The 113032-nt window shown below is 31.4% G+C and overlaps 9 protein-coding genes, 1 long non-coding RNA gene and 1 other non-coding gene across 11 annotated transcripts; 3 read left to right on the top strand and 8 right to left on the bottom strand.

Annotated features, from left to right (window-relative positions):
* Positions 1-5972: 5972 nt before the first annotated feature.
* On the top strand, positions 5973-7139 carry LOC135131480 (casein kinase II subunit alpha-like). Its single transcript, XM_064059252.1, has 2 exons — positions 5973-6076; positions 6128-7139. Exons 1-2 carry the CDS (start codon positions 6021-6023, stop codon positions 7137-7139), a joined length of 1068 nt encoding a protein of 355 aa, XP_063915322.1. The 5' UTR covers positions 5973-6020.
* Positions 7124-7971, bottom strand: LOC135131481 (ribonuclease H-like). Its single transcript, XM_064059253.1, has 3 exons — positions 7709-7971; positions 7286-7660; positions 7124-7234 (listed from the first exon to the last, which is right to left on the bottom strand). Exons 1-3 carry the CDS (start codon positions 7766-7768, stop codon positions 7166-7168), a joined length of 504 nt encoding a protein of 167 aa, XP_063915323.1. The 5' UTR covers positions 7769-7971; the 3' UTR covers positions 7124-7165.
* A 230-nt stretch (positions 7972-8201) lies between these two features.
* Trnar-ccu (transfer RNA arginine (anticodon CCU)) lies at positions 8202-8274 on the bottom strand. Its single transcript has one exon. It is a non-coding gene; the product is annotated as a tRNA-Arg (tRNA).
* Positions 8275-22670: 14396 nt separating this feature from the next.
* On the bottom strand, positions 22671-24467 carry LOC135131450 (uncharacterized). Its single transcript, XM_064059218.1, has 2 exons — positions 24368-24467; positions 22671-24317 (listed from the first exon to the last, which is right to left on the bottom strand). The coding sequence occupies exons 1-2, from the start codon at positions 24391-24393 to the stop codon at positions 22766-22768; spliced, it is 1578 nt and encodes a 525-aa protein (XP_063915288.1). The 5' UTR covers positions 24394-24467; the 3' UTR covers positions 22671-22765.
* Positions 24468-26923: 2456 nt separating this feature from the next.
* LOC135131360 (probable leucine--tRNA ligase, mitochondrial) lies at positions 26924-32965 on the top strand. The gene is made up of 6 exons (XM_064059036.1): positions 26924-27324; positions 27383-27595; positions 27640-29011; positions 29064-29255; positions 32200-32432; positions 32481-32965. The coding sequence occupies exons 1-6, from the start codon at positions 27238-27240 to the stop codon at positions 32931-32933; spliced, it is 2550 nt and encodes an 849-aa protein (XP_063915106.1). The 5' UTR covers positions 26924-27237; the 3' UTR covers positions 32934-32965.
* On the bottom strand, positions 32962-42646 carry LOC135131467 (tyramine beta-hydroxylase). The gene is made up of 4 exons (XM_064059239.1): positions 41963-42646; positions 41712-41909; positions 33622-33873; positions 32962-33572 (listed from the first exon to the last, which is right to left on the bottom strand). Exons 1-4 carry the CDS (start codon positions 42644-42646, stop codon positions 32979-32981), a joined length of 1728 nt encoding a protein of 575 aa, XP_063915309.1. The 3' UTR covers positions 32962-32978.
* Positions 42647-57388: 14742 nt separating this feature from the next.
* On the top strand, positions 57389-57941 carry LOC135131269 (uncharacterized). Its single transcript, XR_010280905.1, has 3 exons — positions 57389-57537; positions 57588-57695; positions 57749-57941. It is a non-coding gene; the product is annotated as an uncharacterized LOC135131269 (long non-coding RNA).
* A 35318-nt stretch (positions 57942-93259) lies between these two features.
* On the bottom strand, positions 93260-93830 carry LOC135131525 (protein lin-32-like). The gene has a single exon (XM_064059305.1). The coding sequence runs from the start codon at positions 93808-93810 to the stop codon at positions 93349-93351; it is 462 nt and encodes a 153-aa protein (XP_063915375.1). The 5' UTR covers positions 93811-93830; the 3' UTR covers positions 93260-93348.
* A 3814-nt stretch (positions 93831-97644) lies between these two features.
* On the bottom strand, positions 97645-98277 carry LOC135131508 (uncharacterized). Its single transcript, XM_064059285.1, has 3 exons — positions 98173-98277; positions 97922-98038; positions 97645-97866 (listed from the first exon to the last, which is right to left on the bottom strand). The coding sequence occupies exons 1-3, from the start codon at positions 98255-98257 to the stop codon at positions 97763-97765; spliced, it is 306 nt and encodes a 101-aa protein (XP_063915355.1). The 5' UTR covers positions 98258-98277; the 3' UTR covers positions 97645-97762.
* Positions 98278-102776: 4499 nt separating this feature from the next.
* On the bottom strand, positions 102777-103464 carry LOC135131487 (uncharacterized). Its single transcript, XM_064059258.1, has 3 exons — positions 103321-103464; positions 103107-103217; positions 102777-103052 (listed from the first exon to the last, which is right to left on the bottom strand). The coding sequence occupies exons 1-3, from the start codon at positions 103397-103399 to the stop codon at positions 102922-102924; spliced, it is 321 nt and encodes a 106-aa protein (XP_063915328.1). The 5' UTR covers positions 103400-103464; the 3' UTR covers positions 102777-102921.
* Positions 103465-108147: 4683 nt separating this feature from the next.
* LOC135131524 (uncharacterized) lies at positions 108148-108855 on the bottom strand. Its single transcript, XM_064059304.1, has 3 exons — positions 108718-108855; positions 108528-108638; positions 108148-108473 (listed from the first exon to the last, which is right to left on the bottom strand). Exons 1-3 carry the CDS (start codon positions 108800-108802, stop codon positions 108343-108345), a joined length of 327 nt encoding a protein of 108 aa, XP_063915374.1. The 5' UTR covers positions 108803-108855; the 3' UTR covers positions 108148-108342.
* Between the last annotated feature and the right edge of the window lie 4177 nt (positions 108856-113032).

Below are 113032 nucleotides of genomic sequence, written 5' to 3'. Positions count from 1 at the left end.
TTCCAAATCACCTGAAGATATAGAAGTAGCAGAAATATTTAAACCAGTTTTTAAAAATTTTGCTACTTGACATTATATACAAAAAGGAATAGATGATACTTGGCAAGCTGATATTTATACATTTTATAGACCAAAAGTAAAAATAGAAGATTCCAGTTATAATTTAAGAACCAAACGTGAATTAATTGATAACGATTATAAAAAAATTATAAGAGCAAATGATAATTACAAATATATTCTAGTTGTTATTGATACATTCTCTAAATTTGTTTGGGTAGAACTATTAAAAACTAAATCAGCTGATGCTTTTTTAAATATTTTAAAACGAACAAATAAAGATAAACATAATCCTCCAAACCATCTTCATACTGATGAAGGTAAAGAATTTTATAATAAAAATGTTAAACAATTATTATATAAATATAGCATTAATCTTTATAATACTGGAACAAAAAATAAAGCATCAATTATTGAAAGATTTAACAAAACGTTAGGGAATAAACTAAAACCTCTAATGTATACAAGTTTAAGAATAATTGAAGAAATACCAAAAATTATAAAAAAATATAACAATACTTACCATAGAACAATTAAAATGAAGCCCAGAGAGGCTAATAAAGATAATGAAAAAAGTTTACAAAGTACTGTATACAATTATAAAACTACTACTAAAAAACCAAGATTTGAAAATGGTGATAGAGTTAGATTATCAGTGTTAGTTGATACCTATCGCAACAAATTAAAAACTAATTGGACTAAAGAAATCTTCACAGTTTTTGAAGTAATACGATATAATGTCATTATTTATAAAGTTAAAGATAAAAATGGAGAAGAGATTAAAGAAGGAATTTATGAACAAGAAATGCAGCCCACACGTCTTTTACTACTTTGTTAACTCTTGTAATTTATTTTTCTCTCTTTTAAACCATTGGATTTAGTTCAAAACTCTACAAGGTAATTAAAGTATCTTTAAAACTGAAAGAGGCTCTCACTCTAATTTTATAATGTCCATATGGTAACGTATTTATTACATCTATTAAATATCTTTTATCATCATATGGAGATGAAGCAATTTTATTTGTTTTAACTGTATATAATTTACAATAAAATACAATGGATTTTTTTCGGGAAAATGTTTTGGAAACACTGTGTTCTATTTTGTATGAATTTTTAAATGTTTTTAGTGACAATTTTTGTAGTTGTTTTCAATACACTGTATGATATTGACAGTGAGAAAAAAAATGAAAAATTAAAATAATCGAAAATTTGAAATATCGAGAAATCTAATAATCGAAAAATCCAAACCTTAAAAAATCGTAAAACCGAAACATTGAAAAATCGAAATATCGAAGAACTGAAAATCGAAAAATGAAACATCAGAAAATCGAAACAATGTAAAATTCAAAAATCTAAAATTTAAAAATCGAATAACGAAAAATTGAGAAATCGAAACTCCCAAATTTAAAAAGTCGGATAACTGAAAGATCGAAACATCGAAAAACTGGAAAATCGAAAAACCAAGAAATCGAAAAATCAAAAGATCAAGAAACCATGGAGTCGAAAAGTCGAAGAATTGAGAAACCGAAATAGGCCAAAATCGAAAAATCGAAAAGTTAAAAATTGAACGATTTATAAATTGACAATCAAAATATCGGAAAATCCAAATCTCGATAAATCGAGAAATCAAAAAACTTAAAATTCGAAAAATTGAAAAATTGAGAGATTGAATGATCAAAAGAACGAGAAATCGAAAAGTGATGAAGTCGAAAAATTGAAAAATAGAGAAATCGACAAACAAAAAGTTAAAAGTTGAAAAATTGGAAAAGCGGAAAAATAAAAAAAAACGAAAAAATGGAAAACGGAAAAAATGAGAAACCGAAATAGACCAAAATAAAAAATTGAAAAACTGATAAATCGCAAACCTGAACAATCAAATCTCGATAAATCGGGAATGAAAAATTAACAAATCGAAAAATTGAAAAACAGAACATCTAAAACCAGGAAGTCGAAAAATCGAAAGACTAAGAAATATTGAAAAACTAAAATATCAAAAGATTGAACAATCTAAAATTTGAAACTCCAAAAATTGAAAAATCGAAAAAGTAAAACACATCGAAAAATCCACAAGTCAAAAATAGAAAAACCGAAGAATTGAAATATTGCAAAATCCTAAAACTGAAATATCTAAAAACTGAAAAATCGAAAAATCAAAAAAATTAAGTCGAAAAATAGAAACCTTAAAAAATCGAAAAATTGAGAGATCAAAAATCTGAAAAATTAAAAAATTAAAGAATTGAAGAACAGAAAAATCGAAACACTTGAAGGTCAAGAAATGGGAAAATCAAAACATCGATTAATTGAAAAATCTAAAAATTGGGAGTTTATAAAAGTCAAATTTGAAAAATTAAAAAATCGAAAATTTGACAAAATGACATGTGAAAAACGGAAAATCTAAAACCGCGAATTCGAAAAATCAAAAGATTAAGAAATCGAAACATTTGAAAAATTCGAAAAGTTGAAAAATTGAAATATCGAAGAACTGAAATGAAAAATCGAGAAATCGAAAAATCTAAAATTTTAAAAATTAAAAAATCTAAAATTTAAAAATCGAAAAATTGAAAAATCGAAAAAGTAAAAAAGTCGACACATCGAAAAATCCAGGAGTCAAAAATTGAAAAGTGGAAGAATCAAAATATTGAAAAATACCAAAACTGCGATATCGACAAACTGAAAAATGAAAGAAAAACTGAAAAATGAGAAAACCTGAAAAATCCGAAAACTAAAATATCCAAAAACTGAGAACCTAAAAAGTCAAAAAATTGAGCAATCGAAAAATCCATAAAGTGAAGTCGAAACCTTAAAAAATCGAAAAATTGAAAGATCAAAAACCTGAAAAATCGAAAAATTAAAGAATTGAAGAACAGGAAAATCGAAACAATCGAATATCAAGAAATGGGAAAATCAAAACATCCATTAATTGAAAAATTGAAAAAATGAGGGTTTATAAAAGTCAAATTTGAAAAATTAAAAAATCGAAAATTTGACAAAATTACAATTGAAAAACAGAAAATCTAAAACCGGGTAGTCGAAAAATCAAAAGATTAAAACATTTGAAAAATTCGAAAACTTGAAAAATTGAAATATCGCAGAACTGAAATGAAAATTCGAGAAATCGAAAAATCTAAAACTTTAAAAATTAAAAAATCTAAAATTTAAAAATCGAAAAATTGAAAAATCGAAAAAGTAAAAAAATCGACACATCATAAAATCCAGGAGTCAAAAATCGAAAAGTCGAAGAATCAAAATATTGAAAAATCCCAAAACTGAGATATCGAAAAACTGAAAAATGGGAAAACCTGAAAAATCCGAAAACTGAAACATCCAAAAACTGAGAACCTAAAAAGTCAAAAAATTGAGCAATCGAAAAATCCATAAAGTGAAGTCGAAAAATCGAAACCTTAATAAAACTAAAAAATGAAAAATCAAAAACTTGAAAAATAGAAAAATTAAAGAATTGAACAGGAATATCGAAACCCTCGAAAGTCAAGAAATGGGAACATCAAAACATCGATTAATTGAAAAATCGAAAAATTAACAGTTTATAAATGTCAAATTTGAAAAATTGAAAAATCGAAAATTTGAACAAACGACAATTGAAAAACAGAAAATCTAAAACCGGAAAGTCGAAAAATCGAAAGATTAAGAAATCGAAACATTTGAAAAATTGAAATATGGAAGAGCTAAAATGAAAAATCGAGAAATAGAAAAATCTAAAATTTTAAAAATTGAAAAATTAAAATTCAAAAAAATTGAGAAATCTAAAATTTAAAAGTAAAAAGTCAACACATCGAAAAATCCAGAAGTCAAAAATGGAAAGTCGAAGAACAGAAATATTGAAAAATCCCAAAACTGAAATATCGAAAAACTGAAAAATGAAAGAAAAACTGACGAATCAAAAAACTGAAAAATTCCAAAACTGAAATATCCAAAAACTGAGAATCTAAAGAATCGAAAAATTGAAAAATCAAAAATCTGCGTAATCGTAAGATCGAAAAATTGAATAATAAGTGAACTGAAAAATCCTAAAACTGAAATGTCGAAAAACTGAGAAATTAAAAAATTGAAAAATTGAGAAATCGAAAAATCAAAAAAGTGAAGTTGAAAAATCGAAACCTGAAAAAATAGAAAAATTGAAAAACCAAAAAACCTGAAAAATCAATTAATTGAAAAATCGACAAATAAAGAGTTTATAAAAGTCTAAAATTGAAAAATCGAAATGTTTAAAAATCGTAAAATTGAAGAGAAAAACTGAAAATCGAGAACTTGAAAATTGAGAAATTAAAAATTAAATAATAAATAGGAGTAAACTGAAAAGTCCCCAAAACTAAAATTTCGAAAAACTGAGAATTCGAAAGTTGAAACAGCAAGAAATTATGGTCTAGGCCGGCTAGGATGTATATCAGATCACGGACCATGGCTTATAAATCAAATCGTTTCCGAACGCTTAGAGTCGACATTGGCTTGAGTGCGCTCTGGTCTGTAGATCAAACAAGTTCTCAGACGACGAACTGTAATTCGTGTGACCTGAATTACCCCATTAAGTAAATTACCAATCTTTAGCTTACAAAAGTATGACTAATTTATGATTCAGGACAACAAAATACTTAAATTTTGTCTTCAGATCTTCAGTGAAACTTTATGCTGTAAGACGTAAAAAAAAAATCAGTTTCAATTGTGTTTTATGAAAACTTTCGTATTTTCAAAACTATTTTAATATTGTGTCTGTGGTGCTTTTTTGGAATAATAAATTATATCTGATGTATGTTACAACTAATTTTTAAGTAGAAAAAACACTGGACCACCAAATTATTACAGAATGAGTACCTAGTACCTGCACTAGTTTCAGTGAAATTATCACAACATGTTTCACTTTTCTTACAATAGGTACATCGTTCGCTGACTTCAACGGAAAGATCTTTTTCGAAACTAAAAATGACTAAATTTTTTTTAAGTAACACAATGGGCCAATGCAGATTATCTTCACTGGCTTATTATCTCACTTGAAAATCATATTGCCAGAAGCTTAGATGTGTCAAATCTTGTATCAACTTGTGCCCATTGGAAAGCAAGAAAAAAACAATTTTGTGATAAAAAAACGGGCATTTTTATTTCTAATATACATTTTAATTATATGTATTTAGGTAGTTATTATAGGTATTTTGTTTTTTAATTCAGTGTTTCAGGTAGAATGATTTTAATAAAACGTAAGCCCTAGTTGCAATATACTCATACTTTACTCATTATACTCGTATTTTTAAATAATTTTTATTTCGCTGTTCATTAGGGGCCCCACAGTGTTGTGGAACACAGGCCCGTAGATTTATTGTTACGCCACTGATCGAAGGATAAACTTTATGACCAGAATGTTATAGGCTACATCAGCGGATTTCTATTCAAACATATGTCAAAACAACCACTTTGACTTTTTGGTACTTTTAGAATTTTGTCATATTATGGTATTTTTAATGTTATTTGTAGTAGTATTTTCATTAATAATTCAATGTTACGGTTAAATATATTGTTTGTAAAATATTCAACATTTTTTATTGTACTGTTTGTGTCTTTTTATATGTTGGTTTCAAAGCCTATTTTGGCATTTTGAAACCAACATATAAAAATGCACAAAGAATGTTTTCCCTTTAAATATAAAAAAAAATCTATTAGCAAAATTCCCTTTCAAATTTGGCGCCGATTTTAGTTCCGTACCACACCAGTAGAGGCGTTCATTGGGAACAACATACAAGCATTCTATGAGATTGACTGGTTTAATTCAAACTGGTATTAAGAATATTTAAAAAAATATAGATCTAATTATTGTTGGATACAGATTAACTGCGACACAATTCAACGCTTGTACGCCGCTTTTCTAATAATATTCGTCGTCAGTCTCGGTGTGACTAGGGAAGTTCGCTTTGTTCAGTTGCCTCTCCGTTGGCGCTCTTTTCCCATTCAAATTACAAATGTCAAAGAAAATTTGCACGAAATTCGTCCAGAAAATGGATTTGGAGGACACTCCGTAAGTCGTTGCGCCCCTTCAGCCCCAAATAACCCCAATAACACATTCTAGTCGTACCGTTGTAGTCACAACCTCGAGAATTTATTCGGACGTATTCACCAGCAAACCGTCTTCATACTTCGAATACGACTCCTACAACCCCCCGACGGACGACATTAACAACTACAGCCTCGTCCGAAAGATCGGCCAGGGCAAATACAGCCTCGTCTTCGAGGGTGTCCACGATGCAAAGAACGAAACCGTGGTAGTAAAAATGCTGAAGCCAATAAAGAAACCCAAAATCAAACGAGAGATAAAAATCCTGGAACACCTGAAAAACGGCCCGAACATCATCAACTTGTTCGCTACAGTGACCGTGCCCACCACCGGGCTCCACGCGCTCATTTTCGAAGCCACTTCCAACAATGAAGACTTCAAAGAAGTCTACTTGAAGCTGAACGACGCCGACATCCGCTACTACATCTACGAAATCCTGAAAGCCCTGGATTACTGTCACAGTAAAGGGATCATGCACCGGGACGTCAAGCCCCACAACATCATCATCGACCGGAAAAACCGCAAAATAAGACTGATTGATTTCGGTTTAGCGGAGTTCTACCGGCCCGGGGAGCGCTACAACGTCCGGGTGGCGTCGCGCCACTACAAGGGCCCGGAGCTCCTCGTCGAGTACGGCTACTACGACTACTCGCTCGACTTGTGGTCCCTGGGGTGCGTCTTCGCCGCCATGATTTTCCGCAAAGAGCCCTTCTTTCAGGGGTTTGACAACAGGAACCAGCTGTACTGCATCGTCAAGGTGCTGGGGACCACGAAATTCTACACCTACTTGAGCAAATACAACATTACTTTGGAGAATAGCTTGCAGGAGACGCTGGGGATTCATTCGAAGAAGCCGTGGCAGAGGTTTGTCAACACCGAGAACGAGCACCTGGTGAACCACAACGCCTTTGACTTTTTGGACGCGCTGTTGTGTTATGACCACCTGGAGCGGTGTACGGCGCACGAGGCGCTCACGCACAAGTACTTCGGGCCAGTCAAGTCCTCAAACACTTTGCCGGTTTTTTAAGAAAATTTATTGTGTAAATTACAGAGTTATAAATGCTTGGTGGCCTTTTGGGCTAAGTCGTTTGCTTTTTTGTTGGCGTTGCGGGGGATGTGCACCTGGAAATAGTTTTAGTGTGGAGCGGGTTTCAGTTTAGTTATTATTGTTACCCAATCAACTTTGGTGGATGCGCAGAGATTGTCTAGTTTCATTATGAGATCCTTGTTTTCAATATCACAGTTTTTTCCGATTTTTTTCCAGTTCTTGGGTTTCCACTGGTGGATCCACTTGCTCATGCTGTTTACGACGTATTGGGAATCCGTGCGGACTTCTAGGTGTTGAATACCAACTTCTTGGGCTATTTCAATAGCGTTAATGCAAGCTGCAAGTTCGGCGACTTGGTTGGTCAGTTTATGGTGGTCTATGACTTTGGATACTTCTCTGGAACTGAAGGATTTATCCCCGGGAAAGTACACCCCAATTCCACACTTCTTATTCCTGAAGGATCCGTCAGCGTAAACTACCACAGGAGTTGAGTAAATGCTCTAAAATTGTTTTAATCATGAAAAAATTCAAAACATCGAACATTTTACCATAGTTTGAGTAGTCTGAGTCGTGTCTACGCCTGCAAAGAATCTCCATAGGTGTTTCATGATTCACCACTATTTATAAACAACAAGTGTTATCAGATAATAATAACACGTCATGACATGTTATTTTTGTTACTCATTAATTAAATAAAACGTAGTTACGTAATTCCATTTCAGTGGACGGAAATACGCTTACTCATTACTCAATAATAAACACAGTTAACAAAAAATAAATGTTTAAAATCTTCACAAACTTTGAGGTTATAATTTTGACACCACACAAATAAACAACATGTGACAATTGCGCAACCAATGAAACTTCAGAATTTTAACCAATCAACTGCTTCCATGGCATTGAATTAATTTTTGTACCTGAATTTTTTGAAAAATCGCCTAAAATTTGAACATTGTCGTTTATGGAAAAACGTCGCATTTTACATAATTGTAACAATACTTTTCTTGGGGTAATTTATGAAATAAAACAAAAAAAACTTAGTACCCCTGGTGGGACTCGAACCCACAGTCCCCGGCTTAGGAGGCCGATGCCTTATCCATTAGGCCACAGGGGCGTTGAGTGTTGATGCACCTACATATAATACTTAAACATACATTGTCGATATTCTGTATATTTACCATTACTTTGATCTTTAAAACAAAAAATAAAATGACGTTTATTACCGGGAAAATTCTCAAAAAATCAGACTATAATTGTGTAAATATAATAAAGCAAGCTTGATGCCGCAATAACAGTAATCTTTCTGCAATTATGTAAGTAGAGGAAGACGGGACAAGTGAGATATGGGGACAAAGTAATATCTCACAAAAAATGTTTCCTTACAAATTCTCAAAAAAAAAAAAAAATAGAACACTAGGAACCCCCGAGATTCTTCTAAATGCCTAAAAAGATCACTCAGATTCTTAAACAAATAGCACCAAGAGCCTTCGAGATTCTTTCACATAAAAAGGAAACAGTCCAGAAGCTGCGAAGAGCTTTTGCCGTATTTAAAGGGGTTGTAGAAGCAAAGTCGAGGATTTAAGTTGATTACAACAAAAATTTACCGTTTTAGAGATGTTTTAAGTTTCTTGTGTCGAAATAAGTCTACACATACTAAGGAAAAAAAGGCAAAATATAAGCCCCGCCCACCCACCCTGTCTCAATTGTGATGAATTTTTTTATTCGTCGTGAGTCAAGACGGCGGAGCTTAACTGCAAAATCCTTATTTCTCTACGAGAAGACATAAAAAAAGTCATCACAATTGAGACAGGGCGGGTGGGTGGGCTTATATTTTGCCTTTTTGTTTTAATATGTGTAAACTTCTTTTTCACAACATAAAACTTGAAACATGTTTAAAATGGAAAATTTGTATAAGGAAATATAGATTTTGCAATTAGACTCCGCCCAAAGATCCATATTTGTCTACAAGAATTTACCATTTTAAACTTAAGTTTCTCGTTCTGAAAAGACGACTACGTATATTGAGAAAAAAGGCGAAAAATATGCCCCGCCCACCCACCCTATCTCGATTGTGGTGATTCTTTTTTCAATCGTCGAGAGCCAAAGGAGTAGAATTTAATTGCAAAATCCTTATTATTTCTATACAAGAAATTACCATGAAAGACATGTTTCTAGGAATAAAAAGAACATCACAATTGAGATGGGGTGGGTGGGCGGGGCTAAATTTTGCTTTTTTTTCTTAATACATATACATAATATTCTTTGAACAACACGATACTCAAAAACATGTTTTTAATCTCTTGTGAAGAGATAAATATTTTGCAGTTAAGCTCCGCCCCCTAATATTTTGTCTTTTTGTTTTAATATGTGTAGACTTCTTTGTCACAACATGAAACTTAAACATATTTAAAATGGAAAATTTGTATAAGGAAATGTCGATTTTGCAATTACATTCCAACCAATAGTTTCAAAATTTCATATTTCCTTACAAAAACTATTTTAACCATGTTTTAAATTTCTTGTTATGAAAACAAATAATATGGTATATGAAAAAAAATCTGATGATCCTTTTTTATTCGTCGTAAGCTGAGAGGCGCAGCTTAATTGTAAAATCCTTATTTTTATACGAGAAATTACCATGTGAAATATGTTCTTAAGTAATCGTGTTAGACAAGGAAAACTAAATATGTATTATTAATTAAAAAAGAAAGCTATAAGAGAAGTCCCACCCAGTCGTCTCGATCTTAACCGTGAAGAATTTTTCATTCGTCGTTAGACCGAGGGGCGGAGCGTAATTGCAAAATCGATATTTCCCTATACAAATTTGCCATTTAGTTCTGAGTTTTTTGTTGTCGAAATAAGTCTACACATACTAAGAAAAAAAGGCAAAATAGAAGCCCCGCCCACCCACCCTATCTCAATTGTGATGATTTTTTTATTTGTCGTAAGCCAAAGGGACGGAGCTTTAACTGCAAAATCCTTACTTCTCTATGAGAAATTAAAAACATGTTTTGAGTATCGTGTTATTTAAAGAATACTGTGTATATTAAGTAAAAAAATAAAGCCAAAGATTAGGCCACACCCATACTCGTCCCAAACTCAATTCTCAATTGTGATGAATTTTTCATTCGTTGTCAGATCTAGAGGCGGGGCTTAATTGCAAGATCCATATTTGTCTACAAGAATTTACCATTTTAAATATGTTTTAAGTTTCTCGTTCTGAAAAGACGACTACGTATATTGAGGAAAAAGGCGAAAAATGTGCCCCGCCCACCCACCCTATCTCAATTGTGATTATTTTTTTCTGCAATCGTCGAGAGCCAAAGTACCGGAATTTACTTGCAAAATCCTTAATATTTCTCGACAAGAAATTACCATGAAAGACATGTTTCTACGAATAAAAAAATCATCACAATTGAGATGGGGTGGGTGGGCGGGGCTAAATTTTGCTTTTTTTCTTAATACATATGTATACATAATATTTTTTGAACAACACGATACTCAAAAACATGCTTTTAATTTCTTGTGAAGAAATAAATATTTTGCAGTTAAGCTCCGCCCCCTTGGTTCACGGCGAATAAAAAAAAATCATCACAATTGAGATAGGGTGGGTGGGTGGGCGGGCCTACATTATGCATTTTTGTTTTAATATGTGTAGACTTCTTACTACAACTTGAAACTTAAAACATGTTTAAAATTTGTATAAGAAAATATCGATTTTGCAATTAGCCTCGGCCCCATAATTGCAAAATCCATATTTTCTTGCAAAAAGTATAATTTTAAGCATGTTCTAAGTTTCTTCTTGTGAAAAGATGGCTATGTATATTAAGAAAAAAAGGCAAAATATAGGCCCCGCCCACCCACCCTATCTCAATTGTGATGAATTTTTCATTCGTTGTCAGATAGAGGGGCGGGGCTTAATTGCAAGATCCATATTTTCTTACAAGAATTTACCATTTTAAACGCGTTTTAAGTTTCTAAGAATAAAAAAAATCATCACAATTGAGACGGGGTGGGTTTATATTTTGCTTTTTTTAATACATACACAGTATTCTTTGAACAACACGATAGTGAAAAATATGCTTTTAATTTTTTGTATAGAAATAAATATTTTGCAGTTAAGCTTCGCCCCTTTGCTTCTCGGTGAATAAAAAAATCATCAGAATTGAGATAGGGCGGGTGGGCGGGCTTATATTTTGTCTTTTTGTTTTAATATGTGTAGACTTCTTTTTCACAACATGAAAATTAAAACATGTTTAAAATGGAAAATTTGTATAAGGAAATATCGATTTTGCAATTATATTCCGACCAATAGTTTCGAAATTCATACTTCTTTGCAAAAACCATTTTAACCAGGTTTTAAGCTTCTTGTTATAAAAGGAAATAGTATAGTATATTAAGAAAAAAATTCTGCTGATTCATTTTTATTCGCCGTAAGCCGAGGGGTGGAGCTTACTTGTAAAATCCTTATTTTTCTACGAGAAATTACCATGTGAAATATGTTCTTAAGTAATCGTGTTAGACAAAGAAAACTAAATATGTATTATTAATTAAAAAAGAAAGCTATAAGAGAAGTCCCACCCAGTCGTCTCGATCTTAACCGTGAAGAATTTTTCATTCGTCGTTAGACCGAGGGGCGGAGCGTAATTGCAAAATCGATATTTCCCTATACAACTTTACCATTTAGTTTTAAGTTTTTTGTTGTCGAAATAAGTCTACGCATACTAAGAAAAAAAGGCAAAATTGAAGCCCCGCCCACCCACGCTATCTCAATTGTGATGATTTTTTTTTAATCGTCGAGACCCAAATTAGCGGAATTTAATTGCAAAATCCTTATTATTTCTCTACAAGAAATTGCCATGGAAGGCATATTTCTAAGAATAAAAAATCATCACAATTGAGACGGGGTGGGCGGGCGGGATTTATATTTTGCTTTTTTTTTCTTAATATACCTAGTATTCTTTGAACAGCACGATACTCAAAAATCTATTTTTAATTTCTTGTAAATAAATAAGTATTTTGCAGTTAAGCTCCGCCCTCTTGAATAACAGCGAATAAAAAAAATCATCACTTCCTACTACAACATGAAACTTAAAACATTTTAAAATTTGTATAAGAAAATATCGATTTTGCAATTAGCCTCGGCCCTATAATTGCAAAATCCATATTTCCTTACAAAAAGTACCATTTTAACCATGTTCTAAGTTTCTTGTTGTGAAAAGATGGCGGTGTATATTAAGAAACAAGACAAAATATAAGCCCCGCCCACCCGCCCTATCTCGATTCTGATGATTTTTCTAATCGTCGTGAGCTAAGAAGGCGGAACTTAACTGCAAAATGCTTATTTCTCTACAAGTAATAAACAACATGTTTTTGAGTATCGTGTTGTTCAAAAAATACCATGTATGTTAAGAGAAAAACAAGCCAAAAATTAGGCCCCACCCATATCCCATCCCAAGCTCAATTGTGATGAATTTTTCATACGTTGTCAGACCGAGGGGCGGAGCCTAATTGCAAAAATGAAAATAATGACAGCAAAATTTGATTTTCGAGGAATTAGTGCTGTCAACCAGAAAATGTCCCCCTATTTCGGGGGATTTTCTTTCCAGTTGGCAGCACTGCGCACTACCGCAATTTGATTGGTTGAAAAATGAAAACCCAATGTCAACAACGTCCTTATCAGAGAACAGTCAACGTCATAGTGTAAATTAAATTAATGTTGAGGACTCCTCGACTTGTGTTGGTAACAGTGTTTGTTTCTAACTAGGAATAAAATTAACTACAATAGAAAAAATGTCATCATATTTTTAACGACGCGCTTTACTTTCGACAAATTGTCACTAGATTTACCAGCGTTTCGACTTCACTTTTTTGATTTTTCGATTTCTCCATTTTTCGATTCTTTAGGTCCTCAGTTTTTGAATATTTCAGTTTTGAAGTTTTTTAGTTTTTCGATTCGTCAGTTTTTCTTTCATTTTTCAGTTTTTCGATATTTCAGTTTTGGGATTTTTCAATATTTCTGTTCTTCGACTTTTCCATTTTTGACTTCTGGACTTTTCAATCTGTCGACTTTTTACTTTTTCGATTTTTAAATTTTAGATTTCTCAATTTTTTGGTATTCTAATGTTTCTATATTTAAAATTTTAGGTTTTTCGATTTCTCGATTTTTCATTTCATCTCTTCCATATTTCAATTTTTCAAATGTTTCGAATTCTTAATCTTACGATTTTTCGACTTCCCGGTTTTAGATTTTAGGTTTTTCAATTGTCGTTTTTTCAAATTTTCGATTTTTCAATTTTTTGACTCTGGAATTTTTTGATTAGAAATTTTCGACTTTTCAGTTTCTTCCATCTTTAGTTTTTCAATTTATTTTACAATTTTAGGGTAATGCAATTTTTGGATTTTCTCAGTTTTTTTGTTTCTTCGAATTGCATTTTTCAAATTTTCGAATTTAAAAATTTTTGATTTTACGATTTCTCTTTTTTTCATTTTCTCGGTTTTTAAATTTCACGATTTTTAATTTTTCGATTTTCAAATTTCCTGGTTTTTCAGTTTTCCGAGTCTACAATATTTTCATTTTCCAATGTTTGGAATTTTCAGGATTTTTCATTTCTTTGCAAATTTTCGATATTTCACAATTTTTTCGATTCTTTGGTTTTTCAATTGTTCGATTTTTTAGTTTCGTGGCTTTTAATTTTTCTGTTTCCGAGTTGAGGATTTTTCGAGGTCTCGACGTTTCGACTTCTGACTATTCGACTTTTGGATTTTTCGATTTCTCGATTTTTCGAATTTTCGATTATTAAATTTTTAGTTTTCTCGATATTTCGATGTTTCAGTTTTGAGATTTTTTTAAATTCTTTATTTTCGATTCTTCGATTTTTGGATATCTGCGTTTTTCGACTTTTCGATTCGTCAATTTACCTATTATTTCTAATTTTTCCATATTTCAATTTTGGCATGTATCAATTTTTCGATTCTTCAATTTCTGGGATTTTCAATTTCTCGATGTTTCGATTTCTTTTCGTTGAAAACCATTTCGACTTTCCGGTTTTTCGAATTCTCGACTTCTCAACTTATTCAGTTTTTCGATTCTTTAATTTTTCCAATTTTTCGATTTTTGTATATCAATTTTTCGATTTTTTAAATTTTAGAATTTCGATTTTTCGATTTATCGATGTTTCAAAGTTTCGATTTTTCTAAGTATTTCTCAATTTTCCAATTTTTTATTTTAGCGCTTTAAAGTTCTTCCAACACGAAAATTTAAAACATCGGAGATGTTATATAAAGTCGGGAAATGAAAAGTAAAAATCGGGAAAAATAAAAATTGAGAAACTGAAAAAGATTTCTTTTCACAACATGAAACTTAAAACATGTTTAAAAAAAAATTGTATAGGGAAATATCTATTTTGCAATTAGGCTCCGCCCCATTATTGCTAAATCCATATTTCCTTGCAAAAATATACCATTTTAACCATGTTTTAAGTTTCTTGTTGTGAAAAGATGACTATGTAAATCAAGAAAAAAGAAGCAAAATATAAGCCCCGCCCACCCGTCCTATCTCAATTGTGATGATTTTTTTTATTCGTTGTGAGGTAAGAAGGCGGAGCTTAACTGCAAAATCCTTATTTCTCTACGAGAAATTAAAAACGTGTTTTTGAGTATCGTGTTATTCAAAGAATACTACGTGTATTAAGAAAAAATTAAAGTCAAAATTAAGCCCCACCCACACCTGCCCTCATCCAAAAAGTAATGAAGTTTTCATTCGTTGGCAGACCTAGGGGTGGAGCCTAATTGCAAAATCCATGTTTCCATTTTGAACTTGTTTCAAGTTTCTAAGAAAAAAAAAACATCACAATTGAGATGGGGTGGGCGGGCGGGGTTTATATTTTGGCGTTTTTTCTTAATTTACATAGTATTTTTTGAACAACACGATACTCAAAAACATATTTTTAATTTCTTGTAAATAAATAAGTATTTTGCAGTTAAGCTCCGCCCTCTTGAATAACAGCGAATAAAAAAAATCATCACAATTGAGATAGGGCGGGTGGGCGGGCTTATATTTTGTCTTTTTGTTTTAATATGTGTGGACTTCCTACTGCAACATGAAACTTAAAACATTTTAAAATTTGTATAAGAAAATATCGATTTTGCAATTAGCCTCGGCCCTATAATTGCAAAATCCATATTTCCTTACAAAAAGTACCATTTTAACCATGTTCTAAGTTTCTTGTTGGGAAAAGATGGCGATGTATATTAAGAAACAAGATAAAATATAAGCCCCGCCCACCCGCCCTATCTCGATTCTGATGATTTTTCTAATCGTCGTGAGCTAAGAAGGCGGAACTTAACTGCAAAATGCTTATTTCTCTACAAGTAATAAACAACATGTTTTTGAGTATCGTGTTGTTCAAAAAATACCATGTATGTTAAGAGAAAAACAAGCCAAAAATTAGGCCCCACCCATATCCCATCCCAAGCTCAATTGTGATGAATTTTTCATTCGTTGTCAGACCGAGGGGCGGAGCCTAATTGCAAAAATGAAAATAATGGCAGCAAAATTTGATTTTCGAGGAATTAGTGCTGTCAACCAGAAAATGTCCCCCTATTTCGGGGGATTTTCTTTCCAGTTGGCAGCACTGCGCACTACCGCAATTTGATTGGTTGAAAAATGAAAACCCAATGTCAACAACGTCCTTACCAGAGAACAGTCAACGTCATAGTGTAAATTAAATTAATGTTGAGGACTCCTCGACTTGTGTTGGTAACAGTGTTTGTTTCTAACTAGGAATAAAATTAACTACAATAGAAAAAATGTCATCATATTTTTAACGACGCGTTTTACTTTCGACAAATTGTCACTAGATTTACCAGCGTTTCAACTTCACTTTTTTGATTTTTCGATTTCTCCATTTTTCGATTCTTTAGGTTCTCATCAGTCTTTGAATATTTCAGTTTTGAGATTTTTCAGTTTTTCGATTCGTCAGTTTTTCTTTCATTTTTCAGTTTTTCGATATTTCAGTTTTGGGATTTTTCAATATTTCTGTTCTTCGACTTTTCCATTTTTGACTTCTGGATTTTTCGATGTGTCGACTTTTTACTTTTTCGATTTTTAAATTTTAGATTTCTCAATTTTTTGGTATTTTAATGTTTCTATATTTAAAATTTTAGGTTTTTCGATTTCTCGATTTTTCATTTCATCTCTTCCATATTTCAATTTTTCAAATGTTTCGAATTCTTAATCTTACGATTTTTCGACTTCCCGGTTTTAGATTTTAGGTTTTTCAATTGTCGTTTTTTCAAATTTTCGATTTTTCAATTTTTTGACTCTGGAATTTTTTGATTAGAAATTTTCGACTTTTCAGTTTCTTCCATCTTTAGTTTTTCAATTTATTTTACAATTTTAGGGTAATGCAATTTTTGGATTTTCTCAGTTTTTTTGTTTCTTCGAATTGCATTTTTCAAATTTTCGAATTTAAAAATTTTTGATTTTACGATTTCTCTTTTTTTCATTTTCTCGGCTTTTAAATTTCACGATTTTTAATTTTTCGATTTTCAAATTTCCTGGTTTTTCAGTTTTCCGAGTCTACAATATTTTCATTTTCCAATGTTTGGAATTTTCAGGATTTTTCATTTCTTTGCAAATTTTCGATATTTCACAATTTTTTCGATTCTTTGGTTTTTCAATTGTTCGATTTTTTAGTTTCGTGGCTTTTAATTTTTCTGTTTCCGAGTTGAGGATTTTTCGAGGTCTCGACGTTTCGACTTCTGACTATTCGACTTTTGGATTTTTCGATTTCTCGATTTTTCGAATTTTCGATTATTAAATTTTTAGTTTTCTCGATATTTCGATGTTTCAGTTTTGAGATTTTTTTAAATTCTTTATTTTCGATTCTTCGATTTTTGGATATCTGCGTTTTTCGACTTTTCGATTCGTCAATTTACCTATTATTTCTAATTTTTCCATATTTCAATTTTGGCATTTATCAATTTTTCGATTCTTCAATTTCTGGGATTTTCAATTTCTCGATGTTTCGATTTCTTTTCGTTGAAAACCATTTCGACTTTCCGGTTTTTCGAATTCTCGACTTCTCAAGTTATTCAGTTTTTCGATTCTTTAATTTTTCCAATTTTTCGATTTTTGTATATCAATTTTTCGATTTTTTAAATTTTAGAATTTCGATTTTTCGATTTATCGATGTTTCAAAGTTTCGATTTTTCTAAGTATTTCTCAATTTTCCAATTTTTAAATTTTTTACTTTAGCGCTTTAAAGTTCTTCCAACACGAAAATTTAAAACATCGGAGATGTTATATAAAGTCGGGAAATGAAAAGTAAAAATCGAGAAAATTAAAAATTGAGAAACTGAAAAAGATTTCTTTTCACAACATGAAACTTAAAACATGTTTAAAAAAAAAATGTATAGGGAAATATCTATTTTGCAAATAGGCTCCGCCCCATTATTGCTAAATCCATATTTCCTTGCAAAAATATACCATTTTAACCATGTTTTAAGTTTCTTGTTGTGAAAAGATGCTATGTAAACCAAGAAAAAAGAAGCAAAATATAAGCCCCGCCCACCCGCCCTATCTCAATTGTGATGATTTTTTTTATTCGTTGTGAGGTAAGAAGGCGGAGCTTAACTGCAAAATCCTTATTTCTCTACGAGAAATTAAAAACGTGTTTTTGAGTATCGTGTTATTCAAAGAATACTACGTGTATTAAGAAAAAATTAAAGTCAAAATTAAGCCCCACCCACACCTGCCCTCATCCAAATAGTAATGAAGTTTTCATTCGTTGGCAGACCTAGGGGTGGAGCCTAATTGCAAAATCCATATTTCCATTTTGAACGTGTTTCAAGTTTCTAAGAATAAAAAAAACATCACAATAGAGATTGGGTGGGTGGGCGGGGTTTATATTTTGGCGTTTTTTCTTAATATACAGAATATTCTTTGAACAACACGATACTCTAAATCATGTTTTTAATTTCTTGTAAAGAGATAAATATTTTGCAGTTAATCTCCGCCCCCTTGGTTCACAGCGAATAAAAAAAGATCATCACAATGGAGACAGGGTGGGTGGGCGGGCTTACATTTTGTCTTTTTGTTTTAATATATGTAGACTTCTTTCTACAACATGAAACTTAAAACATTTTAAAATTTGTATGACGAAATATCGATTTTACAATTAGCCTCGGCCCCATAATTGCAAAATCCATATTTCCTTGCAAAAAAATACCATTTTAACCATGTTTTAAGTTTTTTGTTATGAAAAGATGACTATATATATATATATATTAAGAAAAAGGAGCAAAATATAAGCCCCGCCCACCCACCCTGTCTCAATTCTGATGATTATTTTTATTCGCCGTGAGCCAAGAAAGCGGAGCTTAACTGCAAAATCCTTTTATCCTAACCGATTTCGACCATAATTTCTTGCTGTTTCAACTTTCGAATTCTCAGTTTTTCGAAATTTTAATTTGGGGACTTTTCAGTTTACTCCTATTTATTTTTCAATTTTTGAATTTTACAATTTCTCAATTTTTCAATTTCTCGGTTTTCAGTTTTTCTTTTCAGTTTTACGATTTTTAAATATTTCGATTTTTCAATTTTTGACTTTTATAAACTCTTTGTTTGTCGATTTTTCAATTAATTGATGTTTCAGGTTTTTTGGTTTTTCAATTTTTCGATTTTTTTCAGGTTTCGATTGTTCAACTTCAGTTTTTTGATCTCTCGATTTCTCAATTTTTCAATTTTTTAATTTCTCAGTTTTTGGACATTTCAGTTTTGGGATTTTTCAGTTTACTCATTATTTAATTTTTCGATCTTACGATTTTGCAGGTTTTTGATTTTTCAATTTTTCGATTTTTTTAAGGTTTCGATATTTCGACTTCACTTTTTTGATTCGCAATTTTTCGATTTTTTAGATTCTCAGTTTTGGGATTTTTCAGTTTTTCGATTCGTCAGTTTTTCTTTCATTTTTCAGTTTTTCGATATGTCAGTTTTGGGATTTTTCAATATTTCTGTTCTTCGACTTTTCCATTTTTGACTTCTGGATTTTTCGATGTGTCGACTTTTTACTTTTTCGATTTTTAAATTTTAGATTTCTCAATTTTTTGGTATTTTAATGTTTCTATATTTAAAATTTTAGGTTTCTCGATTTTTCATTTCTGTTCTTCGAAATTTCAGTTTTTCAAGTTTTAGAATTTTTCAAATGTTTTGATTTCTTAATCTATCGATTTTTCGACTTCCCGGTTTTGGATTTTCTGTTTTTCCACTGTCGTTTTTTCAAATTTTCGATTTTTCAAGTTTGACAATTATAAACTATCAATTTTTCGATTTTTCAATTAATCGATGTTTTGATTTTCCCATTTGTTGACTTTCGGGGGCTTCGATATTCCTGTTCTTCAATTCTGTAATTTTTCGATTTTTCAGGTTTTTGATTTTTCATTTTTTAGTTTTTTTAAGGTTTAGATTTTTCGACTTTACTTTTTGGTTTTTTCGATTGCTCAATTTTTCGACTTTTTAGGTTCTCAGTTTTTGGATATTTCAGTTTTGGGATTTTTCAATATTTCGATTCTTTGACTTTTCGATTTTTCAATTTTTCGATTGCTTAATCTTCCGATTTTTCGACTTCTCGGTTTTAGATTTTCAGTTTTTCAATTGTTATTTTGTCAAATTTTCGATTTTCTAATTTTTCAAATTTGACTTTTATAAACTCTCAATTTTTCTATTTTTCAATCAATTGATTTTTCAGGTTTTTTGGTTTTTCAATTTTTCTATTTTTCAGGTTTCGATTTTTCAACGTCACTTTTTTGATTTTTCGATTTCTCAATTTTTCAATTTTTTAATTTCTCAGTTTTTGGACATTTCAGTTTTGGGATTTTTCAGTTTTTCGATTCGTCAGTTTTTCTTTCATTTTTCGGTATTTCAGTTTTGGGATTTTTCAATATTTTTGTTCTTCGACTTTTCCATTTTTCACTTTTGGATTTTTCGATGTCTCGACTTTTTACTTTTTCGATTTTTAAATTTTAGATTTCTCAATTTTTTGGTATTTTAATTTTTCAATATTTAAAATTTTTGATTTTTCGATTTCTCGATTTTTCATTTCAGCTCTTCCATATTTCAATTTTTCAAATGTTTCGATTTCTTAATCTTTCGATTTTTCGACTTCCCGGTTTTAGAGTTTCTGTTTTTCAATTGTCGTTTTCTCAATTTTTCGATTTTTAAATTTTAGATTTTTCAGTTTCTTGATATTTTAATTTTTCAATATTTAAAATTTTAGATTTTTCGATTTCTCGATTTTTCGTTTCAGTTCTTCGATATTTCAGTTTTTCAAGTTTTCGAATTTTTCAAATGTTTCGATCTCTTAATCTATCGATTTTTTGACTTCCCGGTTTTAGATTTTCTGTTTTTCAGTTGTCATTTTTTCAATTTTTCAAATTTTCCATTTTTCAATTTTTCAAATTTGACATTTATAAACTCTCAGTTTTTCGATTTTTCAATTAATCGATGTTTTGATTTTCCCATTTCTTGACTTTCGAGGGTTTCGATATTCCTGTTCTTCAATTCTTTAATTTTTCGATTTTTCAGGTTTTTGATTTTTTATTTTTCAATTTTTTTAAGTTTTCAATTTTTCCACTTCACTTTTTGGATTTTTCTATTGCTCAATTTTTCGACTTTTTAGGTTCCCAGTTTTTGGATATTTCAGTTTTCGGATTTTTCAGGTTTTCCATTTTTCAGTCTTTCTTTCATTTTTCAGTTTTGGGATTTTTCAAAATTTCGATTCTTCGACTTTTCGATTTTTGGCTTCTAGAGTTTTCGATGTGTGGATTTTTTTACTTTTTCGATTTTTCAATTTTTCGATTGCTTAATCTTTCGATTTTTCGACTTCCCGGTTTTAGATTTTCTGTTTTCAATTGTCGTTTTAAATTTTTTGATTTTTCAATGTTTTAATTTCCCGATTTAGTTTCCCATTTTTAGTTTTTCTTTCATTTTGTAGTTTTTCGATAATTCAGTTTTGGGATTTTTCAATATTTCGATTCTTCGACTTTTCGATTTTTCACTCGTGGATTTTTCGATGTGTCGATTTTTTTACTTTTTTGATTTTTCAATTTGTCGATTTTTAAATTTTAGATTTTTTAATTTTTAAAATTTTAGATTTTTCGATTTTCCGATTTTTCATTTCAGGTCTTCGATACTTCAATTTTTCAAATGTTTCGATTTCTTAACCTTTTGATTTTTCGACTTCCCGGTTTTAGATTTTCTGAGTTTCAATTGTCATTTTGTCAAGTTTTAACTTATGTTATGTAATTTAATTGTAATTTCCTGTTATATATGTATTTTGTATTTTTTCTCTTTTGCCTACTTGTGGCTTATGCTGTTTGGCAAATATATACCTATTTATTTATTTATTTATTTATTTAAGTTTTCGATTTTCTAATTTTTTAAATCTGACTTTTATAAACTCTCAATTTTTCGATTTTTCAATCAATCGATGTTTTGATTTTCCCATTTCTTGATCTTCGAGTGTTTCGATTTTCCTGTTCTTCAATTTTTTGATTTTTGAGGTTTCTGATTTTTTAAGGTTTCTATTTTTCGACTTTACTTTTTTGATTTTTCAATTTTTCAGTTTTTAGATACTTCAGTTTCAGGATTTTTCAATATTTCAATTCTTCGGCTTTTCTATTTTTGACTTCTGGATTTTTCGATGTGTCCACCTTTTTACATTTTCGATTTTTCAATTTTTGGATTTTTAAATTTTAGATTTTTCAATCTTTTGACATTTTAATTTTTTAGTATTTCTTAACTTTCGAGTTTTCGACTTCCTGGTTTTAGATGTTCTGCTTTTCAACTTTTCGATTTATCAGTTTTTCAATTTTTTATTTTGGGCTATTTCGGTTTGTCGATTTCTCTAGTTTTCGATTTTTCGACTTCATCACTTTTCGATTTCTCGTCCTTTTGATCTTTCAATCTCTCAATTTTTCAATTTTTCGATTTCTCGATTTATCGGGATTCGGATTTTTCGATATTTTGATTGTCAATTTCTCAATTGTTCGACTTTTCGACTCCACGATTTCTTGAACTTTTGATTTTTCGATTTCTCGGTTTTCCGATTTTCCAGTTTTTCGATGTTTCGATTTTTCAGTGTTTCCAAAACATTTTCCCGAAAAAAATCCATTGGGTTACTACGATTTCAACAATATTCTTAGTTTAAGACGTTTTGCTAGTATAAAACACAAAGAATTAATTCCTTATTAATGTCAATAAGGATGGTTTTACAAAATCAGCCTGTATGTCACATCTATATTAATTAATTTTAATTTTAATTCAATTTCTCTAAGAAAAAACTTCTGTAAAGCAATTATGATAAAAATCACGGCAGACTCATAAACCACAAATATAGGATTATTTTAATTTTTTGTTTTTGTCATTTTTATTTGGGTCACTAGGCAACCAATAATACACCCTTCGACAAAAATAGTAATTTTTTAAAAAAATAAAAAACACGTAGCTGAGTATACTTAAACATATATTGACCTCAAAAACTTAAAAATAACAGTAATACATAAATATCCTTATCGTTAAATAAAACAAAGCGCTTTTCCTCTTACGTCAGCTTCTTCAAATGCACTTTAAAAAATATCAGCTCCTCCTCTGAAATAAACCTGTCGATAATATCCTCGGGGAGCTCCACACACCTCCCCCAGAAATCGTTACACATCGGCTGACACTCCCTCCCCAAAATAATCTTCTCAGAGCACTCCGTGGAGCAAACAATCTCCAACTCGTACGCATAAGAGCTCTGCTTGACCCCGAACTGCTGCAACGAAAACTTAATATCCCCATCGTACCAAACCACCAATCTAAAAATATCGTTGCCAAAGCAAATCGCGAAATACCTCAAAGTATCCTCCCTATCCCCCACATCCAGAATATGCACATCCCCGGCGACAATCAACCCATCATGGTGTTTCTCATTCAAGTGCTTAAACATATTCATGACAGCCCCTGTGGCGCAATCCAAAAAGCACTGTATCCCCGAAAAACTACAATCCTGCTCGTGCTCCCGGATTTTCTCACTGGAACAAGCGACAGAGCACCCGGCCTCCCGGAACATGCAAGGGTAGGAAATGCACGTCGTGAGCTTCTCCAGAGTGTAGTTGCGACCCTCTTGGAAGGGGTGGCGGCACGTGGGGCACTCGTCCATCTGTGCTCTGCAACGCAGGCAGAAACTGTGACCCGTACTACAAATCTGGATGGGTGGAACCATGTAGTTTTTACAAACCGGGCATTCCAGCTCCCTCAGGAAATTCTCGTCGAAAACACCCTCAAGTTGCGTCGAGTTCAAACTCTTGTCTCCATAGCTAATCTCGCGCTTTGATTTCTTGATGATTCCGAAGCGACCCATCACGGTAGTCGGGTTTTTGAGCAACCCGTTCACTACTGATAATTCCACCACTAGCATTTTCTCGGGATTGGCGAGGTTCTCCTCAAAACCGACCGCGTCTTCGAGCCTGCTCCTGCGCAAAATCACTGAATTTTTTCGGTTTTCGTCGTACAACTCCAACTGGTATCGGTATGCATCACAGTCCGTGCTGGTCCCGTTTACCATAACCAGACACGAGAGTTTCTCGGGTGGCTCGTACTTGATTGTCACGATCATGAGCTGTTTTAAAATTCGGGTTAAAAAAATGCAGTTCCATTTGGTCTCGGTAAAATTGACTTCTGGTAGTTTTTTGATGTTGTCTCCGTGGCAGCTTTCAAGGTGCTCGTTCAAACCCGGCCCAGACCCCATCCACTTACACTTATCAGTACCAAAAATATCGTCATTGATATAGGGGCAATTGAGCTTCTTGTAAAGACAGGTGTTTTCGTGTTCTTCCACTTCGCCCCATTTCAGCTGCGCTTTACACCCGTACGACGTATTCGAGCATGGAAAAATGAGATATTTGGCAACTGATTCGTACAAAGTTTGGCGAACCCATTTCGAATCTTCAGCCTTGTTCACGAACCGACAGCGGCCACAAATCGACTCGTTTTCGTGGTTGTAGATGGGCGGCACTGACAGGAATTTCTCGCAAAAGAAACATTTGAGGATTTCTTGCACGCACCCATTCAGGGAAAGATTGAGCGAGCTTTCCATCGAACTCGAGTTTTGGCTAAAAAGTTAAAAATGAGAAACGGCTTACGATGATAGGTTATCTCCTACCACATGGATGTACTTGACACAGACATTTCTTAGCACTTATTTCGCTTTTATTTGGTCTTTGGCGGAAAAAAGGCCATTTTGATGATAAGCGATAACCACAAAAAATTGGAATAGTTTGAAAATGCTGCCAACCGAAAAAAGTGACAGGTGGGAATTTGGGGCGAAATGGGGCTGAAATACCAAAGAAAAACGAAAGTGGACAATGGACAGTCAATACTGAGTAACTTAAAACGTTTTTGATTCAATTTTGGATTTTTTAGGGGCTCCGGGACGTAATTAATACCGCGAGAGGAAAAGGTTGGCATGCCTGACCGGCGTTTTTCTAACCTCAATTTACGATTTTTATTACACTTTATTCAGGCGTGATTGAAACTACGGAGTCTTACAATTTTACAATCATTGTTCGTCTTGATTGTGTTATTCTGGGGTGTTATTTTATATTATATACAATCAATCGAAATATAACCTAACATTCGTGCAATGTTGTCAGACTTACTTACCGCCTTTTTTCTCAATATACGTAGTCGTCTTTTCCAAACGAGAAACTTAAAACATGTTTAAAATGGTAAATTCTTGCAGACAAATATGGATCTTGCAATTAAGCCCCGCCTCTCGATCTGACAACGAATGAAAAATTCATCACAATTGAGAATTGAGATTGGGGCGGGTGTGGGTGTGGCCTAATCTTTGGCTTTATTTTTTACTTAATATACACAGTATTCTTTAAACAACACGATACTCAAAACATGTTTTTAATTTCTCATAGAGAAGTAAAGATTTTGCAGTTAAAGCTCCGTCCCTTTGGCTTACGACGAATAAAAAAAATCATCACAATTGAGATAGGGTGGGTGGGCGGGGCTTCTATTTTGCCTTTTTTTCTTTGTATGTGTAGACTTATTTCGACAACAAAAAACTTAAAACCAAATGGTAATTTTGTATAGGGAAATATCGATTTTGCAATTACGCTCCGCCCCTCGGTCTAACGACGAATGGAAAATTCTTCACGGTTAAGATCGAGACAACTGGGTGGGACTTCTCTTATAGCTTTCTTTTTTAATTAATAATACATATTTAGTTTTCTTTGTCTAACACGATTACTTAAGAACATATTTCACATGGTAATTTCTCGTAGAAAAATAAGGATTTTACAAGTAAGCTCCACCCCTCGGCTTACGGCGAATAAAAAAGAATCAGCAGAATTTTTTTCTTAATATACTATAGTATTTCCTTTTATAACAAGAAGCTTAAAACCTGGTTAAAATGGCTTTTGCAAAGAAATATGAATTTCGAAACTATTGGTCGGAATATAATTGCAAAATCGATATTTCCTTCTACAAATTTTCCATTTTAAACATGTTTAAGTTTCGTGTTGTGACAAAGAAGTCTACACATATTAGAAAAAAAGACAAAATATAATCCCGCCCACCCGCCCTATCTCAATTGTGATAATTTTTTATTCGCCGAGAACCAAAGGGGCGAAGCTTAACTGCAAAATATTTATTTCTATACAAAAAATTAAAAACATATTTTTCAGTATCGTGTTGTTCAAAGAATACTATGTTTGTATTAAAAAAAGCAAAATATAAACCCCACCCACCCACCCCGTCTCAATTGTGATGATTTTTTTTATTCTTAGAAACTTAAAACACGTTTAAAATGGTAAATTCTTGTAAGAAAATATGGATCTTGCAATTAAGCCCCGCCCCTCCATCTGACAACGAATGAAAAATTCATCACAATTGAGATAGGGTGGGTGGGCGGGGCTTATATTTTGCCTTTTTTTCTTAACATACATAGCCATCTGTTCACAAGAAGAAACTTAGAACATGGTTAAAATGGTACCTTTTGCAAGAAAATATGGATTTTGCAATTATGGGGCCGAGGCTAATTGTAAAATCGATATTTTCTTATACAAATTTTAAACATGTTTTAAGTTTCAAGTTGTAGTAAGAAGTCTATACATATTAAAACAAAAAGGCATAATATAGGCCCGCCCACCCACCCACCCTATCTCAATTGTGATGATTTTTTTTTATTCGCCGTGAACCAAGGGGGCGGAGCTTAACTGCAAAATATTTATCTCTTCACAAGAAATTAAAAACATGTTTTTGAGTATCGTGTTGTTCAAAGAATATTATGTATATGTATTAAGAAAAAAAAGCAAAATTTAGCTTCGCCCACCCACCCCATCTCAATTGTGATGATTTTTTTATTCGTAGAAACATGTCTTTCATGGTAATTTCTTGTAGAGAAATAATAAGGATTTTGCAATTAAATTCCGCTACTTTGGCTCTCGACGATTGAAAAAAAAATAATCACAATTGAGATAGGGTGGATGGGCGGGGCATATTTTTCGCCTTTTTCCTCAATATACGTCGGACAATGGACAGTCAATACTGAGTTACTTAGGACGTTTTTGATTCAATTTTGGATTTTTTAGGGGCTCATGGACGTAATTAATAACGCGAGAGGAAAAGGTTGGCATGCCTGACCGGCGTTTTTCTAACCTCAATTTACGATTTTTATTACACTTTATTCAGGCGTGATTGAAACTACGTGATCCTACAATTTTACAATCATTGTTGTCTTGATTGTGTTATTCCGGGGTGTTATTTTATATTTTATACAATCAATCGAAATATAACCTAACATTCGTGCAATGTTGTCAGACTTACTGAGTCAATTTAAAATTTGTCACATTTTTTTTAATTTGTCCATTGACTACTAGCAGGCGACCTAATAAATACTAAGTTAGAAAAAAAATAGCACTGGGTAAGAATCATCTGAATTAATTAAACTTAATTACTGGACGACAACATCTGGCAACACTGCAGTCGTTGCAAAATAAACATTCTTATTTAAGAAAAAACATGATCTACCAGTCGAGAATTTTCACCAAATTGTCTAAAATACCCCGAAAACTTAACCACCGACACATTTCAGGCCTAAACTTGTGGGTATGACACCGTCTTCAATTTTTCGAATTTGAGGTTATGTTATTTTATTTACCCCCAGAACGAAGAACTCACGTCTGAAATTAAACACAAAGTAGAAGACCACTGGAAAGACAAGCTATCATTCAGGAAATACGATGAAAACTATCCCGGCGACAAATACTACGTGCTTTCCATGTTTCCATACCCATCCGGGCAACTGCACATGGGGCACGTCCGGGTCTACACAATCAGCGACTCTATCGCCAGATTCCAGAGAATGAACGGCAAAAACGTACGATTCCTGTTTGCTTTATCCAAACTGACGACTATTTCCAGGTTTTTCACCCCATTGGGTGGGACGCTTTTGGTCTCCCAGCTGAAAACGCCGCCATCGAGAGACAAATCCTCCCCGACAAGTGGACACAAACCAACATAAAACAAATGAAAACGCAACTGGAGCGTTTAGGGTGCAGCTTCGAGTGGGACCGGGAGTTGGCCACCTGTGACCCTTCCTACTACAAGTGGACACAAAACTTATTCCTGAAATTGTACGACGCTGGTCTTGTATACCAGAAAAAAGCCATGGTTAATTGGGACCCAGTTGACCAAACCGTGCTAGCCGACGAACAAGTAGACGAAAATGGGTGTTCGTGGCGCTCTGGGGCCAAAGTGCAAAAAAAACCCTTAAAGCAGTGGTTCATAAGGACTACGAAATTCGCGAAAGCGTTGCTCGAGGGGTTAAACGACCCGCTTTTACTGGACTGGAGGGACGTGACCAAACTACAAAAACACTGGATAGGGGAGTGCGACGGGGTAAACTTTGACTTTAAAATATTAGGGGGCGACGATTTTCTGACTTTGTGGACACCGTATCCCGAATTTATCGACTCGGTGAAGTTCGTAGCAATTAATTCGGACCACATTTTGGGGAGGGGTGTCGAAGGGACGAAAAAACTACCAGTCGAGCTTTTACACCCTTTAACGGGCGAAAAAATCCCCGTATTTGTCACAAACGAGCTCGAATTTCTCCCATTAACCGACTCGTTCGTCGGTATTCCTGGGGTATGCCCGAAATCAGCCGAATTTGCCGATTCTGTGAAGATCTCGTACGAAAAAACAGCTATTTTGAGCGACACCGAGCGCCTGTCGCGTCAAAATCAAATTTGCCGCCAAGCCGAAGCGCTGAAAGTGGGCGGCTACTGGTCGAGCGCGAAGCTCAAGGATTGGCTGATTTCGCGTCAGCGGTTTTGGGGTACGCCCATCCCCATCGTTCATTGTAATAAGTGTGGAGCGCAGCCAATCAGAGACCTCGTCGCGTTACCCACAAAGGGCGAGCTTTCCGATTGGGTGAACTGCGAATGTCCACAATGTAAACAAAAAGCGAAACGTGAAACCGACACCATGGACACTTTCGTGGACAGTTCGTGGTACTTCCTCAGGTACCTCGACCCAACCAACAGTGCCGAAATTTTCGACAAGAATAAAATCAGTAAAGGGATGCCTGTTGATTTATACATCGGTGGTAAAGAGCACGCCGTCCTTCATTTGTACTACGCGAGGTTCATTGGCCACTTTTTGCACACGGAAGGGTTGCTGCCGGAACGGGAGCCCTTCAAGCGTCTGTTGGTACAAGGCATGGTGATGGGACGCTCCTATAGAGTCAAAGGGACAGGCCGCTACGTCACCGAAACCCAAATCAAGGTCGTAGGTGGGTAAGTCACACCTAACCAACAAAAACCAACCTTTGTGTGTATTTCAAGACAAGAAAAAGAACAAAGCTGTGGTGACAGACACAGGCGAACAGGTGGTCATGGCGTGGGAGAAAATGTCAAAGTCGAAACAAAATGGCGTCGACCCGGGCGACATGTTTAAGGAGTATGGCAGTGATACCACCAGACTTTTGATTTTGGCGGATGTGGCACCCACGTCGCACCGGCACTGGAACAGCAACAGTAAGTAGGTTGGTAGCAGTGTTACTTAAGTATATTATAGTTGGACAACCTAATACAAATTTTACTTCGCCTAAATAGTGAGCTTTAGGACAAGGAATCCAGGGGGCGTGGGACAAATTTTTCGTCAACGCGCATTTTCACTACAGTGAGCCAACGTATTAGGTTTATTTTCTTCTAAATCAGATGGCGCCATCAAACATTAGCAAAGGCAAACACCCTTCACTCTGCTCTTATACGAGGAGTTATCCATAAATCCATAATTAACATTGTTCCGTAAACAGTAATATGTATAAACATATATGTACAAAATATGAAAATATACTTGACATAAAAAATATGAAGCAACGCGTTGTAACGTGATAAGAAAGAATTGAATTTGAAATAACAACATTTACATTTCAAATTGTATTATCAAATTACACTCTTCAAAATTTGTCACGAACAATGAAATGACGCAATCTCCAAATTTTACAATAGTAAAATTGTAGTTTCGCCCCGTTTACGGTTTATGCATCCGTGTCGAGTTTTCACCTTAGACGTCAAAATTTTTGGAAAAAAAATCAACATTTTCCAATTTATAATGTTATGTATTTAAATTTTAAAAAGTAGAATAGTCCTGATCTTGTGATTTATACCTAAATACGCTATTGGGATTTTTCGGCTTGTCGATTTCTCGATTTTTCAACTTTAAATGTCTCAGTTTTTCAATATTCCAATTTTGGGCTTTTCCGATTCCTCCATTCCTTAAATTTTCTATTTCTCGATTTTTTTATTTTTCGATTTCTCAATCTCACGATGTTTCAATGATACGATTTCTCAATTTTTGTCCTCTTCAATTTTACGGTTTTTAAATATTTCGATTTTTCAATTTTTCAAATTTTCACGTTTCTAAATTTTCAGTTTGCCGATTTCTAAAGTATTTTTTTTATTTGTCCATTTCTGGATTTCCTGAAGTTTCGATTTTTCACATCTTCAATTTTTCGATTTTTTAAGATTACGATTTTTCAATTTTGCTTTTTTAGATTTTCGATTTCTCAATTTTCCAATTTTTTAATTTCTCAATTTTTTGAATATTTCTTTCAGTTATGAGATTTTTCAATATTTCAATTTTTCGACTTTTCGATTTTTGAATTGATGGATTTTTTTGATTTCTCGCTTTTTTCCTTTTTGGATTTTCGATTTATTGTAAACTTTAGATTTTTCAGTTCTGGGACTGTTTAATGCTTCGATTTCTCAATTTTTAAACTTTTCGATGTTTTCATATTTCATTTTTTAAAATTCTAGGTTTTTCGATATCTCGAGTTTTCAGTTCTTCTGTTTCAATTTTTCGATTTTTTGAATTTTAATTTTTGATTTTCCAGTTTTTCTTTTTTAAAATTTTTCGATTATTCAATTTTTTAATTTCTCAATTTATCGAATTCAGATGTTTCGTTGTTTTGATTGTTCAATTTCTCAATTTTTCAATTTTTAACTTTCCTTTTCGGCTTCCGACTCCTCAATTTCTCGATCCTCCGATTTTTCGATTTCTCGAAGTCTCAGTTTTTGAATTTTTCGATGTTTCGATTTTTGGATTTCTCGGTTTTTCGATTTTATTCTTTTGAGCTTTTCAATTTCTGGATTTTCCAATAAATCTACTTTTGATTTTCCCACTTCTCAAAGTTTCGATTTTTCAGTTCTTCAATTCTTCGATTTTTCGACTTCGCTTTATTGGTTTGTCGATTTCTCAATTTTTGGATATTTCTTTCAGTTTTGATATTTTTCAATACTTCGATTCTTTCATTTTTCGACTTCTAGATTTTTCTATTTTTTATTTTTGGATTTTCAGTTTTTTGTTTTTTATTTCAATTTCTCAATTTTTCAACTTTTTCATATTTTAATTTTTAAATTTCTAGATTTTTCAGTTTCTCGAGTTTCCAGTTCCATATTTTAATTTTTTAAATTTACGAATGTTTAAATTTTTTGAGATCTCAATTCATTGAGATTCGGATGTTTCGATGTTTTGATTATTCAATCTCTCGCTTTATCAATTTTTCCATATTTAAGTTTTCGATTTTTCGATTTTGGCCTACTTCGGTTTCTCAATTTTTTGATTTTTCTACTTCTCGATTTTTCGACTCCTCGATTTTTTTTGTCTTTTGATTTTTCGATTTCTCGATGTCTCAATTTTTGAATTTTACAATGTTTCGATTTTTCGATTTGTTGGTTTTTCGATTTTTTGCTTTTCGGTTTCTCGATTTTTCGATGTTTCGATTTTTGATTTATCCGATTTTTCAATTGTCCAATTTTGTAAATTCTCGACTTCTCGATTCGTTGATTTTTCAGTTTTTCGATTATTAAATTTTAGATTTTTATTTTTATTTTTGATTTTTTGATGTTTGGATTTCTCCATTTTTCAGTTTTAGGATATTTTAACTTTTCAATGTTTTAGATTTTAGATTTTTCGATTTTTTAGTTCTTCAATATTTTTTTATTTTTCAAATTTTGACGTTTCTGAATTTTTAGTTTTCGGATTTCTCAATTAATCTATTTTTTTATATTCCCATTTCTCCACTTCCTAAAGTTTCGATTTTTCAGTTCTTCTGTTCTTCAATTTTTCGACTATTCAGGTTTTTGATGTTTCGTTCAATTTTGTGATTTTTCAGTTTTTCGATTTTCCAATTTTTCCATGTTTCGATTTTTGAATTAACCGATTGTTCAATTTCTCGATTTTTAAATTTTAGATTTTCCAATTTTAATTTTTCAGTGTTTTAAGTCTGCTTATCGACATCACGTGCTTACGGACTATTTTTACCCCCTTTCGTAAGGTACCGCCACTTCATAGTGAAGCGAGTGAGATGTAAAATATATATTCATTCTTTTCTACATGGGAAAGTGATTGTCCGTACAGGTTGTCCAACTATAATATACTTAAACAATGGTAGCAGTGTTACTTAAGTGAAGTTAGCGTTTCCGGGGATTTTGAACTGGCAGAAGCGGTTGTGGTTGACGATTCGGGACTTCATTAAACACAGGACGAATCCACCGCCTGCTATTCCCGATGACGAGTTCAAAGCACACGACGATTACATGTTCGACTCGAGGAATTATTACATTAAAGGGGTGACTTTCAATTATTGCGGGTCGCAGCAGCACAGTGTGGCGGTTTCGAAGCAACAAGGACTCACCAATAGCATCAGAGTAAGTTTTTGAATGGCGCAGTCGGTAGGATTAATTTTTGGTTTGTAGAGGGCGCCACCTGCCGTTTTTGCTAATAGTCTTCAGTTTGAAAGAGCCCTAGCCGGTCAGATCATCGTGCTAGCCCCCATGGCCCCACATTTCGCTTCGGAGTTGTGGAGCGGCTTCGTCTCAGCTCGGGGTCGTCTCAACCAATCCGACGAAATCGACTGGGATAGGTCGGTTCTAGAGCAAAGATGGCCGACGATTGACTCTAACTATAACCTAGATCTTGTGTGCAAAGTCAACGGGGATGAAAAGTGCGTTGTGAAGATAGCCAAAAGTGAGTTCGAGACGTTGTCGCAAGAGGGTGCAGCTGAAATTGCTTTGAAACAAAAAGAAGTGAAGGAGGAGCTGTCCGACAAGACGGTTTTGTACACTAGGTATATAAAACACCCGGATTATGATGGTGTGTTGAATATTACGACTTCGATGGGTTGGAGAGAGAAAGAAACAAATTTGTAGTTGTTTATTTTTAAATACATTTTTTAATTACACGTTGTTGTTTTGTTAACATGTGCGGAATGGAGGTGGTTGGGGGGTTAGAATTGGGGTGAGGGGTGTGTTCTCCCAGTAACCTGGAAATCTGTCGCCTGTAGACATATTGCACTGCATACTTAGAGGTGCTTCTTGGTAGACGTCCCGGAGGAGTTGGACGCGCATTTTGTTCCACTGGATGGCTTGGTAGTTGTCTGATATAGCTCGAGACCAAGACGTGTCCTGTCCTTCCCACTCTTTCATGTAGTTGAAATAAGTACTCAAGGCATGGTCGCTGATGGCGCTCTTGCACACCTCGAGTTCCGTGGCTGGAAAATAGTGTACATAGTTAACACACATTTCGTCCGTAATGGCAAACCCTCCGAGTGTCACGTTATCCCGATCCTCTGTATTGTAGTAACACCTCGTGATTAAAGCATCCCCTGGGAGAACTTTAACGGGTTTTTTTAATCGACGTATTTCTTGAAAGTGCGTACTGTAGTGGTCATCCCGATTCAACTCCATCATTTCAACACCGTCCCGGACGTGCCTGGTGTATACTTTAACTCCGGTGAGGTGCGTGTGTAGTTGTGACCCGAAGATGGTGATACCTTCAGGCGGTAAACTCTGAAAATAAAACAATCAGCGACACCTAGTGATGGGTTTAAAGTGGTACCACGGCGGTGCATTCACTGACGCAGTAACCCGTCAAAGGAAACGCTTCTTGTCCTGGAGGAATAGCCATTTTGTCCGTGTATTCAAGACCCAGCTCGATAACCCCAGCATCCATTGCTTTGAGTTTCGGGGAGACGTGGAATCGAATACCCGAGCTGTCAACAAACCCGGATTTGCGTTCAGGGTTGTTGTAGTGGATTTCTAACATGATGTGGAGGTTGAAATCGGGACCACCGAGCGGGAGACCGGCTTCCTGGTGACAAGTACGTGTGTTGAATACATAAAAAATTGCTCTAAAGAGTTTAGACAGACATTTTAAAAAAATACATTTGACCCTCCCGAGAAGATTTTACATTTTTAAAAAAGTCAGTTTGGATCTTTGAGAAGGTTTTACATTTTCAAAAAATACAGTTGAACCTCTTGAGGTTTTACATTTTTAAAAAAGCCAGTTAGGGGACCCCTGAGAAGATTTTACATTTTCAAAAAATACAGTTGAGCCTCCCGAGAAGGTTTTACATTTTTAAAAACGCCAGTTAGGGGATCTCTGAGAAAGTTTCACATTCTTAAAAAAATCAGTTGTGGCTTCCGAGAAGGTTTTACATTTTTAAAAAGCCAGTTGGGATCTCTGAGAAGGTTTCACAGTCTTAAAGAAAACCTCTTGTGCCTCCCGAGAAGGTTTTACATTTTTAAAAAAGTCAGTTTGGATCTTTGAGAAGGTTTTACATTTTCAAAAAAAATCATTTGAGCCTCCCGAGAAGGCAGGGAACCGAACTGGCTTTTAAAAATGTAAAACCTTCTTGGGAGACTCAACTGCATTTTTAAAAAACGTAAATCCAGTTGGGGGGCCCGTGAAGATTTTACATTTTTAAAAAAGACATTTGGGATTGCAGAGAAGGTTTTACATTTAAAAAAAAACAGTTGTGGCTTCCCAGAAGGTTTTACATTTTCAAAAAATACAGTTGAGCTTCCCGAGAAGGTTTTACATTTTTAAAAAAGTCAGTTTGGATCTTTGAGAAGGTTTTACATTTTCAAAAAATACAGTTGAGCCTCCCGAGAAGGCAGGGAACCGAACTGGCTTTTAAAAATGTAAAACCTTCTTGGGAGACTCAACTGCATTTTTAAAAAACGTAAATCCAGTTGGGGGGCCCGTGAAGATTTTACATTTTTAAAAAAGACATTTGGGATTGCAGAGAAGGTTTTACATTTAAAAAAAAACAGTTGTGGCTTCCCAGAAGGTTTTACATTTTCAAAAAATACAGTTGAGCTTCCCGAGAAGGTTTTACATTTTTAAAAAAGTCAGTTTGGATCTTTGAGAAGGTTTTACATTTTCAAAAAATACAGTTGAGCCTCCCGAGAAGGCAGGGAACCGAACTGGCTTTTAAAAATGTAAAACCTTCTTGGGAGACTCAACTGCATTTTTAAAAAACGTAAATCCAGTTGGGGGGCCCGTGAAGATTTTACATTTTTAAAAAAGACATTTGGGATTGCAGAGAAGGTTTTACATTTAAAAAAAAACAGTTGTGGCTTCCCAGAAGGTTTTACATTTTCAAAAAATACAGTTGAGCTTCCCGAGAAGGTTTTACATTTTTAAAAAAGTCAGTTTGGATCTTTGAGAAGGTTTTACATTTTCAAAAAATACAGTTGAGCCTCCCGAGAAGGTTTTACATTTTTAAAAAAGCCAGTTAGGGGATCTCTGAGAAGGTTTCATATTTAAAAAAAAACCAGTTGTGGCTTCCGAGGTTTTACATTTTTAAAAAATACAGTTGAGCCTCCCGAGAAGATTTTACATTTTTAAAAAAGTCAGTTTGGATCTTTGAGAAGGTTTTACATTTTCAAAAAATACAGTTGAGCCTCTCGAGAAGGTTTTACATTTTTAAAAAAGCCAGTTAGGGGATCCCTGAGAAGATTTTACATTTTCAAAAAATACAGTTGAGCCTCCCGAGAAGGTTTTACATTTTTAAAAACGCCAGTTAGGGGATCTCTGAGAAGGTTTCATATTCTTAAAAATCCAGTTGAGCCTCCCGAGAAGGTTTTACATTTTTAAAAAAGCCAGTTGGGATCTCTGAGAAAGTTTCAAATTCTTAAAAAAATCAGTTGTGGCTTCCGAGAAGGTTTTACATTTTTAAAAAGCCAATTGGGAGCTCTGAGAAAGTTTCACATTCTTAAAAAAATCAGTTGTGGCTTCCGAGAAGGTTTTACATTTTTAAAAAGCCAGTTGGGAGCTCTGAGAAGGTTTCACAGTCTTAAAAAAAAACACTTGTGGCTTCCGAGAAGGTTTTACATTTTCAAAAAATACAGTTGAGCCTCCCGAGAAGGTTTTACATTTTTAAAAAAGCCACTTGGAATCCCTGAGAAAGTTTTACATTTTCAAAAAAATACAGTTGAGCCTCCCGAGAAGGTTTTACATTTTTAAAAAAGCCAGTTGGAATCCCTGAGAAGGTTTTACATTAAAAAAAAATCATTTGAGCCTCCCGAGAAGGCAGGGAACCGAACTGGCTTTTAAAAATGTAAAACCTTCTTGGGAGACTCAACTGTATTTTTAAAAAACGTAAATCGAGTTGGGGGGCTGAGAAGGTTTTACATTTTTAAAAATACAGTTGGGATCCCTGAGAAGGTTTTACCATCTTAAAAAAAATAATTTGAGGCCCCCGAGAAGGTTTTACATTAAAAAAAAACCAGTTGGGATTCCAGAGAAGGTTTCACATTGTTGAAAAAATGTAAAAAATGAAAAAAATCCAAAAATCCAAAAAACCAAAAAAAATCCAAAAAAAAAACCAAAAATCCTGAGGGAATCGAAAAAACCAAAAAACATAAAAGGCAAAAAATCTAAGCATTCTGGAAAAGGAAAAAATAAAAAAAGCCACAGAACCCAAGAAATCCAAGAAAACCAACAATTCCAAAAATCGAAAATTCCAAAAATTCAAATATATAAAAAAAAATCAAAAAATTAGAATATAAGGAAAAATCCAAATCTTTAATTGAAAAAGTCCAAAAAATCTAAAGACAAGACAACAAAAAAGCTTGAAAAATGCCCAAAGTCTAACAAACTCAGGACCATTTAGTAATTCAAAAAACGCAAAAAATCGGAACAACCCAAAAAGCCCAGGACTCAAGGAACTCAAAAGATCCGAAAAATAAAAGAAACAGTAAAGCCAAAAAACCTAAGAAACGAGATCTCAGAATTCGATAATTCAAAAAATTCAGGAAATCCAAAAAATCAAAAAAATCCAAGAAACTCAAGAAATTCAGTAAGTCGAAAGAAGTCAAAACCCTAGCTACTCAAGAAACTAAAAAAATCCGAAAAATATAAAATTTAAAAAATTCCAAGAAACTCAGAAATCAAAAAATCCAGAAATTCAAAAAGTCAAAAAAAATCCAAAAATAGAAAAAATTAAAAAAAATTAAAATAATAAAAAACCTTAAAGAATCGAGAAACCAAGAAGCCAAAAAAAGATAAAAAAATGTAAGAAATCCAAAAAACCAAAACGGTGAAAAATCCGCAAAATTCAAGAATCTCAAAAAATCCGACAAATCAAAAACCCAAGAAACTAAATCTCAAAATTCAATCATTGCAAAAATCAAGAATTCTAAACAATCGAAAATTTACAACAAAAATCCAAAAAATTACAATATCAGAAAAAATCCAAATGAAAAAGTCCAAAAAATCTAAAGAAACCAAAAGGTGAAAAAATCCCCAAAATGTAAGAAACTCGAGAAATCCAGTAATTCAAAAATTCCAAAAAATAGGAACAATTCAAAAATTCCTCAGGAAACTAAAAGAATCGGAAAAATTGGTCTAAAGAGTTTAGACAGTACTTCCCTCGCTGTCGGAAACTTGACGACTGCATGCCTATTGTGTTTTTTTTCTCATTACATTTTTGTAGTGGGAATTTAAAAAAAAATGAGATGACGTCATCAACATTTTTACAAGGACACGTATATCAGTTGGGATAGATGTAGTGTAATACTAAGAATAAAATTATTGTATTCTCAAATTTTCGGGAAAATGAATTGGGTCGTTTTGAATATTGATTTGCAATAATTAATAAAATAACGAAACAATTTACTCACGTATACGTATCAGAGGCAACTGAAAATCGTGTATGTATAAACATTCTTAATTTAAGATGACAGGCGTAACAGCATACGTGAGAGTCAAACAGAGAAACTGTAAACAAAACGACCATCGGTTTATTGCTTCGACTTCCGCTTATTATATAAAACATTGGGTTTTATTTTAATTCTTGACGGTGAAATTCACAATTGGTTGATTATGAACATGTCTATTTCACATTCGCGGAACCAAGTGATCGCATGAAACAAATGCAGGTCTGTAATGTTAAAGTCGATGTAAATAAGCGTGCCACCCTTATGTTTCAAGCGAGTTTTTCCTTTAACAAATTTTGTGTCTACCAAATTGGGTTGGTTGGGGTGTAATACTAATAATAAGTGTTGCCTTTAATTTAATCAATAAAATAAATTGACTTCATTAATTTTTTTGAACCACCTCTTAAGAAAATCTAAAAAATATGAATGGAAAGATAAATCACAAGTACAAAGTCATCATATTTTTTGCATTTTAGATAGGATTTATTCAGCAAAATTTAAGGGTGACGTCATCAATTTTTTTAGGAGGGATGAACAAATACATTTTGAACAAAAGTTTACCATGCTTATAATAACTTTAAAATATCTCCAAGATTTCAAAGCATTCGGTTTTGTAATTCCTGATTAAATCGAAAAAATAAATACACGCATTCATTAATTTTTTTGAGTCACCCTGTATATGCAAATCCAAAAATATGAATGGAATGATAAATCACAAGTACAGACTCATCATATTTTGTACATTTTAGATAGGATTTATTTAGTTTGGATCTCTGAGAAGGTTTTACATTTTCAAAAAATACAGTTGAGCTTCCCGAGAAGGTTTTACATTTTTAAAAAAGTCAGATTGGATCTCTGAGAAAGTTTCACATTCTCAAAAAAATCAGTTGTAGCTTCCGAGAAGGTTTTACATTTTCAAAAAATACAGTTGAGCCTCCTGAGAAGGTTTTACATTTTTAAAAAAGCCACTTGGAATCCCTGAGAAGATTTTACATTAAAAAAAAATCATTTGAGCCTCCCGAGAAGGCAGGGAACCGAACTGGCTTTTAAAAATGTAAAACCTTCTTGGGAGACTCAACTGTATTTTTAAAAAACGTAAATCGAGTTGGGGGGCTGAGAAGGTTTTACATTCTTAGAAAAAACCATTTGGGATCCCTGAGAAGGTTTTACGATCTTAAAAAAAATAATTTGAGGCCCCCGAGAAGGTTTTACATTTAAAAAAAAACCAGTTAGGATTCCAGAGAAGGTTTCACATTGTTGAAAAAATGTAAAAAATGAAAAAAATCCAAAAATCCAAAAAACCAAAAAAAAAATCCAAAAAAAAACCAAAAATCCTGAGGGAATCGAAAAAACCAAAAAACATAAAAGGCAAAAAATCTAAGCATTCTGGAAAAGGAAAAAATAAAAAAGCCACAGAACCCAAGAAATCCAAGAAATCCAACAATTCCAAAAATCGAAAATTCCAAAAATTCAAATATATAAAAAAAAATCAAAAAATTAGAATATAAGGAAAAATCCAAATCTTTAATTGAAAAAGTCCAAAAAATCTAAAGACAAGACAACAACAAAGGTTGAAAAATGCCCAAAGTCTAACAAACTCAGGACCATTTAGTAATTCAAAAAACGCAAAAAATCGGAACAATCCAAAAAGCCCAGGACTCAAGGAACTCAAAAGATCCGAAAAATAAAAGAAACAGTAAAGCCAAAAAACCTAAGAAACGAGATCTCAGAATTCGATAATTCAAAAAATTCAGGAAATCCAAAAAATCAAAAAAATCCAAGAAACTCAAGAAATTCAGTAAGTCGAAAGAAGTCAAAACCCTAGCTACTCAAGAAACTAAAAAAATCCGAAAAATATAAAATTTAAAAAATTCCAAGAAACTCAGAAATCAAAAAATCCAGAAATTCAAAAAGTCAAAAAAAATCCAAAAATAGAAAAAATTAAAAAAAATTAAAATAATAAAAAACCTTAAAGAATCGAGAAACCAAGAAGCCAAAAAAAGATAAAAAAATGTAAGAAATCCAAAAAACCAAAACGGTGAAAAATCCGCAAAATTCAAGAATCTCAAAAAATCCGACAAATCAAAAACCCAAGAAACTAAATCTCAAAATTCAATCATTGCAAAAATCAAGAATTCTAAACAATCGAAAATTTACAACAAAAATCCAAAAAATTACAATATCAGAAAAAATCCAAATGAAAAAGTCCAAAAAATCTAAAGAAACCAAAAGGTGAAAAAATCCCCAACATCTAAGAAACTCAAGAAATCCAGTAATTCAAAAATTCCAAAAAATAGGAACAATTCAAAAATTCCTCAGGAAACTAAAAGAATCGGAAAAATTGGTCTAAAGAGTTTAGACAGTACTTCCCTCGCTGTCGGAAACTTGACGACTGCATGCCTATTGTGTTTTTTTTCTCATTACATTTTTGTAGTGGGAATTTAAAAAAAAATGAGATGACGTCATCAACATTTTTACAAGGACACGTATATCAGTTGGGATAGATGTAGTGTAATACTAAGAATAAAATTATTGTATTCCCAAATTTTCGGGAAAATGAATTGGGTCGTTTTGAATATTGATTTGTAATAATCAATAAAATAACGAAACAATTTACTCACGTATACGTATCAGAGGCAACTGAAAATCGTGTATGTATAAACATTCTTAATTTAAGATGACAGGCGTAACAGCATACGTGAGAGTCAAACAGAGAAACTGTAAACAAAACGACCATCGGTTTTATTGCTTCGACTTCCGCTTATTATATAAAACATTGGGTTTTATTTTAATTCTTGACGGTGAAATTCACAATTGGTTGATTATAAACATGTCTATTTCACATTCGCGGAATCAAGTGAACGCATAAAACAAATGCAGGTCTGTAATGTTAAAGTCGATGTAAATAAGCGTGCTACCCTTATGTTTCAACCGAGTTTTTCCTTTAACAAATTTTGTGTCTACCAAATTGGGTTGGTTGGGGTGTAATACTAATAATAAGTGTTGCCTTTAATTTAATCAATAAAATAAATTGACTTCATTAATTTTTTTGAACCACCTCTTAAGAAAATCTAAAAAATATGAATGGAATGATAAATCACAAGTACAAAGTCATAATATTTTTTGCATTTTAGATAGGATTTATTCAGCAAAATTTAAGGGTGACGTCATCAATTTTTTTAGGAGGGATGAACAAATACATTTTGAACAAAAGTTTACCATGCTTATAATAACTTTAAAATATCTCCAAGATTTCAAAGCATTCGGTTTTGTAATTCCTGATTAAATCGATAAAATAAATTCACGCATTCATTAATTTTTTTGAGTCACCCTGTATATGCAAATCCAAAAATATGAATGGAATGATAAACCACAAGTACAGACTCATCATATTTTGTACATTTTAGATAGGATTTATTCGGCAAACTTTTGAGCTGACGTCATCAAGTTTTTGGAGGGGATAACCATATATATTTTGACTAAAGATTTATGATGCTCTTTATAGCCTTAAAACATCTGCAACATTTCAAAACATTCGGGTTAGCAGATTAAAATTAAATTGCAAAATGTTGTTTTATAATTTTGATTTTTTTTTCCAAAAATCTGGACGTTTCGAGTAAAAACTGAATTCGGAGTCGTAAACTACATGTGTAGGACTATGTTATTTTATACAATTTAAGACCCATTTACTATGTACAATTTTGAAGTGACGTCATCGCATTAGTGGTGGGGATGATTAGACAAATTTTAGTTAGCGTTTTACCATCTACATGATATTCCTAATATAAGTACAAAATTTCACAACAATCGGTCCAGTACTTTCGGAGATTATCTGTCTAATAAAAATCCGGGACGGAGACAGACGGACAGACGGACATACGGACGGACAGACAGACGGAAATGGGAGACCTATTTCGGCCGACGGACTCGATTACAATACTTCCTTTGCTTACGCTCGGGAAGTAAAAAGGATATAAGTAGTACCTCCGGGTAGGTAAATGGTGGTGCACCCATTGCCCACGCCGCCAGAACTCTTTTACACACTTGTGTTTCCTTTGGTCGGTCCTGTGCGAAACAATTTCCTACGTATAGTGGAATTTCCTCGTCTGGAGGTGCCACACAGTGAAAGACTTCCATGTGGTGCACCAAACCCTCACTGGTTCTCGGAATTAGGGCTTCGTACTGAAACCACACAATAAAAACCCAAAAAAAAAAACCAAGACAATCAGCCCTACCCTATACACGTGATGCTTCTTCCTGAACTCCACGTCAAGCTTATGCACGTGACACCAGTACGTCGTTTCGTCCGCCGGTACTTTAACCCTCTCAGCCAGAATGTCCTTACTCTGAACATACCCCGGCAAACTCGCCTCCACGTTAGTATTCTTCAACAACTGCACCCTCACCATCCCTTTATCTTCCCCAGGTGAACTTATATTCAGACCCGTGGGTTTATACAAAGGGTCGGCACTTCGTGCCCACACCACATGCGTGGTCCCATCTTCTATAACATAATCCTCAAAGTCGCAAGTGTCGAATTTCCTCTGGAACGTGAACTTCGTGGTATTGCGGACCCTCTTCACCCTAAATCTTCCACAATCCTGTTGCCTATCCAGATGGATCATCCCTCCAGTGTCGGCCCACACATCCTCGAAATGAACCCTACTCTTCATGTCCTTCCACAACAAGCAGTAATCCGCCGGAAAGTGCTCCCCATGGTCGGAAAACCCCACCGCGAACCACCCATAACTCGCCGGAATGTGTATTTCAAAAGTTACCATTTCATTGGGGTAATCCAGGAGCCAGTTGAACGAAATCGACCCATCTGCGTTCAAAGGAACGTGGAAGATCTGGTCGCGTTTGGTTTGAGTGGTGGGTTTTGCGGTGATTATGAGGATGGTTGCGAGGACTCTGTACATGTTGAACAACTAAGAGAATTCTTGGATTTTCCGCTTATAAAGGGGGAGGTTGCGCAACGGCGGCGCGGCCGGAGGCGGCGATCCGCTTGATTAATCGGTTTGGGGCTAATTTGGGGTGGTTTAATCAACGAGCTAGTTAAGGTTAATTGTTTATTTTTTAACTTGAGGGGTGTGTTTTTTTCAAACATTAATACTATAGTGTTAATAATGATGCAGGGATGGCCGAATTTGGCGGAAGTGAGGAATGCAATTTAGCCACCGTCACGCGATGTTCTTATCATTCAATACGAAGAGGAATTTGTCTGGTGGAATAAATTTGAGTTCCTTGGATTCTTCTAGATATAAGTTCGACCCGGTTAGGATAATGGCCATTCAGGGAGGGGAAAAAGGGCGGTTTTTCTGTGAATCGGGTGAATGGAGATGTTCATAAAGAGAATTGGTGCAAACTTATTGTCTGAATTAATTTTAAAATCGATCAAGTCGAGCAATAATTTCTTTGTGTTTCTAGGTTTTAAGGTTTAATGAAATTTGGTTGAAAGCTGCATAATAGATACATTTTAGTTTTTTTTTTGAGGATTTAAAAGAATCCACGGAACTTTTTTAGTGTTTTTGATGTAAAAGAATGTTGAAGGTCTTGTTATTTTTTTTTTAATTAAAATTTAAAAAATCTCGGAGGGCTGTGGTGTTTTGTTTTTGGAAGAATTTAAACATGTTTTAACTTTCATGTTGTGAAAAGAAGTCTACACACATTAAAACAAAAAGGCAAAATGTAGGCCCGCCCACCCGCCCGATCTTTATTGTGATAATTTTTTTTATTCGCCGACACCCAAGAGGGCGGAGTTTAACTGCAAAGTACTTATTTCTTTACAACAAATTAAAAATATGTTTTTGGGTATCGTGTGTTCAAAAAATACTATGTACATTAAGAAAAAAAAGGATAGGCTCCACCCCTAGGTCTACCAATGAATGAAAACTTCATTACTATTTAGATCAGGGCAGGTGTAGGTGGGGCTTAATCTTTGACTTTAATTTTTTCTTAATATACATAGTATTCTCTAAATAACCGATACTCAATGTTTTTAATTTCTCGTATAGAAATACGTATTTTGCAGTTAAGCTCCACCTTCTTGGCTCACGACGAATAAAAAAATCATCAGAATTGAGATAGGGTGGGTGGGCGCTGCTTATATTTTGCATTTTTTTAGTCTTAATATACATAGCCATCTTTTCACAAGAAGAAACTTAGAACATGGTTTTTTTGCAAGGAAATATGGAATTTGCAATTATGGGGCGGAGCCAAATTGCAAAATCGTTATTTCCCTAGACAAATTTTAAAGATGTTTTAAGTTTCATGTTGTGGTAAGAAGTCTACACATATTAAAACAAAAAGGCAAAATGTAAGCCCACCCACCCACCCTATCTCCATTGTGATGATTTTTTTTTATTCGGCGTGAACCAAGGGGGCGGAGCTTAACTGCAAAATATTTATCCCTTCACAAGAGATTAAAAACATGTTTTTGAGTATCGTGTTGTTCAAAGAATATTATGTATATTAAGAAAAAAGGGCAAAATGTAGCCCCGCCCACCCACCCCATCTCAATTGTGATGATTTTTTATTCGCCGAGAACCAAAGGGGCGAAGCTTAACTGCAAAATATTTATTTCTATACAAAAAATTAAAAACATATTTTTCAGTATCGTGTTGTTCAAAGAATACCATGTATGTATTAAAAAAAGCAAAATATAAACCCCACCCACCCACCCCGTCTCAATTGTGATGATTTCTTTTATTCTTAGAAACTTAAAGTACGTTTAAAATGGTAAATTCTTGTAAGAAAATATGGATCTTGCAATTAACTCCGCCCCTCTATCTGACAACGAATGAAAAATTCATCACAATTGAGATAGGGTGGGTGGGCGGGGCTTACATTTTGCCTTTTTTTCTTAATATACATAGCCATCTTTTCACAACAAGAAACTTAGAACATGGTTAAAATGGTACATTTTTGCAAGGAAATATGGATTTTGCAATTAAGCTCCACCGCTCAGCTTACAACGAATAAAAAAAATCATCAGAATTGAGATAGGGCGGGTGGGCGGGGCTTATATTTTTCATTTTTTTATTTTTATTATACATAGCCATCTTTTTATAATAAGAAACTTAGAACATCTTTAAAATGGTACTTTTTGCAAGGAAATATGGATTTTGCCATTATGGGGCCGAAGCTAATTGCAAAATCGATATTTCCGCATACAAATTTTAAAATGTTTTAGGTTTCATGTTGTAGTAGGAAGTCTACATATATTAAAACAAAAAGGCAAAATGTAAGCCCGCCCACCCACCCTATCTCCATTGTGATGATCTTTATTTATTCGCTGTGAACCAAGGGGGCGGAGCATAACTGCAAAATATTTATCTCTTTACAAGAAATTAAAAACATGATTTAGAGTATCGTGTTGTTCAAAGAATACTAGGTATATTAAGAAAAAAAGGTAAAATATAAACCCCGCCCACCCACCCAATCTCTATTGTGATGTTTTTTTTTATTCTTAGAAACTTGAAGCACGTTCAAAATGGAAATAGGGATTTTGCAATAAGGCTCCGCCTCTAAGTCTACCAATGAATGAAAACTTCATTACTATTTAGATCAGGGCAGGTGTGGGTGGGGCTTAACTTTGGCTTTAATTATTTTTTTTTAATATACATTGTATTCTTTTAGTAACACGATACTCAAAAACAAATTTTTAATTTCTCGTAGAGAAATAAGGATTTTGCAGTTAAGCTCCACCTTCTTGACTCACGGCGAATAAAAAAAATCATCACAATTGAGACAGGGTGGGTGGGCGGGGCTTATATTTTGCCCCTTTTTCTTAATATGTGTAGGCATCTTTTCACAACAAAAAACTTAAAACATGTTTAAAATGGTAAATTCTTGTAGACAAATAAGGATCTTGCAATTAAGCCCCGCCCTAAAACTGACAACGAATGAAAAATTCGTCGCAATTGAGAATTGAGATTGGGGCGGGTATGGGTGGGGTTTAATCTTTGCCTTTATTTTTTTCTTAATATACATGGCATTTGTTGAACGACACGATACTCAAAAACATGATTTTAATTTCATGTAGAGAAATAAGGATTTTGCAGTTAAGCTCCGCCTTTTTACCTCACAACCAATAAAAAAAATCATCCCAATAGAGATAGGGTGGGTGGGTGGGGCTACATTTTGTCTTTCTTTCTTAATATGTGTAGTCATCTTTTCACAACAAGAAACTTAAAACATGGTTAAAATGGTACATTTTTGCGAGGAAATATGGATTTTGCAATTATGGGGCGGAGTCTAATTGCAAAATAGATATTTCCCTATACAAAATTTTCTTTTAAACATGTTTTAAGTTTCATGTTGTGGAAAGAAGTCTTTTTAAGTTTCTCAATTTTTAATTTTCCCGATTTTTACTTTTCATTTCCCGACTTTATATAACATCTCCGATGTTTTAAATTTTTGTGTTGGAAGAACTTTCAACCGCTAAAATAAAAAATTTAAAAATTGGAAATTTGGAAAATTGAGAAATACTTAGAAAAATCGAGAATTTGGAAAATTGAAAAATTCCGAAACTGAAATGTCGAAAAATGAAAAAATCGAAACTTTGAAACATCGATAAATCGGAAAATCGAAATTCTAAAATTTAAAAAGAAGTCGAAAAATCAAGAAGTTGAAAATCCCAAAAATTGAAGAATCGAAAAATTGATAAATGCCAAAATTGAAATATGGAAAAATTAGAAATAATGCGTAAATTGACGAATCGAAAAGTCGAAAAACGCAGATATCCAAAAATCGAAGAATCGAAAATAAAGAATTTAAAAAAATCTCAAAACTGAAACATCGAAATATCGAGAAAACTAAAAATTTAATAATCGAAAATTCGAAAAATCGAGAAATCGAAAAATCCAAAAGTCGAATAGTCAGAAGTCGAAACATCGAGACCTCGAAAAATCCTCAACTCGGAAACAGAAAAATTAAAAGCCACGAAACTAAAAAATCGAAAAATTGAAAAACCAAAGAATCGAAGAAATTGTGAAATATCGAAAATTTGCAAAGAAATGAAAAATCCTGAAAATTCCAAACATTGGAAAATGAAAATATTGTAGACTCGGAAAACTGAACAATTAAAAATCGTGAAATTTAAAAACCGAGAAAATGAAAAAAAAGAGAAATCGTAAAATCAAAAATTCTTAAATTCGAAAATTTGAAAAATGCAATTCGAAGAAACAAAAAAACTGAGAAAATCCAAAAATTGCATTACCCTAAAATTGTAAAATAAATTGAAAAACTAAAGATGGAAGAAACTGAAAAGTCGAAAATTTCTAATCGAAAAATTCAAGAGTCAAAAAATTGAAAAATCGAATAATTGAGGTAACCAAAAATCGAAAATCGAATCAATTTCACTGGAGAAAAATCGAGAAAGTGAAAAATTAAAACCCAAAAAATTTCTAAAATTTGCAGAAGATTGAAAAATACAAAAATTGAAAACTGAAAAAATTTTAAAATCGAAAAATTAAGAAATTGAAAAATTATAGTAAACGAAAAATGGACAAAATCTAAAAATCTTCAAACCATAAAATCGTAAAATCAAAAAATTGAAAAAACGAATCATAAAATCGAAAAACATGATATCGAATCTATCGTTCATTCGTTTTTATAATTTTTCGTTACTCAATTTTTCAAATTTTCAGTCTTTGATTTTTCACTTCCCAGATTTTTTAATTTTCAATATTTCAATTTTACAATACGTATTTCTTTCGGTTTTTCGATTTTGGACTTTTTCGATTTTGAAGTTTTTCAATTTTTCAATTTTTCGTTTCTCAATTTTTTCAATTTTCAGGTTTTCTTTTTTCTTTTTTTATTTTGGATTTTTCAGTTTTACAATTTTGAATTTTTTCCAAAAGTTGAAAAATCTAAATGTTGCTAAATCATAAAAGTGGAAAATCGAAAAATTGCACATCGAAAAAGTGAAAAAACGGAAAATAAGAGAAGAAACTAAAAAATCTAAAAATTGAAAATTCGAAAAACGGAGAAAATTCAAAAGTTGCAAAACCAAAAAGTTTAAAGTTGTCTCTCCAAAAATCGGAAAATCAAAAAGTTCAAAAGTTAAAAAACCGAAGAAACGAAAAAGTAAAAACTTAAAAATCGGGAGACTGAAAAAAATCGAAAACTTAAAAAATATACAAAAATTTAAAAAGTGGAAAAATTGTACAGTCGAAGAATTAAAGAATCTAAGCATTAAAAACTGGGAAAGCCATAAACTTAATTATTAAAAAATTTCAAAAGTCAAAAAATTGAAGAGACGAAAAATTAAAAATATAAATTTTAACAATTGATTAGAAACCGAAAAATTAAAAGTTGTAAGGTCAAAAAACTGAATCTATAACAAAAAAAAAACAAAGAAATAAAAACCCAAACAAAAAATTGCAGACATGAAAAATTGAAACCTCGTGAAATTGTAAATCGAAAAAAAATTTAGAAATCTAAACATCCAGAAATTGGAAAACCGAAAAACTAAACAATTTAAAAATAAAAACTCAAGAGTATACAACTCAATCCTTAAATTGAAGAAACAAAAAATAAATGAAAAACTGAAAAACGAAAAATTGTAAAAATAAAGAAAAAAAAACATCCAAGCGAAAAATTATTGCAAATCGAAAATTTTAGGGAATTAAGAACTAAATACATATTAAAACAAAAAGGCAAAATGTAAGCCCGCCCACCCACCCTATCTCAATTGTGATGATTTTTTTTATTCTTAGAGACTTAAAACATGTTCAAAATGGAAATATGGATTTTGCAATTAGGCTCCTCCCCTAGGTCAACCAACGAATGAAAACTTCATTACTATTTAGATCAGGGCAGGTGTGGGTGGGGCTTAATTTTGGCTTTAATTTTTTTTTTAATACACATTGTATTCTTTTAGTAACACGATACTCAAAAACACATTTTTAATTTCTCGTAGAGAAATAAGGATTTTGCAGTTAAGCTCCACCTTCTTGACTCACGGCGAATAAAAAAAATCATTAGTCATCTTGTCACAACAAGAAACTTAAAACATGGTTAAAATGGTACATTTTTGCGAGGAAATATGGATTTTGCAATTATGAGGCGGAGTCTAATTGCAAAATAGATATTTCCCTATACAAAATTTTCTTTTAAACATGTTTTAAGTTTCATGTTGTGAAAAGAAGTCTTTTTAAGTTTCTCAATTTTTAATTTTCCCGATTTTTACTTTTCATTTCCCGACTTTATATAACATCTCCGATGTTTTAAATTTTTGTGTTGGAAGAACTTTCAACCGCTAAAATAAAAAAATTAAAAATTGGAAAATTGAGAAAATGTCGAAAAATGAAAAAATCGAAACTTTGAAACATCGGTAAATCGAAAAATCGAAATTCTAAAATTTAAAAAGAAGTCGAAAAATCAAGAAATTGAAAATCCCAAAAATTGAAGAATCGAAAAATTGATAAATGCCAAAATTGAAATATGGAAAAATTAGAAATAATGCGTAAATTGACGAATCGAAAAGTCGAAAAACGCAGATATCAAAAAATCGAAGAATCGAAAATAAAGAATTTAAAAAAATCTCAAAACTAAAACATCGAAATATCGAGAAAACTAAAAGTTTAATAATCGAAAATTCGAAAAATCGAGAAATCGAAAAATCCAAAAGTCGAATAGTCAGAAGTCGAAACATCGAGACCTCGAAAAATCCTCAACTCGGAAACAGAAAAATTAAAAGCCACGAAACTAAAAAATCGAAAAATTGAAAAACCAAAGAACCGAAAAAATTGTAAAATATCGAAAATTTGCAAAGAAATGAAAAATCCTGAAAATTCCAAACATTGGAAAATGAAAATATTGTAGACTCGGAAAACTGAAAAACCAGGAAATTTGAAAATCGAAAAATTAAAAATCGTGAAATTTAAAAACCGAGAAAATGAAAAAAAGAGAAATCGTAAAATCAAAAATTCTTAAATTCGAAAATTTGAAAAATGCAATTCGAAGAAACAAAAAAACTGAGAAAATCCAAAAATTGCATTACCCTAAAATTGTAAAATAAATTGAAAAACTAAAGATGGAAGAAACTGAAAAGTCGAAAATTTCTAATCGAAAAATTCAAGAGTCAAAAAATTGAAAAATCGAATAATTGAAGTAACCAAAAATCGAAAATCGAATCAATTTCACTGGAGAAAAATGGAAAAATCGAAAAATTAAAAATCGAGAAAGTGAAAAATTAAAAACCCAAAAAATTAAAAAAAAAACGAGGTCCTGCAAAATCTAAAAATCGTAAGTTCTAAAAATTGCACAAGATTGAAAAATACAAATATTGAAAACTGAAAAAATTTTAAAATTAAGAAATTGAAAAATTAAAGTAAACGAAAAATGGACAAAATCTAAAAATTGTCAAATAATAAAATCGAAAAATCAAAAAATTGAAAAAACGAATCATAAAATCGAAAAACATGATATCGAATCTATCGTTCTTTCGTTTTTATAATTTTTCGTTACTCAATTTTTCAAATTTTCAGTCTTTGATTTTTCACTTCCCCGATTTTTTAATTTTCAATATTTCGATTTTATTTACAATACGTATTTCTTTCGGTTTTTCGATTTTGGACCTTTTCGATTTTGAAGTTTCTCAATTTTTCAATTTTTCGTTTCTTCAATTATCCAAGTTCTTGATTTCCAATTTTTTCAATTTTCAGGTTTTCTTTTTTCTTTTTTTATTCTGGATTTTTCAGTTTTACAATTTTGAAATTTTTCGAAAAGTTGAAAAATCTAAATGTTGCTAAATCAAAAAAGTGGAAAATCGAAAAATTGCAAATCGAAAAAGTGAAAAAACGGAAAATAAGAGAAGAAACTAAAAGATCTAAAAATTGAAAATTCGAAAAACGGAGAAAATTCAAAAGTTGCAAAACCAAAAAGTTTAAAGTTGTCTCTCCAAAAATCGGAAAATCAAAAAGTTCAAAAGTTAAAAAACCGAAGAAACGAAAAAGTAAAAACTTAAAAATCGGTAGACTTAAAAAAATCCAAAACTTAAAAAATATCCAAAAATTTAAAAAGTGAAAAAGTTGTGCAGCCGAAGAATTAAAGAATCTAAGCATTAAAAACTGGGAAATCCATGAACTTAATTATTAAAAAATTTCAAAAGTCAAAAAATTGAATAGACGAAAAATTAAAAATATAAATTTTAACAATTGATTAGAAACCGAAAAATTAAAAATTGTAAGGTCAAAAAACTGAATCTAAAACAAAAAAAACAAAAACCTCGTGAAACTGTAAATCGAAAAAAAATTTAGAAATCTAAACATCCAGAAATTGGAAAATCGAAAAACTAAACAATTTAAAAATAAAAACTCAAGAGTATACAACTCAATCGTTAAATTGACGAAACAAAAAATAAATGAAAAATTGAAAATCGAAAAATTGTAAAAATAAAAAAAAAAAAGATCCAAGCGAAAAATTATTATTATATTTTGCCTTTTTTTCTTAATATACACAGTATTCTTTGAACAACACGATACTCTAAAACATGTTTTTAATTTCTTGTAAAAAATACGTATTTTGCAGTTAAGCTCCGCCCCCTTTGGTTCACGGCGAATAAAAAAAATCATCACAATTGAGATAAAAAAATACGTATTTTGCAGTTAAGCTCCGCCCCCTTTGGTTCACGGCGAATAAAAAAAATCATCACAATTGAGATAGGGTGGGTGGGCGGGGCTACATTTTGTCTTCCTTTCTTAATGTGTATAGTCATCTTTTCACAACAAGAAACTTAAAACATGGTTAAAATGGTACATTTTTGCGAGGAAATATGGATTTTGCAATTATGGGGCGGAGCCTAATTGCAAAATAGATATTTCCCTATACAAATTTTCTTTTAAACATGTTTTAAGTTTCATGTTGTGAAAAAAAGCCTTTTTAAGTTTCTCAATTTTTAATTTTCCCGATTTTTACTACTTTTCATTTCCCGACTTTATATAACATCTCCGATGTTTTAAATTTTTGTGTTGGAAGAACTTTCAACCGCTAAAATAAAAAATTTAAAAATTGGAAAATTGAGAAATACTTAGAAAAATCGAAACGTTGAAACATCGATAAATCGAAAAATCGAAATTCTAAAATTTAAAAAATCGAAAAATTGACATCAAAAATTCGAAAAATTGGAAAAATTAAAGAATCGAAAAACTGAATAAGTTGAGAAGTCGAGAATTCGAAAAACCGGAAAGTCGAAATGTTTTTCAACGAAAAGAAATCGAAACATCGAGAAATTGAAAATCCTAAAAATTGAAGAATCGAAAAATTGATAAATGCCAAAATTGAAATATGGAAAAATTAGAAATAATGGGTAAATTGACGAATCGAAAAGTCGAAAAACGCAGATATCCAAAAATCGAAGAATCGAAAATAAAGAATTTAAAAAAATCTCAAAACTGGAACATCGAAATATCGAGAAAACTAAAAATTTAATAATCGAAAATTCGAAAAATCGAGAAATCGAAAAAACCAAAAGTCGAATAGTCAGAAGTCGAAACATCGAGACCTCGAAAAATCCTCAACTCGGAAACAGAAAAATTAAAAGCCACGAAACTAAAAAATCGAAAAATTGAAAAACCAAAGAATCGAAAAAATTGTAAAATATCGAAAATTTGCAAAGAAATGAAAAATCCTGAAAATTCCAAACATTGGAAAATGAAAATATTGTAGACTCGGAAAACTGAAAAACCAGGAAATTTGAAAATCGAAAAATTAAAAATCGTGAAATTTAAAAACCGAGAAAATGAAAAAAAGAGAAATCGTAAAATCAAAAATTCTTAAATTCGAAAATTTGAAAAATGCAATTCGAAGAAACAAAAAAAACTGAGAAAATCCAAAAATTGCATTACCCTAAAATTGTAAAATAAATTGAAAAACTAAAGATGGAAGAAACTGAAAAGTCGAAAATTTCTAATCGAAAAATTCAAGAGTCAAAAAATTGAAAAATCGAATAATTGAAGTAACCAAAAATCGAAAATCGAATCAATTTCACTGGAGAAAAATGGAAAAATCGAAAAATTAAAAATCGAGAAAGTGAAAAATTAAAAACCCAAAAAATTAAAAAAAAAACGAGGTCCTGCAAAATCTAAAAATCGTAAGTTCTAAAAATTGCACAAGATTGAAAAATACAAATATTGAAAACTGAAAAAATTTTAAAATTAAGAAATTGAAAAATTAAAGTAAACGAAAAATGGACAAAATCTAAAAATTGTCAAATAATAAAATCGAAAAATCAAAAAATTGAAAAAACGAATCATAAAATCGAAAAACATGATATCGAATCTATCGTTCTTTCGTTTTTATAATTTTTCGTTACTCAATTTTTCAAATTTTCAGTCTTTGATTTTTCACTTCCCCGATTTTTTAATTTTCAATATTTCGATTTTATTTACAATACGTATTTCTTTCGGTTTTTCGATTTTGGACCTTTTCGATTTTGAAGTTTCTCAATTTTTCAATTTTTCGTTTCTTCAATTATCCAAGTTCTTGATTTCCAATTTTTTCAATTTTCAGGTTTTCTTTTTTCTTTTTTTATTCTGGATTTTTCAGTTTTACAATTTTGAAATTTTTCGAAAAGTTGAAAAATCTAAATGTTGCTAAATCAAAAAAGTGGAAAATCGAAAAATTGCAAATCGAAAAAGTGAAAAAACGGAAAATAAGAGAAGAAACTAAAAGATCTAAAAATTGAAAATTCGAAAAACGGAGAAAATTCAAAAGTTGCAAAACCAAAAAGTTTAAAGTTGTCTCTCCAAAAATCGGAAAATCAAAAAGTTCAAAAGTTAAAAAACCGAAGAAACGAAAAAGTAAAAACTTAAAAATCGGTAGACTTAAAAAAATCCAAAACTTAAAAAATATCCAAAAATTTAAAAAGTGAAAAAGTTGTGCAGCCGAAGAATTAAAGAATCTAAGCATTAAAAACTGGGAAATCCATGAACTTAATTATTAAAAAATTTCAAAAGTCAAAAAATTGAATAGACGAAAAATTAAAAATATAAATTTTAACAATTGATTAGAAACCGAAAAATTAAAAATTGTAAGGTCAAAAAACTGAATCTAAAACAAAAAAAACAAAAACCTCGTGAAACTGTAAATCGAAAAAAAATTTAGAAATCTAAACATCCAGAAATTGGAAAATCGAAAAACTAAACAATTTAAAAATAAAAACTCAAGAGTATACAACTCAATCGTTAAATTGACGAAACAAAAAATAAATGAAAAATTGAAAATCGAAAAATTGTAAAAATAAAAAAAAAAAAGATCCAAGCGAAAAATTATTATTATATTTTGCCTTTTTTTCTTAATATACACAGTATTCTTTGAACAACACGATACTCTAAAACATGTTTTTAATTTCTTGTAAAAAATACGTATTTTGCAGTTAAGCTCCGCCCCCTTTGGTTCACGGCGAATAAAAAAAATCATCACAATTGAGATAGGGTGGGTGGGCGGGGCTACATTTTGTCTTCCTTTCTTAATGTGTATAGTCATCTTTTCACAACAAGAAACTTAAAACATGGTTAAAATGGTACATTTTTGCGAGGAAATATGGATTTTGCAATTATGGGGCGGAGCATAATTGCAAAATAGATATTTCCCTATACAAATTTTCTTTTAAACATGTTTTAAGTTTCATGTTGTGAAAAAAAGTCTTTTTAAGTTTCTCAATTTTTAATTTTCCCGATTTTTACTACTTTTCATTTCCCGACTTTATATAACATCTCCGATGTTTTAAATTTTTGTGTTGGAAGAACTTTCAACCGCTAAAATAAAAAATTTAAAAATTGGAAAATTGAGAAATACTTAGAAAAATCGAAACTTTGAAACATCGATAAATCGAAAAATCGAAATGCTAAAATTTAAAAAATCGAAAAATTGACATCAAAAATTCGAAAAATTGGAAAAATTAAAGAATCGAAAAACTGAATAAGTTGAGAAGTCGAGAATTCGAAAAACCGGAAAGTCGAAATGTTTTTCAACGAAAAGAAATCGAAACATCGAGAAATTGAAAATCCCAAAAATTGAAGAATCGAAAAATCGATAAATGCCAAAATTGAAATATGGAAAAATTAGAAATAATGGGTAAATTGACGAATCGAAAAGTCGAAAAACGCAGATATCCAAAAATCGAAGAATCGAAAATAAAGAATTTAAAAAAATCTCAAAACTGGAACATCGAAATATCGAGAAAACTAAAAATTTAATAATCGAAAATTCGAAAAATCGAGAAATCGAAAAAACCAAAAGTCGAATAGTCAGAAGTCGAAACATCGAGACCTCGAAAAATCCTCAACTCGGAAACAGAAAAATTAAAAGCCACGAAACTAAAAAATCGAAAAATTGAAAAACCAAAGAATCGAAAAAATTGTAAAATATCGAAAATTTGCAAAGAAATGAAAAATCCTGAAAATTACAAACATTGGAAAATGAAAATATTGTAGACTCGGAAAACTGAAAAACCAGGAAATTTGAAAATCGAAAAATTAAAAATCGCGAAATTTAAAAACCGAGAAAATGAAAAAAACAGAAATCGTAAAATCAAAAATTCTTAAATTCGAAAATTTGAAAAATGCAATTCGAAGAAACAAAAAAACTGAGAAAATCCAAAAATTGTATTACCCTAAAATTGTAAAATAAATTGAAAAACTAAAGATGGAAGAAACTGAAAAGTCGAAAATTTCTAATCGAAAAATTCAAGAGTCAAAAAATTGAAAAATCGAATAATTGAAGTAACCAAAAATCGAAAATCGAATCAATTTCACTGGAGAAAAATGGAAAAATCGAAAAATTAAAAATCGAGAAAGTGAAAAATTAAAACCCAAAAAATTTCTAAAAATTGCAGAAGATTGAAAAATACAAAAATTGAAAACTGAAAAAATTTTAAAATCGAAAAATTAAGAAATTGAAAAATTAAAGTAAACGAAAAATGGACAAAATCTAAAAATCGTCAAACCATAAAATCGTAAAATCAAAAAATTGAAAAAACGAATCATAAAATCGAAAAACATGATATCGAATCTATCGTTCTTTCGTTTTTATAATTTTTCGTTACTCAATTTTTCAAATTTTCAGTCTTTGATTTTTCACTTCCCAGATTTTTAAATTTTCAATATTTCAATTTTACAATACGTATTTCTTTCGGTTTTTCGATTTTGGACTTTTTCGATTTTGAAGTTTTTCAATTTTTCAATTTTTCATTTCTCAATTTTTTCAATTTTCAGGTTTTCTTTTTTCTTTTTTTATTTTGGATTTTTCAGTTTTACAATTTTGAAATTTTTCCAAAAGTTGAAAAATCTAAATGTTGCTAAATCATAAAAGTGAAAAATCGAAAAATTGCAAATCGAAAAAGTGAAAAAACGGAAAATCAGAGAAGAAACTAAAAGATCTAAGAATTGAAAATTCGAAAAACGGAGAAAATTCAAAAGTTGCAAAACCAAAAAGTTTAAAGTTGTCTCTCCAAAAATCGGAAAACCAAAAAGTTCAAAAGTTAAAAAACCGAAGAAACGAAACATTAAAATCTTAAAAATCGGTAGACTTAAAAAAATCGAAAACTTAAAAAATATACAAAAATTTAAAAAGTGGAAAAATTGTACAGTCGAAGAATTAAAGAATCTAAGCATTAAAAACTGGGAAAGCCATAAACTTAATTATTAAAAAATTTCAAAAGTCAAAAAATTGAAGAGACGAAAAATTAAAAACATAAATTTTAACAATTGATTAGAAACCGAAAAATTAAAAATTGTAAGGTCAAAAAACTGAATCTAAAACAAAAAAACCAAAAACCTCGTGAAACTGTAAATCGAAAAAAAAATTAGAAATCTGAACATCCAGAAATTGGAAAATCGAAAAACTAAACAATTTAAAAATAAAAACTCAAGAGTATGCAACTCAATCATTAAATTGACGAAACAAAAAATAAATGAAAAATTGAAAATCGAAAAATTGTAAAAATAAAGAAAAAAAGACCCAAGCGAAAAATTATTTTTATATTTTGCCTTTTTTTCTTAATATACACAGTATTCTTTGAACAACACGATACTGTAAAACATGTTTTTAATTTCTTGTAAAAAATACGTATTTTGCAGTTAAGCTCCGCCCCCTTTGGTTCACGGCGAATAAAAAAATCATCACAATTGAGATAGGGTGGGTGGGCGGGCCAACATTTTGCCTTTTGTTTTTTTTTAAATGTGTAGACTTATTTTGACACCAAGAACAACAGCAAACTTAAGATGATCATTTTTGTCGATTGGTGTATTATTGGTTGCCTAGATTAAAGTCCAGTCCAGACTTCGGGCAAAGTTGTACATATTACTTAATAAAACGAATGTAATCCAGTCAGATCAGCCTACTAAAAAATAGAACAATAGTTCCATTTTGTTTAGACAGAACTTCCCTCGCCCCTAGCACAACTCATTAAATAATAATTAATCAATTAATAAAATTTGGTGATGAGGTCATCACGATTTTGGACGGGATTTTTATTTTTCTGCAATCATAAGGCGACAAATACTGATGATGACAAGAAATGACAGAAAGAAACGCGAGATCTGCTTCTAAAAAAATTAGATATCTTGGTATAAACGAATCAGTAAATATTTTGATCAAGCAAAATTTTGATGCAGTAATGTAAATTCTGTTTACGACGAAACCACCATGAACTTTAGAATTTTTTCAATAAAGTGCACTCACGATAAATTTGAATGATTTAATAAACATTTAGTACGTCGCAATAAGTGCACAAAAATGCCACTAACGCTTTTTGTCATACTTTTGGTCACAGTGGTTGGTGACATCACAACTTACCCAATCTGTGAGTGCTAAAATGGCGTTTTATCTCATTCGTTACACACACAGTTTTAGTCCGATGTTTCGACAAGGAATGCCCTTTTGGAACCATTTCTTGCAAACAAGTCATAGAAACTAGGAAAAATGAACTAATAACGACCACGTCGTGTTTTAACGAAAATAGTGAGTATAAGATCATTATCAAACTAAACATAGCTTAAATAACTAAATCGTAGAAGAGCCCGTGAAGGTTTACAGGGGCAGTTCTAATAACCCTTTTCCACGATCTATGATCTACAAAAGGGTATCGTTCGTCTACCCGCTTGGTGCGTCTTCAAACCCACAAAAACCTCCGAATTGAACGTCTTCATTATCCAGCGCATAATTATCCAACATTAAAACCGAAATAAATAAATCCATGTCCGCAAATCTTGCAATTTTTAACCACGGCCGTATTTTTCCCGTAATTTATACCATCTCCTCTACCTCCATCGTCGTCCATGCTCTTAATCGTTCCCATTTAATTGCCGCTTTGACTTTTCCAATTTAATTAAACCCAAGCAGTAAAAACCAACGGCTCGATCGTAAAACGTCACCACTTAAACCGTCAAAAAAGGCAAAAAACGACATTAAACACGATGAATCTGCATCCGATCCCGCAATAATTATATATGTTACAGTGTAAATAGGGTGTCGATAATTTTTGGCGGGTCACAGTCCTGTGATTTCTTCGTTATTGGCTGTCTTCAAGCTCTTCGCAGGAGTGTTATTAAGGTTTTAAAAAGGATCGTTTTAATAATGTGTCTTTTTTATTGTTGCGTGGAGTGGACACGAGAGGAGTTAATGAGGTAATTGGCGGCAATTTGTCGAAAGAACGGACGGACGTGGATGGGGATGGGGTCAGCGACGGGTTACGGCGGAGTGCGCGAGAAAGTGGAGAAAAAATGGATTGATGGGCCCGTTACGTGCTGGGTTTGTAAAGGATTTTTTTGATGGCGCATTGTGAATATTTAAAATTCGAAACAGTTAGATCGGTGATTCTTTCGGCGCGGCGTGACGTCGGTGAAAAAATTCGTCGAAAGTTATTTCGACTGAACTTACCTCGTCCCTGAAGTACAGTTCCTTGAAAAATTATAAAATTTGATTTTCGGAAATTTTACTTTTTTGTGATAAACGCTATGGAGCAAAACGATATAGAAGCTAGTACTCATAGGAAAAAGAAAAACGAAGATTTCACTTTGTTTAAAAAAAAATACAGTTGGAAGGTCCAAGAAGATTTGTATTCTTAAAAAAAGACACTTGGGACACCTGAGAATTTTTTACGTTTTAAAAAAAAAAACAGTTGGGACCTCCGACAAGGTTTTACATTTTTAAAAAAGCCAGTTGGGGGATCTCTGAGAAGGTTTCATATTCTTAAAAAAAAGTGTTGGCTTCCGAGAAAGTTTTACATTTTCAAAAAATACAGTTGAGCTTCCCGAGAAGGTTTTACATTTTTAAAAAAGTCAGTTTGGATCTCTGAGAAGGTTTTACATTTTCAAAAAATACAGTTGAGCCTCCCGAGAAGGTTTTACATTTTCAAAAAAATACAGTTGAGCCTCCCAAGAAGGTTAAAATCGCATAATTTCAAAATTCAAAAATTGAAAAATCAGACAATTGTGAAATAGATTAATTACAAAATTGAAAAATCGAAAAAGTGCAAAAAAAAAAAATTAAATTGAAAAATCACAAACTTAGAAAATCGAAACAATGAAATTCAGATACCTTTAAAAAGGTCAAATTAAATTTTAATTTTTCAAGTTTTTGAGTTTTCAGTTTAATTATTTTATAAAACTTCCGTTTATAGAGGTATCCGAATTTCGTTGTCTCGATTTTCTAATTTTTGATTTTTAATATTTGAAAATTTCAATTTCCAATTTTCCAAGTTTTTAATTTATCAATTTCCCAATTTGGCACTTTTTCGATTTTTCAGTGTTGTAATTTTTCTATTTTACAATTGTCCGATTTTTCAATTTTTCCGTTTTTAAACTGTACGAATTTTCAGTTTTATATTTTTACAACTCATCACTTTCTCAATTGACCATTTTTTAATGAATCAGGTTTTCAAAATTTCTAATTTGTCGATTTTTCAATCGTTCGTTTTGAATTTAATAGTTTGCAATTTTTCGTTTTTAACTTTGATAAATTTTCCAGTTTACACTCATCAAATTTTTTAATTTTGTAATTTTACAACTTTTCATTTTCTTGATTTTTAATTATTCCAAATTTCAATTTTAATTTTTCAATTTTTTTATTTTTCCGTTTAATTCAATTATGCGGTTTTTAATTACTCAATCATTCAATTCTTGTTTTCTCAATTTTTCGAAATTCATGGTTTCGAATTTTCAATTTTTTGATTTTTAATTTTTCAAAATTTTGATTTTCAATTTTTCAAGTTTTTGATTTTCATTTTCACAATTTGGAAATGTTTCGATTTTTAAATTTAGTATTTTTCCATTTTACATCTTACTATGTGTCTGGTTTTTCAATTTTTTGGTTTAGAATTATTCGATTTTCAATTTTACAATTATCCAATTTTGCAGTTCTGTAATTTTGAAATTTTTTGATTTGCCAGTTTTATATTTTTACATTTTTCGATTTCTGAATTGTCCGATTTTTAATGAATCATTTTTTCAATTACACGTCAAATTTTCCAATTTCTCGATTATTGTTTGATTTTTTTTTTAATTCAAAATTTCAATGTTAATTTTACACGTTTTCGATTTTTTGTTTTCATAATTTTTCCCAATTTTTCGATTTTAAAATTTTTCTTTTTCCAAATTTTCAATTTTGTAATTTTGCACTTTTTTGTTTTTCAGTTTTAATGTTTTACAACTTTTTCAATTTTCCGATATTTCAGTTTTGGGATTTTTCATTCATTTTGATTCTTCAAATTCTCGACTTTTCAATTTTCCCATTTCTCGATTTTCACTTTTCGATATTTCTAACTATTTTGGGATTTTTCAATTTTTTGATATGTCGATTTTTCGATTTTTCACTGTTGTAATTTTTCTATTTTACAATTGTCTGATTTTTCAATTTTTCCATTTTAAAACTGTACGAATTTTCTTTTATATTTTTACAAATCATCACTTTTTCAATTGTTCATTTTTTAATGAATCAGTTTTTCAAAATTTGATTTTTCACTTATCAGAATTTCCAATTCCTCGAGTTTTCAATCGTTCGTTTTGAATTTAATAGTTTGCAATTTTTCGTCTTTATACTTTGATAAATTTTCCAGTTTACAATGATCAAATTTTTCAATTTTGTAATTTTACAACTTTTCAATTTCTTGATTTTTAATTATTCCAAATTTTAATTTTTCAAATTTTTTATTTTTCCGTTTAATTTTTTTACAATTTCGTTTTTAAAAGTATGCGATTTTCCACTTTTTCGATTTTTCCCTTTAATGATTTTTCAACTTTACAATTTTACAATTATGCGGTTTTTAATTACTCAATCATTCAATTCTTGTTTTTTCACTTTTTCGAAATGCCTGGTTTCGATTTTTCAATTTTTTGATTTTGAATTTTTCAAAATTTTGATTGTCATTTTCACAATTTGGCAATATTTCGATTTTTAAATTTAGTATTTTTCGATTTTACATCTTACTGTGTGTCTAGTTTTTCAATTTTTCCGTTTTAAAATTATTCGATTTTCAATTTTACAATTATCCAAGTTCTGTAATTTTACAATTTTTTGATTTTTCAGAGGGGATCTCTGAGAAGATTTTACATTTTCAAAAAATACAGTTGAGCCTCCCGAGAAGGTTTTATATTTTTAAAAACGCCAGTCAGGGGATCTCTGAGAAGGTTTCATATTCTTAAAAATCCAGTTGAGCCTCCCGAGAAGGTTTTACATTTTTAAAAAAGCCAGTTGGGATCTCTGAGAAAGTTTCACATTCTTAAAAAAATCAGTTGTGGCTTCCGAGAAGGTTTTACATTTTTAAAAAGCCAGCTGGGATCCCTGAGAAGGTTTTACATTTTCAAAAAAATACAGTTGAGCCTCCCGAGAAGGTTAAAATCGCATAATTTTAAAATTCAAAAATTGAAAAATCAGACAATTGTGAAATAGATTAATTACAAAATTGAAAAATCGAAAAAGTGCAAAAAAAAATTAAATTGAAAAATCAAAAAATTAGAAAATCGAAACAATGAAATTCAGATACCTTTAAAAAGGTCAAATTCAATTTTAATTTTTCAAGTTTTTGAGTTTTCAGTTTAATTATTTTATAAAACTTCCGTTTATAGAGGTATCCGAATTTCATTGTCTCGATTTTCTAATTTTTGATTTTTAATATTTTAAAATTTCAATTTCCAATTTTCCAAGTTTTTAATTTATCAATTTCACAATTTGGCACTTTTTCGATTTTTCAGTGTTGTAATTTTTCTATTTTACAATTGTCTGATTTTTCAATTTTTCCGTTTTTAAACTGTACGAATTTTCAGTTTTATATTTTTACAACTCATCACTTTCTCAATTGTCCATTTTTTAATGAATCAGGTTTTCAAAATTTCTAATTTCTCGATTTTTCAATCGTTCGTTTTGAATTTAATAGTTTGCAATTTTTCGTTTTTAACTTTGATAAATTTTCCAGTTTACACTCACCAAATTTTTTAATTTTGTAATTTTACAACTTTTCATTTTCTTGATTTTTAATTATTCCAAATTTCTTTTTTAATTTTTCAATTTTTTTATTTTTCCGTTTAATTCAATTATGCGGTTTTTAATTACTCAATCATTCTTTTCTTGTTTTCTCAATTTTCCGAAATTCATGGTTTCGAATTTTCAATTTTTTGATTTTTAATTTTTCAAAATTTTGATTTTCAATTTTTCAAGTTTTTGATTTTCATTTTCACAATTTGGAAATGTTTCGATTTTTAAATTTAGTATTTTTCCATTTTACATCTTACTATGTGTCTGGTTTTTCAATTTTTTGGTTTAGAATTATTCGATTTTCAATTTTACAATTATCCAATTTTGCAGTTCTGTAATTTTGCAATTTTTTGATTTGCCAGTTTTATATTTTTACATCTTTCGATTTCTGAATTGTCCGATTTTTAATGAATCATTTTTTCAATTACACGTCAGATTTTCCAATTTCTCGATTACTGTTTGATTTTTTTTTTTATTCAAAATTTCAATGTTAATTTTACACGTTTTCGACTTTTCATTTTCATAATTTTTCCCAATTTTTCGATTTTTAAATTTTTATTTTTCCAAATTTTCAATTTTGTAATTTTGCACTTCTTTTGTTTTTCAGTTTTAATGTTTTACAATTTTTTTCAATTTTCCGATATTTCAGTTTTGGGATTTTTCAGTCATTTTGATTCTTCAAATTCTCGACTTTTCAATTTTCCCATTTCTCGATTTTCACTTTTTCGATATTTCTAACTATTTTGGGATTTTTCAATTTTTTGATATGTCGATTTTTCGATTTTTCACTGTTGTAATTTTTCTATTTTACAATTGTCTGATTTTTCATTTTTTCCATTTTAAAACTGTACGAATTTTCTTCTACATTTTTACAAATCATCACATTTTCAATTGTTCATTTTTTAATGAATCAGTTTTTCAAAATTTGATTTTTCACTTATCAGAATTTCCAATTCCTCGACTTTTCAATCGTTCGTTTTGAATTTAATAGTTTGCAATTTTTCGTCTTTATACTTTGATAAATTCTCCAGTTTACAATGATCAAATTTCTCAATTTTGTAATTTTACAACTTTTCAATTTCTTGATTTTTAATTATTCCAAATTTTAATTTTTCAAATTTTTTATTTTTCCGTTTAATTCTTTTACAATTTCGTTTTTTAAAAAGTATGCGATTTTCCACTTTTTCGATTTTACCCTTTTATGATTTTTCAACTTTACAATTTTACAATTATGCGGTTTTTAATTACTCAATCATTCAGTTCTTGTTTCTTCACTTTTTCGAAATACTTGGTTTCGATTTTTCAATTTTTTGATTTTGAATTTTTCAAAATTTTGATTTTCAATTTTTCAAAATTTTGATTGTCATTTTCACAATTTGGCAATATTTCGATTTTTAAATTTAGTATTTTTCGATTTTACATCTTACTATGTGTCTAGTTTTTCAATTTTTCCGCTTTAAAATTATTCGATTTTCAATTTTACAATTATCCAAGTTCCGTAATTTTACAATTTTTTGATTTTTCAGAGGGGATCTCTGAGAAGATTTTACATTTTCAAAAAATACAGTTGAGCCTTCCGAGAAGGTTTTAAATTTTTAAAAACGCCAGTTAGGGGATCTCTGAGAAGGTTTCATATTCTTAAAAATCCAGTTGAGCGTCCCGAGAAGGTTTTACATTTTTAAAAAAGCCAGTTGGGATCTCTGAGAAAGTTTCACATTCTTAAAAAAATCAGTTGTGGCTTCCGAGAAGGTTTTACATTTTTAAAAAAGCCACTTGAATCCCTGAGAAGGTTTTACATTTTCAAAAAAATACAGTTGAGCCTCCCGAGAAGGTTAAAATCGCATAATTTTAAAATTCAAAAATTGAAAAATCAGACAATTGTGAAATAGATTAATTACAAAATTGAAAAATCGAAAAAGTGCAAAAAAAAATTAAATTGAAAAATCAAAAACTTAGAAAATCGAAACAATGAAATTCAGATACCTTTAAAAAGGTCAAATTCAATTTTAATTTTTCAAGTTTTTGAGTTTTCAGTTTAATTATTTTATAAAACTTCCGTTTATAGAGGTTCCGAATTTCATTGTTTCGATTTTCTAATTTTTGATTTTTAATTTTTAAAAATTTCAATTTCCAATTTTCCGAGTTTTTAATTTATCAATTTCACAATTTGGCACTTTTTCGATTTTTCAGTGTTGCAATTTTTCTATTTTACAGTTGTCTGATTTTTCAATTTTTCCGTTTTTAAACTGTACGAATTTTCAGTTTTATATTTTTACAACTCATCACTTTCTCAATTGTCCATTTTTTAATGAATCAGGTTTTCAAAATTTCTAATTTCTCGATTTTTCAATCGTTCGTTTTGAATTTAATAGTTTGCAATTTTTCGTTTTTAACTTTGATAAATTTTCCAGTTTACACTCATCAAATTTTTTAATTTTGTAATTTTACAACTTTTCATTTTCTTGATTTTTAATTATTCCAAATTTCAATTTTAATTTTTCAATTTTTTTATTTTTCCGTTTAATTCAATTATGCGGTTTTTAATTACTCAATCATTCAATTCTTGTTTTCTCAATTTTTCGAAATTCATGGTTTCGAATTTTCAATTTTTTGATTTTTAATTTTTCAAAATTTTGATTTTCAATTTTTCAAGTTTTTGATTTTCATTTTAATAATAATAATAATAATAATAATGTTTATTAGTGCCTTAATTACAATACATCACTATTGTTTGTGCACATGTCAGTTTACAATTTATAATATTGAATTCAAATTTAAATTAAGTCTAAAATATTTTGTCATTACAAAATTCTTCAACACTGTAAAAAGCTTTGCATGTCAAGTAATGTTTTATTGTCGTTTTAAAATGTGTAAATGGCGAATTTTGTATTGCAACGGGTAACATGTTAAAAAACTTTATTCCAAAATATTCGGTACCTGTCCGAGATTTTGTTAATCTCAAATTTTTCAAACACAAATCTGTATTATGACGCGTATTATAGGTATGGACATCGCGGTGTGTCTTATAAACGGTTAAATTAGACTTCACATAAATCAAACAATGGAAGATATAAAGCGAGGGTAAAGTCATAATTTTAAAACGTTTGAAGTGGTCCTTACAATCGTCGCGATATTTTAAACCACCTAAAACTCTAACAGCTTTACGCTGTAGACCAAATATTCGGTGTCTTGAGCTCGAGTGACCCCAAATCAATAGACCATATGACAACTGTGCTTGGATAAGGGCAAAATAGGCTACTCTCAAAGTTTCAAGGGGAAGTTGGTTATAGAGGTGTCGTAGTACAAAAATATTTTTACACAATTTATCGGCAACTATTTTCCCATGATCATTCCAAGTTAACTGGCGATCAATGTGCAAACCCAGAAATTTAGTGGACTCTGAGTATTCTTCAGGTATTTCTTCTTTTTTTAGACTGAATAACATATTAATGCATTTGTTTTCGTTAGTTGTTAACTTATTGCTGTGGAACCAACGCGTAGCTCTCGACTGCGCCCTTTCATGGATACAAATTGTCTCAGCAATGTTTTTACCTACTGTTAAAATGGTTGTATCATCGGCAAAAAGTAATGAGCGAGTCTGCAAATATCCCGGAAAGTCATTGATGTAGATTAGAAACAGTAGGGGGCCCAATACTGAGCCCTGAGGTACACCGTGTGTAATGGGGAGGCTTGCAGAGTTTGCAGACCCGTTTCTTACAATTTGCCAACGCTCTTCCAAAAAAGATGAAATTAACTGACAAGAGGTGGGATGTAAGTTATACTTACATAGTTTCATTATTAGTATTTCATGCAAAACGCAGTCAAAAGCCTTTGTCAGATCTAAAAACGATGCCATGCCTACTTCACCCTTTTCCAAACACTTACTGACTGTATCAGTTAATGCCAGTATTGCATCAGTAGTGGACTGGCCTTTCCTAAATCCATATTGAACTGGAGAAATTAATTTATTATCTTCCAAAAAGGAATTTAATTGATTGCACAGAATTTTTTCCAATATTTTGGAAAAAACTGGTAGTAATGCTATTGGTCGGTAATTACTAGGTTTACTACTATCACCATTTTTATGGATAGGAATAATGACACCTGTTTTTAAACACTTTGGGAAGATAGAATTTCTAATGCATAAGTTAATTAATTTGGTTAATGGCGATATCAGTAAATTTTTTATATATTTAATTATAGTTACATTAAGTCCGAATATGTCAAGTGAATTACTAGGTTTTAAACTATCTATTACATCTCGAACCAGGATACCAGATATTTCAGAAAAAGTAAAATGAGTCGGCACATTACAATCACTTATCACACTATTATCACAGTCAGACATTAGGTACAATGGGTCATCACAGTTATCAGGCAAATTTTTTACTAGGTTAGAAGCTACAGTACTAAAATATATATTAAAATCATCACAGGATATATCACAGTTACTATTTGTTTTTATTTTATGACTAGATAATTTGTTCGTACTATCTTTGATAATTCGCCACATGACTTTTGATTTGTTGTTAGCCGTGTCAATAATTTTTTTGTTACTGTGAATTTTTTTAAGCCTAATTTGTTGACGGTAAATCTTCCTATAATTGTTTCTTGCTTTCCTTGTTTCAGAAGAATTTATAATTTTGTCCAAATTATTTAAAAATTTGAGAGTATCTCTCATAGCTTTTAAGTCATTGTCAAACCATTTGGATCTACTTCTTAAATTTATAGTTTTTTCAGGAAAAGCAATAGTCATACTAGTACATATAATTTCTATAAATTTACTAAATTTAGCGTTAACATCAATTTCCTGACTTTCAATAAATCTCCAGTCACTATTTGAAAGTAAATTAAACAGTATGTTTTTTCCAACTTTTGTTATTGGCCTATGTGTTCTTATTAAGTCAATATTTGGTGAAGTACCTTTTAAAATGGACATTTCCAGTTTTATTCCTGTGTGATCAGATAATGCTAAATCTAATGGACTAGTTTTGCAATAATCAATATTAATATTTGTGAAAATATTATCCAGGCAATTTAACTTTCTTGTGGGAAAATGTACGAGTTTTATTAAATTGTAGCAAGCCATAAAATCACAAACTTGGGTTGATAAATTATTATCACAAAGAAAATTAACGTTAAAATCACCCGCAATTAAGACATTGTTTTTCAACACATTTATGTGATGAAGCAAAAAACTAAGATTGGTGAAAAAGCACTCCAATTCGCCCGATGGTGGTCGATAAATATTAATAAAGAAAATATTACTATCTGTCAGATGTATACCACAGATTTCAATATGATTTTCTATAGAAAATTTCTTACACAATTCAATAGGTATTGACCGTAATCCTTCGTGTTGCAGAACTAAAGATCCTCCATATTGAGAAGCGGTTCTTGCACTTCTTGCAAAATATGATGCCGTTGAGAAGCTTCCTATTTGTAAACATTCAGCCTCTATGTTGTTCAACCAATGTTCCGTTATTCCCAGTAGTGAAAAATTTTTGTCTATAAGAAATGCTTCTAACTCTAAAATTTTTGATTTAATTGACTGAGTATTTATTACTAATATATTTAGCAATTGATACTGTTTACTTAAGTCGATGGTTTTATGTTCTGCCTTAGATGAAAAAACCTATTTAGTCGTGTTCCAGCTGGCCAGATACCCGGGTCCATTACTGATTCCCTATTTTCGTAATCAACAGTAACTTGAAATGATGAGTAGTTTTCAGGGTGCCTAGAATTTAGCTTTTGGACCGTAGCCTCCGGTGCTTGGGGTTTAATGTGATTCATGACTTCCTCCAAACTTGTATCTGGCATCAATCTATAGATATGTATATGGGCCTTTTTAGGAGCAGCTTTCAGAAGACCTGCGGATGAAGTGGAACTGCCTACGATGGGTTGCGGTTTATTTTTCTTTTTTTTTGGTATAATCCATTCCTGATTATTTCCATCATTATTTCTCCCTTTTTCCGGTTTGTCGATGGCAATTTCGGTGGTGTTTTTGTCGAGATTGTTCTGATTTCCGAATTTTGAAGTTCTTGTATCTCCCTTATGTTTAGCGGTCAGCTGTTTTTCCGTTTTCGGGTTATCATCGATGTTCTGATTAACTTTTTTTTCTGGTTTCGGTATTAATTGGCAAGGTTGTAGATTGTTTTTCATTATATCCACTTGTTGATTTAACAGTGATATTTCATTTCTCAGAGATGCAATTAATGCATCTTTACTATCAATGATGTACTTGAATAAGTGCGGACTTACTTCATCCCATTTAATTGGTTCATCAATTATTATCTGAATATCGGGTGTTTCACTATTGATGACAGTTTCAGTAGTAGCTGATGAATTCTTCGACCCACAACAAACAACACTTTTTTCGTCCACAATACAAATATTTTTCATTAACTTTGCACAACTGTAGTGAAAACGTTGTAAACACGTTTTACATGTAACTGCATTTATCACTTTAATTTTACATTTTCCGCAGAGCGTTGTATTAACATGCGTTTCGCCGTTCGCCATCTTGGGTTCAACTTTGGAGATGTTTTTTCACAATTTGGAAATGTTTCGATTTTTAAATTTAGTATTTTTCCATTTTACATCTTACTATGTGTCTGGTTTTTCAATTTTTTCGTTTTAAAATTATTCGATTTTCAATTTTACAATTATCCAGTTTTGCAGTTCTGTAATTTTGCAATTTTTTGATTTGCCAGTTTTATATTTTTACATTTTTCGATTTCTGAATTGTCCGATTTTTAATGAATCATTTTTTCAATTACTCGTTAGATTTTCTAATTTCTCGATTATTGTTTGATTTTTTTTTTATTCAAAATTTCAATGTTAATCTTACACGATTTCGATTTTTCATTTTCATAATTTTTCCCAATTTTTCGATGTTTAAATTTTTATTTTTCCAAATTTTCAATTTTGTAATTTTGCACTTCTTTTGTTTTTCAGTTTTAATGTTTTACAACTTTTTCAATTTTCCGATATTGCAGTTTTGGGATTTTTCAGTCATTTTGATTCTTCAAATTCTCGACTTTTCAATTTTCCCATTTCTCGATTTTCACTTTTTCGATATTTCTAACTATTTTGGGATTTTTCAATTTTTTGATATGTCGATTTTTCGATTTTTCACTGTTGTAATTTTTCTATTTTACAATTGTCTGATTTTTCAATTTTTCCATTTTAAAACTGTACGAATTTTCTTTTATATTTTTAGAAATCATCACTTTTTCAATTGTTCATTTTTTAATGAATCAGTTTTTCAAAATTTGATTTTTCACTTATCAGAATTTCCAATTCCTCGATTTTTCAATCGTTCGTTTTGAATTTAATAGTTTGCAATTTTTCGTCTTTTTACTTTGATAAATTTTCCAGTTTACAATGATCAAATTTTTCAATTTTGTAATTTTACAACTTTTCAATTTCTTGATTTTTAATTATTCCAAATTTTTATTTTTCAAATTTTTTATTTTTCCGTTTAATTCTTTTACAATTTCGTTTTTAAAAGTATGCGATTTTCCACTTTTTCGATTTTACCCTTTTATGATTTTTCAACTTTACAATTTTACAATTATGCGGTTTTTAATTACTCAATCATTCAATTCTTGTTTTTTCACTTTTTCGAAATGCCTGGTTTCGATTTTTCAATTTTTTGATTTTGAATTTTTCAAAATTTTGTTTTTCAATTTTTCCGTTTTAAAATTATTCGATTTTCAATTTTACAATTATCCAAGTTCTGTAATTTTTTTGGTTTTTCAGAGGGGATCTCTGAGAAGATTTTACATTTTCAAAAAATACAGTTGAGCCTCAAGAGAAGGTTTTACATTTTTAAAAACGCCAGTTAGGGGATCTCTGAGAAGGTTTCATATTCTTAAAAATCCAGTTGAGCCTCCTGAGAAGGTTTTACATTTTTAAAAAGCAAGTTGGGATCTCTGAGAAAGTTTCACATTCTTAAAAAAATCAGTTGTGGCTTCCGAGGAGGTTTTACATTTTTAAAAAGCCAGTTGGGATCTCTGAGAAGGTTTCACAGTCTTAAAGAAAACCACTTGTGGCTTCCGAGAAGGTTTTACATTTTCAAAAAATACAGTTGAGCCTCCCGAGAAGGTTTTACATTTTTAAAAAAGCCACTTGGAATCCCTGAGAAGGTTTCATATTCTTAAAAATCCAGTTGAGCCTCCCTAGAAGGTTTTAGATTTTTAAAAAAGCCAGTTGGAATCCCTGAGAAGGTTTCACAACCTTAAAAAAAACAGTTGGGATCCCGGAGAAGGTTTCACAATCTTAAAACAAAATAGTTGGGTCCCCCGAGAAAGTTTTACATTTTAAAAAACCCAGTTGGGATTCCTGAGAAGGTTTCATATTCTTAAAAAAAAACAGTGTTGGCTTCCGAGAAGGTTTTACATTTTCAAAAAATACAGTTGAGCTTCCCGAGAAGGTTTTACATTTTAAAAAAAGTCAGTTTGGGTCTTTGAGAAGGTTTTACATTTTCAAAAAATACAGTTCTGAGAAGGTTTCACATTCTTAAAAGAAAAATAGTTGGGGACCTCGGGAAGGTTTGACATTTTTAAAAAGACAGTTGGGGCCCCAGAGAGGGTTTCACATTCTTAAAAAAAAAACAGTTGGTGCCTTCAAGAAAATTTTACATTTTTAAAAAAGTCAGTTGGGATTCCTGAGAAGGTTTCGCATTCTTAAAAGAAACAGTTGTTGCTTCTGAGAAGGTTTTACATTTTTAAAAAAGTCAGTTTGGATCTTTGAGAAGGTTTTACATTTTCAAAAAATACAGTTGAGCCTCTCGAGAAGGTTTTACATTTTTAAAAAAGCCACTTGGAATCCCTGAGAAGGTTTCAGAATCTTAAAAAAAAATAAAGTTGGGATCCCTGAGAAGGTTTCACAGTCTTAAAAAAAATAGTTAGGCCCCCCGAGAAGGTTTTACATTTTAAAAAAGCCAGTTGGGATTCCTGAGAAGGTTTCATATTCTTAAAAAAAACAGTGTTGGCTACCGAGAAGGTTTTACATTTTCAAAAAATACAGTTGAACTTCCCGAGAAAGTTTTACATTTTTAAAAAAGTCAGTTTGGATCTTTGAGAATGCTTTACATTTTCAAAAAATACAGCTCTGAGAAGGTTTCACATTCTTAAAAGAAAAATAGTTGGGGCCCTCGGGAAGCTTTGACATTTTTAAAAAGACTGTTGGGGCCCCAGGAAGGGTTTCACATTCTTAAAAAAAAACAGTTGGTGCCTTCAAGAACATTTTTACATTTTTAAAAAAGTCAGTTGGGATTCCTGAGAAGGATTCACATTCTTAAAAGAAACAGTTGTTGCTGCCGAGGTTTTACATTTTTAAAAAAGTCAGTTTGGATCTTTGAGAAGGTTTTACATTTTGAAAAAATACAGTTGAGCCTCTCAAGGTTTTACATTTTTTAAAAAGTCAGTTAGGGGATCTCTGAGAAGATTTTACATTTTCAAAAAATACAGTTGAGCCTCCCGAGAAGGTTTTACATTTTTAAAAAAGTCAGTTGGGATCTCTGAGAAAGTTTCACATTCTTAAAAAAATCAGTTGTGGCTTCCGAGAAGGTTTTACATTTTTAAAAAGCCAGTTGGGATCTCTGAGAAAGTTTCACATTCTTAAAGAAAACTACTTGTGGCTTCCGAGAAGGTTTTATATTTTCAAAAAATACAGTTGAGCCTCCCGAGAAGGTTTTATATTTTTAAAAAAGCCACTTGGAATTCCTGAGAAGGTTTTACATTAAAAAAAAATCATTTGAGCCTCCCGAGAAGGCAGGGAACCGAACTGGCTTTTAAAAATGTAAAACCTTCTTGGGAGACTCAACTGTATTTTTAAAAAACGTAAATCCAGTTGGGGGCCCGTGAAGATTTTACATTTTCAAAAAATACAGTTGAGCCTCCCGAGAAGGTTTTACATTTTTAAAAAAGCCAGTTAGGGGATCTCTGAGAAGGTTTCATATTCTTAAAAAAACCAGTTGTGGCTTCCGAGAAGATTTTACATTTTAAAAAAATACAGTTGAGCCTCCCGAGAAGATTTTACATTTCTAAAAAAGTCAGTTTGGATCTTTGAGAAGGTTTTACATTTTCAAAAAATACAGTTGAGCCTCTCAAGAAGGTTTTACATTTTTTAAAATGTCAGTTAGGGGATCTCTGAGAAGATTTTACATTTTCAAAAAATACAGTTGAGCCTCCCGAGAAGGTTTTACATTTTTAAAAACGCCAGTTAGGGGATCTCTGAGAAGGTTTCATATTCTTAAAAAAAACAGTGTTGGCTTCCGAGAAGGTTTTACATTTTCAAAAAATACAGTTGAGCCTCCCGAGAAGGTTTTACATTTTTAAAAAAGCCAGTTGGGGGATTTTTGAGAAGGTTTCATATTCTTAAAAAAACCAGTTGTGACTTCCAAGAAGATTTTACATTTTAAAAAAATACAGTTGAGCCTCCCGAGAAGGTTTTACATTTTTAAAAAAGTCAGTTTGGATCTTTGAGAAGGTTTTACATTTTCAAAAAGTACAGTTGAGCCTCCCGAGAAGGTTTTACATTTTTAAAAAAGCCAGTTAGGGGATCTTTCAGAAGGTTTCATATTCTTAAAAAAACCAGTTGTGGCTTCCGAGAAGATTTTACATTTTAAAAAAATACAGTTGAGCCTCCCGAGAAGAATTTACATTTCTAAAAAAGTCAGTTTGGATCTTTGAGAAGGTTTTACATTTTCAAAAAATACAGTTGAGCCTCTCAAGAAGGTTTTACATTTTTTAAAAAGCCAGTTAGGGGATCTCTGAGAAGGTTTCATATTCTTAAAAAAAAACAGTGTTGGCTTCCGAGAAGGTTTTACATTTTCAAAAAATACGTATGAACTTCCCGAGAAGGTTTTACATTTAAAAAAAAACCAGTTGGGGGATCTCTGAGAAGGTTTCATATTCTTAAAAAAAAACAGTGTTGGCTTCCGAGAAGGTTTTACATTTTCAAAAAATACAGTTGAGCTTCCCGAGAAGGTTTTACATTTTTAAAAAAGTCAGTTTGGATCTTTGAGAAGGTTTTACATTTTCAAAAAATACAGTTGAGCCTCTCAAGAAGGTTTTACATTTTTTAAAATGTCAGTTAGGGGATCTCTGAGAAGATTTTACATTTTCAAAAAATACAGTTGAGCCTCCCGAGAAGGTTTTACATTTTTAAAAACGCCAGTTAGGGGATCTCTGAGAAGGTTTCATATTCTTAAAAAAAACAGTGTTGGCTTCCGAGAAGGTTTTACATTTTCAAAAAATACAGTTGAGCCTCCCGAGAAGGTTTTACATTTTTAAAAAAGCCAGTTGGGGGATTTTTGAGAAGGTTTCATATTCTTAAAAAAACCAGTTGTGACTTCCGAGAAGATTTTACATTTTAAAAAAATACAGTTGAGCCTCCCGAGAAGGTTTTACATTTTTAAAAAAGTCAGTTTGGATCTTTGAGAAGGTTTTACATTTTCAAAAAGTACAGTTGAGCCTCCCGAGAAGGTTTTACATTTTTAAAAAAGCCAGTTAGGGGATCTTTCAGAAGGTTTCATATTCTTAAAAAAACCAGTTGTGGCTTCCGAGAAGATTTTACATTTTAAAAAAATACAGTTGAGCCTCCCGAGAAGAATTTACATTTCTAAAAAAGTCAGTTTGGATCTTTGAGAAGGTTTTACATTTTCAAAAAATACAGTTGAGCCTCTCAAGAAGGTTTTACATTTTTTAAAAAGCCAGTTAGGGGATCTCTGAGAAGGCTTCATATTCTTAAAAAAAAACAGTGTTGGCTTCCGAGAAGGTTTTACATTTTCAAAAAATACGTATGAACTTCCCGAGAAGGTTTTACATTAAAAAAAAAACCAGTTGGGGGATCTCTGAGAAGGTTTCATATTCTTAAAAAAAAACAGTGTTGGCTTCCGAGAAGGTTTTACATTTTCAAAAAATACAGTTGAGCTTCCCGAGAAGGTTTTACATTTTTAAAAAAGTCAGTTTGGATTTTTGAGAAGGTTTTACATTTTCAAAAAATAAAGTTGAGCCTCCCGAGAAGGTTTTACATTTTTAAAAAAGCCAGTTAGGGGATCTCTGATAAGATTTTACATTTACAAAAAATACAGTTGAGCCTCTCGAGAAGGTTTTACATTTTTAAAAACGCCAGTTAGGGGATCTCTGAGAAGGTTTCATATTCTTAAAAAAATCAGTTGTGGCTTCCGAGGAGGTTTTACATTTTTAAAAAGCCAGTTGGGATCTCTGAGAAGGTTTCACAGTCTTAAAGAAAACCACTTGTGGCTTCCGAGAAGGTTTTACATTTTCAAAAAATACAGTTGAGCCTCCCGAGAAGGTTTTACATTTTTAAAAAAGCCACTTGGAATCCCTGAGAAGGTTTCATATTCTTAAAAATCCAGTTGAGCCTCCCTAGAAGGTTTTAGATTTTTAAAAAAGCCAGTTGGAATCCCTGAGAAGGTTTCACAACCTTAAAAAAAACAGTTGGGATCCCGGAGAAGGTTTCACAATCTTAAAACAAAATAGTTGGGTCCCCCGAGAAAGTTTTACATTTTAAAAAACCCAGTTGGGATTCCTGAGAAGGTTTCATATTCTTAAAAAAAAACAGTGTTGGCTTCCGAGAAGGTTTTACATTTTCAAAAAATACAGTTGAGCTTCCCGAGAAGGTTTTACATTTTAAAAAAAGTCAGTTTGGGTCTTTGAGAAGGTTTTACATTTTCAAAAAATACAGTTCTGAGAAGGTTTCACATTCTTAAAAGAAAAATAGTTGGGGACCTCGGGAAGGTTTGACATTTTTAAAAAGACAGTTGGGGCCCCAGAGAGGGTTTCACATTCTTAAAAAAAAAACAGTTGGTGCCTTCAAGAAAATTTTACATTTTTAAAAAAGTCAGTTGGGATTCCTGAGAAGGTTTCGCATTCTTAAAAGAAACAGTTGTTGCTTCTGAGAAGGTTTTACATTTTTAAAAAGTCAGTTTGGATCTTTGAGAAGGTTTTACATTTTCAAAAAATACAGTTGAGCCTCTCGAGAAGGTTTTACATTTTTAAAAAAGCCACTTGGAATCCCTGAGAAGGTTTCAGAATCTTAAAAAAAAATAAAGTTGGGATCCCTGAGAAGGTTTCACAGTCTTAAAAAAAATAGTTAGGCCCCCCGAGAAGGTTTTACATTTTAAAAAAGCCAGTTGGGATTCCTGAGAAGGTTTCATATTCTTAAAAAAAACAGTGTTGGCTACCGAGAAGGTTTTACATTTTCAAAAAATACAGTTGAACTTCCCGAGAAAGTTTTACATTTTTAAAAAAGTCAGTTTGGATCTTTGAGAATGCTTTACATTTTCAAAAAATACAGCTCTGAGAAGGTTTCACATTCTTAAAAGAAAAATAGTTGGGGCCCTCGGGAAGCTTTGACATTTTTAAAAAGACTGTTGGGGCCCCAGGAAGGGTTTCACATTCTTAAAAAAAAACAGTTGGTGCCTTCAAGAACATTTTTACATTTTTAAAAAAGTCAGTTGGGATTCCTGAGAAGGATTCACATTCTTAAAAGAAACAGTTGTTGCTTCCGAGGTTTTACATTTTTAAAAAAGTCAGTTTGGATCTTTGAGAAGGTTTTACATTTTGAAAAAATACAGTTGAGCCTCTCAAGGTTTTACATTTTTTAAAAAGTCAGTTAGGGGATCTCTGAGAAGATTTTACATTTTCAAAAAATACAGTTGAGCCTCCCGAGAAGGTTTTACATTTTTAAAAAAGTCAGTTGGGATCTCTGAGAAAGTTTCACATTCTTAAAAAAATCAGTTGTGGCTTCCGAGAAGGTTTTACATTTTTAAAAAGCCAGTTGGGATCTCTGAGAAAGTTTCACATTCTTAAAGAAAACTACTTGTGGCTTCCGAGAAGGTTTTATATTTTCAAAAAATACAGTTGAGCCTCCCGAGAAGGTTTTATATTTTTAAAAAAGCCACTTGGAATTCCTGAGAAGGTTTTACATTAAAAAAAAATCATTTGAGCCTCCCGAGAAGGCAGGGAACCGAACTGGCTTTTAAAAATGTAAAACCTTCTTGGGAGACTCAACTGTATTTTTAAAAAACGTAAATCCAGTTGGGGGCCCGTGAAGATTTTACATTTTCAAAAAATACAGTTGAGCCTCCCGAGAAGGTTTTACATTTTTAAAAAAGCCAGTTAGGGGATCTCTGAGAAGGTTTCATATTCTTAAAAAAACCAGTTGTGGCTTCCGAGAAGATTTTACATTTTAAAAAAATACAGTTGAGCCTCCCGAGAAGATTTTACATTTCTAAAAAAGTCAGTTTGGATCTTTGAGAAGGTTTTACATTTTCAAAAAATACAGTTGAGCCTCTCAAGAAGGTTTTACATTTTTTAAAATGTCAGTTAGGGGATCTCTGAGAAGATTTTACATTTTCAAAAAATACAGTTGAGCCTCCCGAGAAGGTTTTACATTTTTAAAAACGCCAGTTAGGGGATCTCTGAGAAGGTTTCATATTCTTAAAAAAAACAGTGTTGGCTTCCGAGAAGGTTTTACATTTTCAAAAAATACAGTTGAGCCTCCCGAGAAGGTTTTACATTTTTAAAAAAGCCAGTTGGGGGATTTTTGAGAAGGTTTCATATTCTTAAAAAAACCAGTTGTGACTTCCAAGAAGATTTTACATTTTAAAAAAATACAGTTGAGCCTCCCGAGAAGGTTTTACATTTTTAAAAAAGTCAGTTTGGATCTTTGAGAAGGTTTTACATTTTCAAAAAGTACAGTTGAGCCTCCCGAGAAGGTTTTACATTTTTAAAAAAGCCAGTTAGGGGATCTTTCAGAAGGTTTCATATTCTTAAAAAAACCAGTTGTGGCTTCCGAGAAGATTTTACATTTTAAAAAAATACAGTTGAGCCTCCCGAGAAGAATTTACATTTCTAAAAAAGTCAGTTTGGATCTTTGAGAAGGTTTTACATTTTCAAAAAATACAGTTGAGCCTCTCAAGAAGGTTTTACATTTTTTAAAAAGCCAGTTAGGGGATCTCTGAGAAGGTTTCATATTCTTAAAAAAAAACAGTGTTGGCTTCCGAGAAGGTTTTACATTTTCAAAAAATACGTATGAACTTCCCGAGAAGGTTTTACATTTAAAAAAAAACCAGTTGGGGGATCTCTGAGAAGGTTTCATATTCTTAAAAAAAAACAGTGTTGGCTTCCGAGAAGGTTTTACATTTTCAAAAAATACAGTTGAGCTTCCCGAGAAGGTTTTACATTTTTAAAAAAGTCAGTTTGGATCTTTGAGAAGGTTTTACATTTTCAAAAAATACAGTTGAGCCTCTCAAGAAGGTTTTACATTTTTTAAAATGTCAGTTAGGGGATCTCTGAGAAGATTTTACATTTTCAAAAAATACAGTTGAGCCTCCCGAGAAGGTTTTACATTTTTAAAAACGCCAGTTAGGGGATCTCTGAGAAGGTTTCATATTCTTAAAAAAAACAGTGTTGGCTTCCGAGAAGGTTTTACATTTTCAAAAAATACAGTTGAGCCTCCCGAGAAGGTTTTACATTTTTAAAAAAGCCAGTTGGGGGATTTTTGAGAAGGTTTCATATTCTTAAAAAAACCAGTTGTGACTTCCGAGAAGATTTTACATTTTAAAAAAATACAGTTGAGCCTCCCGAGAAGGTTTTACATTTTTAAAAAAGTCAGTTTGGATCTTTGAGAAGGTTTTACATTTTCAAAAAGTACAGTTGAGCCTCCCGAGAAGGTTTTACATTTTTAAAAAAGCCAGTTAGGGGATCTTTCAGAAGGTTTCATATTCTTAAAAAAACCAGTTGTGGCTTCCGAGAAGATTTTACATTTTAAAAAAATACAGTTGAGCCTCCCGAGAAGAATTTACATTTCTAAAAAAGTCAGTTTGGATCTTTGAGAAGGTTTTACATTTTCAAAAAATACAGTTGAGCCTCTCAAGAAGGTTTTACATTTTTTAAAAAGCCAGTTGGGGGATCTCTGAGAAGGTTTCATATTCTTAAAAAAAAACAGTGTTGGCTTCCGAGAAGGTTTTACATTTTCAAAAAATACAGTTGAGCTTCCCGAGAAGGTTTTACATTTTTAAAAAAGTCAGTTTGGATTTTTGAGAAGGTTTTACATTTTCAAAAAATAAAGTTGAGCCTCCCGAGAAGGTTTTACATTTTTAAAAAAGCCAGTTAGGGGATCTCTGATAAGATTTTACATTTACAAAAAATACAGTTGAGCCTCTCGAGAAGGTTTTACATTTTTAAAAACGCCAGTTAGGGGATCTCTGAGAAGGTTTCATATTCTTAAAAAAAACCAGTTGTGGCTTCCGAGAAGATTTTACATTTTAAAAAAATACTGTTGAGCCTCCCGAGAAGATTTTACATTTCTAAAAAGTCAGTTTGGATCTTTGAGAAGGTTTTACATTTTCAAAAAATACAGTTGAGCCTCTCAAGAAGGTTTTACATTTTTTAAAAAGCCAGTTAGGGGATCTCTGAGAAGGTTTCATATTCTTAAAAAAAAACAGTGTTGGCTTCCGAGAAGGTTTTACATTTTCAAAAAATACGTATGAACTTCCCGAGAAGGTTTTACATTAAAAAAAAACCAGTTGGGGGATCTCTGAGAAGGTTTCATATTCTTAAAAAAAACAGTGTTGGCTTCCGAGAAGGTTTTACGTTTTCAAAAAATACAGTTGAGCTTCCCGAGAAGGTTTTACAATTTTAAAAAAGTCAGTTTGGATTTTTGAGAAGGTTCTACATTTTCAAAAAATACAGTTGAGCCTCCCGAGAAGGTTTTACATTTTTAAAAAAGCCAGTTAGGGGATCTCTGATAAGATTTTACATTTACAAAAAATACAGTTGAGCCTCTCGAGAAGGTTTTACATTTTTAAAAACGCCAGTTAGGGGATCTCTGAGAAGGTTTCATATTCTTAAAAATCCAGTTGAGCCTCCCGAGAAGGTTTTACATTTTTAAAAAAGCCAGTTGGGATTTCTGAGAAAGTTTCACATTCTTAAAAAAATCAGTTGTAGCTTCCGAGAAGGTTTTACATTTTTAAAAAGCCAGTTGGGATGCATGAGAAGATTTCACATTCTTAAAAAAACAGTTGGGGGATCTCTGAGAAGGTTTCATATTCTTAAAAAAACCAGTTGTGGCTTCCGAGAAGATTTTACATTTTAAAAAAATACAGTTGAGCCTCCCGAGAAGATTTTACATTTCTAAAAAAGTCAGTTTGGATCTTTGAGAAGGTTTTACATTTTCAAAAAATACAGTTGAGCCTCTCAAGAAGGTTTTACATTTTTTAAAATGTCAGTTAGGGGATCTCTGAGAAGATTTTACATTTTCAAAAAATACAGTTGAGCCTCCCGAGAAGGTTTTACATTTTTAAAAACGCCAGTTAGGGGATCTCTGAGAAGGTTTCATATTCTTAAAAAAAACAGTGTTGGCTTCCGAGAAGGTTTTACATTTTCAAAAAATACAGTTGAGCCTCCCGAGAAGGTTTTACATTTTTAAAAAAGCCAGTTGGGGGATTTTTGAGAAGGTTTCATATTCTTAAAAAAACCAGTTGTGACTTCCGAGAAGATTTTACATTTTAAAAAAATACAGTTGAGCCTCCCGAGAAGGTTTTACATTTTTAAAAAAGTCAGTTTGGATCTTTGAGAAGGTTTTACATTTTCAAAAAGTACAGTTGAGCCTCCCGAGAAGGTTTTACATTTTTAAAAAAGCCAGTTAGGGGATCTTTCAGAAGGTTTCATATTCTTAAAAAAACCAGTTGTGGCTTCCGAGAAGATTTTACATTTTAAAAAAATACAGTTGAGCCTCCCGAGAAGATTTTACATTTCTAAAAAAGTCAGTTTGGATCTTTGAGAAGGTTTTACATTTTCAAAAAATACAGTTGAGCCTCTCAAGAAGGTTTTACATTTTTTAAAAAGCCAGTTAGGGGATCTCTGAGAAGGTTTCATATTCTTAAAAAAAAACAGTGTTGCCTTCCGAGAAGGTTTTACATTTTCAAAAAATACGTATGAACTTCCCGAGAAGGTTTTACATTTTTAAAAAAGCCAGTTGGGGGATTTTTGAGAAGGTTTCATATTCTTAAAAAAACCAGTTGTGGCTTCCGAGAAGGTTTTACATTTTTAAAAAATACAGTTGAGCCTCCCGAGAAGATTTTATATTTTTAAAAAGTCAGTTGGGATTCCTGAGAAGGTTTCACATTCTTAAAAGAAACAGTTGTTGCTTCCGAGGAGGTTTTACATTTTTAAAAAAGCCAGTTGGGATTTCTGAGAAAGTTTCACATTCTTAAAAAAATCAGTTGTAGCTTCCGAGAAGGTTTTACATTTTTAAAAAGCCAGTTGGGATGCATGAGAAGATTTCACATTCTTCAAAAAACAGTTGGGGGATCTCTGAGAAGGTTTCATATTCTTAAAAAAAAAAACAGTGTTGGCTTCCGAGAAGGTTTTACATTTTCAAAAAGTACAGTTGAGCCTCCCGAGAAGGTTTTACATTTTTAAAAAAGCCAGTTAGGGGATCTCTGAGAAGGTTTCATATTCTTAAAAAAAACCAGTTGTGGCTTCCGAGAAGATTTTACATTTTAAAAAAATACTGTTGAGCCTCCCGAGAAGATTTTACATTTCTAAAAAGTCAGTTTGGATCTTTGAGAAGGTTTTACATTTTCAAAAAATACAGTTGAGCCTCTCAAGAAGGTTTTACATTTTTTAAAAAGCCAGTTAGGGGATCTCTGAGAAGGTTTCATATTCTTAAAAAAAAACAGTGTTGGCTTCCGAGAAGGTTTTACATTTTCAAAAAATACGTATGAACTTCCCGAGAAGGTTTTACATTTTTAAAAAAACCAGTTGGGGGATCTCTGAGAAGGTTTCATATTCTTAAAAAAAAACAGTGTTGGCTTCCGAGAAGGTTTTACATTTTCAAAAAATACAGTTGAGCTTCCCGAGAAGGTTTTACATTTTAAAAAAAGTCAGTTTGGATTTTTGAGAAGGTTTTACATTTTCAAAAAATACAGTTGAGCCTCCCGAGAAGGTTTTACATTTTTAAAAAAGCCAGTTAGGGGATCTCTGATAAGATTTTACATTTACAAAAAATACAGTTGAGCCTCTCGAGAAGGTTTTACATTTTTAAAAACGCCAGTTAGGGGATCTCTGAGAAGGTTTCATATTCTTAAAAAAAACCAGTTGTGGCTTCCGAGAAGATTTTACATTTTAAAAAAATACTGTTGAGCCTCCCGAGAAGATTTTACATTTCTAAAAAGTCAGTTTGGATCTTTGAGAAGGTTTTACATTTACAAAAAATACAGTTGAGCCTCTCGAGAAGGTTTTACATTTTCAAAAAATACAGTTGAGCTTCCCGAGAAGGTTTTACATTTTTAAAAAAGTCAGTTTGGATTTTTGAGAAGGTTTTACATTTTCAAAAAATACAGTTGAGCCTCCCGAGAAGGTTTTACATTTTTAAAAAAGCCAGTTAGGGGATCTCTGATAAGATTTTACATTTACAAAAAATACAGTTGAGCCTCTCGAGAAGGTTTTACATTTTTAAAAACGCCAGTTAGGGGATCTCTGAGAAGGTTTCATATTCTTAAAAAAAAACAGTGTTGGCTTCCGAGAAGGTTTTACATTTTCAAAAAATACGTATGAACTTCCCGAGAAGGTTTTACATTAAAAAAAAACCAGTTGGGGGATCTCTGAGAAGGTTTCATATTCTTAAAAAAAAACAGTGTTGGCTTCCGAGAAGGTTTTACGTTTTCAAAAAATACAGTTGAGCTTCCCGAGAAGGTTTTACATTTTTAAAAAAGTCAGTTTGGAGTTTTGAGAAGGTTTTACATTTTCAAAAAATACAGTTGAGCCTCCCGAGAAGGTTTTACATTTTTAAAAAAGCCAGTTAGGGGATCTCTGATAAGATTTTACATTTACAAAAAATACAGTTGAGCCTCTCGAGAAGGTTTTACATTTTTAAAAACGCCAGTTAGGGGATCTCTGAGAAGGTTTCATATTCTTAAAAATCCAGTTGAGCCTCCCGAGAAGGTTTTACATTTTTAAAAAAGCCAGTTGGGATCTCTGAGAAAGTTTCACATTCTTAAAAAAATCAGTTGTAGCTTCCGAGAAGGTTTTACATTTTTAAAAAGCCAGTTGGGATCCATGAGAAGATTTCACATTCTTAAAAAAACAGTTGGGGGATCTCTGAGAAGGTTTCATATTTTAAAAAAAAACAGTGTTGGCTTCCGAGAAGGTTTTACATTTTCAAAAAATACAGTTGAGCTTCCCGAGAAGGTTTTACATTTTAAAAAAGTCAGTTTGGATTTTTGAGAAGGTTTTACATTTTCAAAAAATACAGTTGAGCTTACCGAGAAGGTTTTACATTTTTAAAAAAGTCAGCTGGATCTCTGAGAAGGTTTTACATTTTCGAAAAATACAGTTGAGCCTCCCGAGAAGGTTATACATTTTTAAAAACGCCAGTTAGGCGATCTCTGAGAAGGTTTCATATTCTTAAAAAAAATAGTGTTGGCTTCCGAGAGGGTTTTATATTTTAAAAAAATACAGTTGAGCTTCCCGAGAAGGTTTTACATTTTAAAAAAAGTCAGTTTGGATTTTTGAGAAGGTTTTACATTTTCAAAAAATACAGTTGAGCCTCCCGAGAAGGTTTTACATTTTTAAAAAAGCCAGTTAGGGGATCTCTGAGAAGGTTTCATGTTCTTAAAAAACCGGTTGTGGTTTCCGAGAAGGTTTTACATTTTTAAAAAATACAGTTGAGCCTCCCGAGAAGGTTTTACATTTTTAAAAAAGACAGTTCTGCCCCAGAGAAAGTTTTACATTTTAATAAAATCCAGTTGGGATTCCTGAGAAAGTTTCGCATTAAAAAAACAGTTGGGGCCACGGAGAACATTTAACATTTTTAAAACGTACAATTAGGACCCCTGAGTAGGTTGCACAATTGCATATTCTTAAAAAAACAGTAGGGGACCCTCAGAAGGTTTCACCTTCTTAAAAAAAAAGTAATTTACCTTGAGAAGGTTTCATATTTTCAAAAAAAGCCAGTTGGGACCACCGAAAAAGTTTCACATTCTTAAAAATCAGTTGGGGCCCTCACAACACTCTTTAGATTTTTTTTAATAAAACACCAAGAGTCCATAAGGTTTTTTCGAATTCTTTTAAAAATAAAACTCCAGGGACAGAAAGATTCTTTCAGCTAATAAATGGACCTATATTGTCTTATTTTAGTAACAAGTTTCCAGTTTCCTTTTATCGCCTACCTTCTGTCTTAAAAAAATGTTTTTCATGCTTTGCAAAAACTCGATTATGTCATCTCAAAAAAAAACAATAAAACACGATTAAAGACAGCCATAGATTTTTGAAGATTTGTTGTGTTTGATAGAATTTTCGTCTTGTCAGATTTCGGTCAATTTGAAAATTTGAGTTGAATACATGGTTGTCTTTGATCTCTTTTTTATTGTTTTCTGTGCAGAGTTATGATAAAGTAACGCACAAAATTCATAAAAAGCGCAGGATTTGTTTTTGGAAAAAATGCAAAAGCTATGACGTCATCAATGATTTTTTTAAATGAGTCGCTATATCTGATAGAGCTTATTTTTCTACATATGAAAATGAAGCTTGATGTAGGGGTTGCTTAAAAAATGGAGAAAATTAATAAGAAACAAAATAAACTTTAATTTTAATGATAAATATTAAATAAACAGAACAATTCGTTGGAGTAAAAATTTATGCTATTAGTCACTATCTGACAAATCCAGACGATAAAAATAAGCTTGATCAAATGATGCAGTCAAAATTATATCTTCCTGTTTAAAAAAATCATTGATGACGTCATAACTTTTATGCTCTTTTTATTTTATTCTTTTGCTCCATTTTTCCGGAAATTCGTTAAGATGCTAATAACCCCTAACTTACTCCTTGAAATTTTTGGTTCGTTGCATAACTCCAATTCGAATTTACCGTTAAACGCATTAAAATTTATCAAGAAAACTAGGATTACAGATTTGAAAATTATTCCGAATTACGAAATGCCGACGTTTATTCCTCCATCTGTCAAAGCGTCATTTGCATTTATGCTGATACTACGTGAGGGAGGTGGCTGCATAATAACAGGTGGCAAAGTCGTTGCTTCGAAATGAATAAATTGATCCTCAAAATCATATTCCGATTAGCAAACAGGTTAGAAAAATTTATGCGCCGAGATTGTGGAGGTTTGTTTTATTTTGGAAATTTTCAAGTCGGTGTCTCGAGTATTATACGAGAATCTGCTCCCATAATAAACCTCCATAAAGACATTCCAATAATTTCACCCGACCCTAGCATTCCCATTGTGAGAAGGAATGGCACTTCCAATGTCTTTATGTCAAAATAATGTATCACTCAGCACACAAGCGTCCAACAAAGCCGCCCAACAAAGCCGTCACTTTTATAAACCAGCAACGACCTTACCATGAAAGAATAGAACAAGAGTGCAACATTTTCGAATTGCTCCGCGTTTTATTGTACATCATAACACAACAGCGAACTTCGTTTGCAATAATAAATCCACATTCCATCGATACCATTCCAGGCACAACGCAACGACCAATTTTAACTGTATTCAAATGTTCTTGTGATTGTTCCGCGAACCCTTTCCAATTTTCACGACGAAACTCCAACCGACGCCCGAGATGGAGATAAGACGCTAATAAGAATTAAACATACATATTCATGGTATCACGCTACCATCTAATCGGCTGAGCATCTCGGCTTAATTACCGCATCTGTCATTGTGTCCGGTCCGGCACCCCAAAGAGACCCTTATGTAGGCCCGACGTAAGGACCCGGAGGAGGGGATGATGGGTCGACGGCCACGTGCGCGACATAAGGTGTTTGTGTTCAAGAATGCCGCAGAGATGGCAGATGCCCGGGCCCAGGGCAGGACTCACCCCGGCGCGTGCGAGGGGAGACTTCGACGAGCGCGCAAACAGGAAACCCGGAAAAAAATCATCGAGTGCGTGACAGCGCAGCGATTTCCCTCCAAGGAACTGATGACGTCATCGCAAACTGCGGAACAACGAAACAACACTAAAACTGGATTTTTGCAAGGTTTTTAATCGGTAATAAAATTTTTCGAAGAAAAGAATCTGAAGAATGTTAGGGTTCGCAGGTGTTTTTGGAAGAATTTTGGGATCTAAAATCATTTTAGGGATTCTTTGCTGCTTTGTTGTTGAAAGAATTTGAAGTAATCTTGAAAGTCCTCGGGGTTCTATTAAAAATATGAAGGAGAAAGAATCTAAAAGACTTTTGGGAGCTGTAGGTGTTTTTTTTAAAGATTCGGAAAAATGCTGGAATTACCAGATATTTTCATTTTATAAGAATCTAATAAACCAATGTATTATATTAAAAAAAAGTCTAAAAGAATCTTGGGGGTTCTGGTGTTTTATTGTTGAAAAAATTCCCTAGAATCTTGGGGATTTCGGTGTTTTATTTTAAAAAAGATTCTGAAAAATGTTGCGGTTCACAGGTATTTTCTTTTTAAAAGAGAAAATATTGGGGATTACTGGTCTTGAATTTTGAAAGAATTTGGATCCCCCTGGTATTTTATTTTAAATAAAATTTTATAGAATATTGGGTTCCTCAATTATTTCACTTTTTAAAGGATAAAAAAAATATTGTGTTTTGTTTTTGAAAGAATTTGAAATAATTTCGGATGCTACTAGTGCTATAAATTAAAAAGAATATAGAATAAATTAGGAATCTTTAGTCTTTAAAATAATCTAAAAGATTCTTGGTAGCTCTAGGCGTTTTAATTTAGAAAGAATCTGAAGAATGTTGGGTTTACCAGCAATTTTTTGATTTTGAAAGAATGTAAAAAAAATGTTTGTGGCTAGCCCATGGGATTTTATTTTTGAAAGATGAAATAATTTTGGGTCTCCAGTGTTATATTAAAAAAAAGTATGTAAAAGAATCTTGGGGATGGTTGGTGTTTTATTTTAAAAAGAATTTTAAAAATATTGGCTTCCCTGTTACCTTGTTTTTAAAAGGATCTGAAAGAATATTGTGGCTTTTAGTGTTGTGTTTTTGAAAGAATTTGAAAACGAATCTTGTTAGTTCCTAGTGTTTTAACTTGAAAAGAATCTGAAGAATACTGGGAGCTCCAGGTGTCTTATTTTAAAAAGAAGTTGACATAATCTTGGGAGTCTCGGGTGTTATATTTTAAAAAGAATCTAAAAGAAACTTAGAGTCCCCCGGTGTGTTATTTTTTAAAGAATCTTAGGATACTTGGTGTTTAATTGCCTACTGCCTTGTTTCTAAGAGAAGAAACTTGCTAGCCCTTGGTGTTAAATTTTTGAAAGAATTTGAAAGTATCTTGGTGGTCTTCGGTGTTTTATTTTTAAAAGAATTAGATTTGAAGAATGTTGAGTTTGGCAAGTATTTTGTTTTTAAAAGAATCTAAAAGAATGTTGGCTGTCCCTGGTATTTTATTTTTGGAAAGAATTGGAAAGAATCTTGAGAATCTTCTGTGTTTGATCTGATTTCAAGAATGTTAGGTTCTTCAAGTATTTTGTTGTAATTTTAAAGAATCTTGGGAGACCCTGGTTTTGTATTTTAAATTGTATCTACAAGAATCGTGGTCGTTCTTGACGTTTTATTAAAAAAAAAAATATGTGAAAATCTTGGGAATTTTGATCTTTAAAAAAAAACTAAAAGAATGTTAGGGGCCTCTGGTGTTTTATTTTTTAAAGAATCTTGGGATCTTTGCTGTTTTATTGCCTTGTTTCTGAGAGATTTTGAAAAAATCTTGGAGACCCTTAGTGTTAAATTTTTTAAATAATTTGAAAAAAAATTGGGCGTTTTCGGTGTTTTATTTGAAAAAGATTCGATTTGAAGAATGTTGAGTTCGGCAAGTGTTTTGTTTTTAAAAGATCTAAAAGAATGTTGGCGGCCGCTGGTGTTTTATTTTTGAAAGAATTTGAAAGAATCTTGGGAGACCCCGGTATTGTAATTATTTTTAAATATAATTCAAATAGAATCTACAAGAATCTTGTTTGCTCCTGGCCTAGCGTCTTGTTTCTAAGAGACTTCCGGTGTTTTATTTTAAAAAGAATCTAAAAGAATGTTAGGGGCCTTTGGTGTTTTATTTTTGAAAGAATCTTGGGATCTTTGGTGTTTTATTGCCTCGTTTCTGAGAGATTTTGAAAAAATCTTGGGGACCCTTAGTGTTAAATTTTTTAAATAATTTGAAAAAAATTTGGGAGTTTTCGGTGTTTTATTTGATGAAGATTTGATTTGAAGAATGTTGAGTTCGGCAAGTGTTTTGTTTTTAAAAGATCTAAAAGAATGTTGGCGGCCGCTGGTGTTTTATTTTTGAAAGAATTTGAAAGAATCTTGGGAGACCCCGATATTGTAATTATTTTTAAATAGAATTTAAATAGAATCTACAAGAATCTTGTTTGCTCCTGGCCTAGCGTCTTGTTTCTAAGAGACTTCCGGTGTTTTATTTTAAAAAGAATCTAAAAGAATGTTAGGGGCCTTTGGTGTTTTATTTTTGAAAGAATCTTGGGATCTTTGGTGTTTTATTGCCTCGTTTCTGAGAGATTTTGAAAAAATCTTGGGGACCCTTAGTGTTAAATTTTTTAAATAATTTGAAAAAAATTTGGGAGTTTTCGGTGTTTTATTTGATGAAGATTTGATTTGAAGAATGTTGAGTTCGGCAAGTGTTTTGTTTTTAAAAGATCTAAAAGAATGTTGGCGGCCGCTGGTGTTTTATTTTTGAAACAATTTGAAAGAATCTTGGGAGACCCCGGTATTGGAATTATTTTTAAATAGAGTTTAAATAGAATCTACAAGAATCTTGTTAGCTCCTGGTGTCTTATTATAAAAAAAATTGGTCTAAAGAGTTTAGACAGTACTTCCCTCGCTGTCGGAAACGTAACGACTGCATGCCTATTATGTTTTTTTTTCGCAGTGGATTTCAAAGAATTCGGTTTTGTAGTTCTTGAGTAAATCAATAAAATAAATTTACGCATTCATTAATTTTTTTGAGTCACCCTGTATATGCAAATCCAAAAAAAAATCAATGGACTGATAAATCACAAGTACAGACTCGTCATATTTTGTACAGTTTAGATAGGATTTATTCGGCAAACTTTCGAGCTGACGTCATCAATTTTTTGGAGGGGATAAGCAAATGAATTTTGACTAAACATTTATTATGCTCTTTATAACCTTAAAACATCTTCAAGATTTCAAAGCATTCGGTTTTGCAGTTCATGATTAAATCAAAAAAATAAATTTACGCAATCATTAATTTTTTTGAGTCACCCTGTATATGCAAATCCAAAAAAATATGAATGGAGTGATAAATTACAAGTACAGACTCATCATTTTTGGTACAGTTTAGATAGGATTTATTCGGCAAACTTTTGAGCTGACGTCATCAATTTCTTGGAGGGGATAAGCAAATGTATTTTGACTAAACATTTATTATGCTCTTTATAACCTTAAAACATCTTCAAGATTTCAAAGCATTCGGTTTTGTAGTTCCTGAGTAAATCAGTAAAATAAATTTACGCTTTCATTAATTTTTTTGAATCACCCTGTATATGCAAATCCAAAAAATATGAATGGAGTGATAAATTACAAGTACAGACGCATCATATTTTTACAGTTTAGATAGGATTTATTCGGCAAACTTTCGAGCTGACGTCATCAATTTTTTGGAGGGGATAAGCAAATATATTTTGACTAAACATTTATTATGCTCTTTATAACCTTAAAACATGTGCAAGATTTCAAAGCATTCGGTTTTGTAGTTTTTGAGTAAATCAGTATTTAATTTACGCATTCATTATTTTTTTTGAGTCACCCTGTATATGCAAATCCAAAAAATATGAATGGAGTGATAGGTCACAAGTACAGACTCATCATATTTTGTACATTTTAGATATGATTTATTCCACAAACTTTTGAGCTGACGTCATCAAGTTTTTGGAGGGGATAAGCAAATATTTTTTGACTAAAGATTTATGATGCTCTTTATAGCCTTAAAACATCTGCAGCATTTCAAAGCATTCGGTTTTGTAGTTTCTGAGTAAATCTGTAAAATAAATTTACGCATTCATTAATTTTTTTGAGTCACCCTGTATATGCAAATCCAAAAAATATGAATGGAGTGATAAATCACAAGTACAGACTCATCATATTTCATACATTTTAGATATGATTTATTCCACAAACTTTTGAGCTGACGTCATCAATTTTTTGGAGGGGATAAGCAAATATTTTTTGACTAAAGATTTATGATGCTCTTTATAGCCTTAAATCATCTGCAACATTTCAAAGCATTCTGGTTAGCAGATTAAAAATTAAATTTCAAAATGTTGTTTTATAATTTTGATTTTTTTTCCAAAAATCTGGACGTTTCGGGTGAAAAGTCGATTCGGAATTGTAAACTACATGTGTAGGACTATGTTATTTTATACAATTGAAAACCCATTTACTATGTACAATTTTGAAGTGACGTCATCGCATTAGTGGTGGGGATGATTAGACAAATTTTGGTTAGCGTTTTACCATCTACATGATATTCTTTATATAAGTACAAAATTTCACAACAATCGGTCGAGTACTTTCGGAGATTATCTGTCTAATAAAAATCCGGGACGGACAGACGGACAGACGGACAGACGGACGGACAGACGGACGGACAGACGGACAGACAGACGGAAATGGGAGACCTATTTCTTCGTCTTCTAGGGGTCATGAAAGATCGAGAAAACGTAAAAGTAGAGAGTCGGCCGACGGACTCGATTACAATACTTCCTTTGCTTGCGCTCGGGAAGTAAAAAAACCTGTGACATCGCGAAAACTTATAGTTCCTCTGTTTTTTTGGTTTTAAAAGAGTCTGAAAGAAGATTCGAAGCCCTGGTGTTTTATTTTAAAAGGGATATGGAAGAATATTGACGGCTGCTTAGTCCTTGTTTCTAAGATATTAAATTTTGCAGAATTTGAAAGAATCTTGAGAAATGTTCGGTGTTTTATTTTAAAAAAGAATGTTGGCCACTTCTGGTGTTTTATTTTTGAATGAATTTGAAGAATTTTGGGAGACCCCGGTATTGTTTTTTAACTAGAATCTATAAGAATCGTGTTAGTTCTTGACGTTTTATTTTAAAAGGAATGTGATTTTTTTTTTTCTAAATTAATACATAATTAATAGTTAACACAAGAAGTGCTTGTATTAATTACAGCCTTTTTCTTTCTTTTTTTAACACCCTAAGTTCTATTACTAGCCGCTGCCCATCTCCAGAATTATTCATATAATATAATTAACCCCGCCCACCCACCTCTCCTCCATTTCAGTGTTTTATTTTATCTGAACTGAATGAAAGATGGAACTTTGCCAAACAATTTACCCTCTAAGAAAATAGAGGGTGTTGGTTTCCGTCTGGTTTTTGTGACATTTTTGTTGCCTTTTGTCACGTTTTTGTCACTTTTTTCTCAGTTTTTATTTCCTTTTAGTTGCTTTTCGTTTTTTTGTTGCTTTTGTTCTTTTTATTGCCTTTTTGTTTTTTTGTCGCTTGTTTGTTGCATTTTCTGGTGTTTTTGTTTGCCCTTTTTGTAGTTTCTTGTCACATTTTTCCCTTGTTTTTTTTTGTGACTCTCTTGTTGCATTTCTTTGTCACTTTTTATCGCCTTTTTTATTGCATTTTTATCGCCTTTCCTTCTCTTTTTTGTTTTCACTTTGTCACTTTTTGTGTTTTTTTTCTTCTTTTTTTTTGTTTTTTTGTCGTTTTTTGAACACTTTTCTGTTGCATTTTCACTTGCACTTGTTATCGTTTTGTGTTTTTTTTGTCGTTTTTTATCCACTTTTTTTGTACTTTTTGTCATATTTTATCGCATTTTTAGTTATATTTTCTTCATTTTAAGGCGTTTTTTGTCGTTTTTTAATATTTTTTATTGCCTTTTTTTGCTGTATTTTCTGTTGAATTTATTGCATTTTCTATGTTTTTTGTTTTCTTAGTCAGTTTTTGTTGTTTTGTCATTTTTTACGACTTTCTTTGCTCATTTTTGTACCGTTTTTATTACTTTCATTATTTTTCTTGATGTTTCTTTGTGGCCATTTTTCTGCATTATTTGTCTTTTTTTTGCTTTTTTCTAGCTTTTCTGTCAGTTTGATTTTGGCAAACAATATACCTTTCAAGAAAACAGAGGGCGGGTGGGCGGGGTTAGTACATGCTAAGATAAAACTGATTTTGGCATATGATATACCTTCTAAAAAAATAAAGGGAGATAGATGGACGAAGACTGGTTTTGGCAAGCAATATACCCTCTAAGAAAATAGAGGACGGGTGGGCGGGGCTAGTACAGGCTAAGATAAAACTGATTTTGGCAAATAACATATCTTCCAAGAAAATAGAGGGTGGGTGGGTGGGGCTAGTACCTCCTAAGATAAGACTGGTTTTGCCAAACAATTTACCTTCTAAGAAAATAGAGGGCGGGTGGGTGGGGCTAGTACATGCTAGGATAAGACTGATTTTGGCAAATAACATATCTTCCAAGAAAATAGAGGGCGGGTGGGTGGGGCTAGTACTTCTTAAGATAAGAGTGGTTTTGCTAAACAATTTACCCTCTAAAAAAATAGAGGGCGGGGGGGCGGGGCTAGTATAGGCTAAAATAAAACTGATTTTGCCAAATAATTTACCCAGTAAGAAAATAGGGGGCGGGTGGGCGGGGCTAGTACATGCTAAGAATAAACTGATTTTGGCATATGCAATACGTTTTAAAAAACTAAAGGGCGGGTGGGTGGGGCTAGTACTTGTTAAGATGAGACTGATTTTGCCAAACAATTTACCCAGTAAAAAAATAGGGGGCTGGTGGGCGGGGCTAGTACATGCTATTTGCGCACAAGTCCAATTGAGTTGTTTCTAAGAAATTTTGAAAGAATCTTGGGAGTCTTCGGTGTTTTTTTTAAATTTCCCATTTTACTTCACCATACTTACTTTTTTAAATTTTATCGTTTCTCTGAACGAAAAAACATTGCTTACACAGAATAAAACTTGACGATAATTTTCTTACTTCAATTTAAAATGAAAAAAAGAATTTTAGTAATATTTTATTTAAACTAAATAAATTTTTAGCTATATGTAAACCACAATTCAGTAAGGAGTCTTAGTTTTGTAAATACAGAATGCAAATACACAGTTCGAATATGACTTAAAGGAAGCCATAAATTTCGTAAGTTGAGAATGCAAAATGATTTCAGAACTTCATAAATCAAACAAGCATAAATTATGCTTGCTTTCAAATATATAAGAATTTTTATGTGACTATAATAGACGTACAAATATATTTTATGAACGTTTGTGTTGATTTTTTTGACTCTGTAGCGGTACTCAGCATGTCGTTTTTTGAATACGAAAATGCAAGATTTGTAAAACAATAATTTAGTTTTTTTTCTGCTGACCACTTTCTATGTTATATTGGAGCAAAAAAAAAAATGTTTAGGGAACAAAAGTTAAACATCTGCTCTTTGTGGTGCATCCCATGTTCACATTATTACGTCTATAAATTTGAATTATCCGAAATAAACAAATAATAAATTTCGCCTCTAATGGGATACCCCTTTATCGTAAAAATGATCAATTAGGTCGTAATTTATTAAGAAAAAAACACAGTCTAATAAATTGTCGTGACAGTTCGTCACAATCCCCGCAGATAATAAAGCCATAAAGCCATAAATTATAATCACCACTTTTGCATATTTCGTCCGAATGCCCGCCTTCCAAGCGCCCAATGAATATAATCAAGTCGTTAAAATCGCCTCATTATCAAAAACAAATTGTCCCCCTTCGGCCAAAACCAATACGGCAACCGCCAATTCGCCCCCCGCAATCCATCAAAAAAGTCGAATAAAACACTCATAAAATTTAAATTTCAATCAAATTTAGATCCCCGCGATAAGAAATTTAATAATACAGTTAATAAATTAACGGACAGGTGCGTCGCTTCCTTGATAGTACCAGATAAGACGGCGGAATCGAAAGACGATTTTATTGATAAAAATAATACAGAGCATCTGAGATCACCACATACAGGGCGTACTTAACTTATCCGACGACTAGATTTCGACACTCACTCTTGCACCTGCGGCACCACCTGTAGTCCACAAGAGTATGTACTTTGGCTGGGTTTCTTTGGAGAAGGTACTACCGGGCCCCGTCGCGCTCCAGCAGCTCCCGCAGCGCCGCGATGTACGTCTGGGCCATCTGGAGCGTCTCGAACTTGCTGAGCTTGTGCTCAGCGTCCAGGCTGGGGATGACCTGGCGCAGGCGGTCGAAGGCCTCGTTGAGTCCGTTCATGCGGCGGCGCTCGCGCGCGTTCGCCGCCAGCCGCCGCCGCTTCATCACGGACGGCGACGGCAGGCGGTCGCGCACGATCTTCTTGCGGCCGCGCCGCCGCTCCTCGGGCGCCGTCTCGGCGGGGTGGAAGTTGTCCTCGGACTGCGAGCTGGTGGACACGAAGCTGTCGAAGGTGTTGACGTCGTAGGCGTCGGGCGGCGTCCGCGAGAAGCCATCGGGGTACAGGTAGTTGAGGTAGTACTCCTGGGGGTACGGCTGGGGGCGGTCGGGCTCGACGTACCGGCTGTAGTACGACTTCACCACATCCATGGCCCATTGGCGCGGAGTACCATCGGGAAGGGTTAAATGACCTATGCGGAAGTCCGGATGAGACTGACCTGCACTAGGGCTAGTCGCGTGTTGCACCGCTCGATTGATGGCAGATAGCAGGGCCGGATTAGGGGAGAGGTTGCTGGCTTGCGCGACTGTTGAAGTCGCCGGGGTGGATGGGTGGGGAGCGATGAAATGGTCGTTATGGATGGGCAAAAATAGGGATCTAGGTTATTTTAATACGATGAAATTCGCTTGATTATGTGAAGCTTTTTTATTTTAAAAATTAACATCAAACAAAAAAATTTTAGTTTGTAGTTGACTGCAATCAGTGCACTATATTTAGCATCATTTAACTTGAAATATAATAATATTAATAATGTTATACAACGACATTTCAGTTTTTATTCAGTACGAAAGGTGTAGGTTTCTCGTAAACAACATCTTGTGAACCTGTGCCCGGGTGTTCTAAGGGGGTTTCCTACAACCGAGTTATAAAATATTACATTAGTTACCGCTTGTTTTTCATAACACTTTGTTACCCTTTTCATTTAGACAGTCAATTGAAGAAAAACTGTCTCCGTTTCCTAGAGTCAGCGCTGTCTTAGATTTTGTTCTTGTCGTTTTTTTTTGGTCTTCTTTCTTTATCTTTCTAGGTTACATTTATTGTTGCATCTTTATCGCATTTTTTGATTTTTATGTCCTTTGCATTTTTGTTGTTCTTTTATTGTTTTCTTGTCACTCTCTTGTGTTTTTTTTTGTAGTTTTTTTGGTCACCTTTTCCTTCACTTTTTGTTGCATTTTCAGTTGCATTTGTTACCGTTTTGTGTTTTTTTGTCGTTTTCTCAATCCATTTTTTTGCATTTTTGTCACTTTTTAACACTTTTTTAGCTACCATTTTTCCCATTTTTATCTCGATTTTTGTTTTTATTCATCGTTGATCTTTTTTTTGGGGGTTTTTGTCTTTAATTTTTTGCCTGTTTTGTTGCATTTTCTGTTTACCCGAGTTTTCGTTTTTTCTAGTTTTTAGGACTTTTTGCCTTTTTTTGTTGCTTTTTGTGTTCTTTGGTCTTTTTTATTGCTTTTTGTGTTTTTCTTTTGGTTTTTTCTCCTAGTTTTGGTGCATTTTTTCGTTCTATGTGGTTTTCTTATCCCTCTTTCGATTTTTTTGTAACTTTTTCTATGGCTTTTTTCTTACCATTTTTCCACATTTTGTCGTTATTTGTCTTTTTTTTATTGTCTTTTTTGTAGCTTTTTTATTGGTTGTAAGTCGGTTTTTCTTCTTTTTTCTCTAATTTCAGTTGTTTCTTTTCCGCATTGCGCTTTTTTTGCGTTTTGTGAGTTTTTGATCGTTTTTATCTTTTATGGGTCTTTTTTTGTTGGTTTTCGCCTGGTTTTTGTGACCCTTTTGTTGCCGTTTGTCACGTTTTTGTCACTTTTTTCTCAGTTTTTATTTCCTTTTAGTTTGCATTTTTGGTTTTTTGTAGTTTTTTGTCACCTTTTTTACTTGTTTTTTTGTTGCAGTTTTTGGTAATTTTTTTTGTCGCCTATTTTATTGCTTTTCTATCGCCATTTCTTCTCTTTTTTATTGTCACTTTGTTCGCTTTTTGTGTTTTTTTCTCGTTTTTTTTAGCTCTTTGTCGTTTTTTGGGCACTTTTCTCCTTTTCTGTTGCATTTTCACTTGCACTTGTACCGTTTTGTGTTTTTTTTTGTCGTTTTTTATCCACTTTTTTGTACTTTTTGTCACATTTTATAGCTTTTGTAGTTATATTTTCTTCATTTTTATGGCGTTTTGTTGTTTTGTCATTTTTTACGACTTTCTTTGCCCTTTTTTGTACCGTTTTTATTACTTTCATTACTTTTCTTGATGCTTTTTTGTGGCCATGTCACTGCATTATTTGTCTTTTTTCGCTTTTTTCTAGTTTTTCTGTCAGTTTTCGGTCTTTTTTGGCTTTTTTGTAGTATTTTCAGGTGCATTTTTTTTGTGACATTTTTGTTGCATATTTTCGTTCTGTGTGGTTCTTTTTGTCATTTTTAACCGTTTTTTTTGCAGTTTTTGTCACTTTTTTTATTTTTTATAGTTGTTTTGCCAGTTTTTGTTCCTTTTTCCTTTTTTTGTTAGATATTATGTTGTATTTTTTTGCGTTTTGTGTGTTTTTGGTCGTTTTTTGTCTCTTTTTTGTTTTTTTTTCTGGGTTTTTCTGTCTTTTTTTTAACATGAGTTTCCTTTTTCTGTTCTTCGAACTTTTTTGTTGTGCTTTTTTTGTAGTTTTTTTTTATCATTTGTTGGTCGTTTTTTCCTCTTTTGTGTGATTTCAGAAGTTTTTTGTTTTGTGTTTTTTACGCTTTTTGACGCTTTTTTGTTGCTTTTGTTACGTTTTTGTCATTTTTGGATCAGTTTTTTTATTGATATTTTTTCCTAGTTTTAGTCGCGTTTTATTTTTCTGTCGCTTTTGTCTTTTATTACCTTTTTGTCGATTTTTGTCGTTACTTTTCGTCTTTTTTTGTGTATTTTTCTCATGTTTTTTTGTCTTTTTTGGTTGCATTTTCTGCTGTATTTTTTGGTTTTTGTACGGTTTTTGTTTTCTTATTCAGGTTCTGCCCCTTTTTTGTTGTTTTATCATTCTTTTACGACTTTTTTTGTCCTTTCTGTGCCGTTTTTATTACTTTTCTTATTGCTTTTTTGTTGCCATTTTGCTGCATCATTTGCTGTTTTTTTGTGTTTTTTTTAATTTTTTTTGTAGCTTTCTGTTGGTTCTTGGTCTTTGTTAGCTTTTTTTTGTAGCATTTTCAGATGCATTTTTGTCACATTTTTTATTTTTTGTGACTTTTTTGTTGCTGTTTTGGTCTTTTTTTCTTGTTTTTGTAGCATATTTTAGTTCTAGTTTTGTCGCGTTCTTTATTTTCGCCTTTTTTATTTTCTTTCTTTTGTTCTTTTTGTCTGTCTATTTCGCGGTGTGTCTTCGCGTTTTGTGTGTGTTTTTGTCGTTTCTCTTTGCTGTTTTTTTTCACTTTTTCTGTTGCTTTTTCCTTACCTTTTCTCCATTTTGTCGTTAGTTGTTCTTTTTTGTAGTTTTTTATTGGTTGTTGGTCGTTTTTTGCCTGTCTTGTGTAATTTGAGTTACTTTTTCGTGTTTTGTGTTGATGTCTCCAATGGTTCTTCCAGAGCCGCTCTTTGAAATGTACAAATATGAGCAAAATACCACCAAAATACCACCAATATTCAACAAAATTTTCGAAATTTCACTAAATACATTTTCTTGTAGATTTCGGGCCCCAGAAGCCATATCCGCTTTCATTGCTTCGATATCTCCAATGGTTCTTCCAAAATTCAAGAAATTTTTGTCAATTTTTGTTGGCGTTTTTCCTTTATTTTAGTCGCTTTTGTCCTTTTTGTTCGCTTTTTATATCTTTTGTCGTTTTTCGAGTTTGTGCCCTTTTTTGTCACTTTTTTGCATTTTTTGTTTTTGTTTGTTCTTTTTGACGTTTTTTTGTAGTCTTTTTATAGTCATTTTTTCGCTTCTTTTGTTGTATTCTTTGTCCTTATTTTTTCTTTCTCGGTAAACAGCAAAAAGATGAATTAAATAAATTTTTATTGAATTTTTTTAAACTCATTTTTCTAAATTCTACTAAAAATAAGTATCTTTTTCTACTTGATTATAACTTATTGTTACTAAATACTACTACTTATTTTACTAATAATGAATTTTTGAAAAAACTTTCTGCGACAATTTCGAAATACTAAATTTAAAATTAATATAAATAAAAAAACGTAAATTAATTTGTTTGTGTTATTGATAATTATATTTCCGCTGTTGGACGATAAATTACTATTATTATATATCTCGGAAGAGAAAAATTTTGGTTTATAGTTGACTGCAACCAGTGCACTACATTTAGCATCATTAAACTTGAAATATAATGATATTAATAACGTTATACAACGACATTTCAGTTTTTATGTAGTACGAAAAGTGTAGGTTTCTCGTAAACAACATCTTGTGAACCTGTGCCCGAGACTTCGTCTTGTACTAAATGGCTTCTAAGGGGGTTTCCTACAACCGAGTTATAAAATATTAAATTTACCGCTATTTCTTAACACTTTGTTACCTTTTTCATTTAGACAGTCAATTGAAGAAAAAGTGTCCCCGTTTTCTAGAGTCTGCACTCTGTTAGTTTTTTTGCACTTGGTGGTTCCAGGAGGGCAAGCTTCCAAGAAGCAAGTCACTATAAATTATTAAAACAACATGTTCAAATGAGAAACGTTTTGATCTAGAGTTGGCTGCAACTATTACGCTACAGTTGGAGGTATGGTTATGAATCGGTGACGCTAAATTGATATAAATACGTTGGAAACTTACCTGAACCAGGTTCATAAGCGTATTGCGTGGTCCTCACTTCAGAAACGATAAGCACCAAAAAAATTAAAATACTGGGTTTCCACATTCTGAAGCGTAAGTGATGGATTTTTATCCATAAATGATGTGCGTGATATTTGCATTCGCTTTATATACATCGAAAACATTGCATTATCAAAGGTTAAAGATTATATTTTTGGTAACAAATTTAGACTTTAGTTTTGACTCGTTAGCTGATAATCTGTATTAAGGAATGACATCATAATTTCTCTCATTTTATAATTTAAGGAGGAATCTGCAAAACCTACTGCTTGATAAACAGATAATACAAATTTTTTGTTTTTCCTCTCCAAAGACTTGATGTCGTCATAAAATGAAGATTTTTGTATTTCTTTTTGTAGTTTTGGCGCTTTTTGGCGCCATTTCTTCACGTTTTTGTTGCATTTGTTTGTGGCGTTTTCTTGACGCTTTTTGGTAGCTTGGCGTTTTTTTGCTTCTTTTTGTAGCGTTTTTTTTGGCGTTTTTTAATCGTATTTTTGTTGACTTTCCACTCCTTTTTCCCGGCGCCGTTTTTTTGTCACCATTTTTTTTGTTTTCTTTGTTGTATTTTTTGTTGCATTTTTGATGTTTTTTTTTCAGTTTTTGTTCTTTTTGTTCTTGTCTGTTTTTTTGGTCTTTTTTCTTTACCTTTCTAGGTTACCTGACCTTTGTATTTTTGATGTTCTTTTATTGTTTTCTTTGCAACTTTTTTGTCACTCTTTTGTGTTTTTTTGTCGTTTTCTTAATCCATATTTTTGCATTTTTATCACTTTTTAACACTTTTTTAGATACTGTTTTTCCTATTTTTTATCTCGTATTTTTGTTTTTATTTATCGTTTCTATTTACCCGTTTTTTGCGTTTTTTCCTAGTTTTTATTACTTTTTTGCCCTTTTTGTCAGGTTTTTATTACTTTTCTTGCTGCCATTTTTTGTGTGTTTATTTCGCATTTTGCCTTTTGTGTTGCTTTTTGTGTTCTTTGGTTTTTTTTATTGGTTTTTGTGTCTTCCTTTTGGTTTTTTCTTCTAGTTTTGGTGCATTTTTTCGTTCTATGTGGTTCTCTTTGTCGTTTTTTAACCTTTGTCTGCGTTTTTTGTCACTTTCTGTTAAGATTTTTTCCTCACTTTTTGCCGCGTTTTCCGTTTTTGTTAATTTTTTCTTTTTTGTAAGATCTTGCCTTTTTTGGTTATTTTTTGCCTTTTTTGTTGCACTTTCTGTTTTCGCGTGTTGTGTGTGTTTTTTGTCGTTGTTTTGTGCTTTTTTGCGTTTTGTGAGTTTTTTGATCGTTTTTATCCTCTTTGGGTCTTTTTTTGTTGGTTTCCGTCTGGTTTTTGTGACATTTTTGTTGCCTTTTGTCACGTTTCTGTCACTTTTTTCTCAGTTTTTATTTCCTTTTAGTTGCCTTTTGTTTTTGTTGTTGCTTTTGTTCTTTTTATTGCCTTTTTGTTTTTTTGTCGCTTGTTTGTTGCATTTTCTGGTGTTTTTGTTTGCCCTTTTTGTAGTTTCTTGTCACATTTTTCCCTTGTTGCATTTCTTTGTCACTTTTATCGCCTTTTTTATTGCATTTTTATCGCCTTTCCTTCTCTTTTTTGTTTTCACTTTGTCACTTTTTGTGTTTTTTTCCTCCTTTTTTTAGTTTTTTTTGTCGTTTTTTGAACACTTTTCTGTTGCATTTTCACTTGCACTTGTTATCGTTTTGCGTTTTGTGTGTTTTTGGTCGTTTTTTGTGTCTTTTTTGTTTTTTTTCTTGGTTTTTCTGTTTTTCTTAACATGATTTGCCTGCCACGTTTTTGTCACTTTTTGTCAGTTCTTTATCATTTTTTTATCGCCCTTTTTATTGCATTTTTATCGACCTGTCTTCTCTTTTTTGTTGTAACTTCGTTCGCTTTTTATATATTTTTTTTCTCCTTTTTTTAGCTTTTTGTCGTTTTTGGACACTTTTCTTCTCCTTTTTCTGTTGCATTTTCAGTTGCAGTTGTTACTGTTTTGTGTTTTTTTGTTGTTTTTATCCACTTTTTTGTACTTTTTGTCACATTTCATCTCTTTTTAGTTATATTTTCTTCATTTTAATGGCGTTTTTTGTCAGTTTGTTATACTTTTTTGTATTTTTTCGATTTTTTTGCTGCATTTTTTGTTATATTTTTGCGTTATGTATGTTTTTTGTTCCATTAGTCAGTTTTTGTTGTTTTGTCATTTTTTACGACTTTCTTTGCTCTTTTTGTACCGTTTTTAATGCTTTTATTACTTTTCTTGTTTCTTTTTTGTGGCCATTTTTCTGCATTATTTGTTGTGTTTTTTGCGATTTTTGTCTTTTTTTGCTTTTCTATAGCTTTTCCGTCAGTTTTTGGCCTTTTTTGGCCTTTTTTTGTGGTATTTTCAGGTGCATTTTTGTTGCATATTTTCGTTCTGTGGTTCTTTTTGTCGTTTTTATCCGTTTTTGCATTTCTAGTCACTTTTTCAGTTTTCCGTATTTTTTGTTCCGTTTTTGTTTTTTTGCCGTTTTTTTTTTGTTTTTTTCTGGCTTTTTCTGTCTCTTTTCTTGACATGTTTTTCATTGTTGATCATTTTTCCCTTTTTGTGTGATTTCAGTAGTTTTTTTGTTTTGTGTTTTTTACGTTTTTTTTGGCGCTATTTATTGATTTTGTCTGTTTTTTGTGACCTTTTTGTAACATTTTGTCACGCTTTTGTCATTTTTTGTATCAGTTTTTGGTTGATGGTTTTCCCTAATTTTAGTCGCGTTTTATTTTTTTTTGTCGCCGTTGTTTGAGTTTGTGTTCTTTTGTGAGTCTTTGTTGCATTTTTGACGTTTTTTGCTTGCTCTTTTTGTCATTTTTTTGTTGTTTCTTTTTTACCAATTCTATAGCGGTTTTTGTCGATTTTTGTCGTCTTTTTTTTCGCTTTCTTGTTGCCATTTTTTTCACATCTTTTCGAGCTTTTGTGTTTTTTTTGTTTATTTTCGTCTTTTTTTCTCCCCTTTTTGCTGTATTTTCATTTGCATTTGTTACCGTTGTGTGGTTTTTGTCGTTTTTTTTATCAGTTTTTTGCACTTTTTATGGCTTTTCTAGTTATCATTTTCTGCATTTTTATGGCGTTTGTTTTGTCATGTTTTCATACTTTTTTATTGCCTTTTTGTAGATTTTTGTTGTTTTTTTTCGCCTTTTTTGTGTGTATGTTTGTATTTTTTTTTGCCTTTTTTGGTTGCATTTTGTGTTGTATTTTTTTGCTATTTGTATATTTTTTGTTTTCATATTCAGTTTTTTTTCTTTTGTTATTTTTTACGACTTTTTTTGTCCTTTCTGTGCCGTTTTTATTACTTCTCTTTTTGCTGCATTATTTGTTTTTTTTTTGTAGTTTTTGACTTTTTTTTTGCTTTTTTTGTAGCTTTTCTGTCAGTTTTTGGTCTTTTATAACTTTCTTTGCTGTTTTTTTCACTTTTTCTGTCGCTTTTTCCTTACCATTTCCTCCATTTTTGTCGTTCTTTGTTCTTTTTTGTTGTCTTTTTTGTAGTTTTGTATTGGTTTTTGCTCGTTTTTGCCTGTCTTGTGTAATTTCAGTTGTTTTTTTTTGTGTTTTGTGCTTTTTGTTTTTTTCTTTGTTTGGTTTTTGTGACCGCTTTGTTGCCTTTTGTCACGTTTTTGACAATTTTTAGTTAGCGTTTTCCCTTATTTTAGTCCCTTTTGTCCTTTTTGTTCGCTTTTTATATTTTTTGTCGTTTTTCGAGTTTGTGTCCTTTTTTGTCACTTTTTTGCATTTTTTGGTGTTTTTTGTTTGTCCTTTTTGACTTTTTTTCTGGTCTTTTTTTGCTTTTTTATTGAATTTTTTTTAACTCATTTGAGGAATCCGTTTCTTTTGTTAAATTTTTCTAAATTCTACTAAAAATAAGTATCTTTTTTTACCTGATTATAACTTATTGTTTTAAATTTAAAATTAAAATAAATAAAATAACATATTAAAATTTTTATGTTTTTGATAATTATATTTCCTCTGTTGGACAATAAATTACTATTATTAAATATCTCGGAATAGAAAACTTTTGGTTTATAGTTGACTGCGATCAGTGCACTATTTTTACTTTCGCTAACATCAATATATTAGAATGTCGAAACTAAAATAATGATACTCGCCCCTAAAATGTCATTCTCACTTAAAAAAAATGCAAGACAGATTTTTATTTCTTTTTTAATTTTGTTTGGCAGGTGTAGGTTTCGTGTAAACTTTTTCTAAATTCGGCTCATCTCGTCCTAGAATATGAGTTCTAAGCGAAATCCCTACAACAGAATTAAAAACATTAAATCTACGATTGACTTTCCTTAAAATTTTGTCACCTTGTTCGTTTAGACAGTCAATTTCCACAAACTTTTCTCCCGGTACTTGAGCCACTGTATTTTTTGCAAAGGGTGGTTCCAGGAGGACAAGCTTCCGTCTCGCAAATCACTAAATTGTCAAAGTAAAATATCAAAACGAGAAAAATTTGGATTTCGAGTTGGCTGCAACTTACTCGCACCGGGTTCATACGGGTGCAACGAAGTCCACACCTCAGACACGGCAAGCACCAAAAAAATAAAAAAAGTTTATTTATTATGATTTTTTCTATTTCGTTAAGTATTTATTTACAACAACAAATAGTAACCTTGACATTTAAAACTTACAGTAAATTTCAACAAATATTGTGATAACCTCAAGTACACTGTATATGTATGTAAAAAAGGCGAACATTAATGATCAAAATCGTCATAGTCACACTCTGAGCAGCCGGTACTCTCAGGTTCTGCATAGACATCCATGTGGAACCTAAATCCAGGTCTTGCGTTCCTGTCGTGGTACGTGGTGGTGTGTAGTGTCGTATCTGTTAATAAAAGATTAGTCACAATTTTATAATTTTATAAAGCACCTTCATTACCGTAAGGGTCCAGACAGTGCACGTCGATATGCACCCTATAGTCGCCTTCGGTTTGTACGTGTTGTTTACAGTTCACGGTTGCAGCCGGACACGAGTAGCCGAAGCATGTCTCTGCAGTAGAAATGTCATTTTATTGTACATCATTTTTTCTACGATTGTTTACGAAAATTTGTAGAAAAAATAGTGTCACGAAGAAAAAATTCAGAGTACTTACTGGAGACGTAGTTCGGGTATACCTGCATAGCTTGCGCGATGGTTGCAATGAGGAGCAGAAGTACACCTTTTTTCAACATGTTTTAAACCAATTTTTGTTTCGTTGGGTAGGTTGACGGTTAATGATTGCTACTCTTGGCAAACAGTTTCCATTTATAAGAATTTTTCGTATCTTCTGACCTTTTGTGTCGATAAATTTTTATTTTTGTGTTTCTTGTCAAGTAGCCTTTCAGGTCATAACAAATCATTGGTTATCGTCTGAGATGGCGCTAGTGACATAATTTTGGTAGTTTTTTGGTATTTTTTAATCGCATAAAACTCTTCGTAATATAAAAAGTTTTATTATTTTAAATGCGGTACTAGCTGGAGCAGTGAAATATTCTACTGCTTCACGATTTTGTTCTTTATCTCCAATAGGTTTTTTATTTACACACAACAATGTCATCCAGGTTAAAAACAATTGTTTAAATAATATTTTAAATTTAAACAGACATTGCGATAAATTCAGGATAAGCCTGCATTAAACAAAAACAACCATTCAAAGAAGCACTCCAGGATATTTGAAGGTTTCGTTTCTTGGATTTTGCGAATTTTTCATCCATTTGGTTTTTCAGATTTTTTTCAATTTTGTGGATTTTTCACTATATTTTAATTTTTTGGATTTTTTTTGAAGTTCTTGATTTTTGGAATTATTAGGTTTTTTGTGTTTCTTCGTTTTCTTGGATTTTTGGGTTCTGTGGCTTTTTAACTTTTTGCATTTTCTTGATTTCCTAGATTTTTTCCTTTCCTGTTTTTTTGGTTTGTTCGATTCTTTTAGGTTTTTAAAATTTTTTTGAATTTTTTTTAATCTCTTGGATTTTTTGCTTTCTTTGACTCTTTTGATCTTTTGGATTTTTGGATTTATGGAATTCATGGATTTTGAGATTTACTTTTCTGGGTTTTTTGGAATATTCGATGTTTTTATTTTTTGGATCTTTTGAGTTTCTTGAGTTTCTTGAATTTTGTGGATTTTTACCTTTCTGGTTTTTCGATTTTTTAGATTTTTTGGACTTTTCCAATATTTGGATTTTTCTTAATATTTTAATTTTTTTTGATGTTTTTGGATATTTTCGATTTTTTGGAGTTCTCGATTTTTGGAATTATTTAATTTCTTGGGTTTCTTGGGTTTCTGTGAATTTTTTTATTTTTTCCATTTTCTCGATTTCTTAGATTTTTTTGTTTTGTTTTTTGGTTTTTTCGCTTCTTTCAGATTTTTTAAAATTCTTTGGAGCTTTTTTTAATGTTCTAGATTTCTTAGATTTTTTGCTTTTTTATTTTTTGGTTTTTTATTCTTTCAGGTTTTTTTTTTTTCCTTTTTTTCTAATTTTTTCGATTTTTGTTTTTTTTATTTTTTTAGATTTTTTTTATTTTTTTCTTTTCTCTTTTTTTTAGATTTTTTGCTTTTTTTGTTTTTTGGTGTTTTTTCAATTTTTTAAAATTTTTTGATTTTTTGGATTTTTTGAATTTTTTGGATTTTTGGAATTATTGGAATTCTAGTTTAAGCTTCTTGGGTTTCTTAAATTTTCAAAAATTTTATTTTTCGGATTTTTTTAGTTTCTTGAGTAGCTAGGGTTCTGACTTCTTTCGACTTACTGAATTTCTTGAGTTTCTTGGACTTTTTTGATTTTTTGGATTTCCTGAATTTTTTGAATTATCGAATTCTGAGATCTCGTCTCTTAGGTTTTTTGGCTTTACTGTTTCTTTTATTTTTCGGATCTTTTGAGTTCCTTGAGTCCTGGGCTTTTTGGATTGTTTCGATTTTTTGCGTTTTTTGAATTACTAAATGGTCCTGAGCTTGTTAGACTTTGGGTATTTTTCAAGCTTTTTTGTTGTCTTGTCTTTAGATTTTTTGGACTTTTCAATTACAGATTTGGGTTTTTCCTTATATTCTAATTTTTTGATTTTTTTTTGATATATTTGAATTTTTGGAATTTTCGATTTTTGGAATTGTTGGATTTCTTGGGTTCTGTGGCTTTTTTATTTTTTCCTTTTCCAGAATGCTTAGATTTTTTGCCTTTTATGTTTTTTGGTTTTTTCGATTCTCTCAGGATTTTTTTTTATTTTTTTAGGTTTTTTGATTTTTTGGATTTTTTTCATTTTTTACATTTCTTGGATTTTTGGAATTATTGGATTTCGAGTTTCTTAGATTTTCTAAATTTTTTGTTTTCTTTTAGTTTCTTGGGTTTTTGGATCATTTCGCTTATTGGATTTCTTGGATTTTTTGATTTTTTGGATTTTTTAAATTATTGAATTTTGAGATTTAGTTTCTTGGATTTTTGAATTTTTTGTTTTTTTCTATTTATCAGATCTTTTAAGTTTCTTTAGTTTCTTGGGTTTTTGGATAGTTCCAATTTTTTGTAATTTTTTGAATTACTAGATTTGTTGAGTTTCTTGGATTGTGCGGATTTTTCACCTTTTTGGTTTTTTGGATTTTTTACATTATTTGGGCTTTTTCAATAATTTGGATTTTTCCTTATATGTATTTTAATTGTTTGGAATTTTTTTTAGATATTTTCGCTTTTTGGCATTATTGATTTTTGGAATTATTGGATTTCTTGGATTTCTTAGGTTCTGTAGCTTTTTTATTTTTTCCTTTTCCGATGTGTTAGATTTTTTGCTTTTTATGTTTTTTTGGTTTTGTCGATTTTTTCAGGTTTTTTGAATTTATTTGTAGTTTTTAATTTTTTGTTTTTTTCTTATTTTTTTAAATTTTCTTGGAATTTTTGATTTTTTTTATTCTTTGGATTTCTTGGATTTTTGGAATTATTGGATTTCGAGTTTAAGTTTCTTTTTTTTGAATTTTCTGAAGTTTTCATTTTTCGGATTTTTGGTTTCTTGAGTATCTTGGACTTTTTTTTTATTTTTTCGATGGCTTGGATTTTTGAAATTATTGAGTTTTGAGATTTAGTTTTTTGGGTTTTTTGAATATTTAGTTTTTTATTTTTCAGATATTTTGAGTTTCTTGAGTTTCTTGAGTTTTCGGATAGTTTTGATTTTTTGGGCCTTTTTAATTATTTGGATTTTTCCTTGTACTTTAATTTTAATGGATTTTTTTGGATGTTTTCGATTTTTTGGAATTCATGATTTTTAGCATTATTGGATTTCTTGAGTTTCTTTGGTTTCTTGTGATTTTTTCTATATTTTTTCCATTCTGTGGATTTCTTAAATTTTTTTGTTTTGTTTTTGGATTTTTCGATTCTTTCAGATTTTTTTAAATGTTTTGGATCTTTCATTTTTTGGATTTTTAGATTTTTGGATTTTTTTTGGATATTGGAATTATTGGATTTCTAGTTTGTTTTTTGGGTTTCTTGGATTTTTTGGGTTTTCTATTTTCTAGATTTCTTAGATTTTTTGCTTTAGTGTTTTTTGTTTTTTTCGATTCTTTCAGATGTTTTGGAGTTTGTTTTTAATTTTTTGGATTTTTGGATTTTTTTGTATTGGATTTCGAGTTTAAGTTTCTTGGCTTTCTTGGATTTTTAGAAATTTGTATTTTTCGGATTTTTTTAGTTTCTTGAGTTTCTTGGGTTTTTGGATCATCCGATTTTTTGAATTTTTTAATTATGGGATTTCTTGAGTTTCTTGGAATTTTTTCTTTTTTGGATTTTTGGAATTATTATATTTTGAGATTAGTTTCTTGGGTTTTTTGGTATTTTGATTTTTTTATTTTTTGGATCTTTGGAGAATCCCTTGAGTTTCTTAAGTTTTTTTGGATTGTTTCGATTTTTTGGATTTTTTCAATTACTGGTTTTCTTGAGTTTCTTGAATTTTGCGGTTTCTTCACCTTTTTGGTTTTTTGGATTTTTTTAGATTTTTTGGAAATTTTGAATCGTTTGGATTGTTACTTATATTTTAATTTTTTGAATCTTTTCTAATATTTTCTAATTTTTGGATTTCTTGGGTTCTGTGTTTTTTTTCCATTTTCTCGATTTCTTAGGTTTTTGCTTTTCTGTTTTTTTAGTTTTTTGGATTCTTTCAGGTTTTTTAAATTTTTTTTTGATTTTTTAAATTTTTTGTATTTTTGGATTTTTGATTTTTTTAATTTTTTGTATTTTTGGAATTATTGGCTTTCGAGTTTAAACTTCTTGGGTTTCTTGGATTTTTAGAAAATTTTATTTTGCGGTTTTTTTGTTTCTTGAGTTTCTAGTTTTTTGGATCGTTCCGATTTTTTGGATTTTTAATTCCTGGATTTCTTGAGTTTCTTGAATTTTGTGGATTTTGGATTTTTTTAGATTTTTTGGCTTTTTCAATATTTATTTTAATTGTTTGGAATTTTTTAGAAATTTTCGATTTTTTAGAATTATTGATTTTTGGAATTATTGGATTTCTTGGGTTCTGTGGCTTTTTTATTTTTTCCTTTTCCCGATGTGTTCGATTTTTTGCTTTTTATGTGTTTTGGTTTTGTCGATTTTTTCAGGTTTTTTGAATTTGTTTGGAGTTTTTTATTTTTTAATTTTTTTAGGTTTTCTTGGAATTTTTGATTTTTTTTATTCTTTGGATTTTGGAATTATTGGATTTCGAGTTTAAGTTTCTTGAATTTTTTGAATTTTCCAGAGTTTTTATTTTTCGGATTTTTTGGTTTTTATTTTCTCGATGTCTTGGATTTTTGAAATTATCGAATTTTTAGATTGTTTTTTGGGTTTTTTGAATATTTTTTTTTTTATTTTTCAGATCTTTTGAGTTTCTTGGGTTTTCGGATAGTTCCGATTTTTTGGACTTCTTTAATTATTTGGATTTTTCCTTGTACTTTAATTTTTTTGGATGTTTTGGATTTTGGAATGATTGGATTTAGAGTTTATTTCTTCAAACTTTTGCAAAAAATTAGAAAGTTTATTTATTAAGATTTGTTCTTACTGGGTCTATTTTGATAAGTATTTATTTACAACAACAAATAGTAACCTTGACATTTAAAACATACAGTAAATTTCAACATATATTGTGATAACCTCAAGATAAATTTACATTGTATCTGTGAAAAACGGGAACATTAATAATCAAAATCGCCATAATCACACTCTGAGCAGCCGGTACCCTCAGGTACTGCATATAAATCCTTGTGGAACCTAAACCCAGGTCTTCTATTCCTGTCGTGGTACGTGGTGGTGTGTAGTGTCGTACCTGTAAATAACAGATTAGTCACCATTTTATAATCTTCCAAACCACCTTCATTACCGTAATAGTCCAGACAGTACACGTCGATATGCACCCTATAGTCGCCTTCGGTTTGTATGTGTTTTTTACAGTTCACGGTTGCAGGCGGGCAGGAGTAGCCGAAGCACGTCTCTGCAGCAGAAAGATACTTAAAAACATTTTTACGCGGCTAGTGTACACCATTTTTTCTACGATCGTTCAGGGTACTTACTGGAGGCGTAGTTCGGGGGTGCTATATACGTAGCTTGCGCGATGGTTACAACAGCGAGGAGCAGAAGCACACTTTTTTTCAACATGTTTCAATCTAATGTTTCTTTCGTTGTCTAGGTTGACGGTGAACGATTACTACTCTCGGTAAACAGTTTCCATTTATAAGGAATTTTCGTAACTTCTGACCTTTTTGTGTCGATAAAATTTTTATTTTTGGGTTTCTTGTGAATCTGGTTATCGTGTGCGATAGCGCTAGTGACATAATTCTAGTAGTATTTTTTGCTATTTGTTAATCAAATAAAAGTCTTCTTAAAATAAAAAGTTTCTCGTATTTATTTTTTAATAAAATTTTAACTGCGGTACTAGGTGGAGCAGTGAACTATTATACTGCTTAACGATTTTGTTCTTTATCGCCGATAGGTTTTTTATTTACACATAACAGTGTCATCCAGGTTAACAACAATCTGCGATAAATTCAAGATAAGCTTAAACTATTTCTTCACTCTTTGTTATTGTTTGTTTGGATTTTGTGAATTTTTCATCCATTTGGTTTTTTAGATTTTTTTCAATTTTCTGAATTTTTCCTTATATTTTAATTTTTTGGATTTTTTTGAAGTTCTTGATTTTTGGAATTATTAGAATTTTTAGGTTTCTTGAGTTTATTGGTTTTCTTGGATTTTTTGGGTTATGTGGCTTTTTTTAATTTTTTCCATTTTCTTGATTTCTTAGATGTTTTGCTTTTCTGTTTTTTTCAATCTGTTGGATTTTTTGATTTCTTTGATTTTTGAATTTTTGGAATTACTGGATTTCGAGTTTGGATTTTTAGAAAATTTTATTTTTCGGATTTTTTAGTTTCTTGAGTTTCTTGGGTTTTTGGATCATTTCGATCTTATGGATATTTTAATTACTGGATTTCTTGGATATTTTTTTATCTTTTAGATTTTTGGCATTAATGGATTTTCAAATTTAGTTTCTTGGGTTTTTTGGAATTTTCGATGTTTTTTATTTTTTGGATTTTTTGTGTTCCTTGAGTTTCCTTGTTTTTTTTGGATTGTTTCGATTTTTTGGATTACTGAATTTCTTGAGTTTCTTGAATTTTGTGGACTTTTTACCTTTCTGGTTTTCCGAATTTTTAGATTTTTTGGATTTTTCCATTATTTGGATTTTTCTTAATATTTTAATTTTTTGTATTTTTTTCGGATATTTTCGATTTTTTGGAGTTCTTTCAGAATGTTTAAAATTTAAATTCTTTGGAGATTTTTTAAATTATCTAGATTTCTTAGATTTTTTGCTTTTTTTTTATTTTTTCGTTTTTTTAATTTTTTCGATTTTTGAATTTTTTTTATTGTTTGGATTTTTGGATATTTTTGATTTTCTGCATTTCTTGGACTTTGGGATATTTGGATTTCGAGTTTTAAGTTTCATGGGTTTCTTGAACTTTTTAAATTTTTATTTTTCGGATTTTTTTTAGTTACTTGAGTTTCTTTGGTTTTGGATAATTTCGATTTTTATGATTTTTGGAATTACTGGATTTTTGGAATCACTGGAGTTTTGGAATTACTGGATTTCTTGAGTTTCTTAGATTTTGTGGATTTTTTTGTGAATTTGCGATTGTTTGGAATGATTTTTGGAATGATTGGATTTCTAGTTTAAGTTTCTTGGGTTTCTTAAATTTTCAAAATTTTTTATTTTTCGGATTTTTTAGTTTTGCGTTTCTTGAGTTTTTGGATCATTTGGATTTTTTGGATTTTTTGAATTACTTACTGAATTTCTTGCGTTTCTTGGATTTTTTTTTAATTTTTCAGATGTTTTGAATTTCTTGAGTTTCTTGGGTTTTAGAAATGTCCCGATTTTTTAGATTTTTTAAATTGCCGGATTTCTTGAGATTTTTTAATTTTGCGGATTTTTCACCATCTTGGTTTTTTGGATTTCTTAGATTTTTTTTGCATTTTTTGGTTTCTTGGTTTTTCGATTCTTTAAGGTTTTTAATTTTTTTTTTGATTTTTTTAATTTTTTTCGATTTTTGGATTTTTTTTTTGACTTTTTGAATTCCTGGATTTTTTTGATTTCTGGGTTTCTTGGAATTTTTTATATTTTATATTTTTCGGAATTTTTTAGTTTCTTGAGTAACTTGGATTTTGGCTTCTTCCGACTTTTTTGGAATCACTGGATTTCTTGGATTTTTTTGATTTTTCGTATTTCCTGAATTTTTGAAATTATCGAATTCTGAGATCTCGTTTCTTAGGTTTTTTGGATTTTCTGTTTCTTTTATTTTTCGGATTTTTTGAGTTCCTTGAGTCCTGGTTTTGGATTGTTCCGAATTTTTAGAATTTTTTGAATTACTAGATGTCCTGAGTTTGTTAGATTTTGGGGATTTTTCAAGTTTGATTTTTTGGACTTTTTCAATCACAGATTCTGAATTTTCCTTATATTCTAATTTTTTGGATTTTTTTGATGTATTTGAATTTTTGGAATTTTTGGATTACTTGGATTTCTTGGGTTCTGTGGCTTTTTTTTATTTTTTTCTTTACTAAAATTCTTAGATTTTTTGCTTTTTATGTTTTTTGTTTTTTCGATTCCTTCAGGATTTTTGTTTTTGTTTCAATTTTTTTTAGATTTTTGGATATTTTTAGTTTTTTTGGATTTTTGGATTTTTTTCATTCTTTACATTTCTTGGATTTCTTGAGTTTCTTGGATTTTTTCAATTTTTGATTGTTTTCTTTTAGCTTCTTGAGTTTCTTGGGTTTTTGGATCATTTAGATTTTTTAATTTTTGGAATTACCAAATTTCTTGGGTTTCTTGTTTTTTTTTTATTTTTTGGATTTTTGATATTATTGAATTTTGAAATTTAGTTTCTTGGGTTTTTGGATAGTTCCGACTTTTTGGATTTTTTGAATTACTGGATTTTTTGAGTTTCTTGGATTTTGCGGATTTTTCACCTTTTTGGTGTTTTAGATTTTTTGAGATTTTTCAATAATTTGGATTTTTCCTTATACATATGTATTTTAATTGTTTGCAATGTTTTAAATATTTTCGATTTTTTGGAATTCTTGATTTTTGGGATTACTGGATTTCTTGGATTTCTTGGGTTCTGTGGCTTTTTTTATTTTTTCCTTTTCCAGATTTCTCAGATTTTTTGCTGTTTGTTTTTTGTTTTTCTCGATTTTTTCAGGTTTTGTTGGATTTTTTAAATTTTTTGTTTTTTCTTATTTTTTTAGGTTTTGTTGGAATTTTCGATTTTTTTTATTCTTTGGATTTCTTGGATTTTTGGAATTATTGGATTTCGAGTTTCTTGAATTTTTTGGATTTTCTAAATTTTTTATTTTTCGGATTTTTGGGTTTCTTGAGTTTCTTGTTTTTTTTTATCTTTTCGTTGTCTTGGATTTTTTAAATTATTAAATTTTTGAAATTATTGAATTTTCAGATTTAGTTTCTTGGAGTTTTTTAAAATTTTTTGTATTTTTGGATTTTTAATTTTTTTTGATTTTTTTGTATTTTTGGAATTATTGGATTTCGTGTTTAAACTTCTTGAATTTCTTGGGTTTCTTTAGATTTTTTGGACTTTTCCAATATTTGGATTTTTCCTTATATGTATTTTAATTGTTTGGAATTTTTTACATATTTTCGATTTTTTGGAATTATTGGATTTCTTGGGTTCTGTGGCTTTTTTATTTTTTCCTTTTCCGATGTGTTAGATTTTTTGCTTATGTTTTTTGGTTTTGTCGATTTTTTCAGGTTTGTTTAATTTTTTTGGAGTTTTTTAATTATTTATTTTTTAGGTTTTCACGGAATTTTTGATTTTTTTAATTCTTTGGATTTTTTGGATTTTCGGAATTATTGGATTTCGAGTTTAAGGTTCTTGAATTTTTTGAATTTTCTAAAGCTTTTATTTTTCGGATTTTTGGGTTTCTTGAGTTTCTTGTTTTTTTTTTATCTTTTCGTTGTCTTGGATTTTTTAAATTATTAAATTTTTGAAATTATTGAATTTTCAGATTTAGTTTCTTGGAGTTTTTTAAAATTTTTTGTATTTTTGGATTTTTAATTTTTTTTGATTTTTTTGTATTTTTGGAATTATTGGATTTCGTGTTTAAACTTCTTGAATTTCTTGGGTTTCTTTAGATTTTTTGGACTTTTCCAATATTTGGATTTTTCCTTATATGTATTTTAATTGTTTGGAATTTTTTACATATTTTCGATTTTTTGGAATTATTGGATTTCTTGGGTTCTGTGGCTTTTTTATTTTTTCCTTTTCCGATGTGTTAGATTTTTTGCTTATGTTTTTTGGTTTTGTCGATTTTTTCAGGTTTGTTTAATTT

Source organism: Zophobas morio, unplaced genomic scaffold (assembly GCF_036711695.1).
Source record: "Zophobas morio isolate AGI-343-1 ecotype UQ-CSIRO unplaced genomic scaffold, CSIRO_AGI_Zmor_V1 ptg000020l, whole genome shotgun sequence".
NCBI lineage: Eukaryota > Metazoa > Arthropoda > Insecta > Coleoptera > Tenebrionidae > Zophobas > Zophobas morio.
The sequence above is the reverse complement of the archived record's forward strand: the minus strand, read 5'-3'. Positions and strand labels throughout refer to the sequence as shown.

Coding starts and splice junctions, on each gene's coding strand:
- LOC135131480 (XM_064059252.1), top strand. CDS start 6,021: ATGTCAAAGAAAATTTGCACGAAATTCGTCCAGAAAATGGATTTGGAG. Junction 6,077..6,127: donor ATGGATTTGGAGGACACTCC/GTAAGTCGTTGC, acceptor AACACATTCTAG/TCGTACCGTTGTAGTCACAA.
- LOC135131481 (XM_064059253.1), bottom strand. CDS start 7,768: ATGAAACACCTATGGAGATTCTTTGCAGGCGTAGACACGACTCAGACT. Junction 7,661..7,708: donor CTCAGACTACTCAAACTATG/GTAAAATGTTCG, acceptor AAACAATTTTAG/AGCATTTACTCAACTCCTGT. Junction 7,235..7,285: donor CATCCACCAAAGTTGATTGG/GTAACAATAATA, acceptor AACTATTTCCAG/GTGCACATCCCCCGCAACGC.
- LOC135131450 (XM_064059218.1), bottom strand. CDS start 24,393: ATGTCTGTGTCAAGTACATCCATGTG. Junction 24,318..24,367: donor GTGTCAAGTACATCCATGTG/GTAGGAGATAAC, acceptor TTAACTTTTTAG/CCAAAACTCGAGTTCGATGG.
- LOC135131360 (XM_064059036.1), top strand. CDS start 27,238: ATGATCTACCAGTCGAGAATTTTCACCAAATTGTCTAAAATACCCCGA. Junction 27,325..27,382: donor TTTCAGGCCTAAACTTGTGG/GTATGACACCGT, acceptor ATTTACCCCCAG/AACGAAGAACTCACGTCTGA. Junction 27,596..27,639: donor AGAGAATGAACGGCAAAAAC/GTACGATTCCTG, acceptor GACTATTTCCAG/GTTTTTCACCCCATTGGGTG.
- LOC135131467 (XM_064059239.1), bottom strand. CDS start 42,646: ATGTACAGAGTCCTCGCAACCATCCTCATAATCACCGCAAAACCCACC. Junction 33,874..41,711: donor CACCATTTACCTACCCGGAG/GTACTACTTATA, acceptor ACTTGTCACCAG/GAAGCCGGTCTCCCGCTCGG. Junction 33,573..33,621: donor TCAGTGAATGCACCGCCGTG/GTACCACTTTAA, acceptor TTTTATTTTCAG/AGTTTACCGCCTGAAGGTAT.
- LOC135131525 (XM_064059305.1), bottom strand. CDS start 93,810: ATGGATGTGGTGAAGTCGTACTACAGCCGGTACGTCGAGCCCGACCGC.
- LOC135131508 (XM_064059285.1), bottom strand. CDS start 98,257: ATGTGGAAACCCAGTATTTTAATTTTTTTGGTGCTTATCGTTTCTGAA. Junction 98,039..98,172: donor CGCTTATGAACCTGGTTCAG/GTAAGTTTCCAA, acceptor AATAATTTATAG/TGACTTGCTTCTTGGAAGCT. Junction 97,867..97,921: donor TGACTGTCTAAATGAAAAAG/GTAACAAAGTGT, acceptor ACTCGGTTGTAG/GAAACCCCCTTAGAAGCCAT.
- LOC135131487 (XM_064059258.1), bottom strand. CDS start 103,399: ATGTTGAAAAAAGGTGTACTTCTGCTCCTCATTGCAACCATCGCGCAA. Junction 103,218..103,320: donor ATACCCGAACTACGTCTCCA/GTAAGTACTCTG, acceptor TTTCTACTGCAG/AGACATGCTTCGGCTACTCG. Junction 103,053..103,106: donor GCACTGTCTGGACCCTTACG/GTAATGAAGGTG, acceptor TTTTATTAACAG/ATACGACACTACACACCACC.
- LOC135131524 (XM_064059304.1), bottom strand. CDS start 108,802: ATGTTGAAAAAAAGTGTGCTTCTGCTCCTCGCTGTTGTAACCATCGCG. Junction 108,639..108,717: donor ACCCCCGAACTACGCCTCCA/GTAAGTACCCTG, acceptor TTTCTGCTGCAG/AGACGTGCTTCGGCTACTCC. Junction 108,474..108,527: donor GTACTGTCTGGACTATTACG/GTAATGAAGGTG, acceptor TGTTATTTACAG/GTACGACACTACACACCACC.